The following is a 137,161-nucleotide window of genomic DNA, read 5'->3' as shown; positions in this document are numbered from 1 at the left end:
CAGACCCCACTCCAGGAAGGGGAGAATGTCCTCACACCTGAGGCACTTGGCCTCCACCTCCAGGCAGCCCTCACCGCCAGTAAAGTGCAAGTATCACTCTATGGAAAGTGAGTCTGGCTGAGTCCCCGAGCAACTGGGAGTGAGGCGCGCTGTGGCAGGGCTGGCGTGGGAATCCGCCTCTTCTGCTGATCCTTTGCGCCCTGGCCATTTCAGGTCCTGGGATTTGAACAAAATCTGCTACAAGTCAGGAATTCCCCTAATTGAAAATGGAATGATTGAGCGGGTGAGTGTCTTGAGCTGTTCTTTGAGACTGGGCCGAGGGAGAACTTTTTCTGCAAGTAGGGGAGGGCTCTGAGAGACTCTGAGAGACGGGGAGGTTAAAAGTTGGGAGGTGGGGGGTTACCGAGGGCGTCCTACAGAGACTGTGGAGAAAGGAGCCCAGGGACAGGACTGATGTGGCCTGGGCTGTCCCTGGCAGATGATTGAGAAGCTGTTTCCGTGCGTGATCCTCACCCCCCTCGACTGCTTCTGGGAGGGAGCCAAACTCCAAGGGGGCTCCGCCTACTTGCCGTGAGTGCCCCACAGCCACTCCCGGGCCCTGCTTCAGCTAGGCCGGGACGCCCGCCCAGAAGAGAGGGTGGGCATAAAGAGGATGATCAAAACCTTACCGAGGGCCTAAGCCACCTGTTAGGCCAGGGCCAGAGCACAGGATGCCCCACAGCTCTCTCCACATCCCCCTTCTCCTGGCCTCTGAAGGAAAGGCAGACTTGTCTTATTTAGACAAAACAGAACAAAGAGAAAAAAAGATCCCCAGAAAGCGACTTTGCCCAAGAGAGTTAACTAGGTATGAGCTAAGCTGTTGCACAGGCCAGAAAGAAAAGCTGTTAGAGGCAGGTGTCCACGTGGTTATGTATTAGAACCAAAGGTGGATGGCTTGGGCAGGGACTGGGTGGGGCTCTTCTGGCCTTTTCCATGTATTAAGTACTGTCCATCCTCATGTCCATCTCAGTGCAGCCACCTGGCGGACTGGTGTAGCCTGGGAGTTCTGGGAAGCTCAACATTGCAGACCCTTCATACAGAGGGATGAATGAGCAGCTAGGAGGAGGGTGGGGTACAGCAGGGGTCCCCAGCAGCATTTTGGAGGGTGGGAATTGATCCTTTACCCTCACCAACCACGGGCTCTCCCCTCAGCGGCCGTCCTGACATCCAGTGGACCAACCTGGATCCAGAGCAGCTGCTGGAGGAACTGGGCCCCTTTGCCTCCCTCGAGGGCTTCCGGGAGCTGCTAGACAAGGCACAGGTGGGCCAGGCCTATGTGGGGCGGCCCTGTCTTCACCCTGACGATCTCCACTGCCCGCCTAGTGCCCCTAACCATCACGGCAAGCAGGTGGGTGCCAGCCAGGTTTGCTGGCCAGGTTTGCCAGGCGATTTTCCTTCTCTTTCCCCTCCTCATGTGTTCCTCTATTCTGGGAGAGAGCAAATTGTGCTCTGTGCTCTGCCTCCCATTTCCTGGACATTGTTACCCTGCCCCCATTCTGCTAGATGCCTAGACTCTTCCCTTCCCATTCAGTTTTCCTAAGGAACCCTCACGTGGTATATGAATCCCTTTGTACTTTTCTAAGCCCAGGAACGCTGGACTTCATCCAAGCAGACTTGTACAGAGAAACTGAGGACAAATGAGCTAAGCACAAGTATCATATCTAGTTTCCTGAGCGTCTCTGTGGCCCTGTGAAGTGAACCTTTTTCCAAAACCCGCCAAAGTTACTCCAGCTCTTCCCAGAAGCCTATTTCCAGGCCTCTGCTTCCTCTTGTGGCCTCCTCTCTGCAGGACAAGAGCTGTTCACTTTCAGAGTAGGCGAGAGGCTCAGGAGAATAGTTATGTCCACATCAGGCTACAGAGCCCCATGGCAGGCGTGGCTCCTGGAGGTACCATCCCAGGGGCCCTCAGTTACCCATAGCCAGGGCCTCTCCTGTCCCCCTCCAGGCTCCCAATGTGGCTCAGGAGCTGAGTGGGGGCTGCCACGGCTTCTCCCACAAGTTTATGCACTGGCAGGAGGAACTGCTGCTGGGGGGCATCTCCAGAGACCCCCGAGGACAGCTGCTGAGGTAAGGCCTCCCGGGGGGCTGGCAAGGGGGCCCCAGGCATGGGAATCCGCACTCTGATTCCAGGCGGCTCCAGCAACCCCCCCTCCCGTTCAGCCCCCGTTGGGTGCTCCGGCCCGCCCTGACCCCCAGCTCTCCCCTACCCGCCGCCAGGGCGGAGGCCCTGCAGAGCACCTTCCTGCTGATGAGTCCACGCCAGCTGTATGAGCACTTCCGAGGCGACTACCAGACGCATGACATCGGCTGGAGCGAGGAGCGGGCCGTCACAGTGCTGCAAGCCTGGCAGCGGCGCTTTGTGCAGGTCCGGGCGGAGCTGGGCAGGGGCGGTGCCCTGAGGCCGCCCCCTCCTGCCCCTCACATCCACCCCGTCTCTCCAGCTGGCTCAGGAGGCCCTGCCTCAGAATTCATCGCAGCAGATCCACGCCTTTTCCTCCACCACCCTGGATGACATCCTGCACGCCTTCTCTGAAGTCAGTGCTGCCCGCGTGGCGGGAGGCTATCTGCTCATGGTGGGTCCTGCTCCCGGCGCCTTGCCCCGCCGCCGCCCGGTGCCCCCTGGGAACTGCCGTCCGAGCCTGTGCCCTCTCTCCCCACAGCTAGCCTATGCCTGTGTGACAATGCTGCGCTGGGACTGTGCCCAGTCCCAGGGTGCGGTGGGCCTTGCAGGGGTGCTGCTGGTAGCCCTGGCAGTGGCCTCGGGCCTTGGGCTCTGCGCCCTGCTTGGCATCGCCTTCAATGCTGCCACTACCCAGGTACACCAGGACTCCAGGGCAGACTCGGGGCCCACAGTCCAGGCTACTCGGTTCCTCCAGCTACCCCCCCCGTGCCCCTCCAGGTGCTGCCCTTCCTGGCACTGGGCATCGGTGTGGATGACATATTCCTGCTGGCACATGCCTTCACAGAGGCCCCCCCCTGGCACCCCTCTCCAGGTGAGGCCTCATCCTCCAGCCTGGGCTCGTCTGAAGCAGCTCATCATAGAGCCTCTTGGTCGGGGCGCCCGGGTGGCTCAGTGGGTTAAGTGTCCGACTCTTGATTTCGGCCGAGGTTTTGATCTCAGGGTCCTGGGATCGAGCCCCGTGTTGGGCTCTGCTCTCAGCGGGGAGCCTGCTTAAGATTCTCTCCCCCTGCGCGATCCCCCTGCTCATGCTCGCCCACGCTTTCTCACTCTCTCTCAAATAAATAAATAAATGTTTAAAAAAAAAAAAAGAGCCTAGAAGGCAGCAGGAGGGGAAGAATGAAGGGGGGAAATCGGAGGGGTAGACAAACCATGAGAGACGATGGACTCTGAAAAACAAATTGAGGGTTCTAGAGGGGAGGGGGGGAGGATGGGTCAGCCTGGTGATGGGTATTAAAGAGGGCACGTTCTGCATGGAGCACTGGGTGTTATGCACAAACAATGAATCATGGAACACTATATCAAAAACTAATGATGTAATGTATGGGGATTAACATAATAAAAAAAAAAGAGCCTCTTGGCTTAGGGGACCTTAGGCTGGTAACCTGTCTGTGCCTCAGTTTCCTCATCTGTAGCAGGGTGACGATAGTGCTTGTGTCGTGAGGGTGTGGTGAGGATCGGTGCTAACTCCGGCTGAATGCTTGCAACAGTGTGTGTGACGTGTGTGAGCTACTCCGTAAGTGTGAGCTGCCGTGTGGTTACTGTCCCCCCTCTGCCATCCCAAGCTCCCAAGCCTCCCCTCCGCTCTACCTTGGGGACCCACGGCTCCTCCCCTGTCCTGACAGGAGCGCACAGGTGAGTGTCTGCAGCGCACGGGGACCAGCGTGGCGCTCACATCCATCAACCACATGGTGGCCTTCTTCATGGCCGCCCTCGTTCCCATCCCTGCACTGCGGGCCTTCTCCTTGCAGGTGAGGCCTCAGCAAAGGGCCCCGTCGCCCGGTGGGGGCAGCCTGAAGCCGGGGGCCTGCTTCACCCAGCCTTTGCATCCCCCCTGTCCTTCCCCCAGGCAGCCATAGTGGTCGGCTGCAACTTCGCAGCCGTGATGCTTGTCTTCCCGGCGGTCCTCAGCCTGGACCTGCGCCGGCGCCACTGCCAGCGCCTTGATGTGCTCTGCTGCTTCTCTAGGTACTGTCCCTGCGTCCCCACCCCCGGCCCGCCAGCCCTCACCTCCGGGGCCCCGTCCCGTCCCCTCACCGGCACCCTCACAGACCTGTCATCCGCGCTCTCTGCCTCTTCCAGGCCCTGCTCTGCTCGGGTGATTCAGATTCTGCCCCGGGAGCTAGCGGATGGGACAGGACCAGTGGGCATTGCCCACCTGACGGCCACAGTTCAAGCCTTCGCCCACTGCGAAGCCAGCAGCCAGCATGTTGTCACCATCCTGCCCCCCCGAGCCCGCCTGGTGCCCCCACCTTCCGACCCACTGGACTCTGAGCTCTTCAGCCCAGGAGGGTCCACACGGGACCTCCTAAGCCAAGAGGAGGGGACCAGGCAAAAGGCAACCTGCAGCTCCCTGCCCTGTGCCCGCTGGAGTCTTGCCCATTTCGCCCGCTATCAGTTCGCACCCTGGCTGCTCCAGGCGCACAGCAAGGTGAGGCCCCAGGCCTGGAGAAGTGGGGGGGGAGCCAGGGCAGAGGCTTAGGTGTGTCTGGGCCCCCAGAAGGGCAGAGGGCCGAGCCCGCCACCTGAGTGCGCGGGGCGGGGGTGGGGGGGCATCCCTGGGCCTCCAGCTTGGTTGCCATTTCCCACAGGCCATGGTGCTGGTGCTCTTTGGGGCTCTTCTGGGCCTGAGCCTCTACGGAGCCACCCTGGTGCAGGACGGGCTGGCCCTGACGGATGTGGTGCCTCGGGGCACCAAGGAGCATGACTTCCTGAGCGCCCAGCTCAGGTACTTCTCCCTGTACGAGGTGGCCCTGGTGACACAGGGTGGCTTTGACTACGCCCACTCCCAACGCGCCCTCTTTGATCTGCACCAGCGCTTCAGTTCTCTCAAGGCCGTGCTGCCCCCTCCTGCCACCCAGGCGCCCCGCACCTGGCTGCACTATTACCGGAACTGGCTACAGGGTGAGAGGCAAGGCAGTTGGCAGGGAGGGCTGCCGCAGGCCCGAGCCCCTGGGGCCACAGGCTAATGCACACTCCCTCGTTCTCCCCTAGGGATCCAGGCTGCCTTTGACCAGGACTGGGCTTCCGGGCGCATCAGCCACCACTCGTGCCGCAACGGCTCCGAGGATGGGGCGCTGGCCTACAAGCTGCTCATCCAGACCGGGGATGCCCAAGAGCCTCTGGATTTCAGCCAGGTTGGAAGCGGGGCTGGAAGGGTCGGGATGCAAGGAGGGCCTCTAGGCCTCGTGGGCCCAGACCTTCAGCCCTCTCTGCCTCTGCAGCTGACCACAAGGAAGCTGGTAGATAAGGAGGGGCTGATTCCACCCGAGCTCTTCTACGTGGGGCTGACCATGTGGGTAAGCAGTGACCCGCTGGGCCTGGCGGCCTCACAGGCCAACTTCTACCCCCCACCTCCCGAGTGGCTACATGACAAGTACGACACCACCGGGGAGAACCTTCGCAGTGAGTCCTGAGGGGGTGGGGCGGGGGCCGGCGGGGGGAGCCCAGCAAGAGCCTCAGCCTGGGCCCACACAGGCCCTACCCTAAGGCCCTGCCCACTGCTCTCCGTGCTCACTGGCCACCCCCCCTTCCCTGCTATCCCTTACCCTCCACAGTCCCGGCAGCCCAGCCCCTGGAATTTGCCCAGTTCCCCTTCCTACTGCATGGCCTCCAGAAGACCGCGGACTTCGTGGAGGCCATCGAGGGGGCCCGGGCAGCGTGCGCCGAGGCAGGCCGGGCCGGGGTGCGTGCCTACCCCACCGGCTCCCCCTTCCTCTTCTGGGAGCAATATCTGGGCCTGCGGCGCTACTTCCTGCTGGCTATCTGCATCCTGCTGGTATGCACTTTCCTCGTCTGTGCCCTGCTGCTGCTCAACCCCTGGACGGCCGGCCTCATAGTGAGTCCTCGCAGGGATGAGGCGAGAGAGACCCATGGCTCCCCGACCCTGCCCCACCCTGCCCATCGTCCCTTCTCCCAGGAGCCCTGGGTGAGCCCTGCCTTCCCCAGGTACTGGTCCTGGCGATGATGACTGTGGAGCTCTTTGGCATCATGGGTTTCCTGGGCATCAAACTGAGTGCCATCCCCGTGGTGATCCTTGTGGCCTCTGTAGGCATTGGTGTTGAGTTCACGGTCCACGTGGCTCTGGTGAGCACAGGCACTGGGGGAGGGGTGGACCAGCTGATTCAGTATTCAACAAATATTTATTAAGCACCTACTATGTGCTAGGTACTATTTAAGAACTGGTTTCGAGTCCCTGTTCAGGCACACCCCCCCAAAAAAAGAATTGGGGATATAGGGGCGCCTGGCTAGCTCATTTGGTAGAGCATGTGACTCTTGATCTCAGGGACATGAGTTGGAGCCCCATGCTGGGTATAGAGATTACTTAAATAAATAAACTTAAAAAAAAGAATTGGGGTGCAATAGCAATACAGACAGGCTTTACCTTCAAGGAGATTATATCCTATAGTGTAGAGATAAACAATAAACATATAAATAAATAAGCAGCCATTTCAGCGGAGAGGAGGGGACAAAGGCCTAACCGAAATGGGGACAGAATGGAAGGTGAGAAAATGGGAACCAGTAGTTTTTTGGATGGTTTTACTGTGAAGGGATCAGAGAAACAGGATGGTAGCCAGATGGCAACGTGAGTAAAGGAGGGATTCTTCCAAGACAGAGCCTCGGCCTCTCCCAAAGCTCTGGGTTCTCTGGCCGAGGAGGAGTGGGAGCCGGGAGCACCGACACAAGGCTGGCTAGACCCCACAAACAGCTCCCTTCCTTTTCCCCCCATAATAGCCCTGTCCTTCTGATTACAAGAACGATATACACTCCCTGGAGGGGGGCAAAGTCAGCATGCGGAGAAGTACAAAGAAAGAATTAGAAATCCTCTGAAATCCCACCCGAACAAGTAACTGTGACCACTTTCATGTCCATCCTGCTGGACTTCTGGACCGGGATCAGCAAACTTTTTCTGTAGAGAGCCAGACAGCAAATATCTTAGGCATGGCAGGCCAGAGTCCCCGCGGGCTCCTGCCATGGTAACACTGAAGCAGCCACAGACAATAATATGTCCATGGATGGATGCGTGTGGCTGCGTGTCACCTAAACTTTATTTACAAAAATGGGAGACGGGCTTTGTTTGCCAACTATTCTAGACTTCTGTGTCTCACCGGATACATATCCGGTGTTACCTAAATAGACTCATGCATACTTCCTGGACAGTTCCCAGCTCAGTCTACCTGGCCCGGGAGCCCTAGGGAGAGATGAGAAGTTGGGGGCCTGGCTGGCCAAGGAGCAGCTACAGGGCCTCTCTGCCCCCACAGGGCTTCCTGACCACCCAGGGTAGCCGGAACCTGCGGGCTGCCTGTGCCCTAGAATGCACATTTGCTCCAGTGACCGATGGGGCCGTCTCCACATTGCTGGGTCTGCTCATGCTTGCTGGGTCCAACTTTGACTTCATCATAAGGTAGGGGAGGGCTGGGGCGGGGAGGTGCGGCCTGTCTGCGCTGGCCACAGGGGCTGCCCGGGCTGACCACCTGCCCCCCACACAGGTACTTTTTCGTGGTGCTAACAGTGCTCACACTCCTGGGCCTCCTCCATGGGCTCGTGCTGCTGCCCGTGCTGCTCTCCATCCTGGGCCCCCCACCAGAGGTGACCATACCCTCCCCCCTGCTCCCAGCCCAGGGGATGGCGTGGGACAGGCGAGGGAAGAGTCAGAGCCAGAAAAAATATCTCCTCAGTGGCCAAAAGACAGGACTCAACTCACAAGGACCCTCCCTATGAGATCAGCTGAGGGTGGTAGCCTCTCCCTTGGCCTCAACACCATGTCCCTGCCCCTCAGCTTTCCTGGCTTCTTTATGGGACCCACCTTGGCGTTTAGGATCCACAGCAAGGTGCAGGGTTTGTCCTAGGCCTTAACGTCCTGTCCCTTGTCAGCTCTGGATCCTTCTGGAAGCCAACAAGGGCAACAGCTCCCCAACGATCATGGTGACACACGAGTGAGCTGCTGAAGGGGACTAAGGTCCTGGGACCCCTGGGCTCACTGGGACTGGTGTCTTCCCCCAGGTGGTACAGATGTACAAGGAGAGCCCAGAGGTCCTCAGCCCCCCAGCTCCACAGGAAGGAGGGCTCAGGTGGGGGTTGTCCCCCACCCTGCCCCAGAGCTTTGCCAGAGTGACTACCTCCGTGACGGTGGCCCTCCACCCACCCCCACTGCCTGGTGCCTACATCCATCCAGCCTCCGATGAGCCCCCTTGGTCCCCTGTTGCCACACCAGCTGCCAGCGCCCCTAGCAGCCTCAGTTCTAGGGGACCATGTCCAGCCACTGGGTGAAAGAGTGCCTGAAGCCTGGAGACCCTGCTTGGGCCACGTGAAGTCACTGGGAAGCAATGGGTGGGTTATTGACTGCAGGACGGACTCCCGGAGAGCCTGGCTGCCACTGTCCGCCTGCATGCCGTCCCCTGCCTTAGCCGTCCCAGACCTCCCTGCTGCCATTCGAGACCACCAGCCTCTAGGCTCAGAGCATCTCGCACGCCGGGTTGTGTGTGCCTGGGCCTGTCCGGGTGCAGGGAGAAGCCAGCAATTCGGGCTGCGGTTGGCCCTCCCCCCTGCGCCCCGCGCCACCCCCCCTTGCTACTGGCCCCTAGCAGACCAAGACGGAGGAGCCCTCTAGCACCCTTTGCGAGGCCTGGCCCCCCACGCTTGGTAACTCCTGAGTAGGCTGTCTGCATCTCTGTCCACATCCTACCACATAAATTATTTATATGAAGATGTTTATTTTTGTAGTTTGTATAGATGTTAGCTATGCTGAAAGTTCTATTTTTAAAGAGTGAAATATATTCTATATGAACTCATCTCAATTGACTTTGGTGCTTTTCTTTTGAACAAACGGGAGTTTGAGAGTAAAGAGATGTCCTAGTCTAAGTTCCTGGGGCTGCTCTAGTAGCACCTGGGAAAGGCCCCATTTTTGTCACATAATTTGGGTCTATTTACTCACCTGGCAAGTGAAGATGATGTTCAGCAAACATGTTGATCATATAGTTGGTAAGAGGACCTGGGTTAAGTGCTTAGTATATGAAATGATACAAATGTTTTTGTTGTCAAACTCTACTGTGTGGCTTTCAGAGCTATCATAATCCAGCCCTGCACACCTCTCCAGCTCATTGCCCACCCTTCTGTTTCAGCAGCATGGGGGGCATGGGTGGAGGGCCAGAGCCAGGCAACAGGTAGAAGGTGAGGAGGAAGCAGATAGGGAAAGCAGCCAGCTGAAGCAGAGATGGAAATAGCAGGGTCTGGGGAGATATTTTAGGAGATTTATGTCTAGACTAACCTAAGGCAAGAGGCCTCTGCAAGTCAGCTGTCTGGTGCCCCAGGAGCAGGGAGGCCTATGTGGGGCTCGATCCCAGGACCCTGGGATCATGACCTGAGCTGAAGGCAGTCGCTTAACCAACTGAGCCACCCAGGTGCCCCATTTTAGTGTTTTTAAAAAAAGATTTTATTTAGGGCGCCTGGGTGGCTCAGTTGGTTAAGCGACTGCCTTTGGCTCAGGTCATGATCCTGGAGTCCCTGGATCGAGTCCCGCATCGGGCTCCCTGCTCGGCAGGGGGTCTGCTTCTCCCTCTGACCCTCCTTCCTCTCATGCTCTCTGTATCTCATTCTCTGTCTCAAATAAATAAATAAAATCTTTAAAAAAAAAAGATTTTATTTATTTGACACAGAGAGAGCGAGAGAGAGCGAGCGAGCACACACAAGCAGGGGGAGCGGCAGAGGGAGAGGGAGCAGGCTCCCCACTGAGCAGGGAGCCCGATGTGGGACTTGATCCCAGGACTTGATCCCAGGACTCTGGGACCATGACCCGAGCTGAAGGCAGACGCTTAACCAACTGAGCCACCCAGGTGCCCCTAGGTATTTTAGTGTTGATTCAACTGCTTTAAGTTTTTTTATGTATTTAATTAATTAATTTCATATTTAGTCGGAACGTGATTTTCTGGCCTTTAGCCTGGTGGGAGGGATATGAGAAGGCAGTGCTCTTAAGGTGGGGTTGTTCCTGGTGAGTGGGTGACTGGAGCACAGGGTGGATATTTGTGTCTCTTGAGACTGAGCCCTGGAATAGTTGGGGAAGGGCAATAAAAGGCCTCTCCCACTTCCTAGGGGGGAGGTACTCTATTCTAGCCTGCGGTGTAGCCAGAATCTTCAAGGCCTCTGTACAGTGGGGCTATATGACATCACAGAACGAACAGCTTAAATACAGCACCTCATTGGCTGCTAGCACAATCTCAATTTCTGAACAGTTCCCGCACTCATCCATCCCCTGGCTGTCTGGCCAAATAAATAAATAAAATCTTTAAAAAAACAAACAAAAAAAAACCAAACACCAAAATGCCTAAAAAGACCTAAAAGAAGTGAGTAGTTGGCTTTGAACCTAGAGTAGGGGGTGCATCCAGTATGCGCCAGGGATGGAGGCTGGATTTCAGTCCGGCCGTGTTTGGGTCACTATGGAGCAGCTTTTGGGTGGAGCAGGAGAGCTCACCTAGCTGGAATAGTGTCAAAGATGTCAGCCCACCGTGCCACTTACAAGCAGAGTGGCCTAGAAAAGCTAGCTAACATCACTGTGCTGTGTCTTCATCTATGAAATGAGAAGATCAGAGCCTATCCTGTAGGGTGCTATTTTTTTTCCCTCAGGATTTTCAATGAAATCATTTATGTAAGAAATAACCTGGTATCTCATAAGTGCTCTCCAGTTTTTTTTTGTTTTTTTTTTTGTTTTTTAAAGATTTTATTTATTTGACAGAGAGAGACAGTGAGAGAGGGAACACAGCAGGGGGAGTGGGAGAGGGAGAAGCAGGCTTCCCGCTGAGCAAGGAGCCCGATGTGGGGCTCGATCCCAGGACCCTGGGATCATGACCTGAGCCAAAGGCAGACGCTTAACGACTGAGCCACCCAGGCGCCCCAGTGCTCTCCGGTTTTGTAGTTTGTGTAGCTATTAGCTGTGCTCAAAGTTTTTGCTCTGATTGCTTAGGGAATAACCCTGAAACATGGAAGTGCGTCCTGGTGTGGTAGCAACTGAATGGATTTCCAGCCAGTTGGAGTTGGACTGTCCCAAGAATGGTCAGGCCAGAGGCACGAATCACATTCAGTCCCAGAGACAAGTCCCAGGGCTTGCAGGGCAGCCCACCCTGTGTGGCACCTCACACTACTCAGTCCTCTGACTTCAATACCCTTTCATGGCTCCCCATCATGGACAAGATGAAATCCAAGCCCTTTCCAGAGGCAACTCGCTCTAGCCTCTGCCATCACTCCAGCTCTCTCCCAGACAGTGCTCAGCCAGACTCCCACCCTCATTCAGACACGCTACACTCTAGGCAGGCTGAATTACTTTCGGTGTGCATCTCCTATGATTTCACATAGGCAGTTCCCTCTGCTAAGAACACTTTTCCTCCTTGATGGAGCCATCCTTTAATAAATAAATTGGATGATGGGGCGCCTGGGTGGCTCAGTCGTTAAGTGTCTGCCTTCTGCTCAGGTCATGATCCAAGTCCTGGGATCGAGCCCCACATCAAGCCCCACATCAGGCTCCTTGCTCAGCAGGAAGGCTGCTTCTCCCTCTCCCACTCCCCCTGCTTGTGTTCTTGCTCTCGCTTTCTCTCTCTGTCAAATACATAAATAAAATCTTTAAAAATAAATAAATAAATAAATTGGATGCCATCTCTTGCAAGAGGGGTAGTGATGTGCCTCCCCGGAGGTCCCATGGCCCCTGAGTGTCTTTGCTCTACCGTTTCTGCTTCTGTTCCAGCACGGGGCGGGGGGGGGGGGGTCCCTGCGGGTGTGCAATGATAAGACGGCACCTCAACAATTGGGACTAACAGTCCACCCCGGTATAGAGCTCGACACCGGCCCGGCACCAGCGGGAAGCACCCTTACCTCTCTAGGCAAACGTGGCGCGGGTTCCCGTGCAGACCGCAGAGCGCTCCTGGCGCCTCCCGCCGCGACAGCTGGTGTCTCCCACCAGCCGGGAGCCGCCTGTGATTTGCATACCCATGGTGCACCACGAAGGGACAGTTTCACGCTGCTGGAGTTCCAGCCCCACGGAGATTTGTGCACTGTTGTAGGGCATACTGCCTGTTAGAAATACATGATCCGTACAAATTCCAGGCAGGGAGCACGAACCGTGCAGACACTGAACAACCATAACTGTGCTAAGTGTTGTATTGTTCTAGGAGGTTCCAAGCAGGTGCGTGAGAGTATGCTCTGGTTTCTCTTCAGATCGTATAAATCTTTCGCCTTTTACTAAAGATTTCCGTGGAGAGGAACGGTTTTGAGTTTTTATTAAATTTTTTGAAGCCTTTTTGAATGAGGCTTTTTCTCTCATGGTTTAAAAGATAGATTTGAGAGTTTTCTGAGTCATCCAGTTATAAAAAGAACTACATTGAAAATCTACTTTAGAGTTTGTTTTTCTATATACAGGTTTACGTTCTGGATTGGTGTTATGTGAGGATATTCTGGGCAAAATGTTTTTGCGCGTCAGTTTTTTTTGCCTTCCTGTAGGTTATCTTTCCTAGATTCTTTTTGCGATTTTGTTTCTTGTAGTATTCAGTTGTAGGTTATCCCAACTTACTCTTCGGGAGGGGAAGGACCAGAAAGAGAAGGTAGAAGTCATTCATGTTCCTTCCAATATTTTTGGCTTGAAATACAGCAGGAAGGGTAAGCTCAGTAGTTCCCTACCTCCCATCAGACTCCCTAGCTGTCTCCGCCGCAGTTTGGTATGATTTTTCACATTGATTTACCCCCATCCAACTCTCTACGCTGGTTTTTTCATGCTGAAGATAGCAGATTCCTTACTATAAGGAAGGGGCTTAATTTACGAGTAGAACCAAGCACTGAAAGAAAGTGAGTAATATAATCGGGATAAGTAATATACAATCTCAGTGATAACTGCCATTCAGAAGCATTATGAGAGATAGGTGGCTAGGGCTAGCCACCAAATGTGTCCTCAGATTTTGGACCTAGCTCCTCCTGCCAATCTGCATGTTCTTGCCCAAGCTCATTTAATTCTCTGGCTTTAAGTAAATACCATCTCATAACTGGAGACGGTCCATAAATTTACAGCCATCAGCAGGTCCCATTGATGACCATATTCAAAGCATACACTTCATGCTGCTACATTTTACCTACTCCGCCCTGGTCCTAGAAGAGCTCTTCACGGATTCATGCGAAAACCTCTCCCTAACTGTTCTCCTTAGATTGCATCCCGTCCCCTCCTACCACTTTATCCCAAACTTCCACACAACACACACAGAGAAATTGGGGTTTTTTTTAATGTTACTTTTGAAAAATATTTATTTGAGAGTGCACGCTCAAGTGGGGGAGGGGCAGAGGGAGAGGGCGAGGGAGAAGAAGCTGGCTTCCCCTGAACAGGAGCCCATCCCGGATCTTGACCTGAGCCTAAGGTCAGCCTCTTAACCGACTGAGCCACCCAGGTGCCCCTACCTCATACTCTTTAAACCATCATATTCCTTCATGACTATCCACTCTTCATCAAACCTAGCATAAAAATACTCAGGTTTAACCATTTCTTCTGGTCTTCATTTCCTTATGAAGACTCCCATATTACTAAAACTTATATTGGGGCGCCCGGCTAACTCAGTCCGGGGAGTATGCGACTCTTGATTGACCTTGGGGTTGTTTTATTTTATTTTAAGATTTTATTTATTTGACAGAGAGAGACACAGCAAGAGAGGGAACACAAGCAGGGGCAGAAGGAGAGGGGGAAGCAGGCTTCCTGCGGAGCAGGGAGCCCGATGCGGGGCGCGATCCCAGGACCCTGGGATCATGACCTGAGCCAAAGGCAGACGCTTAACTGACTGAGCCACCCAGGCACCCCTGATCTTGGGTTGTGAGTATGAGTCCCACGTTGGATGTAGAGATTACGTAATGAAACATCTGAAATAAATTTGTATGCTTTTCTCCTGTTAATCTGTCTTTATCAGTTTAATTTTCAGACCCAAGAAGGGACCCTAAGAGGGGAAAGGAAAACTTCCTCCCCTACACTACCTTTTCTTTTGGCAAAAGGAATCGTGCTCTACTTGGTCTGCACTGAGCTTTTTTCCAAAGGTCACAGATATCTTTCTACATCATGGTAAGAATATACCATAATCAGTCTTCTAGGTTAAACCAGGACATCTAGTTTGTTTTTGATTCTCATTATCCAAACAATGCTGCCATTAAGTGGTACTATGAGTAACCACATTTTCAGTCTTGAGAGATAATGCCAAATAACTATCTTTAATTCATGTGCAACATATTTTTGTATAAAATCCCGGAGAAATAAGTTTTAACCTTATTTTCTTCTAATCGACTGTCCCTCATTTTAGATTGATAGTGTCTTGTTTTACAGCTTTTTGGAATAAAATAGTATTTAAATAAGGAAATAAAGTCATCACTGAACATTTACAGAGCACTGATGTGACAGGGACTGGGGAACAAGAAATGAATAAGGCACCACTCTAGGCCCAGGGATCTTTCAGGGAGAATCAGATCCTCAGGAAGACAAAAGGTATAATGAATGAAAGGGTGGCATGGGGAGTCTTCAATAAATAAGAGAGTGAATGCACAGCCAGAGGATACTGCCTTCAGAACCAGTGATTTAATGCAAAGGTAGTAGCTGAGAGAAGAGTTACCACTAGTAATTCCGAGCGTCCTGAGAGTGAACTAGTGTATTTTGTCCTGAGAGCAATGGGGATGTTGAGTGGCTTCATAAGGGGAGTAGGGCTGACATCTTAAGTCTGGCTGCTGTGTGGGAAATGGCAGGAAGAGGGGCATGGCAGGCGCGGAGGCAGTGCGCTGGAGTGAAGGCAGGAAGACTATTAAGAGCTTGTTACGGGGTGCCTGGGTGGCTCAGTCGGTTAAACATCTGCCTTTGGCTCAGGTCATGGTCCCAGGGTCCTGGGATTGAGCCCCACATCGGGCTCCCTGCTCAGCCGGGGCCTGCTTCTCCCTCTCCTCCCCGCTTGTGCTCGCTCTCAATATCTCTGTCACTATCTCTCCCTCTCTCTCAAATAAACAAATAATAAAAAACTTTAAAAAAAAAGAGCTTGTTACTTTCATTCTGAACACAGACAGGACTGGGTGAACTAAAGGTAAGAGAACTGAACCAACTGGAAAGATCTCATAGGGGAAGAAAAATAACTTTCCCTCTACTCTCTGAGCTCTTGGCTGAAACCCTTGTAGTAAGAGACAGATTAACAAAAGAAAAACAAGTTTATTAACATGTATACCTCATGTGTACCTGGCAGATACCCAGGGAAAAAGGAGTACCTCCCTGAGGCAGCCTAAAATAACTGCTGAAAAACCATCTTAAGCTAAAGAGGAAAGAAAAGTGTAGGGAGGACACTTATGGGGGAGCCACCAAGAAAAGCATAGTAAACAAGATAAGGTTTGTTAAACAGATTTCAGTGGGGTGCCTTCTCCACTAAAATCCTCCTGTGAGTTCATCATCCTTCTTTTCCTGGTACAGAGAATGAGACACCCTTACAAATGGAGATTTCCTTTTTAAATATAAATTTCCCTTCCAAAAGAGTAACTTCTACTCTGTTTCCAGAGCTTCCGCTGTTTCTCAAAATAGTCAGTTCAAAATAATCCTTAAAGAGGCATCTTTTGGGTTGGCACATTCTGCTACCCTTCAGTCTCTCAGAAGGTGGAAGCCACGGGAAGGAGATGTGAGAAAGAGGAATAAGGCAAGGCTGAGATGCAGGTTTCTGGCTTAAGACACCCACGTAGGGGCGCCTGGGTGGCTCAGTCCTTAGGCGTCTGCCTTCGGCTCAGGTCATGATCTCAGGGTCCTGGGATCGAGCCCCGCATCGGAGTACCTGCTCAGCCGGAGGCCTGCTTCTCCCTCTCCAACTCCCCCTGCCTGTGTTCCCTCTCTCCCTGTGTCTCTGTCAAATAAATAAATTTAAAAATTAAAAAAAAAAAAAGACACCCACGTAGATGAGAAACACGATAGGGGCAGAACTTGGGAAAGATGAGAAGGCAGCTCAATTTTGAACTGAGTCTGAAGTGTCCAGCATTTGGAGAGAGATCTCCAAGACGTAGGTCTGGAATAAAGAGGGAGCTGAGCTGAAAACATGGGGGGGGGGGTTATAAAAGTAAACGCGACAGGCCCGCGTGGCCAGAGGCCCAGGAGTTAGTCAGGATGAGGGTGCAAAGGAAATCGCTTTGGGGCCCCGCCCCGCCAAGCCACGCCCACTACCCCTCCTTCCCCTCCCTCCCAATCACACCCACAGGGCGGGGCGCGGAGCGGACCCGGGTTCTTCCAGCTTCAGGCTCGCAGGGCATGCTGGGGGCGAAAGCCCCCCTCTGAGCGCCAGGCATGTTGGGAGCTGTAGTTTGGGACAGGCCAGAATTCCTTGCAAATCGCGGCCTTTGGTCACTTAAAGGGCAGGTCCAGAAAGCAGTGATGCTCCCGGGGCAGGGTTCCCCTCCGGCGGCGGCACGGGGTGCCCCGGGCTGCATCCCCTCTCCGCAGAGCGTGGCACTTCCACGCCTCTACGATCTGCTCCACCTGCAGGGGAAGGCTGGTCACGGCGGAGTGCAGCAGTAGCCCGCCTCGCCCCTCAGACCCTGGGCCGCAACCCCCCACCCCCGCGCTTCTCCCTCCCCGCCCCCCGGCTGCTGAGTGGATCTGAGTTTGGTTCCCCGCGTCCGCACCGGGATGAGCGGCTCCTGCTGGTTCTGCTCTTCCAGGGCGCTCAGCTCCGCCGGGGCCAGTAAGGCCAGTCTCAGCTCCCGCACCACCGGGGCCGCCACCTCGGCCACAGGCCGCTCCAGCACGGCCTGCGAACGCCAGCCCTAAGCCCGGACAGGCGGGGTACCTGCCCCGCGACCCGCTTGCCAGGTTCCTGCGCCCAAGCCTCCTTCCGCACCCCCACCGCTGGGTCCCCGTAGACCCCGCTCACCGCGCCCACGCGCGCCCAGCTCCGGGCAGCCAGGACGAGCTCAGCCTCGTCCACACAGAGCTTGTCGCTGCGCAGCAGGGGCAGCAACGCGGGCGCCGACAGCTCCAAGAAGCCGCGGGTCCGGAGCGCCTCCTGTGGGTCCACGAATGGGTCAGGGAGGAGCAGAATGATGTGTGAGGGTTTGGGAGTCTGAAGATGGGGAGCGATACCTGGCTGTGGGCCTCTATGAAGGCTATACAACGCTCCTGCAGCGGCCCCAGGCCGAAGGTCACGGCAACCTGGGAACAGAATGAAGGGTGTCAGGTTGGAGGCTGGAAGGCCATGTAGTGAGCCCTCCACACTGATGCCCTCCTACAAGCCTGTCCAGCAACACCCACCTGCAAGGCCTCACAAACCAGCTCCACATCCAGCACCTTCACCACAAACTCCAGGCACAGCTGGGAACAGAAATGAAAGTGGGTTGGGCCAAGGTGTCTCTGCTCCAAGACCCTAGCCCCGGGGAGGCAAGAAATCACCAGGGGCTGAGACGTAGCAAGCCGGAAGGGACTAGAGACTAGCAGTCTGCCTTGGGTCCAGCAGTCTACCTTCTAGCACATTCCCCGATAATCAGACTAGACGAAAGCCATGTGAAAATCCACTCTCCTTTTCTCTGAGGACACTCATCTTCTTCCACTTGGACCCCTCCTGACTCAAAGATCCTTTCGTTTTAACCAGAAACCTGAATTTCGTCCATGACCTGTCCCTTTCACCCTCACATCCAGAAAAGTGCTGGGTCATGCCAGTTCCACTTCTCTCAAAGTCATGCACCTCCCTCTTGGGCTTCCACTGCTACTCATCCCTCCTGGACTGGGGAGCCTTTCTCATCTCTCCCAATCACTTCTCCCCTTAGCTCCAAATCCTCACTCTCTTACCTAAAACCTCCAATGAATCTCCATGTCCTCTGGGTAAAAAAAAGTCCAAATTTTCAAAGGTCCTGCATGATCTAGCCCCTGGTACCCTCTCCAATCTCATCTGTCTCTCTTCTCCTCTCACACCCTTGGCCCAGCCACACTAAATGGCTCACTAGCTCCTTTTGTGCCTCAGTGACTAGAATGCCACCTTTCCATGCCCCCTCTGAGCAAACTCCTACCTGTTCTAACACGAATGTTTCCTCCTCCAAGAAGTCTTCCCTTCTTTTCTCCCTGATGGCAAGACCAGAGAGACCCTCTGTAGAGTCTCGGCACCATATACCTTCATCTATCACCCTTCTTATACCCCTGGTTAAGGGTTTTTATGTGTCTCTCTCTCTTTGAAGAGCAAGGATCAAGGCTGACTTATCCTGGCAACTACGGCATCAGCCCATATGCCCCCACAGCACACACACAGCACGCACATATCCTTCTGCACACAGGCCCACATAAATGCAGTCCATACCTTTGTGTTGGTACATGTGCCTCTCCAGGCCAGAGTGTGTGTGAGGCACGGGGTGAACTGAGCCCATAAGAGGGAAGAGAAATGAGACAGGGGCCTGCCATACAAACCCACCTCTCGCAGTTCCTCCAGCCCATACTCCACAGCCGCCGTCAGCACCTCCAGCACCTGCAGAGTGGGTGGTCGGGGGAGTGGAAGAGAGTTTCTCCTGCCCCTCCCCGCCAGCCCCACCGCCACCCAGACGTCCGCCCAGAGGGCTCACAGAGCGGCGGCACAGCCTGACACTGTTGGTGTACAGGAACTCCAGCACTGCCAGGAAGGCCTCCACTGGCACCGCGCTCAGCACCACGGGGCTAGGCATCCCGGGGCCCAGCTTTGGGCCCAGAAGTCGTTGGAAGAAGTTGCATCTACAGGCCAACAAGCACCGGTGGGCAAACACCTCCTGCCGTTCTTGACCGACCACAAAGCAAACGTCACTGTGGGAAAGGGGAGGAGAGAACCAGGGAAGAAGAGGCCCGAGTCTTGGGTACAACCCTTAGGCTTTGCCTTTGTCCACTCTGAGCCTTCATTTCCTAATCTGTCATACAAGGGACAGGTCTTAGTCCTTCCAGCCGAAGGTCTGGGATACACATTCCTGGATTCTAGTCCCAGCTCCACCCTATGATGCCTCCGGCAAGTGACTTTTTACCTTTGAATCTCAGGTTTCTCATCCGTGAAATGGGATAGTAATCCCAAACCCTCAGGTCTTAGAGGAGGTGGCGATGCCTGATCGCTGAGGGGGCACCAAGGCTGCTGCAAAATTGATCCTACCTACCCCTCTCCTCCCCAGCCTGAGTCTTGAGGTAAGGGAAGCTCTTCTTGGCTCCTCCTCCATAGACTGCAAACTCAGCCTTTTTCGGCCTCCTCTAGGCGGGAGGGGGTGCAGAGCGCACTGGCTGCAGACAGATAGGCAGCGATACATCATCATGAGACCAGACCACATTTTCCATCTTCATAATCACTTCCGGCCCCAGCCTCTGGGCCTCCCAACAGCATAGAGGGTAGGAGGCAGGAAATGAAGCTTGAGCTTCTGGAGCCTCCTAGTCCCAGGTCCAAGGCCAGGGGTTCCCCCTACTCACACCAGACTGCTAATCCCCAAAGCAGTAGGGTTATCAGAGTCACCAACCCTTGAGGAGTCTAGCTTTCAGGCAGTGGGGACTGAAAGCTACATTCTAGTTCTGACCAGCCCTGGCCCCATATTCTATCCCTGGTTTCAGACACCACTAGCATCCTGGGCAGTGAGCCCTAGGCAGCACCCTTGAACTACTTCCTGTCTGAGACTCTGGCTCACTCAATCCCTTGAGCTTTGTTCTTCTTGTGACTCCCCAGTTCCCAGAACAGGGTCATCTGCTCCTGTGCCTCCCAGGGAGGGACTCAAGTTATATCCCATCCCTCAGGATCCAGGGGGGCAAAGGGCTCTTCTCTGCCAGGAGCTCAAGAGCCAAAAAAGGAAGGCCTTTGCCTGAAGTCACACAGCTGCTCCGGGCTCCAGCTCCCACTGCCACCCCCACCACCACCACCTCTGGCTCTCAGGACATCACGGACGATGAGTGACCTGTAGTCATTCTCCACACTTGACTTCCCCAGACTGAGTTCACCAGGGAGGAGGGTGGTCTTCCCCACCTCTTGTGTACCCAAGGCTTCCTCAGGGTGGTGGGGCCCAGCAAAGCCAGTTAGGGAAAACCCATAGACAGGGCCCGCCCCCTCACCTGTATTGGGGATTGTTGAGAAGGCTCCGGAGTGCCGTGGAAAAGGGTGCAGCCTCCCCGTGCACAACCAGTCCCGGGGGCTCCATGGGGGCGGGGCAGGGGAAGAAGCAGGTAGAATAGGAGGCCTGGTGTCTCTTGGTCTGTGGGAGGCGGTAGGTGGGAAGGAGCAGGAGGCCTGGCCAGGCCTAGCAGCTGGTGTGGAGACTAGAAAGGCCTGAGAGGGAGGGGCAGGAGCTTGGGAAGCCTGTTTGCTGGGAAGCTAAAGTTTAGGGATGGGGCAGGAGAGGCCCAGGTTCCTTAAGAAGGCATCAGAGGCCAGAGGCTGGGCTAGGGGTGGGGACTCAGGGAGGGGGCCGAGAGAGGCTGAGGGTGGAGCAGACTGGACTGGGGAGGAGAGGCTGACGGCGGATGAGGCCCCAGCTGGGAGCCTGCCCAGGCGGCAGTGGGTGGGAAGCCTGTGGGTTTCCACGGAAACCGGAGCCCGGCTGGAGAGGCCCCGCCCATCTCCCACAGGCCCAGGGAAAACTTTAGCCCTCAGGGGGGCCGGAAGCTGAGTGGAGGGTCTTAGGACCCAGGCCCCTGCCTGTCTTGGGTTCAGAGTTCAAACTCCCTGCCCCTCCTACCCCTCCGCCCATACGCACACAGGGTCAGGATCAGGTTAGCCAGGCCTGGGGAACCCCCCTCAACAGGGAAATTCCTCACCCCCATGGAGTTTTCAGGGCCCAGACTCGCTTGTCTGAGAGGGGGCAATCCTGTCCCTTCCAGAGGGAGGTCAGGTGAGGTGGTGTCAGCTCTGACAGAGACGTCATGGCCTCTGGCATCCCTAAAATGCAACCCCGGTTAGGGGGCTGGCACTCTGGGCACTCAAGAGGTGTGGCCAGCTAGGGACAAGCCCCAGGGCACTTGGGTCAGCAGGGGTCAGGAGGCTGGGCTCTGGTTCACTGCCAAGTCCAGTCACCACTGTTGCACCACTGTTGCATCAGGTCGGCTCCCACCCGCAGGGCAGATGGCCCCCCCCCCCCCCCCCCCCCGCACACAGCCCTGAGCTGAGGAAGTCATCCAAGCCCCACCCCAGCTCTGCACAGGGAGCGGAAATATTTGTCCTTGTTGGGGCTGATGGGGAGACGATAGAGCCATGACGTCCTCCTTCCTGTGGGCCCAGATCCTGATCCCTCAGCAGCCACCCAAGGTCTCCCCACGTCCCAGGCTTCCGCAACTTGCTCACAACTGAAGAGCCAGCCTTCACAGGGGAGAAATGGACAGCAGCTCAAGAGCCCCGGGAGCCCCTCTCCACATCTGCCCCCTCCGGAGTCCTTGCGGTGGTAGTATGCCCTGGGTTCTAGACCCCTGTTATCCCCTTTCCCCTGATGACTCAGGTACCCCACACTCAGCACCTACTCACAGTAGTAACACATCCAGGTTAAGCCAGAGCCAGGACTGGAAGGAGGGAACCAAACAGGAGTGCCTGCCCAGTAACCCAAGGCAACTCCACAACACAGGGGGCCATTACCTTCCTGCCTGCCAGTCAGGCCAGCCGGGAGGACAAGGCTGTGGCTAGGAGAGAGTTGGGAAGCCAAAAGCTGCAGGTGACTCAGGTGCCCGTGGGAGTTTCGGAAGAGGGCATTCATCCCAGAGCTGATTCTGCAGGTAGGGCCAGAGGCCAAATTCAGAGGGCGGAAGGAGCTTCCCGAGTCACCTGCCTCCAGCCTCAGCCAATTGTAGGGGCAATCTTTATGTCAGCCACCCTAGAAGCACAGAGGGGTGGAAGACAGCTGGATTCAGTACCCACAGGGCTAAAAGGATCTGTGGGGTTGAAGGAGTTGGGTCTGTGTCTCCTGGTTAGGGGTTTGAGGCACCACAGTCTAGGCTGAGGCAAACCAAGGGCAGACTTATCTCCCCCTTCTGCTGGCAAAGTCTGGTGGAAGGGAGAATAGGAGGTGTACTTAGAGCTCACTTAGCTAACCTCCATGGTGCCCACGCGAACGTGAAGCTCAGGGGGGCAGGGGCCAACCCAAGATGATAGTCTGAGCAGCACCAATTATGTCCTTAACAGCCTTTAACGCTTGAAGCACCTAGGAATCCGCACAGCCCCAGACTATGTGATTCGCCTGTCCCCAGAACACAGGTAAGAAGGGGTTAGGGGCTAAAAACCCTTATCACTGAGTGAAAGACTGGATGGGGTACAACGACGGCCAGTTTAGGCCATCCTGTCCAAGTGTGGGTCTCCCAGCTGGCAGGTCTATGGCTGGCAGGTCTGTGCCCCCCGGACGCCAGGAGGAGGACACTACCAAAGACCCCGGGCTCAAACGATCGCCGGTGAGGCCTCCAGGCCACCTGCCCAGTATTGATGAGGCGCGACTAGCAGGTCTGGGCCCGTCCTCCCGCGGTGGCTCTGTGCTGGGCCCAGCCTCGTCCTTCTCAGGTCGCAACTCGCTGGCAGGACCAGGCGCAGGTCCGGGGGGTCGACGACCATCTCTGGGCCCAGTGCCTCCTCTGGGCTCAAGGGTGAGCTTCTCGGGGTTGCCCCCAGGCCCCCTGCGTTGGGTGGCGCCCTCCTACCGCACAGAGCCTGCGCCAGGGGAGCGCTGGGAGGCCGCGCGCGTACAGCAAGCCCTGGAGGCTGTGCTGGCTGCTCGGCTGTGCCACGCTTGCTACTCGGGCGCTGAGGCCGGGCCGCTGGCTCGCGAGCTGTGCGAGCTGCTGCGTGTGCGCCTGCGCGAACTCTGTCCCCCGCGCTACAAGCTCGTGTGCAACGTGGTGCTCGGGCCGCGCGTCGGCCAGGGCGTGCATGTGGGCAGCCGCGCACTCTGGGACACCGAGCGCGACGGGCTGGCCTCCGCCGCCTTCACCAACGCCTCCCTCTTCGCCGTGGCTATGGTCCACGGGCTCTACTGCGAGTGAGGACGCCTCCAAGTTCTGCAAAATGGTTTATTATCCCAGGAGGAGGCCCTCCCTGGGGCTCAATCCCAATAAATAAGTCTGCCAATAAATAAAAGTGGTCCATAAATAACGCCCCCTAGCTGGGGACTAAGGCTCAGGCTTTTCTTGGAGAGGGGGTAGGAAGCTGCTGGGACACGCAGACTCCAACCCCAGTAAAGCTGGTCCCTGATTCCCTGGGGGATTCGGCCCAGAGCCCCCAGTGAGGCACCAAAGGGACAGGGAGGCCCACAAAGGCAAGGGCCAGAGCCTTACAGGCACAGGCCTCAGACCTGAGGCTTTAGGTCATGGCCTGCTCTGCAGGTTAGGGCCTAGGCTGGGCAGCGGTCCCGGAGCAGACGCAGAGCATAGCGGAGCCGCTGCCGCAGAGCCGGGGAACAGCCCAGCTGGCACAGGTGGGAAGCGAGGTAAGTACAAGCACTGCGGTTGCGGGCCACGAAAGTCACAAGCAGGGGCTCCCAGCCACTGAGGATCAGCTTGGTGTGGTCTCCGTAGAAGTTTACCTGTGCACAGAAGGGTGGCACTGTTCAGGGCCTAGGCCCCAGATCCAGTTTCCTCCCCAGCACCATGGGTCTCCCAGACCTTCCCCCCAAGGCCAGGAGGGGTTGTCACCTGGACAGTGCCATCACTGAACAGCATGAGTAGGGCCTGATCCGTCTTGACCCACTGCAGCAGGAGTGGGGGGACAGGCACCTCCACCTCTTCCACACTGGGCAGATCTCCACCCTGGGGGCAGGAGCAGGTCACTTGTCTGGCATGAGTCACGCCCCTCCTCCTTGATGGCTCCCATAGAGGTTCAGCTTCTAGCTCTGAGCCCCCCACCCCTCCCGCCAAGGCGAAGATGAAGGGATTAGGATGTGTTCATCCTCCATGGGCCCCACTCCAGTGCGCACACCTTCATGAGATGCTGCTCCATGTAGGAGGCAAAATACCGGAGGACGCCCAGCTGAGGCTGCAGGGCCCGAGGCACAGCCCCCACAGAGAAGGCCACGTGCTTTGTGCTGGCGGGGCTGTAGTGCACAGTCCTGGAGGAGAGGAGACGAGAGGTCAGAGGGAGCCCGGCGCCGAAGCCCGTTCCCTGGAGACCCCAGGCCCCCCCAGTGCAGGAGCACACACGTGCTGGGCACCAGGGCACTCCAGAACAGCACTTACTTTCTGTTGGCTGAAAGGGCCATGTGTGTGCCATTGTTGAAAAGCACAGCCACCCGGCGGCTGGACAGTTGATACCCAAAGCCAAATTTGTTGGAGTAGTCAACCCACTTGCTGACCCATACCAGAGGCTCTGGCTGTGCCAGGGGAGCTGGGTTCTGTTCCGCTGTCATGGAAGAGGAAGGAGTGAGGACCTGTTCCCCACCTTTCAGCCAAAGAACTCCCAACCACCATTCACCATATCGGACCCCACCCTTACCTGGGGGCATGAAGGCCAGGCAGTTTCTCAAAGCACAGAGGGCTGACTCCACCACTGTGGCCACAGTCAGACCTTCTTCAAACCCTGAAGGGAACAGGGCACCTGGAATTAGGCATTAGTTCGCCAGGACACAGGCCATGTCTCTCTGACACTCCTTCCCTCTGGTCCCTGGTCTTAGCCCCAACAGCCTCTAGCACCTCTCATCCTCTTGGCTGCTCACCATCTCCGCTGCTCGCCAATGTCCCACGGGGTGAGCTGTCTTCAGGCACTGTCTCTACCAAGCTGAGGGGGGCAGGACCGGAAGCTGCTGGAGCCTGGACGGTTGGGGAGGGGAAGGGAGTGAGATAGGCCTCAAAATCCAAATCCTCGAGAGTCCATGGCCCAGCCTTGCCCTGGCAGCCGGGGCACCCCAGGTCAGCCCCGCCTGGCTAATGAGACACAGCCAATTAGGCCACCACGAGGCTAGATGCTTCACTAGCTTCTTTTATCCCAGGCTTCCTGCAGCAGCTAGGGTGAGAGTGAGTCAGGGCACACTATCCATGTGAGTCCCTCACCTCAGGCCTGGCATCTTGATGGCCAATGGACGTCCGAGTGAGGCCGTTCACCAAACAGGAGACCTCATCCCGCTCCTCAGGATGGTTTTTACCTGGGTGGGGGAAGATACAACCCTCATATCCTGCCCACCCCCACCCCCGGGCTTCCTGCAGGGATACAGATGGGCACATGCTCTCCCCAGGGGTTCAGAGGCATTCACACTCATGCCCCCACAATATAGGTACCAAGCCCCCCTGCCACGCTCTACCCTCCACACACTGACATTCCAGACTTACTTTTCTTCTTCCTGCCAAAGAGGCTCTTGGTAACTTTGACAAACAGGATCCTAGCTGGGTTAAGGGGTATCAGGTCTGGGACTGTCACACAGCTGCTGACAGGGAGCCGGTCAGGGGTGTAGCCCTGAGGAGGGAAGTCAAGTGAGCAAAGAAGGGAGGCCCCAGGAGTCCTGTCACCTACCCCCACTGAATCCCCCGGGAACATGCAGAGTTGACTTAGATGTCTGGGGAGCCACAGACCTTGGTAAAGAAGTCATGGCGCAGGATCTGGTCAATTGAGGGGCGGTCTTGGGGCGAGGCTCGAAGGATGGCAGCCAGGAGCTGCCGGGCGGGCAGTGAGAGGCTGGCGGGCAGTGTGTAGTGAACCTGTTTGATGCAGCGATATGTCTCCTTCAAGTCAACTGTCTCAAAGGGGGGATTCCCGCACAGCAGTGTGTACCTGAAGGGCAGAGATGAGGGTGTCAGGAGTACAGCAGAAGGTACACCCCACCCGGGCCCCCACCAGTGTACGATGACCCTGGGGCTCACATGACACAGCCCAAGGACCACACGTCTGCCTCAGGGCCATGGCCCTGTCTCTGCAGCACTTCTGGAGCCACATAGTTGGGGGTGCCACAGATGGTTCTGAAAAGGGACAGGGAGGAAGAGAGAAGAAGGTTCAGACCCAGCCTGGCTAGCCCCCCCTTCCCTGCCCCCACTGTGAGTCCAGACAAAGCAGCTGCCTGTCACCAAAGGCAAGAGAACTCCTGCTTGTCCTGGGACAATGGATGCTGGGGATGGCAGCTGAGTCCCCGCCCACCCGCCTGGCCCAGCTGCTCAGCTGCTCGGCAGGACAGGGGAGTCCTTGACCCCCACCCCAGCCCCCTCCTCCAAGGTTAGCAGAGGGTCCATCATGGATCCTTTCCTCAGTCAGTCCCCCACCCCCGTCTGTCAGATACCCATACAGGCTGTCACCTCCTATGGTCTGTGCCACACACAAACCAACACCAACTGTCCTATTCCCCCAAACACTCATCGGCCACACATGCTATCTGTTGTCACTCACACCTAGTCATCGTGGCCACAGCAGGGGCTTCTTACACAAGGTGTCATGTCCTGCCATTCCCACACACATGGTTTATGTCCCCTTCCCCCATCCACACATAGGATCAGGTCCAACATCTCCAAGAATCCTTACACCCCCATCTGTCTCAGGGACTCAAACACCAACAGGACCCTCAGCCTTTCCACCAGTCCCTGTAACTCCAGCTGCCACCTCCGCCTTCCCCCCTCCCACACAAACAACCCATCATCCCTTTCCTATCTATCACACACACACATCAGGCAGTCATCATGCCTCCCACATACATAACTCACTGTCACGCACGTCATCGTGTCACACAGACCATGGCCACCCCTCTCCTCAAACACTCACTTCTTCCTATGTTCCGGGGGTTCCAACCGGGTTGCCAGCCCAAAGTCCCCCATCTTCAGTTCCATGTTCTCAGTGATAAAAAAATTCCCTGAATGGGGGCAGAGAGGTGTGTCAGAGTCCTTTCTCTCTGCCACCCCAACCCCCAATCCTGCTGGCCCGGGAGTCTCACCCAGCTTGAGGTCTCGATGCAGGATGCCCCGCTGGTGCAAGTACTTGAGTCCGGAAAGGATCTGGCGCAGGTAGTAACGCACCTCTGGCTCCAACAGAGTGTGCCGAGCCTTCCAGATGTGGGCCAGGGACTGCAGAGAGCCACCACTTCAGCCCCTGATCCACCCTCTCTGACCCTCCCTCCATCTGCGCTCACCGAGGAAGAGACAGGGCTCCAGCTTTGGGTCTTAAGGGCCCCTTTTCCCTCTCCCACTCTCACAGTCATCGCTCACCTTTCGGCTGCAGAGTTCCAGGAAAATGTATATGTTGTCAGCATCCTCAAAGTGGTGCGAGAAACGCACGATGTGGCGGTGCTGCAGGCCGCGGTGCAGCTCAATCTCGTTTAGGATCTGCAATGGGGGCGCGGGGTGGTCATCCCGCAAGGGCTCCCTCACCACTTTCCCCACTCCACCCTTGGTCCGCTGGGCCCGGGCCCACCTTCTCGCGCTGATGCGGCTTGGTGATGCGGCTCTGTGAGATGACTTTGACAGCGTAGGCGTTGCCGGTCTCCGTGTCAGTGGCCTCATAGCAGCGGGCAAAGCCCCCCTATGGGGAAGAGGCATCAGGCAGAGCGCTCCAGGACAGCTAAGTCTGGCCCGCAGACGTCCCCGCGCCTGGGGCAAGCGCCCCCGCCCCACCCGGCGCGGTCAAGGAGGTCAGCAGGTACCCCCCTCCTCCCCTCGCTAGCACACCACCCCACCAGTTCACCTTGCCCAACAGGCGGCCTTTGAAGTAGGTGCGACCGCCGCGCGGGTCGGTGATAAGGCGCCCCGGGTCCGTGGCCGGTGGCCCAGCCAGCATCTCCAGCTCAGGTCCCGGCATGGCACTCCCAGGCGGCCCGGGACCGGCAGGGGGCGCGGGCGGGGCGGCCGCACGCGGGAAGGGGCGCGGGGATAGGAAGCCGGCGGCGGGCTCCATGCAGGCGGTGCGTTGCAGCGCGGGCCCGGCTTGTTTCGGTTCCGCCCCGCCCGGGGAACGCGTGGCGCTGCGGGGATCTGCTACGCTGCGCTCGCGCCCGAGGGAGCCCGGCGTTTTTATCAATGAACGCCTGTCTCCTCCTCCGCGTCTCGTCATTAAGAGCCCGCCCCCTTCCAGGCGGCGAGTCACCTAGAAGCCACGCCCCTCCTCGGGCCTTACGTCACCAAGAAGCTCCTCCTCCTACTCAACGTAAGTCCAGGCCCAGCCTCCCACCCACGCCTTAAAGAGAAAGCGTGCTGGTAGTCACCATGCGGGTGCGACCAGGATGTAGGGGTCAGCCGTTTCTCCGTACCCCTCTCCCTACGCCCTGGTGACCAAGAGTCCCGTTCATGGGGGTCTCTTTCTTTCCCCATCTTTTGGGGCTTTTTCTGAAGTCTGAGTGGAGCTGGGTATCAGGGGAGTCTCCCCAAGCAACTAGATAGACCAGCGATCCTGGCGGGAAGGGAGAGGCAGGGGCGGCGCTCGCTTTCGCCAGGTGGCGTCACCAACACTTCCTTTTAAGTGCGCGAGATCTTCCCCCTGGTCCCGTGCCCTCGGCCAGAGCCCCCGGGCCCAGCGTGGAACTACCCCTTTTAGGGCTTGGGAAGAATTGCACACTCCTGAGCCTGGCTTGGGACGGGCGGGGGCGGGTGGAGGAGGGGGAGGCTGCCACGCTGAGTTTTGGGGTCAGACAGACCAGCATTCAAGGTTTTTACCACGTGCCTCGTCGTATCCTCTGTTACCCTCCTCCACAACCTTGAGAGTTAGATCTCGGGTTCTGGCGGGATCCCCTATTCCCTTTCCCTGAAAACACCTACTGCTTGAGTCAGCAGTCAGAAGGCCAGAAAGTGAAGAATGGGAATTAGGATTTTCTCAAATCTAGTGCCAGACAGTTGGGCAGGTGGTCCTGGGGCCATGTGGACCGCTAGACCCCTAGTTCATGCCCACCCTTCCCAGGGCCAGGAACAGAGAGGTAGGGGTCTTAACCCCTCTGGAGTGTTTGTCCCGGTTATCACAGGCCTCTCTCCCTGGCCTTGTCCTCACCTCTCTGCCCTCACTCTGTCCCATTCAATCAATTATTAAGCCAGTCAGGCCTCGAAGATCCGTTGAGAGTACCCGCTAAGTGCCAAGCACTGGCCAAACGAAGCTGCTCAAGGTTGCAACCCTCATTTAGTCCACACTCTGCTCCTTGGAAACAGACAATAGGCAGGTATAGGAACAAGGTCATCGCAGGCTTTGGAAAAGTGCTATAAAGGAAGTCAACAGAAGAGTAACCAAAGAGCTTGCTTTAGAAAGAGTAGCCAGGAATCATGGAACACTACATCTAAAACTAATGATGTAATGTATGGGGATTAACATAAGAATAAAAAATAAATAAATAAATATTTTTATTAAAAAAAAAAAAAAGAGTAGCCAGGAGAGTCAACAAATATTGATTAGAACCTAATTCCTGTCAGTTTTATCTCCCCAAAGCTAAAAATCTCTGTGAAGTACCCATTTCCCTCCATCTTCCCCTCACAGCTTAATCTGAGTTGTAGTCGCTCCCGTTGGGATTACTGATCATTGCCACAGCACCTTGCTGCTCTCACCGCCTTCACTGTCATCTCCGTTGCGTCCTCCCTCCATGTTGCCTGCCCCAGGCCCTCTAACCTCACCCTTCATGGCCACTGATGGGAGAAACCAAACAGCCTGAAATGGGGATAATGACTAATAGCTCAGTTGGGGGGGGGGGGGGGGGGTGAGGGGGTAGGGGTGCTTAAGTGCCATAGTCAGGAGTTTGGTTTTTATCCTACAAGTCAACAGTTTTCCACTGGGGAGATGGTAGTGGTGGGGCCAGAAAGGACAGATCTACAGGGAAAATGAGGCTGAAGCATGTGTAGTTTGAAAAGGCATATTTGAGTTTGCAATTTTATATTTGGAAAATAAAGCAAAATATCTTCCTATTAGTTTGGTAGGGCTGCCATAACAAAATACTACACCACTAGGTGGCTTACACAACAGAAATGTATTTTCTCATAGTTCTGAAGGCTGGAAGTCCAAGCTCAAGGCATTGACAAGGTTGATTCTGTTAAAAAGAAAACCACAGGCCTCAAATGGCGTTACTTGGGCCAGGCCACGTCACCAAGCCAGGGCTTAATACCTGATCTAATTTCCACCACCAGTTTCCACCACCCCACCACCCCGGAAATATCAATCTTAACCCTCAATCCCCCAAAGAAAGAAAGGTGATCTGCATGATAAGACCCCCTGCTCTTCCTCCTAAGGGAAAGTGACCTTGCCTGAAACAATCCTTTTATTTTGCTTCTAACTTTCCTGTCCCAAGCTCCTTCCTATAAAAACTTTCCGTTTTGAACAAACTCCTCAGATCCCTCCTCAACTTGCTAGATGGGATTCATGACTCATTTAATAAAGCCAATTAGGTCTTTAAATTTACTTATTTGAATTTTCCTTTTTAAGATTTTATTTATTTTAGGGGCGCCTGGGTGGCTCAGTCGTTAAGCGTCTGCCTTCGGCTCAGGGCATGATCTCAGGGTCCTGGGATCGAGCCCCGCATCAGGCTCCCTGCTCGGCGGGAAGCCTGCTTCTCCCTCTCCTGCTTCCCCTGCTTCTGTTCCCTCTCTCGCTGTGTCTCTCTCTGTCAAATAAATAAATAAAATCTTTAAAAAAAAATTTATTTATTTATTTGACAGAGAGGAGAGAGAGGGGGAGAACAAACAGGGGGAGCAGCAGAGGGAGAGGGAGAATCAGGCTTCCTGTGGAGCAGGGAGCCCCACACGGGGCTCAATCCCAGAACCCTGAGATCATGACCTGAGCCAAAGGCAGATGCTTAATGACTGAACCACCCAGGTGTCCCTGAATTTTGTTTTTTAACAATTTCTTCTGAGGTCTCTCTCTTGGTTTGTAGATGGTGGTCCTCTACCTTTGAGTTCACATGATCTTTCTTTTTTTAACTTAAGTATAATTGACATACATGTTATATTAGTTTCAGGTATACAACATGGATTCGACAATTCTACACATTACTCAGTGCTCACCACCCTAAGTGTAGTCACCATGTGTCACCATACAACATTATTGTAATATTGACTACATTCCCTATGGTGTACTTTTAATCTCCATCTGTGTGACTTATTTTATAACTGGAAATTTGTACTTTTTTTTTAGATTTTATTTATTTACTTGTCAGAGAGAGAGCACACACAAGCAGGGGGAGTGGCAGGCAGAGGGAGAAGCAGGCTCCCCACTGAGCAAGGAGCCCCATGTGGGACTTGATCCCAGGACCCTGGGATCATGATCTGAGCTGAAGGCAGACACTTAACTGACTGAGCCACCCAGGCGTCCCAAAATTTGTACCTCTTAATCCCCTTAATCTACATGATCTTTTTCTCTGTGTGTCCTAATCTCTTCTTCTCATAAAAACACCAGTTGAGCGTCTGCCTTCAGCTCAGGTCATGATCTCAGGGTCCTGGGATTGAGCCCCGTGTGTTAGGCTCCCTGCTCAGTGAGGAACCTGCTTCTCCCTCTCCCTCTGCCACCCCTTTGTGCGAGTGCGCTCTCTCTCTCTCTTTTTTTAAGATTTTATTTATTTATTTGACACAGAAAGAGATAGCGAGAGAGGGAACACAAGCAGGGGGAGTGGGAGAGGGAGAAGCAGGCTCCCCGCTGATCAGGGAGCCAGATGCGGGGCTCGATCCCAGAACCCTGGGATCATGACCTGAGCCGAAGGCAGACGTTTAACGACTGAGCCACCCAGGTGCCCCCCTCTCTCTCTCTCGTGCACGCACCCATGTGCTCTCTCTCAACTAAATAAATAAAATCTTAAAACAAAAAACAAAAACACCAGTTGAATCAGACTAGGGTCCACCTAACAGCTTTGTTTGAACTTACTTACCTCTTTAAAGGTTCAGTCTCCAAATACAGTCACATTCTAAAGTACTGCGGGTTAAGACTTTGTACAGAAGTCAAAACCTTGGGGCTCCCGGGTGGCTCAGATGGTTGAGCATCTGCCTTCGGCTCAGGTCATGATCCCAGGGGCCTGGGATCGAGCCCCGCATCGGGCTCCCGGCTCGGCGAGGAGCCTGCTTCTCCCTCTCCCTCTGCCTCTCTCCCTGCTCATGCTTTCTCTCTCTCTCTCTGTATCTCTGTGTCTCAAGTGAATAAATAAAATCTTAAAAAAAAAAAAAAGAAGAAGTCAAAACCTTACCTCCACCCATCTTAGGTCTTCAGGTGAAACTCTTCAATAAAAACATTAACGAAAGAAAAACAAACACAAGTTTATTAACATGTATAACTTGTGCATGGAAGAATGGGAGATAACCAGGGAAAAATGAGTAATTCTCTCATCCAGCTTAGAATTCAGGCTTAAATATCATCTTAATAGGGAAAAGGGAAGGGAAATATAAGCCTCTTAAGGAAAAGTAAATGATTTCTAGAAAAGATGAATGGACCCTTAGAAGAATGGATGGGAGATATGATAATTTGTGTCCAAGTTTGTCTGGATGTGCTACAGACTTCTAGTTTCCTCTCCTGTGATGTGAGAAGAAACTCCCAGGAAGGGCATTTATGCCCATCGAGTCCTTTTAGAGATCCATCTTTAGGCAGATAAGGGGAGTTCAGAGAAGGCCTCTCCCTTCATTTGCTGTTTTTCAAGTACCTACAGTTCAAAATAGTCAATATGCGAAAGTGGCATATTGGGTGCCATATTCTGTTACCCTTCACTGTCTTCTCCCCTTGGGAGGTTAACAAGATTTTTGAGCCCTCCTCCAGAAACCAGGACACCAGGAGGAAATCCTCCTGAATGTTGTCACTAAAGGGCCTGGCAGTCTCCTCTGCCTCCTCCCTCAGTGTAACATATGCTGCCATGAATGATCTTATGCACCTGCCAAGCACCAGGCACTGGGCTAAGCATTTATGCTATTGACTGCTCACAGTAGCTTTATGATGTGGATGCGATTATTATTCCCATTTCACAGATGAAGAAACTGAGGCTCAAGGGATTAAGCTTTTCGCTCAAAGTCACATGCAGCTATCAAGGGTTAGAGTTAAGTTCTGAACCCAAGATATCTGACTCCACTATTCACCACTGCCTGACTTTTCTGGAGGTCACAGTTTCTCTGTCCTTGAACCTATCCTCCTTCTACACTGCTCCATGTCTCCATGTCCCTGTTATTAATGCTCTTTCTCCTCCCCCACCCCAAGAATCTCACAATCTCTGCCCAAGCTGAGGTTTTTCAGAGTTCTCTGGGTCTCCATCCCCCAGAGGATGCTGTCAGGGTCTGCTGCGCCTAGTTGAGCATGTGTCCCACATTCCTTGCCCCCTTGGCAGCTCAGAGTCAGAATCTCTCTCTCTCTCTCTTATTTATTTATTTATTATTTTTTTTAAAGATTTTTATTTATTTATTTGACAGAGAGAGAGAGAGACAGCGAGAGAGGGAATACAAGCAGGGGGAGTGAGAGAGGGAGAAGCAGGCTTCCCACGGAGCAGGGAGCCCGATGTGGGGCTTGATCCCAGGACCCTGGGATCATAACCTGAGCCGAAGGCAGACGCTTAACGACTGAGCCACCCAGGTGCCCCCTCTCTCTCTTTTTAAAGATTTTTCTGTATTTCTTTCTTGCTCTCTCTGAAAGGAAGAAAAAGAAAGAAAGAAAGAAAGAAAGAAAGGGCACAAGCAAGGGGAGGGGGAGAGGGAGGAGAGAGAGAATCTCTAGCAGACTCCATGCTGACCACAGAGCCCCATGCAGACTGCCTGGGTGGCTCAGTGGGTTAAGCATCCGACTCTTGATTTTGATCTCAGGGTCGTGGGATTGAGCCCCGTGTTGGGCTCCATGCTCAGTGGGGAGTCTGCTGGAGATTCTCTCTCTCCCTCTCCCTCTGCTCCTCCCCCTCTGAAATAAATAAAATCTTAAAAAAAAAAAACAAAAAAGAGTCAGATGCTTAACCCACTGAGCCACTCAGGCACCTCTCAGAATCAGAATCTCTTGACAATGTCAGGTCATTGAGGTCAAGGGAGTCTTTGAAGAATGAGAGCTGCCAAGGGGCGCCTGGGTGCCTCAATCAGTACAGCATGTGACTCTTAATCTCAGGGTTGTGAGTTTGAGACCCACATTGGATGGGGAGCCTATCTGAAATTTAAAAAAAAAAAAAAAAAGTGAGAGCTGCCAAGTAAGGGTAGAACTTGGGAGGGGGCCATTGGAATCAGCAATAAGATCTCAGGTGTCTTTAGTGGGTGCAGAGGCAGAAGTTCTAAAGCCAAACCAGAGAGATGCTGTAGCTACAGTAGCGTTTCATACTTACCATGTGCTATTCTGAGCACTTTATAAATATTAATTCATTCATTATTCACAACAACTCTATGAGAAAGGTATTATCCTATTTCCCTATGGGGAAATTAAACACAGAAATGTTTAACGTTTTGGGGTGCCTGGGTGGCTCAGTCGTTAGGCACCTGCCTTCAGCTCGGGTCGTGGTCCCAGGGTCCTGGGATTGAGCCCCACATTGGGCTCCCTGCTCAACGGGAAGCCTGCTTCTCCCTCTCCCACTCCCCCTGCTTGTGTTCCCTCTCTTGCTGTCTCTCTCTCTGTCAAATAAATAAAATCTTAAAAAAAAAAAAAAAAAAAGAAATGTTTAACGTTTTGCCCAAGGTCACAAAGGTAATTCACAGTGTTCAGATTTGAAAATCTGGGCAGTCTGGCTCCCAGACTCCATGCTGTAAACTGCCAAGCCATATAGCCAACTCCGGGCTGTGAGGAGGGGAGAGGGGCATGGGTGGTTAGGACCAGAAGAGAGTGAGAGGCAAGAACTGGAGGACAGATAAAGGGTGGAGTAAATGATTTACAGGTGGAGTGGTTCCCTCTCCTGGACCATAAACCAAGGGGACCTGTCAGCAGCTGGGAAGGGAGATAAGGTGACTCAGGAGGGAAGGGCTGGGTGGGGACTGCGGACTCCCCTTCCTGGAGTGAGGCTTCGAGTCCTGTACCTTTATCCATGGCTCTGTGGGAAACTTGCAGTCTGGTGATCCAGAGTGTTGTAACAGGCAGGAGGGTGAGGGCCACAGAAGCAGATGGGGGGCGATGATTGAAATGCAGTAGCCTGGGTTGTCCTCAAGGAAGCTCCCAGGATCTCAGGGCCTGAGCTCCTCCAATCCCAGGCCTGGTCCCCCAGATACAAGACTCTTTAAGTGGTATGCAGCCCAGAATGCTCTAGAAAAGCCACAGATCAGAGCTTGGGATGGGTTGCATGGCCATGATGGCTGAGGCCCCAGAGCTGTATCGCACCCTCCCCAGGAGAGAGGTCCTGGGTCTTCCAGACCTCTGAGACACATGCGCGTGCACGCACGCACACACACACACACATTCCTTTCCTCATATTGACATCTCACCTGGCTCACCTGGGGCCCGGAAAGAGAACATGACTCTTCTGGCCATGAGTAGTTTTCCAGACCTTGTTCATCCAGGAGGTTTCTCAGAAAAAAAGGGAAAGGAGGGCCAGATGTCTTTCAGGTGAAAAGGGAAAAAACTAAAAAGAAAGAAAAGAAAGGAAAAGCAAAGCAAAGCTTGCCTGGGCTCAAGTCCTCCCCAGCTCTACTGAGATGAGTCACATAGAATCCTGTCCTCAAGAGCCGCAGGGGCTGGAGGGGAGATGAGCCCCGCAGACAGGTCACTGCCCAGTGCGATTTGCTGCTGTAAGAGAGGAAAATGTGGGACACATGCTCCTCCCTCTCCCCCTCCCCTTGCTTGTGCCCTTTCATTCTTTCTTTTTTCTTTCTTTCTTCTTCTTTCTACTTCAGGGAGGGAGCAGGGGGAAGATCATGGAAAGCTTCCCTGAGGACGCTCTGAGCCGGACCTTGCAGAAGCAGTGAAAAGGAGCTAGGCTAGAAGCTGGTGATGGGAGCAGCGGTGGGAGCATCTCAGGAGGCCCTGAGTACCCTACTGAAAAGCCAGGACCTGGCACTGTTTGGCTTGGGGACAGGCCAGAAAGGCTTCAGGGGAAAGGTCTCTGCCTCTTCACCTGCGAAGGACTGCCTGGTTCTGGGACACAACAGAGGACTAGTAGGTGGAAACTAAAGGGAACAGACTTGGCTCTTCATGGTAATAGCAGCCCAGGCTAAATGCCTGCAGTGCTCCAGGCTCTGGACACTCTTTCTTTGAATAATCCCAATTGCCCTGTGTGGAAGGGGTTATTGATCTTGTTTTGTAGAGGAGGAAACTGAGGTTCAGAGAGATGAGGTAACTTGTACAAGGCTACAGAGAGCTAGAATTCAAACCCAGGTTTGTCTGACTCCCAAGCTTTTCTCCTAACCACCTCTCCACGCTTCCTGTCTTTAGGAAACGCTTGCGGGTGAGAATCAGCTCACAGTGTGGGGGTAAGGAGCTTCTCAAAACAGGTCAGAAGTGGGACCACCACTCCTTGGGTTTTGTGGGTGATCTCAGCACTGGGTAGGTAATTGAGCTGGTGCTTCAAATATTATTTCTTCTGTTTCACAGAGGAAGAAACTGAGGCCTAGAAGCAGAAATGGCCACTCAGGATGCTAGATACCCTTAGGAGTCAAGATGCTGGACACAGGGCTGAGGGAGGTCTGCATCCTTAGGCCTGAGTCCCAGACCTGTGGCCTTGTCAGCCCTGTGGCATAGGGATGGGGAATGGTCAAGCCAAGCCCCCCAGAGCCTGGACCAGAAGCCTAGCAGTGTGTCCAGTGCACAGGACCCTGGTCCCAGGGCTCAAGCCCTTGTTTAGCCCCAGTTGGGCCACTTCCAGCCTTTGGAGTTGTGAAACTGAACAAAGGAAACCTCATTTAAAATAGAGTCCGGTCGCCAGAATGGGGGAGTTTTCACACACTACCAATTTGTCCTCAATTGCAGATCTCAACAGGAAGAAGCATACCTTGCATTTTCCAACTGGAAAGGACCTACGTTACTACCCCCTGCAAGGGGGAGAAAGACTTCTTCCTTGTAGAGCAAGAGTCCAGCCAATGAGAAGTTGTCACAACTCAGCCAATGAGAAAACATCACCAACCTCCAGTGGTCTTTTGCTCAAAGTAGCCCCCACTCAACTTCCCTTTTTTTCTCTATATAATAACATTCCCCTCCTTTGTTCTCTGGACTTGCCTAGGGTTTGCTGTAGCTTGCATATCCGCAGATTCTGAATTGCAATTCCTCTGTTTTTGAATAAGCCCATTTTGCTGGTAAAATAACTGGCTGTTTTATTTACAAGCTCCACCAAGTCCATCAACTCAGGCTTTGAATCCTGCCTCCGATGACCTTGAACAAGGTCATTTACCTCTTGGAGCCTCATCTGTAAATGAGGATGTTTCCTGCCCCATGGGGTCGAGATGAGGATTCCATAGCAGTGCCTTTGGCACGGTGTCCTCAGTCAGTGCTCTGTGATCAGTAGCCATTAGGATTATAACAATTTATCATCATGCGTCTGTCTTCTCACCTGGAGCGTGGGACACTAATCCCGGTCAACCTGGTTTCAAGGACATGATGTCATCTGTGTGAGTTGTAGGGTCAGTGTAGATGGCACTTCTGCCAGCCAAAGACCAGCCCAGCCCTGCAGGGGTAGGGAGACACATCTAGTTCCCAGGACCAGGGGAAGCTGGGTGACAGCCTCAATCCATCAATGATAACCGCGGGCCAGCTCAGCTTTATGGGCCCAGCAGATATTTAAGTGCATGCAGTGTGTGGGCTAGCCCAGTTCTGCTTCCTCAGCACAGGCCACTGCCCAGAACAGGTAGGCCGGCGTCACTGGGAGGTGGCAGTACCGCGGGCCTTGGGAGAGAAGCTGTCAGCAAGACCCCAGCGGGTAGCATAGTTGTGGGTTTGGGCTAGAGTTGGATCTTCTGTCCTCAGAAGTTGTGATCTGGTTCCTTCTGGCCCTGCGAGTGGAAGAGGATCTCGGGGAAGGCTCTTGCATGAGAGCTGATGGATCTCAGCTCCCCTAGGCCCATCCCATCCTGGCTTGACCCATGTACCACTGAGTTCTGGAGGGGGTGGGGGGGTGCTTTGTCTGCTCTGAAGCTTCTTCCCCTTGTCTACAGACACAGGGTGAAGGCTGGGTATGCGTGACCAGAGTTGAAGGGAGGGTGCTTGGGAACTAGGCTTGGTGAGAAGGCAAGCTACGGAGAAGATTTGCTGGGAAAGAGGGACAGCTCTGGGGGCAGCTCATGTGACCTCCCGCCCAGGACCCCAGCACCATGACGGTTTCATACACCCTCAAAGTGGCAGAGGCTCGCTTTGGAGGCTTCTCCAGCTTGCTTCTCCGCTGGAGGGGAAGCATCTACAAGCTCCTCTACAAAGAATTCCTCCTCTTCGTTGCCCTGTATGCTCTGCTCAGCATCATCTACCGGTGAGGGTGAGGTCTCAGGGCTGGCCTGGGGCGGGGGGCTCGGCTGCCCGCTTCCCTCTAACCCAGGCTTACAACTGACCTTCCCCAGGCTCCTGCTGACCCAGGAGCAGAGGCATGTGTATGCTCAGGTGGCCCGATACTGTAATCGTTCTGCAGATCTCATCCCCTTATCCTTTGTACTGGGTAAGGCTCCCTCTAATTCTCCCTGGTATCCTTCTGACCATCTTCCCTGACCTTTGGGTTGAGGTGATAGCTCCGAGGGTCAAAGTTACCCCAGCAGCACAGCCTACAGGTCAACCAGAGCAGGCTCAGCAGGCATGGGACTTGTGTCCGGGGTCCAGGATTTCCAGACGGCTAGACCCTGCCTGTCACTTGTTGGACCCTCACTCCACCAAGGGACAAGACACCTGCTGGCTTCAAAATCCCACTCTGTGTCCTGGAGAGGAGCTGGAGAGAGGTGACACCCCCTTTCCACCTTCCTGGGAAGCAGGGCTCAGAATTAGCCATTACTTGACCACTTCTCTGCAGGAGGAGGTTTGCACTCCTCCATCCTCCAAGCCTGGCTTAGCAAGGCAGAGGCTTTAGGAAGAGGCGTTCCCCCTGACAGCAAGGCAGGGCACGGAAGCCAAAGGTGTCCTTCTCCCTGCTTTGGTTCAGCCTGGCCTGGACCGGGTGCTCCGACTGGCGGGCAGGGCATGCTGACTCCCAGGCCCCCCATCTTCCCTTCCCGTCTCCGCTTCCATGGTGGCCCATCAGGTTTCTACGTGACCCTGGTGGTGAACCGCTGGTGGGCCCAGTATACAAGCATCCCGCTGCCAGACCAGCTGATGTGCGTCATCTCGGCCAGCGTGCACGGCGTAGACCAGCGTGGCCGCCTGCTGCGCCGCACCCTCATCCGCTATGCCAACCTGGCGTCCGTGCTGGTGCTGCGCTCGGTCAGCACCCGTGTGCTCAAGCGCTTCCCCACCATGGAGCACGTGGTGGACGCAGGTGCGGACAGGCGCCCCTGGGCTCGGCCAGGCCAATGCAGGCGCCACGCTGGGGAGCCCGGGGGTGGCCCCCGGGGCCAGGACCCCAGCGTGGGCCTCCTGGGAGGGGAGGTCTGACCCCCGGGGGGCACGTCCTAGCGGCAGGGGAGGTGTCTGCGCCCCCACTCACTGTATCTCCTCAGGTTTCATGTCCCAGGAAGAGAGGAAAAAGTTTGAGAGCCTGAAATCCGATTTCAACAAGTACTGGATCCCCTGCGTCTGGTTTACCAACCTGGCAGCCCAGGCCCGGAGGGATGGGCGGATCCGTGATGACATTGCTCTCTGTCTGCTCCTGGAAGTGAGTCGGCTCCAGACCAGGCCTGTCTGACCTCCCTGGCTCTGCAAACTGGAATAATAATTTTAGTACTTAGCACTTAGATGGTGCCAACAACTGTGTACAGCACACAGCTGGAAGCACTGTCCATACATTAACTCATTTGGCCCGCACAACAGCCCTTGGGACATCATTACCATCCCTCTTTCACAGGCAAAAACCTGAGGCACAGAGTGGAAAAGAAACTTGCCCAAGTCACACAGCTAGCCAGGGGAGCTGGGACTCAGGCTGGTTCCACAGTCTGTGCTTGAAGCTACTTTGCTAGGCTGCTTCCCGTCACGCCACCCCCTCACGTTAACACCCCAGACAGCGGGACGGGCCTCTAGGCCGAGTTTGTGTTGGGCTCCCCTGTTCTTTCCCCATTCTTCCCTCCTCTCCTCCACTGACATCCTCTTCCTGCTTTTCCCCCAGGAGCTGAACAAGTACCGGGCCAAGTGCAGCATGCTATTCCACTATGACTGGATCAGCATCCCTCTCGTCTACACCCAAGTAACTGCCTCTCCCCTCTCCCTGCCTACTGCATGTCCTGTGCTGCATGTGACACGGAGAATTAGAGATGGTACCTGCCCTGGGGCAGTACAGTCTAGAGAGACACTGAACAACCAAGGGCTCATCCTCAAAGCATCCCCGGACCCCCCTGAGATGCCCCCATCCCCTCTGATGCTGCCACACGTCTTACTTCCTTGTCAGATTCCCTCACTGGCCCTCGGGGTCAGGGAGGGCATTTCTCCCTGTCTTACTCAGCCAGGCTTCCTTCTCCAGGTGGTGACCATAGCGGTATATTCCTTCTTTGCCCTCTCCCTGGTTGGCCGCCAGTTCGTGGAGCCCGAGGCAGGGCGGGCCAGACCTCGGGAGCCTTTAGAGCCGGGCCAGGAGGCGGCGTCTACCCTGGGGGACCTGGACATGTATGTGCCTCTCACTACTCTGCTGCAGTTCTTCTTCTATGCTGGCTGGCTCAAGGTGGGCACATAGGCCGGTCATACCAGCTTGCTCGGTAGAGATGTGGGCCCAGGGCCCACCTCACCTTTGGGGACAGAGAATGGGGCTCTGAGCCCAGAAAACACTCTTACAACCTGTAGGTGGCCGAACAGATTATCAACCCCTTTGGTGAGGATGATGACGACTTTGAGACCAACCAGCTCATAGACCGCAACTTGCAGGTGGGCAGGAGTCTGGGGGCAGCGCCTTGTGCTTTCCTCCTTGCCAGCGCTGGGCCTGGCTGTGGAGAGGACAGGAGGATCCTGTGGCTTGCTGCCTGCCCCAGGTGTCTCTGTTATCCGTGGACGACATGTACCAGAACCTGCCTCCCGCCGAGAAGGACCTGTACTGGGATGAAGACTCCGCGCAGCCGCCCTACACGGTGGCCACGGCCGCCGACGCTCTGAGGCCTTCCTTCCTGGGCTCCACCTTCAACCTTCGGTGAGCGGCCTGCGCTGGTGGAGGCAGGGCTTGACCCCAGGTCCTCACCACCCCTCTGGGGGCGCCAATGACTCGGTCGCCTCTGCTCCCCGCCCTCTCGGGAAAGCCAGCCCTGGGGTGGCCCCGCGCCAGGCTCGCTCAGCCCACCCTCCCGCCCGCAGCGTGAGCGACGACCCCGAGCAGAGCGTGCAGGTGGAGGCGTCCCCAGGGCCCGCTCGGCCGCTGCCCGCCGCGCAGACCCCGCTGCTCGGCCGCTTCCTGGCCGCGGGAGCACCCTCCCCGGCCATCAGCCTCAGGACCTTCGGTCGCGCCCGAGGAGCCCCCCGGACCCCGCATGTGCTGCGCTTCCGAGCGGAGGACAGCGGCGACCCCGAGGCCGCGGACCGCATCGAGGAGGCGTCAGTGGGGTCAGAGGACGAGGCCCGGGAGCCCTGATCAGAGACTGCCGGGCCCAGGCCGTCCTGCCCGCCTCGGCTCACTTTCCCAACCCCCTGCTGACCTCCGGCGCTATTAGAGCACTTGCTGTGTCCTGAGCCGGAAAATTTAGGGACAGACCTTGAACGGGGAAGATGGCGGGGCCAGCGTCCGGGCTGGGAATGTGCCCATTTTGGCGGGAGAAGGTAGGATGGCTTGCTTGGGGAAAGTGAGGCTGGGATACATGGGCGGGGCCTAGAGGACAAGAACCCAGATACATTGTTAATTTCCTGAGCAATAGGTTGCTGGGCACGTTCTCAAACCTGCGGGAGCATCAGCGGCACTAAAGGACCTGTTCAGAATAATTGCGAGTGTCACTCCCAGCGCTTCTGATTCATTAGATCTGGGATGGTACTCAGGAATTTGCATTTTTAGGAAGTTCCCAGGTGATGGTGCTGCTGCTGGTCCAGGCATCACAATTTGAGTCCTTTATAAAAAGATATACCTTGAGGATATACCTTATCCTGATAATCTTACTCTGAAAAGGGATCAGAGTGTGTGCTGGGGAACTTTTGCTTTACCTGTAATATTCAACTTTTTATTTACAATGAGAGTATAATCATTTATTACTTGTGCAATTACAGTTGTTTAAATTGGCATGCTGTGAAGTGGGATAAAGAGAATACAGTAAAAGCTTGGGAATCTGTCCTGGAGGCTGATCGAACTCAGATGTGAAGGCAGTTGTACACCACCCAGCCTAGACCTTGGGTGGATGTTTGGACTCTGGAGTGCCTCACCCTTCTCTGCTCCCACCAGCTGAACAGGAGAAAGCACGATTTATGGGGTGAAAGCTGCGAGTTCAGCTCTATGGTGGGCCTGCAGTGTTGGGGGGGGGAACCAGCTTCATGGAGCATAGATCGTGCTGACTGAACTGAGCTCCACTCTCCAAGTTCAGCCTCCACTAAGGAAATTGGTGACTGCGAAGACGGAATCTTAAGATCAAAGGATGGGACGGATGACAGGACTCAGAGGGAAGAAACAAGGGCGTAGTCGAGGTTGAGTGCCACCTCTGACATCTGAGGCTGGCTTTGCTACTTTCCTGCTGGGCAACCATGGGTTACAGGATACCTAAGCCTAGATCTCAAAGTCTTTAGAGACAAAAGCACCCCAAGATAGCCATTCATGTAGGTGTTTGAGGTTTTTCATAGCCTTAACGGGAGTTAGCCTTGCTTCAGGGCAAGAATGGTCCGCTGAAGGCTTCGGGAATGAACAGTGTATGAATCCAAGACTCTATAAACACACTGGTACACACTGGTTCTAGTCACAGATTAGAGGAAGAAGTGAAAGGGAGATAGAATCTTGTAGAGCTCAAATAAGGAAATAAAGGCAAGGGCGCCTGGGTGGCTCAGTCGTTGGGCGTCTGCCTTCGGCTCAGGTCATGATCCCAGGGTCCTGGGATCGAGTCCCACATCGGGCTCCCTGCTCTGCGGGAAGCCTGCTTCTCCCTCTCCCACTCCCCCTGCTTGTGTTCCTGCTCTCGCTATGTCTCTGTCAAAAAAATAAATAAAATCTTTAAAAAAAAAAAAAAAAAAAGGAAATAAAGGCGAAGTGTCTAGTGTGGCTTTGCTACTCCTGACCCATACTGTAAACACCTAAAATTATGGTGCTGCAGTAAGAGAACCACTGGATGGAAGGAAAAGTACGGTACAGGCCTCCCAGAGCCAATGGTAAGGTTTTAGAAGGCTGGGTTGCTTTTTGTATGTCCTGAAGTTTTTGTACTCAAAAGGGGGGGTCATCTCCTAGTTCATCTTTCCCTATTGTTTATTCACACAACTCTGCCATTTAGCTAAGCTAATGAACCAATTGGATCTTCTTTTCTTTGGCTCTTGCTTGTACTTTCCAACTTTAACTTGGATAAAATCTTAAATTTTTTTTCTTTTTTAAATTAATTTCGCACATTTGAGTGCTTGGTATGTTGCCATGCACTTCCAGGTACTGGAAACAGAGCAGGAAACATACCTGTTCCCCTGGAGTTCTATTCTAACTGGACAAAAAGGAAAATGAGCAAAACTTATGCCCAACTAAGGGATAAGGAGAAAAAGCTGGGGCAAAAGATTGACAGCACAGAAGGGACTATAATTTAAAATTATCAGGGAGGAACTCACTAAGATCTAAGACCTGAAGAGTAAGCCATGTGGGTATGTGAAGGAAAATGTTTCCGGGCGCCTGGGTGGCTCAGTTGGTTAAGCGACTGCCTTCGGCTCAGGTCATGATCCTGGAGTCCCTAGATGGAGTCCCACATCGGGCTCCCTGCTCGGCAGGGAGTCTGCTTCTCCCTCTGACCCTCCCCCCTCTCATGTGCTCTCTCTCTCAAATAAATAAATAAAATCTTTAAAAAAAAAAAAAAAGAAATCGTTTCCAACAAATGAACTAGCAAGCGAACATGTGCTCAGTAAGGCCAGGATGATTAGCACTGTAGAAAAAGGGACCAGGTCACGTTGAGTTCCATACTGTTTGGGTGTTTGGTAAGGCTTCTGAGATGGGAAGCCGTCTTGTCAAAACCCCATTGATCACTATTTTTTTTTTTTTTTAAAGATTTTATTTATTTATTCATGAGAGACAGAGAGAGAGAGAGAGAGGCAGAGGGAGAAGCAGGCTCCCAAGGAGCAGAGAGCCCAATGCAGGACTCGATCCCAGGACCCTGGGGTCATGACCTGAGCCGAAGGCAGACGCTTAACCATCTGAGCCACCCAGGCGCCCCCCATTGATCACTATTGCTAGGACTGTTGGGGACAAGAGAAGCCTTCAGCGCTATGTGCAAAAGAGTGGTCGGGAGGTAGAGGCGGTGTTAAAGGTTGAACCAACAAGATCTGGGGACTTTAGATGCTAGAGTGTAAGGGCAAAATGACCCAAGATTTTGATTTAAGCAGCTGTATAAAGGCAACAATTTGCTATAATCAAATAGCTGAGAAACTATTTGAAAAGGGAAAGCTGAGGAATGTTATCAGTTTTTCACCTGTTCACCTTTGAGAGTCCAATTATGATATCCAAGTGCAGATGTTAAGCAGGTTTGGGTTAAAGTTAAAAAAATGCAGCACAAACTACATTTCATACCAAGAGCAGACAATGTAGCCAAGCTGAAGACAAAGACCTGACCCTTGCAGATTTAGCAATGCAGAAATCGCTGGTTATCTCGCACACTTGAGTAGTGAGGGGGGAAGGGATTAGGGTTGAAGAGAAAATTAACTTCAAAAAGACATCCAAAAGCTGACAGGATACGTCAATGTGTACAACTTGCTATCAACTATACCAAAAAAATTTGGAACCCAATTTCAGGGTTTCTAGGCGATCCATGAACCCAGGCTGAAAACTTCAAGCTAAAACCTTAAAACCAAAGTTCACACAGGAAAAGGGTACAGGATCTCTCAAAAGAGCCAAGTTCACAGAGGCAGCATGGCTTCAGGTTCCAATCAATACCCCAGTAATATTGGGGGCCCAGTGCTGGGATAACTCCCTCATACAGTCTATGCTTGCCCTGCATGCCATGTCCCTGGTTCCCACTGAACACTAGCCTTTGGGGTGAGAAATGTTCCCTCAGCTATATAAAGAAAGGCACAGCCGACATCTAGGACTGGCCTTCAGCGAGAGCGTGCCGAGCAACTGGATATTCACACGTGAACGCAGGACAGCACAATAAACACCTTTATTACATGACTGAAGATAGGAGGAAGATTTATTTGCCTTTCCGGGCTTTGATTTTCCTCAGATAGAACTCTAGCTCCTTGCCCTCTAGCACGTAGCCATCTGCTCGGCCACACTGGCCTGGTCTTGAAGCGATGCACGCTGCAAGATAGTATGCATTCATTAGCAAAATAAGAGTGGGGCCCTACCCAAACCTAGGTGTCTCCTTAAGGACTCCATGTTGGTTCAGGTACCCTGGGGGCAGGCTTGAAGCCCAGTGTCTCCTCAGATACACTTTATCGTCACTCTAAGTCAGTAGCAGAACTGGACAAAGTTTTCATCACCGAGACAGCCCCCTCAGCCCACACAGAGACTTCTCAAAATACTTCTGGAAGTTAGAGATAGAGGCCAAGCTGAGGCCTATGGACTCCTGCCCACTATTTCCCATTTCAGCTTCAGGCTAATGGGATGACCACATGTTCTGAGTTGTGCTTGTATGCGGTCATCGACTCTCCTAGTGAAGCCTCTACCACACAGCTGGCAGGCAGTTAAAAGAACAAGGGGCAAGAATAAAATGCAGAGGGCACACTGTATCTTGTGACCCAACCCCCCAATGCAACAGCCATCTTACCAAGAAGCTTGCCCTGCTGGAATTGCTCCTCCAGAAGACTGCTGATTTTGGCATTCTTTTTCCTTTCATCATATTTCTTCTGAATTTTCTTTGATCGTTTTTTGTTTAAAATCTCTTCCTCCTCGGGCGTCTGAATAAAGGAGATAGATGGGTTAGCTGGGGCTCCCCAGGCCCTGGCTCAGGGAAGGAATGTCCCCACAGGCTTGGGCCCTGTACATCCCAATCCCTGCCGCCTTCCTCAGCACTAAAGGCTTTCATCTCCTTCCCTTCAGTAGCAGAACTGGACACAGTTTTCATCACAAGAAGGCTGGAATGAGGCTGGTCTCCCCTCACCCCCACAGGGAAGTTGGCTCCCCCAAAACACGCACCAGCTTGGCCCCCTTCTTGCGGCCCAGGGGCAGTGCATAGTGGGACTCGTACCACTGTCGGTACGGTGTGCTGTCAATGAGCACAATACAGTTCTTCACCAGGGTCTTGGTGCGGACCAGTTCGTTGTTGGATGCGTTGTAGACAACATCAATAATCCTTGTTTTTCGCGTACAACCTGCTCACGGGAGAATTTCAGAATCAAGTCTTACAGACCAGAAGCCAAATGGCCTTGTTGTCCCCCACCACCACATCTTCCCCCCAAAGTGCCTAAGAAACAGCAAGGGAACTCTAGTCTGTTACCCAGCTATGGGGTGTCAGCTCATCTTCCACAAAGCCACCTTTCCAGAGATTAACTGGCAACCACACAGTGTCTAGATTCAGTCCCAATCCCTGAAGCTATAGGAGTTGAGACAAAACAGAATGGAGAGAATTCTCCAGCTACCACAACCTTAACAGCTTTCAAAGAGAAACTTCAGTATCTTGATGGAGGCCATGGACTTCCTGTTAAAAGCACTTACTGAAGCTTAGAAAATTTTAGGTGTGGAGTTCCCACCCACTCCTGGAGGGCCTCACTCACACTCAGAGCCCCAGGAGAAGTTCCCCACGTCTAGCCTCAAGGCACGGTACTTCTTATTGCCTCCCCGGACTCGGACTGTGTGTATGCGGCGGGGGCCAATCTGGAAAAGACAGACAGGAACTAGGTTATCCAGGAGAGCAAGACAAGAGAAGGTAGAGAACCTAGGCTGGTCGGAGGCAACACAGTCAGTGTAACTATGACAAGTCCTAGCATTGGCAAGTGGCACACAGGTGGCCAAGACGGCCACAACCACCCCTAAGGATACTTTTTCATCACTCCAGTTACCTCCAAGAGGAAAAATCTGATTCCAAACACTGAAAATTAAGTCTCTATGCAACAACAACAAAAAATACCGGGTTTCTGACTATCATCCGAGGAGCCCACTCCCTCCAGGCGCCCTTGAAGTCCTAATACGTAACATCTGTCTCCATTCAACCTCTTTAGTCTTAACCAACGCGTAAAGGTGAGGAGGCCGCCCAGGCCCCTGGACGAATCAGAGCCCTACACCACCACCCGCAGCGGCCAGACCACGCTGGAGACGAGGGCCCCGCACGCACCTTAGTGTTGGCAGCGGGGCGTCCCAGCTCATACTTCCGCTTCTTGTGGTAGGGCTTTCTCTTGCCCCCGGTCTTGCGGCGCTTGTGCCAGTTGTCCCGAGAGATGCCTGCATGTGGAAGCAGGGCGCGAAAGCTTTAGCCACGGGGGCTCGGGCAGGCACCTCGCGAGCCCCAGACCCCCGCAACGGGCGGGCCGCACGCTCAGCTCTCCAAGGTTGGCTTCCCCACTGCGCACTCGGCAGTTTGCAGCATTACCAAGGTGTCATCCTCCACATGCGGCCCAGCCCAGGCACTTTCCCGCGGCAGCCATGTTGGCGGCGCCCGCAGCACCCAGCCCCCGCAGCCACCGGAGGGAGCCTCGGCGGCCAGAACCCGAGCACCACCCTCCTCGTGGCTGCTCCGTGCCAGGGGTCGGGGCGCCGGCACTCCTGACTTGGCTGCGAGGCAGGATGGCACTAGATCGAGCTCATCCCCCCTCCCCGGTCCCAACGCAGAGCGACACTCACCCATCTCCCTCGGCGCTGGCTGCGAAAGAGAAAACGCAAAGCCTCACGGTCCGGTTTGTAAAACGCTGTCCCGCCCCTTTACGTGTTTTCCGGGCGCCGCGGAAAGGAGCCTGGAGTCGGAACGCGACGTAACTTATGTTTCTCCGAGCCTCCGGCCGCAAGAGGGGTGTCCGCGCTCCGAATCCCGGGGAGGGCGGTGGGAATGGCTGTGCTAGAGGTTGAGGGCTTTAGGGCACACCCGAGGGGGGAGTCGCCTGCTTGCTTTACGTTTTGAAAAAGCCTCGCTTTAGAGCTGGGCGCGGCTGCGTTGGGAAAGGGTGGAAGACAGTAGGGATGGAAACGAGTGGTGGACTTGGGTTTTGTTTTGAAGGGTTTGATGATAGGTTGGACGTGGGGGTTAGGAAATGGGAGGTGTGTCAAGGATTCCTAATTCCTCATTTGATCATTTGGAATGACAGGCTGCTGGATGTTCATGTCTGTTCATCCTTATAGAAGAGCTTGGACAGAAGATGTTACTTTGGGAATAGGCCGTATACAAACGGTAATTAAAGTCCCCGGAATGAACGGAACCTAGGGACAGAGCATAAAGCACATTTTCCTTGTAAAGTGTACTAAGTATCTGTTTTAGGCTTTGTGGGATATGGAGTCTGTCACAACTACTCAACTTTGCTGTTGTAGTGTGAAAGCAGCCCTAGACAATAGTTAAGGAATATGTGGCAGTGTTCCAATAAAGCTTAGGGTACTGGGATTCACCTCTCATGAAATATTATGCTTTTGATTTTTCCCACACATTTAAAAACATAACCATTCTTGGTGCATGGGCCCAATCAGCATACAGTGGTGTGCCAACCCCTAACATAAAGAAATACAGGAATATGTTCTAGGTCCAAGACTTGAGGAATGTGAGCATTTAAGGCCAGGTAGAGAAAAACTGGCAGAGGAACGGAGGAGCAACTGAGTAACGGGAAGACAGCCAGCACAGAATGATGTCATGGTCTAATGCTACTGCGAAGGCTAGTTGAAATGAGGACTAAAAAGTGATTCTTGGATTTAGTAACTCGAAAATCTTTGGTAATATTGGCAAGAGCAGTTTCTGTGCAGAGGAGTGAGCAAAATTTAAAATGGAATAGGAAGTTTTAGTTTTATTTTTTTAAAGATTTTATTTGTTTGACAGAGAGACACAGCGAGAGAGGGAACACAAGTAGGGGGAATGGGAGAGGGAGAAGCAGTCCTCCCGAAGAGCAGGGAGTCTGATGCAGGGCTCGATCCCAGGACCCTGGGATCATGACCTGAGCCAAAGCAGACGCTTAACGACTGAGCCACCCAGGCGCCCCTATTTCTTATTTTTTTTAAAGATTTTATTTGACAGAGACACAGTGAGAGGGGGAACACAAGCAAGGGGAGTGGGAGAGGGAGAAGCAGGCTTCCAGCTGAGCAGGGAACCCGATGTGGGGCTCAATCCCAGGACCCTGGGATCATGACCTGAACCAAAGGCAGACGCCAAGGACTGAGCCACCCAGACGCCCCAAGTTATTTATTTATTTTTTTTTAAAGATTTCATTTATCTGTTAGAGGGCATGAGTAGGGGGGAGGGGCAGAGGGAAAGGGAGAAGCAGACTCCCTGCTGAGAGGGGAGTTGGATGCTGGGCCTCCATCCCAGGACACTGAGATCGTGACCTGAGCTGAAGGCAGACACTTAACCAACTGAGCCACCCAGGCGCCCCCAGAATGAGGTTTTTTTTTTTTAAAAAGATATGGTATATGTAAGCAATTCTCTCAAGAAGTAGGACTTTAAAGGGAAGGAGAGAAGGGTGCCTGGCTGGCTCAGTTGAAGGAGACTGTGGCTCTTGATTTTGGGGATCCTGAGTTCAAGCCCCACGTGGAGTGCAGAGATTACTTAAATAAACTTTTAAAAAAATAATAAGATAGGGGCGCCTGGCTGGCCCAGTCAGTAGAACATGCAGCTCTTGATCTTGGGGTTGTAAATTCAAGCCCGACATTGGGTATAGAGATGACTTAAAATCTTTAAAGAAAAAAAAAAATAAAGGGGAGGAGACAATGAGGCTGGTGGCTGGAGGGAAGCAGATCATAGGGCAGTATTGAAAGGAGTAAAGTGCCTAATGGGTAAGTCCTTTTACAGTCTGCTCCAAATCCTACCTCATCCCTTTGAAGGGAGTCTCTCAACATTATCCTTCTGTATCTTCAACCTCCCACTGGCTTCTACCACATTCAGAATAAAGTCTAAATTCCTTGCCAGGGCCCAGAAATATCAGACCTCTGCTTATCTCTTCTGCTTTATCAGTTTGACTTATCTCCTACTATCTCCCTCCCTCAACTCCAGGCACTCTAACCTTGCTGTTCTTGCTTCAGGCCCTTGAGCTTTGAGAGAAAATGCTGTTCTCCAAGTCTTAGCATGGCTTCTGCTCTCACTTCAAGTTCCCGCTCAAAACCTCACCTCTACATACATACACACATTGGGAGGCCTTTTCTAAGCCTGCTTTCTAAAATGACAACACTTGAGGTGCCTGGCGGGCTCAGTCTGTAGAGCATGTGACTCTTGATCTCCAGGTTGTGAGTTCAAGCCCCACATAGGAGGTAGAGTTTACTTAAAAATAAACAAAACTCTCTAAAGTAGCAACACTTACCTTTCTCTACTCTCTTAATACTAACATTGTTTTTACATACTCATTATGTGCCTTCCCCACTAAAATATAATAAACATGAGAGTTGTAACTGTTGCTTACTCCTGTGTTTCCAAACCGCATTTAGTAAGCACTCAATAAATACTTGAATGGCACTCAAATATTTGAACAAATTATTGTTCTACTTACCACATTTTTATTCAGTGGGTTTTCCCAGTAGACTGTGAATTCTTTTGAGTACAGTGCAGGGATTTTTTTTTTTTTTTAAAGATTTTATTTATTTGTCAGAACGAGAGAGAGAGAGCACACAAGCAGGCAGAGGGAGAAGCAGGCTCCTGGCTGAGCAAGGAGCCCGATGTGGTCCCAGTGCAGGGATTTTAATCATCTCTCCATCTCCAGCTCTTTGGCACACAAAAAAAGGAAAAGGTAATTGCATGGGACATAAAAAGGAGATGGTTTCCAGGGGCACTTGGTAGGTGACAGATAGACTGGATTAGGGGGATGAGAGAAAAGTGACCTGAGAAACCACATGAATGGTGGGATGACACCAATTAAAAGAGAACACAGGAGAGGCAGGTTTCTAGAAAGTTCAATCTTAGGATGAGTTTGACTTGCCTGTGAGACATATAGGTGGCTATTCTTTGTATTGCAAGTAGGTGGAAAGATGAGTGTGCAGCTTGGAAGAGAATGGGACTGCTCTTTCCCACCCCCACCCACCACGGCCTGGCTCCCCTAGCCATCTAACCTAGTGCTCCATCCTGTCAGCCAGTTTGCATCACATGAGCATCTTGTTTCTTCTCTTTTTTTTTTTTCTTAAAGATTTCATTTATCTATTTGACAGAGAGAGACACAGCGAGAGAGGGAACACAGCAGGGGGAGAGGGAGAAGCAGTACTCTCATGGAGCAGGGAGCCCGATGCAGATGCGGGGCTCAATCCCAGGACCCTGGGATCACGACCCGAGCCGAAGGCAGACGCTTAACAACTGAGCCACCCAGGCGCCCCGAGCATGTTGTTTTCTTAATGTTCTTGAGTAGTAGACTAATTGTAAATGGATCTGCATCTCTTGGGGGCAGTATTCTAGAGGCATCTCTATAGCTCTTGAAGTCAGACCAAGACAGTTCTCCGTGTCCCACACCATGCCCTTCAAGTCTCTACTTTGGCTTTAGCAGAAGTCAAATAGGAGCTCTCTGATTCCATGTCATCCTGGAGAGATCTTTTCTCCTGCTCCCCTCCAACACCTTAGCCTGGCCACGACTCCATTTGCTTTGAGACCATTGGCATTAATTGTACTATGCCTTTGTCCCTATTTTTATTAGTCACCTTAAAAAAAATCATTTCCCAAATTAAATCTATCACCCACATTCTCATTCTGACATAGGTTATTATAATATCTTTTAAAAACTGATCTCTCACCATTCTCCATTTCCTAAAATCTCACTATGTCCTGTCATTCATCAGAAAAATCCTCTGTATCTTCAACCTCTTCTGGAAATATTTCCTTTGCCTTCATAATGTTTCCTTTTCCATAGCCTTCTAACAGAAATCTGGTTCTCTGAGGAGTTTTCCTCCTTGCCAGCCTTCTCAAGTGGAGGACAACTGCATTCCTCTTCTCTAGATGGGAGACAGGTGTTGGCCAATTTCAGACCATCCTTACTCTATCCTAAAAACCACAGACTTTGAATCTTATGCTATAAAACCATAACACTCATTACTCTTTTACTGTACTTACCTATAAATTCTGCTTCTTCACCAACTTGTGTCTAGATTTTAGATCCCGACTCACTGTAACTTTCTCTAATACTACTCCTGTCATATTTTGGGTGCCTACACATGAGCATCTTTATCTCCCTCAACTTTAACCTTTCACCACCTCCTCACCCAGTAAGTCCTTAAACCTGGGATCAATCCACCTCTTGTCCCTGATACCTGGATAAAGTCACTTAGCTCTGTAGACTAATAACACTAGAAATTAAGAACAATTGGTATTAGGCCCTGGAAAATCTTTACAATGAAAGGCTTACCTGAAGCATAAACTTTACTGGAGAAGACACTATAAATAGATTGTAATAAACTATATGAAAGAAATAATGTGCTCCATGGGGCAAAGGGGCAAATGAGATAGGATGGTGTGAGATGACTTCTCTAGGGTGACAGATCTGGGGTAAACAGACCTGAAAGAAAAAAAAGAAACTTCGTATAGCTTTAATTTTTTTAAAAGATTTTATTTATTTATTTGAGAGAGAACAGGAGCAGGAGGAGGGGCAGAGGGAGAGGGAGAAGCAGACTCCCCGCTGAGCAGGGAGCCAGATGAGGGGATCCATCCCAGGATGCTGGGATCGTGACCTGAGCCAAAGGCAGACTCTTAACTGACTGAGCCACCTAGGCACTCCTGTATGGTTTTAATTTTTATTTTAAGTAGGCTCGACACCCAATGTGGGGCTTGAACTCATCATCCCGACATCAAGAGTCACAGGCTTTACTGACTAAGCCAGCCAGGCACCTCCCAAAAAGAACCTTTTGAAGAGCAGATGATTCCATGCAGAAAGAATGTCAAGTGTAAAAAGCCCTGAGAAGGGTAAGCACTTCTGGAATGATGTAGTAAGGACCTTCAGAAAACCACTCCATAAAAGCAACAAGAACGCTGACCAAAATTGTCAAAATCAACTTTTCCGGAACTCTGAAATTAACTAAGGCTTGCAACAATCCAAGGAGCACTTATTCAAGAATAGCAGCTGAATCTGGGAACAGTGATCTTTGTTGCTTTTTATTTATTTATTCATGAGAGACAGAGAGAGAGAGAGAAGCAGAGGGAGAAGCAGTCTCCCAAGGAGCAGGGAGCCCGATGCGGGACTCGATCCCAGGACTCTGGGATCATGACCTGAGCCGAAGGCAGACGCTTAACCGTCTGAGCCACCCAGGCGCCCTCTTTATTGCTTTTTAATTTGCCCTAATCCCATCCCCTTCCCCCAGCTCCATGGAGGTTTTGAAAACCAGTAGCCTTTCAACTATGGTAGCTGTGAAAAACAGCCTAATAGCAATCGGAAGGGGAAGATGGGTCTGGAGCTCCCCCAAAGCCCCATCCCCAAAGAATCATCACCGTGTGACCTGTCTGGCAACTTGCCGAAAAGCTCCATTCTTAGGGCTTGTCTTTATTTGACCCCACTCAAAGCTCATTCTGAACAGCCCAATCCCTAGGGTGTTTGTCAAAAAAAAAAAAAAAAGGAGGGGTGCAACAGAGCTGCTGAGGTGACATTACCAGTTGGGGCTAACAAGAGGCTGACCAGAAAACCAGAAAACAATAAAAGACTGAAAAGGAAAAGCAGGGGGATATGGGGATGTGAAAAACTTCCACATATTCCTGGGAATTTAAAGGCCGCATGCATATGCAGGGCTGAATACATACCCAGGAAGACCTGAAAAGACCCTAATATTGCCTTTTACTGGTAAGATATAGCTCAATTTGAAGCTGCACAAGCAGGAAGTGAAGGTTATACATCATAAGCATATGGGATTTATCCCAGGTTTGCAAGGTTGGTTAAACATCTGAAAATCAATATAATATACCTTTTTAATGGAATAAGAGAGAAAAAGACGTATGGTCACTTCAAAACACAGAAAAAGCATTTGACAAAACCCAATAATCTTTCATGATAAAAAGACTTAAACTAGATAGGGATCCGAAGGGGTACGTGCACCCTGATGTTTATAGCAGCAATGTCCACAATAGCCAAACTGTGGAAAGAGCCAAGATGTCCATCGACAGATGAATGGATAAAGAAGATGTGGTATATATATACAATGGAATATTATGCAGCCATCAAAAGGAATGAGATCTTGCCATTTGCAACGACGTGGATGGAACTGGAGGGTATTATGTTGAGTGAAATAAGTCAAACAGAGAAAGACATGTATCATATGATCTCACTGATATGAGGAATTCTTAATAGTAGGAAACAAACTGAGGGTTGCTGGAGTGGGGGGTGGGGTGGGAGGGATGGGGTGACTGGGTGATAGACACTGGGGAGGGTATGTGCTCTGGTAAGCACTGTGAATTGTGCAAGACTGTTGAATCTCAGATCTGTACCTCTGAAACAAATAATGCAATATATGTTAAGTTAAAAAAAAAAGAAGAAGAAGAAGGTAGCGGGAGGGGAAGAATGAAGCGGGGGAAATCGGAGGGGTAGACGAACCATGAGAGACGATGGACTCTGAAAAACAAACAGGGTTCTAGAGGGGAGGGGGGTGGGAGGATGGGTTAGCCTGGTGGTGGGTATTGAGGAGGGCACATTCTGCATGGAGCACTGGGTGTTATGCACAAACAATGAATCATGGAACACTTCATCTAAAACTAATGATGTAATGTATGGGGATTAACATAAGAATAAAAAATACATTAAAAAATATATTAAAAAAAAAGACTTAAACTAGAAACAGAATTGAACTTCCTCCAGCTGATAAAGATCATCTACAAAAACCCATAGCTAAAATCATATTTAATGATCAGGAACAAGACAAGGATGTCCACTCTCGCCACTTCTATTCAAAATTGTCTTGGATATTCTATCCGGGGCAATTTGGCAAGAAATAAAAGACATCCCATTTGGAAAGGAAGAAGTCAAACTGTATTCACAGATGACATGACCCTATATAAAGTCCCAAAGGATCCACATATAAAAATATTACAGTTAATAAACAAATTCAGCAAAGTTGCAAGGTATAAGATCAACACACAAAAATGGATTGTGTTTCTATACACCAGCAACGAACAATCTGAAAAGGAACTTAAGAAAAACAAATTATGGGCGCCTGGGTGGCTCAGTTGGTTAAGCGACTGCCTTCGGCTCAGGTCATGATCCTGGAGTCCTGGGATCGAGTCCCGCATCCGGCTCCCTGCTCAGCGGGGAGTCTGCTTCTCCCTCTGACCCTCTTCCCTCTCGTGTTCTCTGTCTCTCATTCTCTCTCTCAAATAAATAAATTAAAAAAAAAATCTTAAAAAAAAAAAAAAAGAAAAGAAAAACAAATTATTTTGTAATAGCATCCAAACCAACCAACCAACCAACCTAGGAAATAAATTTAACCAAGGAGGTGGAAGACTTGTACACCGAAAACTATAAAACCTTGTTGAAAGAAATTAAAGGGGGCGCCTGGGTGGCTCCGTTGGTTAAGCACCTCCCTTCGGCTCAGGTCATGATCCCAGGGTCCTGGGATCGAGCCCCTCATCTGGCTCCCTGCTCCTCAGGAAGCCTGCTTCTCCCTTTCCCTCTGCCTCCGCTCCCCCTGCTTGTGCTCTCTCACTCCCTCTGTGTCAAATAAATAAAATATTTTTGTTTTTTTAAAGGAAGAAACTAAAGACCTAAATAAATGGGAAGACACCCTGTGTACATGGATCCTTGTACATGTACAAAACATCCTAAGGACATGTACTTAATGTTGTTAAGATGGCAATATTACCCAAAGCAATCTACAGAGTCCGTGCAATCCCATTAGCCTTTTTTGCAGAAACAGAAAAGCTGATCCTCAAATTCACATGGAATTGCAAGAGGCCCTGAATAGCCAAAACAATATTGAAAAAGAACACAGTGGGAGAACTCACACTTCCTGAGTTCAAAACTTAATACAAACTATAGTGATCAGGGGCGCCTGGGTGGCTCAGACGGTTAAGCGTCTGCCTTCGGCTTGGGTCATGATCTCAGGGTCCTGGGATCGAGTCCCGCATCGGGCTCCCTGCTCTGCCGAGAGCCTGCTTCTCCCTCTGCCTCTGCCTCTCTCTCTGACTTTCATGAATAAATAAATAAATAAAATTAAAAAAAAAAAACTATAGTGATCAAACAGTGTAGTATTGGCACAAGGACAGATATACAGACAAATGGAATAGCATTTAAAATCCAGAAATCAAGTTTCTATCCTGGAACCATGGCCCAGTTTGTCCATAACCTTGCAGAGAAGGCCCCGGTGCTAGTGGAAACTGCTGTAACTTACTCAAAGCCTCAGTGGGCTGATGGGCAGATTGGCCGCATTTTGGCACTATGCCAAGGTTGAGCTGGTTCTTCCAACCCCTGCTGAGATCCCTACAGCTATTCAGAGCTTGAAAAAAATAGTCAAGAGTGCTCAGATGGGTAGTTTCAAACAGTTCACAGTTAAGGAAACTCTGCTGAATGGCTTGGTGGCCACTGAGGTGTGGATGTGATTTTATGTCAGGGAGATCATAAACAAGCGAGGCATCACTGGCATAATGTTTGAAGATCAATCTTTTTTTTTTTTCTTTAAGATTTTATTTATTTGACAGAGAGAGACACAGCGAGAGAGGGAACACAAGCAGGGGGAGTGGGAGTGGGAGAAGCAGGCTTCCTGCGGAGCAGGGAGCCCGATGTGGGGCTCGATCCCAGGACCCCGAGATCAGGACCTGAGCTGAAGGCAGACGCTTAACGACTGAGCCACCCAGGCACCCCTGAAGATCAATCTTTAACATGTTTATATTTTGTTTATTATTTGAGTGTTCTTGGATCATTTGTGATCAGGCTGGTTTTTTTTTTTTTTTTAAAGATTATTTGTTTATTTGACAGAGAGGGAGAGAGCCCAAGCAGGGGGAGCAGCAGAGGGAGAGGGAGAGCAGGCTCCCCGCTGAGCAGGGAGCCCCGACACTGGGCTTGATCCCAGGGATCGTGACCTGAGCCAAAGGCAGACACTTAACCAACTGAGCCACCCAGGCGCCCCTGGTCAATTGATTTTCCAAAAAAGGTGCCAAGTCAATTCAATGGGAAAACAACAGTCTTTTCAACAAATGGTGCTGGAAATATGGATAGCCACAAGCCAAAAAGTGAATTCAGACACCTCACACCATGTACAAAAATTAACTCAAATTGGGTCAAATATAAGAACTAAAACCCTTCACTTAGTGTGTTTTTTAGATTCATCCATTTTGGGGGCACCTGGGTGGCTCAGTTGGTTGAGTGTCCAACTCTTGGTTTGGGCTCAGGTCTTGATCTCAAGGTCATGAGTTCAAGCCCTGCATTGGACTCCATGTTGGGCGCCAAGCCTACTTAAAAAAACAAAACAAAAAAAAACCCAACACTAAGTGAAAGAAGCCATAGAGTAAGACCACATATTATATGATTCCATTTATATGAAATGTCCAGAATAACAAGTCCATAGAGAAAGGAGATTAGTCGTTGCCTGGGGCTGGGGTAAGAGTTGATTGGGAGGTGACTGCTAACAGGTATTGGGTTTCTTTTTGGGTGAAAATGTTCTGGAATTAGTGGTGATGGTTGCCCAATTAAATGAGTATACCAAAACCACTGAATTTATAGCATGTGAATTTTATTTCTTTAAAGATTTTATTGGGGCGCCTAAGTGGCTCAGTCGTTAAGCATCTGCGTTCGGCTCAGGTCATGATCTCAGGGTCCTGGGCTGGAGCCCTGCATCAGGCTCCCTGCTCTGCGGGAAGCCTGCTTCTCCCTCTCCCACTCCCCCTGCTTGTGTTCCCTCTTTCACTGTGTCTCTGTCAAATAAATATTTTTAAAAAAAAGATTTTATTTATTTAGGGGTACCTGGTGGCTCAGTCTGTTAAGCGTCTGCCTTCGGCTCAGGTCATGATCTCGGGGTCCTAGGATCGAGCCCCACATCGGGCTCCTTGCTCAGTGGGGTGTCTGCTTCTCACTCTCCCTCTGGCCCTCCCCCTGCTTGTGCTCTTTCTCTCAAATAAAGCCTTTAAAAAATATTAAGATTTTATTTGAGAAAGAAAAAGCATGAGCAAGGGAGGGGCAGAGGGAGAGGGAGAAGCAGACACCCTGTTGAGCAGGGAGCCCGATATGGGGCTCGATCCTAGGACCCCGAGATCATGATCTGAGCGAAGGCAGACGCTTAACCGACTGAGCCACCCAAGTGCCACTATATGTGAATTTTAAAGAATGTGAATTATATGTCGGGGCACCTGGGTGGCTCAGTCGTTAAGCGTCTGCCTTCGGCTCAGGTCATGATCCCAGGGTCCTGGGATCGAGCCCCGCATCGGGCTCCCTGCTCCGTGGGAAGCCTGCTTCTCCCTCTCCCACTCCCCCTGCTTGTGTTCCCTCTCTCGCTGTGTCTCTGTCAAATAAATAAAACCTTTAAAATAAATAAATAAATAAAATAAATAAAGTATGTGAATTATATCTCAATAAAGCTTTTTTTTTTTAAAGGTCTGGCATATTCAAGAAATAAAGGTCAGTGTAGTTGGAGAACAGTGAGTGGTAGGAGATAGTTTATTCACTCAAAAATATATATTGTATGCTCACCGTATGTTCTAGATATTGTGGATATAGTATTAAACAAAAATCTTTGTTCTTATGTGCTTAAAATAGCTAACTAGCACTTATATAGCATTTATTAAATATGGGACTTTGTACTTACCGTGTGTATATCAACTCAATTTTCCTACCACCTCTATACCAGTATTACCTCCACGTCACAGATAGCACAAAGATGTGAAACCCACATAAGGTTCTGCAGTCAAAGCCAGGCTGTGTGGCGTCAGAAGCTGGGCTTTTAACCTTGAACTATTCTGGCCAAACTGCATTACAACTGGACCAAAAGAGGAAGGAGCTGACCAGGCCACAGTACGGCACTCAGAATTTATCCTTTGTGCGAAGGGATGCTATTAAAGAGTTCGGAGCAGGGGCGCCTGGGTGGCTCAGTCGGTTGGGTGGCTGCCCCCGGCTCAGGTCATGATCCCAGGTTCCTGGGATTGAGCCCCACATGGGGCTCCCTGCTCCACGGGAGGCCTGCTTCTCCCTCTCCCGCTCCCCCTGCTTGTACTCTCTCTCTCTCTAACAATAAAGTCTTTAAAAATAGATAAATAAATAAATGTTTAAAAATAAATAAATAAAGGGTTCAGAGCAGGGGATGACTTCTAAGAATGCGTCCCCATTAGGAACATGTATGGTATTCCAGGTAAGAAGATGGGTCAGGTCTGGTAAGGTCTTCATTTAATCTTTCCAGTTCTGTGAGGTGGGTTTTGGTGGCCCCATTTCACAGATGAGGGAGAAAGTTAGGTATCTGGAAGCTTTGAAGGCCTCAGAGCTAGTGCTGTCTCTGTGAACTTGGTTCAGCTAAATTTCTGAAGCCAGGTCCTACAGTTGGTTATTGACTGGCACCTTCAACTCATGCAATGAGGTAGAGAATGCGCCTGTTTTATAAATGAAGTAACTGAGGCTGGGAGAGCCAGAACCTGGTCTGTTCGACCGAGGTCTTTACTCTATAGAGTTTCTGCAGTAGCCCATGTGCCCCACGCTCCCCACCCACCTTCCTGAGGCCTTTCTAGAATACATATTTGGTTGTGTGGCACTTAGACTAAAAATGTTTTAGTGGCATATTACTATTTAGATAATTAATGTTCCATGACAAGGAATCTGGAACCCTCCAGTTCCCAAATTGTCCATGCTCTATCCTTGGTTTCTCAGTCCACTGGCAAACTTCTAATTTTTCCAGACCAAACTGGTGTTGCTCATCAGATCCTTTCCCATCTAGCAAGCCAAATGCCTTCTTGTCAGTGTTGCCACAGAATCTTTTAATGTGACTTGAGCAGACCGTAACTGACAGAGCACCATCTCTTTTCTGCTTCTAGCTCCTGGCCCCAGGAGAGGACCTGGGACCAGGGAAGCACCGAACAAGGCAGGGGCTGAGGCTTTACCGCATCACTGAAACTGCAGGTGTGGATCCGGCCTCCTTAGGGAGAGTACAGAATCAGCACTACGGAGAGTGGCGGAAGTGTCTGTCCTTAGTCCTTCCCACACACCACTCAACAGATTGATTTTTCCCTCTTTCTTTATTGTTAGACACAATGTATAAACACGTAAAACAGAAAACAGCAGGGATCCTCTTGAGCCTGAAAAACCAGCAAGGAAGAGATCCCAGAGACTTTTTTTTTAAGTACAAGACATAGTGCCTGAACCAAGGGCATGGAAGGCAGGCCAGAGCCAGCAGAGAGCTGGACTAAAGGCTCCTTCCCTCTCCCCAGAGCCAGGATAACCCCACAGAGCACCCCACCAGTAGCCAGTCCATACAGGCAGAAGGCCACCCAAGGGAAAACTCTATACCAGAGAGTCTTCCCCTCCTGGAGAGAAGGTAACACCCTTCCCATCCTCTTTCTTCCCATTCTTGCTCCCTTGAGGGCTACAACTGAGGAAAAGGAAAGTAGTGTCCCATGTCACTCTGACCCCCTCCCCAGCTGCCTCGGGCCCTCATACTTGGCATTTACCAAAGCCTGTCCCAGCTCAGACCCTGACTAGTCCCACCCGGCGCCCAAAGTTTGCTGGGGAGGGATGGAGAGTGGAAGAGGCTGGGTGTGAAACCAAACAGATCTTTTATTTGCAGTCGTCACTGGGGCCGTTTCTTGTTGCTTATTTGTTTGCTGGCCTGCTCTTCCAGCTGCATGGCCAGGCGCAAGGCCTTGATGACATCTGGAAGGAAGGGGTTGGGGGGGCACTGTGGGTCAGCGGGGGTCTCAGAGGCCCCTTTCCCTCAGGGCAGAGGCCCCATCCTCCAGCCATACCCACCTCGCAGGGCTGAGAAGTGCTTGGCTTGCTGGACCAAGGCAGACTCTGCCTTGTTCACGAAGGTCTCCAGGTCATAGTCCGGCTGCTCGGTCATCTCAGAGAGCTCCAGCCAGCCTGGCCCTTGCTGTGGTGACACGGGAGAACCTTGTCAGTTCAAAAATGGTCAAACCAACTTAGCAAACCCTTCCTGCTCCCCTACCACCTGCAATGCAGACGACGTGCACGAGCTGCCCATTCCTTCGGCCACAGCCCACACTCTGCCTCCTGACCTCCTCGTGCAGAAATCTTCAACTGAATCCATCCTCTGTCCTGCCTCCAACTTGTCCCTCTCCCCGGGTCAAATGAATGTCACAATCTGTCTTGAGACCACACCAGAAATGGGAGCAGCAACTTTATTCTTTTACCCTGCTTGTCCCCAGATCCTACCAATTTTGCCCCTTAAATGGCACCTGAGTCTCATGTCCTCACTCCAGTCCCATGGTGGCCATGGCCACACTCTGTCTAGGCACCAACACCTCTCTTGAACTCTTAACAATAATCTCCTAACTGCTCTTAACTTCGAAGTGCCTCTACTCATGCTCTCCCACATTCCCAAACCAGGCTCCACATTGCACCTAAAGCTCTGATAAGACCATGTCATCTGATCTGACCACACTCCACTTTACTTCCTTCAAAGGCATCCACTGCCCTTTCGACCAAGTCCAGGCCTTGGGAGTGAACCATGGGCCCTCTAGCTGACCTGGCCATGGCCTTAACTCCATCATCTGCTCACTCTTTTTGCTTTGGTCAGAGTGAATCTCTCATTCTTCCTGAAAGTACCATGGCCTTTCACACATTTGTACCCCTGAGCACTCCAGGGAGGGAGGACAGGCTTAAGCGCTTACTCTTCATGTGCCCTCCTCAGTTCAGAGTGGCCCAAGCTCCTTTCTGTGCTGCACCCTGAGCGCCCCCCTGGCAGAGGGCACTCTCGGGCCTCCCCTCCCCCTGCAGCAGGAGTCACAGCAGCACCAGCACCCAACACCTACCACACACTAACTGCATGCTGTGCACTGCTTTAAAAGCGTATCACTTAATCCTCAGACACAACCACCCTGTCTTGCCCATTTTAGAGATGAAGAAACTGAGGCCTAGTGATGATAAATGACTTTCATAAGGAAATCAGCTTATAAATAGAAGAGTCAGGATCGATCTAGTCTTATTTTAGGGCGTACTATCCATACCTCATGTTTTTGGTCTTTGGTTTCAGCACAGCGGTTGACATACAGAAAGTACTCACCAAACACTCGCTGAATAAACAAGCCAAGGTCTCTGCATATAAATCACTCTCCAAAACCTCAATCAGGAGCATAGAGGAGAGACACTAGCTCTGGCTAGGAAGATGGAGGAGAAAGGCTGTGTGGGCCAGGCTGGAGAAGGGGGTATGTTAATTAGTTGTTCTAGAACAGCTAGATGAATAGGTAGAGAACGAAGGAATGCTAGGTAGAGGCCTGCCTCTTGCCATCCCTATCTGAAGACTTGTGGGAGCAAAGCCCAGGTCACGTTCAAAGAATGGTGCTAAGCACCACCGAGGGGTTCTGCTAGTATGGATATCCAATCCCTCCCTAGCCAGGGCCAGCTCCTCACTTGTATAATCTCCTTGAGCTCCTCCACGGCCCTTTCCTCCAACTCCCTGATCTGAGACATGGCTTCATTAAAACTGGACATCTGGGAAGATAGTTCCTCCTCTTCCTTGGAGAACTGAAGGGGCCAAAAGGAGAGGTAGAGCAGTATGGTCTAGTCCCGACCTCAGCAGGCCACATTTCCGTTCTGCCTGGCCCCACCCCCACGCCTTACATTGCCTGTGATCAGGGACCCATGAGAGCTGGCTTCCACCTCTTCTGTTTCCATCTGAGTTGGCTGCTCCCCACTGGACCCACTGTGGGGGCTCAGCTCCTTGACCCTGAGGAAACAAGAAGGTCTCAGAGCCCACAGGAGCCTCCTTGGCACTCACAAGACTGCAGCACCACTCAGACCATGAGGCTCAAGGGGAGAAGCAGCTTTGACTTTGGCCTAGAGGACCCATGTTGGCTCTCGACCAAGGCCTGAAGGGGACTGGGACAGACCATCTAGCATCATGTCTGAACTCCCAAGTCTCAGATTCACTGAGTCACAGAAGAATATACAGTAGGCACTGAGACTCCAGAGCTCCCTCCCTCTTCTTTTCCTCCCTCCTGCACCCCTCTCCCCATCCCACTGGTCATGGGTACCAGTACCTGTCTGCATATCTTAGTGTGTTTAAAGTATATTCACAGGAGCTTATGCCTGGTGAGATCATAGCAATCTGCAAAAGGGGGAAACAGGCAGTTAAGGGTTGAAGATCACAGGGTAAGTGCACTAGACCTCCTCCTGCTGGAGACTGCCAGGAACTATCTATTTGAGCTGCTGACACCCACACAGTATTGAAGCAGGAAGCTAATAATTAAGCACCCATTCTGTGCCAGGCAACTTGCCCCATGGGCACCGAAAATTAATGCACCTTGAAAATGGGTTCCTGGTGCATCTGGTTATCCCCTCTGTTGCTTTAGCACTTTATTGATCCTCTCACCAAGGTCATATCTTAAGGAGCGGTGGCTCCTGCTGGAACCTTCTATTCAGCTGGGCTCAGGAATGATGGTTTAGAGCTTAGTCAGAAATTCCCACCTTCCCTAGTAGGCTGGGAAGAGGAGATTCCTTGGAGGGGAAGAAGGGCAGACCCTAGCTAGCAGGGCTTGTAGATAAAATAAGGGGACAAAAATCATTTAAGGCATAGCCCTTTCCTATCTGCAAAGCTGGGAGCCAACAAACCTGAAGGAAGCCATAGAGGAGATGAGAATTTCCCCCTCCTGCTTTCCCATAGCCCTCCTTCTGATTTCTGGGACCCCATTTCACCAGGTAAGGGAGCATGGACCATCCCCAAACCAAGAGCTGCCCAGACATACAGTAAAGCGAGCATATCCTTTCCTTCCCTCTTGAATAGGCAAAGAGGAACTTGGTACTAAAAGGCCAGGTGGGGGCGGGGTGGCAACTGGGGGGTACAGTCAGTTGAGCATCCGACTCTTGATTTGGGCTTATGTCCTGATCTCAGGGTCCTGGGATTGAGCTCCATGCTGGGCTCTGCACTTGGCGAGGAGTCTGCTCGAGGATTCTCTCTCTCCCTCTCCCTATGCCCCTACCTTGCTCGTGCGTGCACGTGCTCTCTCTAATAATTAAATAAATCTTTAAAATAAGTAAGTGAATAAATAAAAGGCAGCAGGGGATGCCCAGTCAAGATCAAGTCTGGAAACCCAGGTGGCCAGGGGCGCCAAACCTGCCCACAGACAGGACTCAGGGTCTTTCTATACCACCTCCAAAGTGACCCTACTCACCATGCAGGTCCTTGAGTTCTCCCCGATAAAGGAGTCCCTCAGCACCTGCGTCAGCTTGCTCTCTCGAAACGGGGTGTGAGCCTTGTTCTGTCCCAGGGCCCTGATGCACTCCTGTGGGAGAGCAGGAGCCACGGTGGTCCCTTCCTTCCTTCTGGGCCGCCCACTCCCTCCCTCCCTCCACCAGGAGCCCTCCAGGCCAACCACCTCTGTCTAGGCCCTGCTACCTTCAGAGCCAGGAGGCTCTTGTTGATTTCTGCACCTTCCATGCGGGTCTGCCGGTCAGCACTGGAAGTGTCCGCACCTCTCTCATTCCCTGCCAGATCCACCAAAGAGAACTTGCCATGCACTCTCCCTTTGGCTCGAAGAAGAATCTGGAAGCAGGCATGGGAGCGGGAAGAGTTGGAGTTGGCAAATGTCTGCCCAGAGGTCCTGTGTCAAAGGAGAGCAAAGAAAGGCTATGAGCCTCTGAGGTTACCAGCCACTGTGGCTCCCCAGAGTTCAAGCACCCCACTCCACAGCACTAAGTTCTCTGGTACAAGGGGCACAAGTCAGGACTCAGAGCAGTCCTGTGTCTTCTTGTCCGGACTTCTGTTTTGTCCTCCGTGGGCAGCAGCTCTCCCTCCAGCTCCGGACCTAGCAAGTTTTCCTGGCAGTGAAAGTACTGGATTCTGTGCTAGGACCTTAGCCAGACCCAACAGCCCAACAGCACATGGGGAAGGAGTGGCCTGTGTTGCAGGGCCCAGGGGGAGAAGGAAGGGTTGTCATGAATCACTTGTCAAAGCTTGAGGGCCCTGAGGAGGGCAGCCCGTTCCCTGGGCCTCCATAAGCCAGCCAGCACCCCACTGCACCATGCCTGGTGGCAGAGCACTTCCCTAACTCTATAGAGGAGCTAGGACCCCATCACTTCCAGCCTAGAACATACCCAGAGATCCTGTCTCCTACCGCAGAGGGAGAGAAGAGCAAAGAAAAACCTAGAGAAGTCAGGAAGTATGCTTTGGGGTAAGAGCCTGGAAATAAAGTCTGCCTTTCGGGGGGAGGGGAAGCGCCGGAGTGGCTCAGTCGGTTAAGAGTCTGCCTTCAGCTCAGGCTCAGGTCATGATCCCAGGGTCCTGGGATCGAGTCCCACATCGGGCTCCCTGCTCAGCAGGGAGCCTGCTTCTCCCTCTCCCTCTGGCACTCCCCCTGCTTGTGCTCTCTCTGTCAAATAAATAAATAAAATCTTAAAAAAAAAAAAAGTCTACTTTGGTTAGATTTAAGACACTTTGACTCGCTCCTGATGAGCCTCTGGCCTGGGGTCATCTGCCCTACTGAGAGTCCTTAACGCAGGGGCCCTCACAGCCCTCACCAAGCTGCAGAGAGCGGCACTCTGTGGAAACGTCACTGGGCTTAGAGCGAGGGTCTGTCACCTGAACCAGGGATTGGGGGGCCCTTCCCATCACCAGAACTCTGACCTGCAGGCACTGCCTACGTCGATCATCTTGATGACATCATCGGCACAGCTAACCAGATGCTCCTGCAGCCCCACCACCTGCACCTGCTGCTTGCCATCTTCCAGCACACGCAGCTTGGCTTTCTTGTTGAGCAGGTCGAACAGCTGTGCCAGGCAGGGGAACAAGGCTAAGGCTGTCAGGGGCCGGGCACCCCACCCGACACCCCCATCCTTCAGGGCCTGTCCCAGCTTAGAGAAGGCTGGCAGCAAGGAAGGCAGAGAAGCTAAGCCGGGTGCAGGGCAGTACCCCTGAAAGCCGAGTCAGGCTGCCTCAGTGTGCTCTGACTCTTACTTTGCTAGTTATGGGAGCCTAGACCCGTACCCAACAGCTCCGGGCTTATTCCTCATCTGCAGAATAATGACGGTAATACTTCCTCAGAGGTTACTGTAGTGAACGAATGAGTTGAGACATGTGCTTTAGCACACGATACCATATCAATAATCCACATTAGCTATAATTATTATTATTATCCTTGACAGCCTGCTCTGGGGAAGGCAACTCTGCAAAAGCATGGAGTGTAGAGAGAGAGGGTACAGAGTATAAGGGGTGGAGGAGAGAGTGAAAGAGAAGATGAACAGAGAATGAATGTACACGATCAGGGGAAGAGTAGAAAGGTTATAAAGGAGGTGGGTCAAGGGAGGGCAGGGCACACACAAGGCAAGCTGCCCATGTGAGAGGGGGCCCTGAGGAGTATTGCTGCCCTACTTGTTGAGCTTGGGCCCCATCTCATCATCAGATGAAATCTTCCACACATGTCCGGGCAGAGCAGCCCATCAAAGGCTTGACGGCCCACAGGTTGTTTGGTTTCTACAATTTCTAGCCAACCTCAAGGATTTAGAAAGTTCAGGGGCCCCAACAGTATAAATAGGGGGCTCCTTGCCAGCTAGCTACCTTTCCATTATAGATCTCGAAGAATGTCACATAGACTTCCAGGCCCAGGTTCCGGTAGCGGGGCTGATTCTTCAGGAGGAAGACATCTCGGGCTATGGAGAGAGCCTGGATTAAGTAAGCAGCCTGGCTTTCTGTGCCCAACCCCGGTGCGGCAGAACACATACTTACAGGCCATGGCATAGATCCCTTTGGATGCTTTCTGGGCTTTCCCAGAGAGGTCTCCGCCCATGGTCTGCAAGGGAAGGGGTGGAGGACGGTGGTACATACAGGGCCTTGGGCCTAGGCCAGAGCACCACTGGCTTCATCGCCGCACCAAGGCCGAGACGCTGCCCCTGCAGAGGCGTGTGGCCCTAGAGTATCTGCTGATGGAGTGTCTGGGCCAACGGCACTTTCTGCAAGAAGCTCACCGGCTTCCTTTTCAGGGACCCGGTGAGATACCATGGGCAGGTCTGCTCCCAGCCAGGCCTGAATACTCACATGTGTCTTGCCGCTTCCCGTCTGGCCATATGCAAAACAAGTTGCTTTTCCCCCTTCAAAGATGGTCTGGACCAGTGGCCTTGCTGTGAACCTAGGAGAAAGGATAGGAGAGAGTATTTCTCTCTCCCTAAAATGTGCTTCCTAGAATGTGGTCCTGTTGGCTCTTTCATTGCAGAACTCCTGGGGTCTTCAATTCCTCCTTCCAAGCACTAGCACTCCTCTCCTGCAAAGTGGTCCTACCGGACCCCAGCCCCACTAATAAATTTGAAATTCTTCCAACCAACTGGGGAGGGCTGGACTGACCTGCCAAGAGTAAGCAGGTGGTCTTCACTCTAATTGAGCCACCAGCCCTCCCTCCAACCCTGGAGACCCAAGGTGAAACCCTGAGCTTAGTAGCTGACCGCCAGCATAAGAAACACTACAAAGATCAGCGGAAACCCTCTAAAGTAGGACCTTAAAATATTTTAGGCTTTGTGGGCCACATAGGTATCTCTCACTTTTTTTTTAAGGTTTTATTTTTAAGTAATCTCTATGCCCAATGGCAGGTTATAAACTCATAACCCTGAGATCAAGAGTTGCATGCTCCACCAACTGAGCTAGCCAGGCGCCCAGCTGTCACATTAAAAAAAAAAAAAGATCATTTAAAAACATAGAAACTATTCATTCTTAGTTTGAGAGCCCTTTTTATAAAAAGGGATTGTGAGCCAAATTTGGTCCATGGGCTGTAGTTTGTCATCCTCTGGTCTGGAGCAGTCCTGATAATAGAACTTTCTGTGATGGAGCGCCTGGGTGGCTCAGTCGGTTAAGCATCTGACTGTTGGTTTCAGCTCAGATCATGATCTCAGGGTCAGGAGATGGAGCCCCACGTTGGGCTCTGCGCTCAGCGGGGATTCTGCTTGAAAGATTCTCTCCCTTTGCCCATGTGCGTGCTCTCTCACTCTCTCCCTAAAATAAATACATAAATCTTAAAAAATAAATAAATAAAAGAACTTTCTGTGATAATAGAAATGCTCTCTACTGTGCTAATAGCAGCCGAGGCCACATATGGCTATTACGCACTTAAAATGTGGCTAATATGACTAAAGAATTGAATTCTAGGACGCCTGGCTGGCTCAGTTGGTAGAGCATGTGACTCTTGATCTCAGAGTCATGAGTTTAAACCAAAAAAAAAAAAAAGAAGAAGAAGAACTGAATTCTTAATTTTATTTTTTATTTATTTATTTTATTTATTTATTTATTTATTTATTTAATAGATTTTTATTTATTTATTTGACAGAGAGAGAGATAGCGAGAGCAGGAACACAAGCAGGGGGAGTGGGAGAGGGAGAAGCAGGCTTCCTGCCGAGCAAGGAGCCCGATGTGGGACTTGATCCCAGGACCCTGGGATCATGACCTGAGCCGAAGGCAGACGCTTAACGACTGAGCCACCCAGGCGCCCTTTTATTTTTTATTTAAATAGCTACATGATGGAGTGCCTGGCTGGCTCAGTCAATGGCGCATTTGACTCTTGATCTCGGGGGTTGTGAGTTCGAGCCCCACCTTGGGTGTAGAGATTACTTAAAAATAAAAATCTAAAACAACGGAACAAGAACTAAAAACTACATGAGGCTTGTGGGTGCTGTATTAGACAAAGCAATCCCAGTGTGTGCAGAGTCTGCTAAGCTTAGTGGGTAACAGAGTGGCTGCATAACATACTGGAAGAACCCCTACAGCCTGCCCAGCCCAGCCTCAGCAGAGTGCAATGCGTAATACCTCACTTATGAGCCATTCAAGGATGGGCTGCTAAAGATGCAAAATGGGATATGACAAGCCCAAGCTGGGCCTTCCTGGTGCCTGGGAATTGGAGTCGGAGTCAAGGCTGTAGTCAGAGCCGGAGCCAGCTCTGTGACAGCTGATCCAAAGAAAATACGAGATCAGGAAGGTCTCAGAGTTCAGTGTGGCTGTGAGTAGTGTTATCACAATGTCCTGCATGGAAAAGAGGAAGGCTGGGAGAAGGGGGAAAAAAAAGGCAAGAGACTAACCTGTAGACAACTTCATTTGAAACTGTTTCATCAAATGCAAAGTCAAAGCAGAAGGCTTGGTTCTCCAGATACTTTGTTAAGTCCACTTTTAACTTGGGCTCGTGGACCAAGAGGAGACACTTGCTGGGAACGGAAATCACATCAATTTCTTTCTTGGCCAATTCTGCAGAAGGAGAGTATTTCAGGGGATGATTCCTGGACACGGAGGATGTCAGTCCAGAGCCTCCTTCTGACTGATCAGGGCTTACCTTGTTTATTCAGCGGGCGTTTCCTCACACAGACACATATCCTGTGCTCTTCGATCTTCAAGAGGATGAGAGAAGACAACCAGCCAGTGAAAGGTCAGAGCAGTATTGAAAGAACCCCTCCTCTTCCAGTCCCGTGTCTGGCCCACTCAGGGGCCAGGACCTGACACTAGGACCCCTGCCTCCGCTCTGCTCTAGAGCACAGCAGACAGCTCTGAATTTCCTTCCCAGTTTCCTCACTCTGCTGCCTACAGGTTTCAGTGCTACTTGCATGGTTATTAGTAAGGATCTAGCCAACCTATGCAAGTGAGGAGGGTGGGAGTTTTGGAGATCAGACTCTCCCATCCAGCCTTACTAGCTCTAGCCCACTAAAGGGTACTGAAAATACCTCAAGGGTGAGTGGAGGTTCCTGTAGGGTCTCACTCTCCTAAAGGGGAAATTTGTCTCTCAATTGTACACTTACTCAGGAAGGAGAGGTAGAAGCCCTTTGGGCTTACTTACAGGATCAGTCACAGTAAGCGGATGACATTCCAAAGTGGTCCGAAATTCTTTAATCATCCGGGCGAATTCCCAGTTTGGAAAGCTGCTGTCATACTCCTGTTTGGGACAAGGGCGAAAAAGGACAGATGGCTGACATGCCGACATATAAGTGCTCTCAGAGCTCAGTGCTAAGCAGCAACAGCTCTTTACATGCATATAGCCCTTCAGTTGACAAAGCCCCCCCAGTCTTAACTTCCTCCCACCCTGGCTCTAGGCTGAGAACTCACGAACAAAGCCCTGAAGATGGAGACTGGCAGGGGGTTGCCTAGGCATGTACCAAACCACTCTAGGAACTAGGGCCAGAGCCACTCTCCCCTTTTAGGAGCCCAGCAGGTTGAGATTCCCAAGAGCAATGAACCCAATTGAGAGGAAGTGCTCCAAACTGGAACTCCATTGCAGCACTTCCCCCGCCCCCACCAACACAACTGGGGGGGGTGGGCAGGGAAGCAACTCTGCCCAGTAGCTCCGTTGCCACCACACATATTGGTCAGCATGAAATATTCCTCACCCGAAGGCTTCAGAAACTATCTGACTTATTTCTTCTCTGAGTCCTGAGAAACCAGTTAAATGTCCTAGATATCAGAACTGGAGCCTCAGAAATGCTGGGGCCCAACTGTATCTCTGTTGCTGGTGAGGGTGCAGGACATCTGTCTCAAAACCCTTGACCTAAGAAAAGTACCTGTGCTCGCTTTATTCTCATTTCGGAGTTCTGGGCCCTCTTCTCTTCTCTCTTGTTCTTCATTTTTTCCATTTCCTTCACAATACAGGATTTCCTCCGAACTGTGGGGAGCAGGGGAAAGGAAGCCCACTATTACTTGTCTAGGCCAGCCGGCCTACTTTTCAGCTGCTGTACTGAGTCCTGGGTCTTTCCTAGACCCTTTTTTTTTAAATGACCACATGCAAGGAGAGGCAGCAACAGATGTGACTGTTGGGAGGGCCAAGCCCGCAAAGTAAAGACTTGCACAAGCACTCTAGGCCTAACCCAAGCTCTCTCCACGCCTCTGTGGCATTTTCTCACAATCAGAAGAGGGGATACCATCCCTGATTGATCTTGATGGTCATTCTGGTTTATCTTTCAGGTGTCGGCCAAGACTTGAGCTGTGACAACAACTCAACTACATCCGAGGGCTCCTGTCAGCTAGTGGGGACAGGGTCACCTCTTGTGAAAGACTGATGCCAAAGACACAGGAAAACATGCCCCCATGTGACAAACATGGTTTGAACTCAGGTGCCAAAGCAGGACAGGTTTGGGACAGATGGAACAACCTGTCCTGCACCAGGAGCAGGAGAGCAGACAGCTCGGCACATCTACCTGAGTTCACAGGGTTTGCAGAAGAGCTGCCTCGGATGGAATGGACTTGCTCTTCCACTTCCTCGCTGACCATCGTCAATGGTATTTCAGCCACTGCCGGGCAGGAGGGCCTAGGGGGGCCAGCTGTGGGGGAACAAGAGTCACTGGCGAAGCAGGCAGGCATACCAGAGCTGTGCTCCTCTGAGCCCTAGCAGGTCATGTGCCAGGACGGGGGCAACCGACTGCAGCTCAGCAAGGGCTCAGGCTCCCACAGTGTGATCAGAGCTTGGGCTTTTCCCTTCACCTCAGCCCACACCCTGAGCCCAGTCAGTCTCTCTACGAGGGCTGGCTCCTGGGATCAAAATTCTTGGGAGGGTGGGGTGCTTGGCTGGCTCAGTCAGTAGACAGTACAACTCTTGATGTCAGGGTTGTAAGTCTGAGCCCCATGTTGGGTGTAGAGATTACTTAAAAATAAAATCTTTAAGGGGCGCCTGGGTGGCTCAGTTGGTTGAGTGTCCAACTCTTGATTTCGGCTCAGGTTGTGGTCTCAGGGTGGTGAGACTGAGCCCCACTTCAGGTGAGTTTGCTTGAGATTCTCTCTCTCCCTCTCCTTCTTCCCCCACCCCCCTGCTTTCTCTCTTTCTCTGTCTCTAAAATAAATAAATAAATCTTTAAAAAATAAAATCTTTAGGGTGCCTGGGTGGCTCAGTTGGTTAAGCGACTGTCTTCAGCTCAGGTCATGATCCTGGAGTCCCGGGATCGAGTCCCGCATCGGGCTCCCTGCTCGGCGGGGAGTCTGCTTCGTCCTCTGACCCTATCCCCTCTCATGTGTTCTCTCTCTCTTTCTCTCTCATTCTCTCTCTCTCAAATAAATAAAATCTTTAAAAAAAAAAATTTAAAAATTAAAAAATTAAAAAAAAAAATCTTAAAAAGAAAAAAATATATATATGTGTGTATATATATCTGAAAGGGTATATAAATAGCTCAGTATGGACTTCACCACAAAGGAAAAGCCTCTAAAGGCCTGAAGACTTTAGGCTTGACCCAAGCCTAGGTTCTCAGGCCAGGGCTTTCTACTCATTTGGAAGAAAAGCCAGGATTTTCTGACTTCTCCAAAGCCTTGGAGCCTGGATGGCTAACAGGAACAGACAGAAAAGCCAGGAATAACAGGAAACTGAGTAGAACACCTGGGTGGCTCAGTCAGTTAAGTGTCTGCCTTTGGCTCCGGTCATGATCTGAGGGTCCTGGGACCAAGCCCCGCATCAGGCTCCTTGTTCAGCAGGGAGCCTGCTTCTTCCTCTACCTATCTGTCTCTCTCTCTCTGATAAATAAATAAAATCTTAAAAAAAACAAAAAACAAAACCAGGAACCTGAGCCACAACTAAACATACTGATTCAACCCAGAAAGGTACATCCCATGATAACTCATTACTTCCCATACCTGGTTGTGACCCTTTTATTTACCTTCATTTTATTAGAGCTGAATTTGACATATAAGACGTAATGACTGTATATCTTACAAAATCTGCACCTGCTTTATCTAATGAAAGTTAGCAACTAAAAATATTTTTAGGGTTTTTTTTAAAGATTTTTATTTATTTGAGAGACAGCATGACTACGGGCAGTGGGAGAGGGAGAAGCAGACTCCCCACTGAGAGGGGAGCCCGACACGGAGCTCAGTTCCTGGACGCTGGATCACGACCTGAGCCGAAGGCAGACGCTTAAACAACTCAGCCACACAGGTGCCCTTAAAAATAATTTAAAATTCCATTTATACAAAGTCCAAAGTTAATTTATGCTATCAGAAGTCAAGATTATAGGTACCCTTAGGGGCTTAGGAACTGTCGGGAGCTTGAGGGGGGGCTGTTGGGTTGCTAGTAATGCTCTGTTTGATCTGGGTGTTAGTTACATGAGTGTGTTCAGTTTGTGAACTATATACTCAATGATACATTTGCTTTTCTGTATATATATTATGTTTCAATAAAATTAAAAGAGTAAAATGAAATGATTTCCAAATAAGGGAGCGGGGGGCAGGGGGGGGGGGAGCACGCCAGAACAGAACTGAAGCCATTCTGAAGCCAGGGGAATGTAGGAATCTCAGGATATTCTAGAACAGGACAAGGCAATATATGAGGAGCTGTTCCAGAACCTCAAACAGGGAAAAGAGATTCATTACTCACTGGGAGCTGAAAACTGCTTGCGGGAATTTGTAGACACTGGTAGCTCTACCTCCATATCATTCTCCTGAGTGGTAATGCGAACCTCTGAGACAGTAGACATTCGAGTGGAGCGGCTGCGGAGACCTGGAGAACCAAGGGCAGTGGCCAGTCAGTGCAGCGAGATCAGGAGGGCCAGTGGGGGCCACTGGGGGGCAACCCTCCAAGATTCTGTATAGGGTGAGACGGGTCCAGACCACCAGGAAAGGAGCCCACCAACTTCCCGTTCCTTCTACCCGAGGAAAAGGAAATATTAGAAAGGCCAAGTACTAGTGACCCCAAAACTAATCTGTTCGTTCTGCCCATCTGAGAGCTCCCAAGAGCAAGGACATCTCCCACAAGAGCATCTGTCTCAAGTAAATGGAGGGACCTTACAGCCAATCTGAAATCCTTTCTGAAGAGGCAGACCTAATCTCTGAGAAAAAGCATTATTAAACCTTAACTACAGTGACACCTACCACTGTACAATCTTCCCATATTTCAAAACAACACTGTAAGGTAAATATCAGTGTTCCCATATGATGGAAGGGGGGAACGAAGGCTCAGAGAAGTTAAGTGACCTGCCCGTTGTCACTCAGTCAGTAAGTGTTGGAGCCAGGATGGGAACCCAAGACTGTCAAGATTCCAAACGCTGGGCTCTTCCCACTGCTCCAGGATGCTCTACAGAGCCAGGCCTGGGCCACATCATCGGATCACTACATCAGCAGGGTCAGTTACATTGATTTTCTGGAATCTTAGAAGAATGCTTAAGTGAGAGAAACAACTGAGTTGTATTTGAATTCTTGTTAACTTCTACCCATTTATATAGTTACCCTCCATAAGAGAGAAACAATTCATCACCTACGAAATAAGTCAGAAACTTGGAAATAGAACACCCGGTGTAACATAGGCAAACACCAACTTGTACTGAATTTCTGAGTCTCCTAAGTCTACGTTGATCTGATGGCTCTATATAATCCATGTCTTTCATTAAGAGCATAGATTATTGGGTGCCTGGGTGGCTCAGTTGGTTAAGCGACTGCCTTCAGCTCAGGTCATGATCCTGGAGTCCCGGGATCGAGTCCCGCATCGGGCTCCCTGCTCGGCAGGGAGTCTGCTTCTCCCTCTGACCCTCCCCCCTCTCATGCTCTCTCTCTGTCTCATTCTTTCTCTCTCAAATAAATAATCTTAAAAAAAAAAAAAAGCATAGATTATCATCATTTTCCTATTTCCTAAAAGATTTGTCATCTTGTGTTTCATTTCTACTGCTGAATAGCCTGTACCCGTATTAGGATTTTTTTCATTGACGGGGCTGGGGCAATGTCCTCTGAGGACAGGCATATGCAGTAAGACCATTCCAATTTCTCTTGCAGGTCCTTACAGTATAGCTAGCAAGAGGGCCAGCACCCCACCACTCAGGCCCAGCCCAAGCTTGCAATTGCACCACCTTCCACCTGGGATCCCCCCAACCTGAAGGTCCAGGCAAGTGGTTTCTGGGCCCCTGTGGTAGTTGGACCATGTCAGGGCAGTGATCACCCCTGGTTGGGACAGGCCACATAGGCTTCGAGGGATAGCTGGCTCTGAGTCATAAGTTGGCTTTCTTGGGCAATTTGCACCTACAGCCACCCCACCCCCCATAGCTACAGACTATTGTAGTCAGAGTTGGTGTACTCGGACTACTTCCGTGGAGAAAGCCCCACCCTCTCCTAGACTTCAAGGCAATGCTATTATTCTTCCCATCCCACCCCACCCCTGATCTCCACAGCACCATCGACTATACTTCCAAATAGCCCAGACCTAGTTTTCCTCTGGGCCTGCTCACCACCTCACTCCAAGGCACACTGTTCCCTTGAGGAAAGAAAACAAGCCCATGAGTGGCTGCTTATTGCTCTGGATTCTATGGGAAAGGCTTCTAGGCCAATTGGCAAATTTCCCAAATATATCAAGTCCTTGGGAGGTTGGCCTAAGGGCTGGATTCTTTTTTTTTTTTTTAAAGCCGTAGGATTGAGGGGCGCCTGGGTGGCTCAGTTGGTTAAGCGACTGCCTTCGGCTCAGGTCATGATCCTGGAGTCCCGGGATCAAGTCCCGCATCGGGCTCCCTGCTCGGCGGGGAGTCTGCTTCTCCCTCTGACCCTCCCCCCTCTCATGTGCTCTCTCTCATTCTCTCTCTCAAATAAATAAATAAAATCTTTAAAAAAAAAAAAAAAAAAAAAAGCAGTACGATTGAAGTACAACTCGCTGTGTCCGGAGATAAAGTAAACACCCATGAAACTATCATAATAATCAATGCCATAAACTTACCCATCACGTCCTAAGGTCTGTTTCTGCTCCCTTTGTTTTGTATTTTGTTTATTTTTATTTTGTTGTTAATATAAGATCTACCCTCAGAGTAAAATTTTAAGTATACAATACAGTGCTGGTAATCACAGACCAGATGTTATACATGAGATCTCCAGAACTTATTTCCCAGAAGTGAAGTTTCCCATGAAACTTTGTACTCTTTGACTAAAATCTCCCTATTTCTACCTCCCTGTAGGTTGGATTCTTCCTTACTAAGATGCTTGGAAGACAGCACAGGACTCAGCCCACACAGAGCCACCTGCTAAAGTGGAGCAATGAGTCTATGTCACAACTTCCTGTGCCCCAGGAACATTATCCCAGGCACAAACCCCATGATGACAAGCCAAGAGAAATCCATTTACCTTCCTTCGGAGCAGGAATTTTGGAGTTGACTGATCTGCGTTTTTGTTTCTGAAAAACAGAACAAACCATCACAATAAATGGTTCCTAACAATATTCAAGGATCTATCTTAGGTCCATGTGTTATGCTGAAGTCCTAGGAAGTCCCAGAAAATCAGCAAAAGCCAACAAGCCAAGCAGATCATCTGGGGCACTGTTTCGGCTGGATGACAAGCACCTACCTGGACCGTTACATTCTCTTGCAGGGGCAGATTATCCTTTGGGTGTAAGGGAAGAAGTTGTAAAAGTTCTGGGTTTATTGCGGCCACATCATCAAAATCAATCTGCAAAGAGCAAGTAAAAAGTTTTAGTGGAACAACATAGCTTCTTCAATGCAATTGCATCTCTGCAACCAAGGCTACCCCCAAATTCAGAATTTACCAACTTTAAGTTCCACCAAGTACTAATAACTATAAACAAATAGTCATTAGTCATGGTTTACCATCTAGATGGATATTGGTTCCTGATTGCCAAGCCAATGGTAGATGTCAGTGATGAGAACGAGGTAAAGAGGAGGGCAGACAGACAGGCAAACAGGTAGTCCACAGTAGAGCTAGGCCACTTGGCTCCCCTACTGTTCTGCTGGGCAGGGGGTCCTGCTGGGCACAGTCCCCTGAGCACCTCTTGATGGCTGACACGGAGGAGGAAACGAGTTCTAACTGTCCCGGAGATAGTCAAAATGGAGGGCCGTTCTGGATCTTATGGGCGGGGACAAGTTCCCGAGAGCTGCTACATAACCCTAAGTCTACCTACATTTTCTACTGGGCCCAGAAACTTCTTCCCCAGTCACGGCTTCCTTTCATGCCTTCCCTACTTCCTGCTCATGTCTGTAATGAGGTCACAATTCTAGGTTTACATCACCAGAGTCCTGCAACCCTCTAGGAACAACTCAAACTTCATGAGCACAGTTCACAGCAGTTCACAACACAGTACCAACTTGGTTATCTGCATCTCAAAATGTTTCCAAGCTGAAGCATGTACTCCAGGGTGAAAGCTTTACCTCCTACATATGCAACCTATATTTATTAACTAGCTTATTCAAACATTTATTAGGCACAATTAAGGCAGTAGGGGGGGAAAGTATTCAAAGATGAATGAAGACATATATTGCCCTTGCCTTCAGTTAGCTCATATTCTAATGGCGAAGTCATAAGCACAGAGGGCTAGAAACCAAGGCAGCACAGGACAAGAATAGAATCACCAAATGCAAAACCTGGTAAGTACTTCGGGAACCACACTTCTGTCCCCGTTTCTTGGACAGCTACAGACCCTTCCTACATACTCCTCCTGTTTCTGACACTTAAACCACAGAAAACAAACAACATAGGAGACCAATGATCTAACCCTAGTTCTGACATTAAGTAACTCTCACACTGATGATTCAGGGTGAACATCCCAGGAGGAGGAGTAAGAGTGACAGTGTGAAGGCAGCAAGGCACTAGGCATGGTCACAGAGTGGGGGCCGGACCCATCTGCCCCTGGCCCAGCATACTTTGGAAGAAGAGCGTATGGTACAAAGAAAAAGGTTGACTGGGGTCAGATCCTGAAAAGGCTTTGAATGCCTCACTAAGACGTTCAGACCTTTTTCCAAAGGCAGTATTGAGCTGGAGTGAGACCCTACAAGAGCTATATTTCTAAACAACAAAAACAAGCTAACAAACACAAACCACAAGGAACTACTAATAGCTGGTTAAAAATAATTTTAGGAACCTCTTGACTCAAGGGCAGATAGTGTAAAGTATTCAATCCTTTTATTTCTCAAATATACCACCTAAAGATCTGCATACCTACCAGAAGGCACTATGCTAGGCAAGTCCTTTTCCTGTGTTATCACATTATGCTCCAGGAAAGGAGGTCCAGGTCTGTCTTATTCACCTCAGGATGCCATCTGGCATTTTGAAACCAGTACAAAATTATCTGTTGAATAAATTCTCACGACAACCTTATGAGGTAGATATTATCATCCTCGCTTTTTGGTGAGGAGATTGAATTTCTAAGAAAGTTGAAAACGTGCCTCAGAATACAAAATAGTGGCAGAGCCAGACTAGAATCCAGGTTTTTATACTTCTAACCCAGTGAACTTTTTACCACACCACAATGCCTCTAAAACATAAATGCTTTAGTCACACCTCTTCTCTTCTCAAAATCTTTCCAAGGCTCCCCAACGCCTACAGAATAAAACCTTAAACATGTTAGTGCCAGAGATGAAGACCCTCTGTCCCCTTTTTCAACTGTCCAGCATCCTGAGCCTTCCACTGCCTGGAACAAGCTTCTTCACTAGTCCCTAGAAGGGCCATCTCACTGTTTCTGCTAAGCCTTCCCGTCCCACCCCCACCAGTCAAGCTCATCCTCAGTGAGTTACCACCTCTGAGCTGCTCTAGCAGTATTCATCTGTGCCATTTATCATAAGTTCGGTTCTTTGGTGTTTCAGAAATACTTTTGTCTCCTCAACGGGATTATCAGTTTTGCTCCCCAAACTGTCATAGGTAATTTGCACTCAGAAGCTAGGGTACATAAGCAAGGTTTTAGGATTCTGTGCAGTTTGTCTTCTACAAACACACCAGAAACTGTTGATTGCTTCAATTTAGACCAGGCCTGACTAAATAAAATCCTAAAGCATCGAAAGAGGACCGTGTTTAAGATTAGAGAGGACAAGGCAGCATCAGAAACAAGGCTCTCACAAGTTCCATTTCCACACAGATCTTTTTGTTTTTTTTTAAGTAATCTCTCTGCTCAACATGGGGCTAGAACTCAGGACCCTGAGATCAAGAGTTGCTTGTTCTACCGACTCAGCCAGCCGGGCACCCCTTCACACAGATCTCTTAGGGAGGAAGGTGTTAAATGTGGTAGAGGCATTCTCACAGAACTTACCTCTTTGCCCTTTGTGGCGTCTCCTTCTATCCATTCCACTGAAACACAGGATTTCTCCAAGTTCACAGTCCTTACATTGGCACTGTGGATTATGCCTACGGTATGAAAAGTCCAGTTTACCCATCTTTTTCACTTTTAGAATCCCACAGAGACTCTAATGTGGAGTTGACTTGAAGGAAGCGACAGCTGCCTTTTTCTTTCTTTTTAACACTAGAAGATAATATAAACCTCCTGGCACCTCACCCTTAGAATATCCCACCATGAGGTAGGCAGGGAACAGGTCTTAAAACTGAGCTGCAGGGGCGCCTGGGTGGCTCAGTCGTTAAGAGTCTGCCCTCAGCTCAGGTCATGATCCCAGGTTCCTGGGATCGAGCCCCGCATCAGGCTCCCTGCTCAGTGGGAAGCCTGCTTCTCCCTCTCCCACTCCCCCTGCTTGTGTTCTCTCTCTCGCTGTGTCTCTATCAAATAAATAAATAAAATATTTTTTAAAAAACTGAGCTGCAGGGGATAAGGATTCACCCCCCACTCAAAAGAGTGCCTACAGTGAGGTGAAGGTATGTCTGGGCAGAGAAGTCACTAGTCCTTCGGTACTGTTCCTCAACACGCACTGAGGCTCTAGTGCCCTCAGGTTTCCCTACCTCACTCCTGACATTATGTCTGACCATTCTCCTAATGACAGGGTATTAGACCTGCCAGAGATGCGGTAGCTGCTTAACCAAAAAAAGAGAACAGATTTGCACGCTCCTGTAGAGCAAGGATCTTTTCTGCCTGATTAACCCTGAATCCCAGTGCCTGACATACTGCAAGTGCGGAATATTTAGAGGAGAGTAAAGGGGCCAGGAAGCCGAGGTCCCTACCAAAGCAAGGCAATTTCAGGGGAGAACTCTGGAGGCGAAGTGAATCTAGCAACCCTAACTTCCCTAGGAGATCCACTGACTTGGAGGAGCCCCGCCCACTTCCGAGAACAGGCAGGGGAACCACCGCCAGTGGAGGCCCCTGGACCTGGGTAGAAAAGACCGACGGCCGGTGCAGACACGCAGTCCAGGTGGAGGCGGGGGAATCCTCAACAGTGTCTCGACCCTGCTGTTTGGGGGGGGGGGAGCAGTAATTTCAGCCGTCTCACAGCCCACGGGTCCCCTTGACCTCGCGACCCCGCCCCTCACCATTACTGCGTTGGATCTTGATGGTGAGACCGGGAAACAGGCGGGCCTGAAGCGACGAGTCCATGGGCAGTCGCCGGGAAGAGAAACACGAAATGCAAAAAAAACCACAGCTCCGCTAACCCTATCGAGTCTTAACGCCGCGCAAACCGCCGCAGTTTAAATCCCGCGCGCCAGCGTCTTTCATAACGTCATCACGCTGCCACCGACCTCGCTTCCGCCAGTCCGCGGCGCCCTCCACAGCCTGTTGGGATATGTAGTCTCGGGTCGGTTTTCCGGCGCCTAGGACCGCCCACCCGCCTGGCCACACCCCCCCGCGCTGGGCCTACTGGGAGCTTGGCAGTAGCCGGGTGGGAAGTTTACTTTTCTCGACGTTACACGGAAAGCTCGCTGCGCTGCAGGGTTCCCCAAAACTGAGAAATTCCAGTATGGTGTTTGAGACTGTGGGGTCCCTCAGACATCCCGACTTCTTCAGTTACTAGCTCAGTGACCTTGGGTAGTTTAGAAACTGGACTCGCGGTTTCCTTCTTTGCACAATGAAGAGCATGCTTTCTCCCTCACGGAGTTACTGCGAAATTTAAATGAGGAACTATGTTTAAAGTGATTGGGAGACATTACCTGGACATTTATTGTCTTCCACGTGCTAGGCATGGTGCTGGGTGCTAAAGATAATAATAGTGAACAAGATACAGTTCTTGCCCTCCTTGACCTAACATTTCTATTTTTTTTTTAAAGATTTTATTTATTTATTTATTTGACAGAGACAGAGATAGCGAGAGCAGGAACACAAGCAGCGGGAGAGGGAGAGCAGGCTTCCCGCCGAGGAGGGAACCCGATGTGGGACTCGATCCCAGGACCCTGGGATCATGACCTGAGCCGAAGGCAGACGCTTAACGACTGAGCCACCCAGGCGCCCAACCTAACATTTCTAATGTGAGCAGGGAACACAAAGAAGCAACATGTAAATTACAAATTGTGGTAAGTGCTCTGAGGGAAACTGAGATCTGAGATAGAAAATAATGGAGGAACCTACTTTAGATAAAGTGGCTAGGGAAGAAATCTTTGAAGAGATACCTAACCTGAGTCTAGAGAACAAGAAGGAACAAACTATGTCAAAATGGAGGGTAGGAAGGTGGGAGCATCCCAGATTAAGATCTGAGGACTGTGTGTGCAAAGACCCTGAGGCAGGAAAGAACTTGATCTTGTTTGAAGAACTGAAAGAAGCCATTGTGGCTGGAAAGCAAGAGGAGAGGGGTGAGAACACGTAGCATCTTCTAGCCCATAGTAAATAATTTTGGCTTTGATTGTAAAAAGAAGTCTTTGAAGAATTTTAAGCAGAGGAGTGACAAGTTCTGAGTTACATTTGATTTTATGTCTATCAGGCTTGCTGATACGTGGACAACTGATTTGAAGAGGGAAGACTGGAAATGAGATCATTTAGCAAGGCAAGAGATTATGCTGGCCTAGCCTGGGGAAGGGATAATGTAAATGCAGCTAAGAGAATGGCTTAAAGTTGGGGAGGTGATATGAATGGGTCTTGCCGAAGGGTTGGATATGGGGGTGAAAGAGAAGGGGTATGGGCACCTGGGTGGCTCATTTGGTTAAGCGACTGCTTTCGGCTCAGGTCATGATCCTGGAGTCCCTGGATCGAGTCCCGCATCGGGCTCCCTGCTCGGCAGGGAGCCTGCTTCTCCCTCTGACCCTCCCCCCTCTCATGTGCTCTCTCTCTCTCATTCTGTCTCAAATAAATAAATAAATAAGTAAATCTTTAAAAAAAAAAAAAGAAAAAAAGAAAGAGAAGGGGTAATCGTGGTTGTTTCTGGCTAGAGCAACTGGGTAGGTAGATGATGAACTATTTCCTGAAATGGAGTGGGGTTGTAAAGGAAACAGGTGTGTGTATGGGGGGTAAATTTCATTTTGGTTATGTTGAGTATGAGATGTCTGCAAGACTTCGGAGTGTAAGTTTCAAGTGAGCGATGGATACACAAGCTAAGAGCTCAGGGAGAGATCAAGGTCAGAGATAGAGATTTGGTAGTCATTTTTATGTAGATGTATTTACTGTCGTGGAACTGAATGAGATCTGGAAGAACATTCATAATTGAGCCATGGAGCAGGCCAGCATTTCGAGGTAGGGCGGAGAGGAGCAGCAAAGGAGATGAGATTAGAGTGGTTTGAAGGGTGAAGAAAACCAGGGAGGAGAAGCCTGGGAAAGAGTGAGGAAGGAGGAAGGAAATCAGGAGAGCTGTGGGAAGGGCAGGTAAGATGAGGACATAGAAATATCCTTTGCTAGGGGCGCCTGGGTGGCTCAGTCGTTAAGCGTCTGCCTTCGGCTTGGGTCATGATCCCAGGGTCCTGGGATTGAGCCCCACATCAGGCTCCCTGCTCGGCCGGAAGCCTGCTTCTCCCTCTCCCACTCCCCCTGTTCGTGTTCCCTCTCTAGCTGTCTCTCTGTCTGTCAAATAAATAAATAAAATCTTAAAAAAAAAAAAGAAATATCCTTTGCTAGCGTTTAAGGCATTGGTGACCTTGAACAGTTTTGGCAAAGTATTGAGGGTAAGAGCCAGACTAGAGAGAGTAGAAGTGGGATATTGTTTAGGGATACATACATATGTAATAAAGGAATAAAGATATACTTGGGTAAGATAAACACTAAAGATTTGGGAGAGCAGTTGCCTCTGGCAGAGAGGGTAATGAGATTGGAGAGGGTATTGCAACAAAATAGAAATTTTATTTTTTTACATGAATCATGCGTATACACGAGTGTTCATTATGTTATTTTCTCTACCTCCTGTGTTAGGAAGCCGATGTAAATTTGGACCTTTTTTGCTTTTTATACCTGTGGGTCCAGGCAGTTGCATACTTTCTGGCTGCTTCCCAAGGCCTATGTAGAACCCTTGGGGCACATGGGTTTTTGCAAGAGGGCTTATTTCCAGTTCCTCAATCTTGGGCAGATCCAGTGAATTTTTCCTGGCCCTACATTGGTAATAAAACTCCTCCCCTCCTGTTGTAGGAACCGAAAGTCAAGAAATTAACATGGAAAGGGGCGCCTGGGTGGCTCAGTTGGTTAAGTGTCTGACTTTGGCTCAGGTCATGATCTCAGAGTCCTGGGATCCAGCCCTTCTCAGGGTCCTGAGATCCAGCCCTGTGTGAGGGTCCGCGCTCAGCAGGGAGTCTGCAACCCCCCCCTCACCCCCCCTGCTCTTGGGCTCTCTGTCTCTCTCTCAAATAAATAAAATCTTCAAAAAAAATTAACATGGAGTGGTCCAAAACCAGTAAAAGCCACAGGAAACTCAGTTCCCAAAGTCGGGAATTCTTTTGTGCTAAAAAGGAGGACAGAAGTCAGAGCAGCAAGGGAGCTGACCCTGGAGAGGCCCATGGTCTGAGAATAATGAAACCTCTAGGACCTTAGAAAATACAAAGCCATTAGATTAGGGATACATATGTCAGGGACTCCAGCATATTACTACAGACACATTACCATGACAGGAAAAAAAAAAAAAAGCCCTCTGCTCCTTGAACTGGTAATAAAACAATCAGAGTCTATGAAATTGATATGCTTAGGGCGCCTGGGTGGCTCATTCGTTAAGCGTCTGCCTTCAGTTCAGGTCATGGTCCCAGGGTCCTGGGATCGATTCCCGCATCAGGCTCCCTGCTCAGCAGAAGCCTGCTTCTCCCTCCCCCATTCCCCCTGCTTGTGTTCCCTCTCTCGCTGTGTCTCTCTCTGTCAAATAAATAAATAAAATCTTTAAAAAAATAAAATAAATAAAATAAAATTGGTATACTTAATATCAAAAAGAAAGAATAAATCATTGTGGGGGTGCCAGCTGGCTCAGTTGGTAGAGCACATGACTGTTGGTCTCAGGGTTGTGAATTTGAGCCCCATGTTGGGTATTGAGATTACTTAAAAATAAAATCTTAGGGGGGCCTGGGTAGCTCAGTCGTTGGGCGTCTGCCTTCGGCTCAGGTCATGATCCCAGGGTCCTGGGATCGAGCCCCGCATCGGGCTGCCTGCTCGGCGGGAAGCCTGCTTCTCCCTCTCCCACTCCCCCTGCTTGTGTTCCCTCTCTTGCTGCATCTTTCTCTGTCGAAAAATAAATAAAATCTTTTTTTTTAAAGATTTTATTCATTTATTTGAGAGAGAGAGAGCACGAGCACAAGCAGTGGGAGTGGGAGAGGGAGAAAACGCTGAGCAGGGAGCCCGATCCCAGGACCCTGGGATCATGACCTGAGCCGAAGGCAGACACTTAACAACTGAGCCACCCAGGCACCCCAAAAAATAAATTAAATCTTATAAATAAATAAATAAAATCTAAAAAAAAAAAACCATTGTGAAAGGATAAAGCAATATATAAAAAGGAACAGACATAATTGAACAAAAATAACCAAAACTTTTTTAATAAAGGGCACTGAAATTAAAAAAAAAACTACAAAAACAATTCTGGAACTATACTGCAACTCCCAATGAAATAAATGATTTAGTGGATGGTAGGTGAAAGGTTACTGAGTACATGATGTTTGTAGGATGCCAGAGTATTGCTCCATAAATAATTTGCGTTAACAGTTTACAAAGGGAAAGCATACCTTTATATGGATGATGTGGCAGTCAGTACTGCAACCAAGTGATCAAACTTAGCATCACCAGTTATGGGGTGACCTGACATTATGTGTCTCTTGATAGGATATAATATGAACTACACAGCATCATCCAGGAGATAACAATGCCAAAAATATATAACCTAAATCCAGTCTTGTCCCTAGACTTGACTTCCTGCTTCCAGGAAATGCAGGGGATGGACGAACAAACTGAACAACACCAGGAGGAATAACAAGGCAAATTTAGAATGTAGGACACTACAAGATATTTAACCTGGTCTCTTCAAAAATTTCCTACCAAGATAAAAATACAAAGACTGTTCTAGATTAAAAGTTAATACAAACAACAACCAAACACAAATCATGAATCTTGATTGGATCATGGATTTAAAAAATTGGGGTTAGGGCGCCTGGGTGGCTCAGTTGGTTAAGCGACTGCCTTCGGCTCAGGTCATGATCCTGGAGTCCCAGGATCGAGTCCCGCATCGGGCTCCCTGCTCGGCAGGGAGTCTGCTTCTCCCTCTGACCCTCCTCCCTCTCATGCTCTCTGTCTCTCATTCTCTCTCTCAAAAAAAAAAAAAAAAAAAAAATCTTTAAAAAAAAATTGGGAGTAACTGGGGAAATTTGAATACGTAATAGGTATGAAAGATTTTAGGGAATTATTTCTAATTTACTTAAGTATAATAATGATACCATGATTATGTGAGAGAATGTTCTTATTCTTGGGAGATGCATGCTGAAATACTTAGAGCTAAAGAGTCATGCTGTTTGCAACTTTTTTTTTTTTTTTTTTTTAAGATTTTATTTATTTATTTGACAGACAGAGAGCACAAGTAGGCAGAGCGGCAGGCAGAGGGAGAGGGAGAAGCAGGCTCTCTGCTGAGCAGGGAGCCTGACGTGGGGCTCGATCCCAGGACCCTGGGATCATGACCCAAGCCGAAGGCAGACGCTCAACCGACTTAGCCACCCGGGTGCCCCTGCAACTTTTTTTTTTAAAGATTTTATTTATTTATTTATTTGACAGAGAGATACAGTGAGAGCAGGAACACAAGCAGGGGGAATGGGAAAGGGAGAAGCAGGCTTCCTGTGGAGCAGGGAGCAGATGCAGGACTCAATCCCAGGACCCTGGGATCATGACCTGAGCTGAAGGCAGACGACGCTTAATGACTGAGCCACCCAGGTGCCCCTGATTTCTGCAACTTTCAAATAGTTCAGAAAAAATAATGAAAACCAGGATATGTCACCCTAAAACGTGCCTCTTTCACATAAGAATTATTTTGAGTTGAAGCCAATTATGAAGCAGCATATACAGGAAAAGTTCTCTCTACCCTTCCCCTTTCTGCCTAAAGGCAGAATATAAATTTTCCTTTATTGGGGAGGAGACTGTAGACTCTTATCCACCCAGTGATGGCATCAGAGGAATCTGCAAACAAACCTTACTCCATTAGTCTCCCCCATATATTTATCTTCCCACAGTTTCCTGTTCTTGGACCCTAAAAACTTTTTCCTTTGCCCTGTTATTTCTCTACAAATTTATCATTCTTTGTTGAAGATGCTATATAAGCCCAAGTTCAAGCCACCTCTTTGAGTTACTTATCCCTGAAGATTCTCCCATGTATACAGGAGATATACATGTTAATGAACTTCTGTCTGCTTTTCTCTTATTACTCTTTTTTTTTTTAAAGTAGGCTCCATGCCCAGTGTGGGGCTTGAACTCAGGATCTTGAGATTGAGAGTCGCATGCTGTATAGACTGAGTCAGCCAGGTGCCCCCACCCCCTGCTTTTTTAATCTGTCTTTTGTTACAGAGCCCCAACTGAGAACCTAGAAGGATAGAAAGAAAAAGATTTTTCTTTCTCTATAACATACAAATAAGCTAAAGGTAAGATGGCACAATGTTAAGAGCTGTTGAATCAGGTTGGTGGGTATATAGCTGGGTGCTATAGTAATCCTTCAACTTTATTGTCTGTATGAAATTGTTCATAATAAAAGTGGGGGAAATTACTAAATGGGGCAGATAAGATGGTGAACTAATCTAGACTGATAGTGGTAGCTCCTTCCGCCAAAACCTGAAGATGCCTCAGAAGTGAAAGTCTGATATTTGTTTTAAAATAATTCAGGGGTTGGGGCGCCTGGGTGGCTCAGTCATTAGGCATGTGCCTTGGGCTCAGGTCATGATCCCGGGGTCCTGGGATCGAGCCCCGCATCGGGCTCCCTGCTCCGCGGGCTCCCTGCTCCGCTGGAAGCCTGCCTCTCCCTCTCCCACTCCCCCTGCTTGTGTTCCCTCTCTCGTGTTCTCTCTGTCAAATAAATAAAATCTTTAAAAAATAATAATAATAATTCAGGGGTGCCTGTGTGGCTCAGTCGCGTTAAGCGTCTGCCTTCGGCTCAGGTCATGATCCGGGGGTCCTGGGATTGAGTCCCACATTAGGCTCCTTGCTCAGTGGGGAGCCTGCTTCTCCCTCTGCCTGCCGCTCCCCCTGCTTGTGCGCTCTCTCTCTGACATATAAATAAAAATCTTTAAAAAAAATAATCCAATAATCCAGCAGACCAGCAGTGTGGGGTGGGGATGTAGGAAATAATCGTGGCCTTGAAGTGATGATCATGGGTGCTGGGTGATGGAAATGGCATCCTTGCACTTTTGTTTGCTTGAAATTTTCTACTTAACAGCAACAAAGAAGAAGGAGGAGGAGGAGAAACAGGAGTGAAAAGAGGTTGAGTATTTGAGAAACTAAAGGAAAAACTGAGAAATCCATGAGGAGGCTGGTTGGGACCAGTTGTGGGGACTGTGATGGCAGCCAGAGGGGAAGAGGATCAGGTGCCTGAGTAGGGGTGAGGCTGAGGGAGAGTTTTCAGTTGTGCTCCCCACTGCCCCGCCCCTCCCTACCCCCACTCCTCAGGGCCCTGAGTGGATAGTTACATGCCTCATTGCTGTGTACGAGGCAGGAAGCCAGCAGCATCGTCCAGTACTCCATCCTGGCTAGGTAGGGCTAGACCAGTGGACCTTAAACATTACTTCTCTACCTCCTTCTCCGTATCTTAGGGTCTGGACTTCAGCCTTTCCCTGCCAAGTTCACTGACATCCCCAAAGTAATACGAACTCAAAGGGGAACACATTTGCAATAAAAGAAAAACAAACTGAGAAACTGATAATCGATGAGGCCAACTTACTCGACCTGAGTTTATTATTTTTTTTTTTTAAAGATTTTATTTATTTATTCATGAGAGACAGAGAGAGAGACAGAGAGAGAGAGAGAGAAGCAGAGGGAGAGGCAGGCTCCCAAGGAGCAGGGAGCCTGATGCGGGACTCGATCCCAGGACCCTGGGATCATGACCTGAGCCGAAGGCAGACGCTTAACCGTCTGAGCCACCCAGGCGCCCCTCGACCTGAGTTTAAAGTAAGCTTAATAAATACGCTCAACAAATAAGGGAGGACATTGTTAACATAAGGCAGGAACAAACAGGAAGAATCAGTTGGAAATACTAGTTATGAAAACTTTAACAGTTGAGGGCCTCCTGGGTGGCTCAGTCGTTAAGCGTCTGCCTTTGGCTCAGGTCATGATCCCAGGGTCCTGGGATCGAGTCCCGCATCGGGTTCCCTGCTCTGCGGGGAGCCTGCTTCTCCCTCTCCCACTCCCCCTGCTTGTGTTCTCTCTCGCTGTGTCTCTCTCTGTCAAATAAATAAAATCTTAAAAAACAGAGAGAGAGAAAACTTTAATAGTTGAAATCCATACATGGACTGAAGAGCAGAATGGTTACAGCCAAAATGAAACAATGAGCAACAACATCAGGGTGAGGATTCACCCCAAAGGCATTGGGAAATGATGAAGAAAACAAGAAAGATTGAAAACAAATGAGCCAGTTGTTTGTGACACACACACTGTTGCTGGCTAATCTAACAGCTATTCCCAGCTTCCGTACTCATGTCTACATTAGAGCCTGGAAGAACTAAATAACTCGCTTTCCTAGATTCCCATGCAATGAGAGCTGGCCATGTGACACAGTCCTGGCCAATGAGATGTAAGCAGGAATGTTCTGGGGGCTTCTGGGCGGGATATGTTGTTTTCTAATAGAAGGGAATGAAATGACATCGACGATGGTTTGCTCGTAACATATCCTCTTTTTTTCTTGCCGTGGACATGGCTATTCTGTTTGGAGTTGTGTCAGCTGCCTTGTGATCATGAAGTAGGTTGATAATCATGCAAAAACCCAACACACTCAGGACAGCCAAGTAGGAGAGAAGAGCCCCAGGGTTCTTGGAGGCTGAGCAGCTGAATCAAAGTCAGCAACCACCTCCATCAAGACTCCTTGTGTAAATACAAAACCAAACAAAGCAAAACAAAACCTACCTGTTTAAGCCATCTTTATTCATGTTTTCTTTAACCTGCAGCTGAAAACATTCCTGATACTTTGTTCAATAATTTGGGAAAGAGCTACAAAGTTGAGATTCAAAAAAATAAGAGAGGGAGAAAAAGGCAGAAATCTGTGAAAAAGAGATTTAAAAAAGAATTTAAAAAAATTTAGTTGTTTAGAGGGCTGCTTGGCTGGCAGAAATTGAAATGAGAAAAAATCTTTCATCTCCAAAGCACAAAGCTAAAGTGGATACAGATAAATTCTCCCAAACTTTCCAGGAGTAATTAACTCCTAATTTATACCAGTAGTTTCAGCCATCTGGAGCAACATAAAACTGGATCCATAACTGACACCATACACCAGAATAAATCTCAAGCCAAAAACAGTGGTTTAAGGCACCTGGGTGGCTCAGTTGGTTGTGTCTGGCTCTTGATTTCATCTCATGATCTCAGGGTTGTGAGATCAAGCCACATGGGGTTCCATGCTGGGTGTGGAGGCTGCTTAAGATTCTCTCTTTCTTGCTGTACCCCTCCATCCCCTAAAAAAGCAAAACAAAAAACCCCCCAGTGATTTAAACGTGAAAAAAAGAAACTACATGAAGCAGTAGCAGAAAACATGACTGAATTTCTTAAATAGTATGTATGAAGAAAGCTTTTTAAACTATGACTTGAAATCTAGAAGAAAAGAAGATTGACAAACACAAAAACCACTTTTGGTTGGCAAAAATGAAAACTAGGAGAAATTATTAACAATTTACATGGCAGATAAAGGACAAATACCTTTAATACATAACAAGCTCTTTAAAATATTAAAATTAAGGGAAGCATTTCCTTTCTGTGATGCATGACTGAGAGATGGTAGTGCAGGTTTCCAAGAAAAATTGAGGGGGTAAGAGAAAGAGTGAAAACCCAACAGAAAAACGGGCAAAAGACTTAAATAGGAAATATATGTACAAAATAGATCCACAAATGACCTTAAACATATGAAAACATACCCGGCTTCATTTATAAAAAAGAGAAATACAGATTAAAACTATACTGAGATATCATTTTAGATGGGTAGAAATTTTAAAACTTGACAATATCCTGTTAGCAAATCTGTGGAGAAACAGATATATCCTCATACATTGCTAGAGGAAGCACACATTGTATAAAATGAAATTTTGGCAATATCTAACCCCAACATTTACGATTCTTACAGAGAAAATAAACTTCATACATTTAAGAAGTGTTTTTCATTTACCTTTGCATTAGTACTTAAAATATACATTTCTATTTCAAGGTAACATTTAAAAATTAACCTAATACAGGGGCGCCTGGGTGGCTCAGTTGTTAAGCGTCTGCCTTCGGCTCAGGTCATGATCCCAGAGTCCTGGAATCGAGCCCCGCATCTGGCTCCCTGCTCCGCGGGGAAGCCTGCTTCTCCCTCTCCCACTCCCCCTGCTTGTGTTCCCTCTCTTGCTCTCTCTCTGTCATATAAATAAATAAAATCTTTAAAAAAATTAATCTAGGGGCGCCTGGGTGGCTCAGTCGTTAAGCATCTGCCCTCGGCTCAGGTCATGATCCCAGGGTCCTGGGATTGAGCCCCTGCATCGGGCTCTCTGCTCCGCGGGAAGCCTGCTTCTCCCTCTCCCTCTCCCACTCCCCCTGCTTGTGTTTCTGCTATTGCTATCTTTCTCTGTCAAATAAATAAATAAAATCTTTAAAAAAAAATTAATCTAATACAACAGCAGCATAAATATAACTCTGCAATTACAAAAAAAAGCTAAACTGGGATCCATAGATAAGTTATTCTCATGTTCACAGGTATGATTCTGAAATAAATACTACTTGTAAGCAGCTGTTATCGGCTTTTTAGGTTTGGTTTAAATACACGTATTTTCAGTTGTGGGGAAGCTTATATTATATTCCATGCAGTGTCCTGAAAGGGTTAAGAGCCAACCAGCCCTAAAAACTGCAGTACTCAATCAGTCTGCAAAATAGGCAGAAAAAAAAGTTAAATTAAACAGGATTCCTACATAACTTCAAAAGCAACTAGAGTACTTCAGGATTGGCAAATTGTCCTCTTTATAACTGATTTTATCAGAAGGGTTTAAGAAGAAGCATATTATACCACTATCGAGTACATTTAAAAGTGACATGTTTCTTTTGTGTTAATTTGACTCCCCTGAATGACCTAGCTAGTTAACTGGTCACTAGTAATTTGGTTACCAGGTAATTCAAGCCTGCAAGAAAGGAAGCCAAAATTTAAATTACCGTGTTATTGTCTGACCCATTCAGACGATTTATTTTCAACATAAACATACAAACTCAATATGAGATTCCTAACTAAAGCAAGCACCACCAACAAAACCAAGACAACTTCTCTTCTTCTAAGGTTTAGGCTTTGCCCAGAATTCCTTATACACGGAATGGCTTGTACCAAGGGTCATTGCTCCCATGACAAAGCCTTGGGCTGCCACACACATGGGGATCAGGTGAACAGACATTTTAGTATTTCCCCTGCACTTCAATTTATATAATCCATATGCAACGATTGCTGCAAGCCCCGCCATTCCAATGGAAACAAAGGGTGCCTCTCTAGCTTTCCAGATAAGTTTAGATCCCTGATCTTCGTCATGTGAAGAAAGAGAAACATCTGTGCCGGTTGATATAGGGGCTGCAGAATCCTCCTACAATTACAGGACTTAGGCTCCAACTCAGCATGTGACTCTTGATCTCAGGGTTGTGAGTTCAAGCCCCAGGTTGGACGTAGAGATTACTTACAAAAAAAAAAAGATACAGACCCACAAATATGGAAAAAAACATATGCACAAGTTATTAGATGTAGTATTATTTTTTTAAAAGACTTATTTATTTATTTGACAGGTGGATGGAAGGGCAGAGGCTCCAAAATGGAGGAAAGAAATCTATAGGAGGTTTTCCTTTACAATCACATCTAAAGCACATTTGAAGATATGTTCATATCTATTAAATGGTAGTACTGGGTATGTTTTTGTCCTCTGTACTTTTCTGTGGAGTTAGAAATAATTCATGACAATTTTTTTTTTTTTAATTTGAGAGAGAGAGAGAATGAATCTTAAGCAGGTCCCCCATTTTGGGACTCAATCTCACAACCTCGAGATCATGACCTGAGCTGAAATCAGGAATCTGATGCTTAACCGACTGAGCCACCCAGGCACCCCTCATGACAATTTTTTAAAATAAAAATGAGAAATGAGGAAGGAGAGACAAGGATTAAAAAACTCTCTTTTGGGGCGCCTGGGTGGCTCAGTTGGTTAAACGACTGCCTTCAGCTCAGGTCATGATCCTGGAGTCCCAGGTCCTGCCTAGGGCTCCCTGCTCAGCAGGGAATCTGCTTCTCCCTCTGACCCTCCCCCCTCTCATGTACTCTCTCTCTCTCTTGTTCTCTCTCTCTCAAATAAATAAATAAAATCTTTAAAAAAAACCAACTGTCTTTTACTATAGAAATTATTTCACCTAGCAAAAAACGCATTTTGAAGTCTCTGAAGTTTGAATCAATTTCAAGATTTGTGAAGCATTATTTAGATAATTACATGAGTCATTTAAACAAAAGTCTAGGGCGCCTGGGTGGCTCAGTTGGTTAAGCGACTGCCTTCGGCTCAGGTCATGATCCTGGAGTCCCGGGATCGAGTCCCGCATTGGGCTCCCTGCTCGGCGGGGAGTCTGCTTCTCCCTCTCCCACTCCCCGTTTGTGTTCCCTCTCTCGTTGTGTCTTTCTCTGTCAAATAAATAAATAAAATCTTTAAAAAAAATAAACAAAAAAATAAACAAAAGTCTAGTGTGAAGATTAAGTCAAAATTGTACTAGTCAATGTAAATGCATCCACAGTGAAGGTTCTTTAAGGTGAAACTCAGTAGAAGCTATTTGTTTAGAATAAAAGTCCCATTTCTTCTCCTGTGGCTGCAGGAACATTTTTTTTTTATTAAGTTTATTTATTTAAGTAATCTCTACACCCAACCTGGGGCTGGAACTCATGACCCCAAGATGAAGAGTCACGTCTTCTCCAACTGAGCCAGCCAGGCGCCCCTTTTCTTACTCTTACAATGCCATTTTTTTTTTAAGATTTTATTTATTTATTTGAGAGAGAGAGAATGAGAGCGAGCAGGAGAGGGAAGAGGGTCAGAGGGAGAAGCAGACCCCCAGCTGAGCAGGGAGCCCGACGTGGGACTCGATCCCGGGACTCCAGGATCATGACTCGAGCTGAAGGCAGTTGCTTAAGCAGTGAGCCACCCAGGCGCCCTACAATGCCATTTTATTTATTTATTTTTTTTACATTCTTTTCAGTGCATTGTTTTTTTTAATTCCACTATAGTTAACAGTGTTGTTAGTTTCAGGTGCACAATACAGCGATTCAACACTGCCAGCCATCACCCCGTGCTCATCACACCAAGTGCCCTCCTTAATCCCCATAACCTATTTCACCCATTCCCCCCGCCCCCCAGGAAAAAAAATTTTTTTGTAAGATCTTATTTATTTATTTGACATAGAGAGAGAGAGACACAGCGAGAGAGGGAACACAAGCAGGGGGAGTGGGAGAGGGAGAAGCAGGCTTCCTGACGAGCAGGGAGCCCGATGTGGGGCTCGATCCCAGGACGCTGGGATCATGACCCAAGCCGAAGGCAGACGCTTAACGACTGAGCCACCCAGGCGCCCTGTTTTTAAGGAAGAGACTTGTGTCAGAACTTTTCCTGAAACAAAAACAGAGTGAAGTTGTTTTGTTGTGGTGTTCACTATATTCCCAAAGGAGAACGTGGTTGGAGGGTGAGCTGGCTATTTCCTTCCCTCTCCTCTCCCTCCTCCCTTTTTTTCCAGCTGGGAGAAAACGGAGCCTCCTGGGTCTGCAGGGACGACCCAGGGAGAGAGGAGAGTAGATGCCCCCGAAGGGGCCGCCGGTGGAAACCCGCAGGCTACAGGGGCTTGGAGGTGGCTCACGAGCCCTAGTGGACGAGGGCCAGCTGCTGGGGGCTCCGGTTTTTTTTGGGGGGGGTGGGTAGTTAGGGGGAATGGCTTCCGCCTTCTCAGACAAATCTGTGGCGAGGTCGTCTGCTAGGGGAGCTGGGGAAGGTGCGGGAAGGTTTCGCGAGAGAAGAAGGTATAGGGCGGGGGCCTCGGGCGTGGGGAAGCCGAGCCGACGAGGGACGTGTCAAGTAGGAGTGGGGCTTTCATCGGAGGGGCGGCTCAGCTGCTCCGGGGGACAGAGATGCTGAGAGGGTGGAAGGCTGGGGCTTCGCCGGCTGCGGAGAGGTAGGGGAGGCTGGAGGGCTGGAGCGCCGCCCGGGGGGTTCCAGCTCCGCGGCCCGTCACCACGGTGGGGTTTACGCGCACGCCTCCGCCCACCTGTCGCCGGAGTGACAGAGTCGGAGTCCGGGGCTTCCCTCGCACCCAAGGTGGACCACCATCCTCGCCACCACCCCCCCCCCGCACCGTTTAATTCCAGTCTCCTGGACCTTCTACCCTCGGTCCCCTGACCGGCTCCTTCCCTTCGGCGAGATTCTAACCTTAAAGGGGGGGGGGGGAGCGGAGGGCTAGCCTTCGATCTCCCGCCTTTCCAGAAACGGACTGTTGGGTCTGTCTGATTTTTCAGGGCCAGCCTTCTCAGGAGAGTTGCCCGCACCGCCCGCCCGCTTCCTGACCTCCGCTCCCCGCCAGCTCCCCGCAGCCCGGCTGCCGCCGCGCCCCCCTCCCTGGAAACCGCTCTGGCCAGGTCCCCGGCAACTGCGGCGCTGCTGAAGCCCACGGACCTGGCCGCCCCATCTCCCGCATTGGACACAACTGGCCACTCCTTCCTGAAACGTCTTTCCTGCCCTTGGTTTCGGTTTGGTTCACGCTCCTGGTTTTCCGCCAAGCCTTCCTAATTAATTGCACATGCTCCTGCCGAGGGGCTCCTGTAGGCTACTGTTTTTTGTTTTAGATTTTATTTATTTGTTTGAGAGAGAGAAAAAGAGAGCGAGCGAGCAAGTGGAGGGGCAGATGGAGAAGGAGAAACAGACTCACTGCTGAGCAAGGAGCCCAATGCAGGACTCGATCCCAGCACGCTGGGATCTTGACCTGAACCGAAGGCGGACGCTTAAACCGACTGAGCCACCCAGGCGCCCCCTGCCACTGTTTTTTAGGGATCTCTCCGAGTGGTTTGCCTCTCCTCACCTTGCACTCGTTCCTTGGGCAGTCTGAGCCATCATTTATTTCTCTCTGGCTTTACTGCTTCGTGTCCTAAGTTGTCTCTCAACTTCTTGCTCGCTATAATCTCCAAATCTGAGCCGGAGCAGCGGCTGTTCAGTGGTTCTCAATTTAGCCTGCATCGGAATCACCCGAGGATTGTAACCCAGACACTTGGGTCCCCCTTCCCCTGGTGACTCTGTAGGCCTGCGGTGAGGGCTGATCATTTGCATTTCTAACAAGTACCCAGGTATATTTGCTAGAGTTCTATAACAAAGCACCACAGACGGGGTGGTTTAAACCACAGAAATGAATTGTCTCACAGTTGTGGAAGCCTCAACTTAACTAATTACACCTGGAATGACCCTATTTCCAAATAAAGTCACATTCTGAGATACTGGGAATAAAGACTTCAACAAATGAATTTGGGGAGGCACAATTCAACTCATAACACCAATAACACCAGGTGATGCTGATGCTGCTTCAAACCACTAATCTGATCCTATTGTCCTTTAAAAAGTTTCAATTGCTCCCCATTGCCCTCATGGTAAGTGGAAGCTCTTTGCTTGGCATTGAAGGCCCATCAAAATCTGGGCCACTTGCCCTTTCACTACCCCGGCTTATGGTGCTGCCCCGAATGCCCTCACCACCCTACTTTGATGAATCCTTTCATGCTTGGCCCATGTGTCACTGAACATTCTGTTGTCAGTGCTCACCACACATTCTTAAGGCCCAGCACAGGGTTTGACACAGTGTTCAATATATTTTTGTCGAATGAATGCAAGAAGACAATTATTTTCAGGACTTAAAAAAGTTCAATTTTAATTTTTATTCAAGATAAATTTTACCTTGGAGTGTCAATTATAAAACAAAATGAAAACAACAACAAAAAATGAGACTGTTTGGACCAGGCGTCTATGTCCCTGCAAATCTGGCTTCTGCCCTGCCCTCTGGTGGTGACTCTAGGCCTAGCAGGAAAACGAACTAAGGAATTTACGGCAACCGGAGGCTGGTGACTAAGCTTCATTTACATACCCACAATGCATTGCACACGGTATTTCTTTTTCTAAAAACGGCTAGATTTTTTTTTTTTTTTCCCCCCCCCCCCCCCCCAGGAATCACACTGCCATCACAGAATTGCCTGAGATAAAGGCAGAAGTCACTGGCTCTTTTGGCTAAGTAACTACCATTGCTGTTCTAGGAGTGACAGTTACCCGTGGGCTGTGTGAGCGCTTTATGAAGCATACTCTGGTTTCTCTTCAGATCGTATAAATCTTTCGCCTTTTACTAAAGATTTCCGTGGAGAGGAACAATTCTGAGTGTTTACCCAATTTTTTGAGGCCTTGCACTTGCAGGGCTCACTAACGTGTGTTGAAATGACAGACTTTATTAGAATTTACTATGGAATTTTCACGTTTGTGTTAGAAACAGGTGTTCGTGTTTTCTGTTTTTATGTTATAGGGTCTGTAAAGAAAAAATAACAACTTTTTACTTCAGAATAGGTGTCCTGATGGGATGGTTTTTTATTTGGGTGGTGTGAAGTTTAGTTCTTTTTGCGTGATAGGTTTTTGAAACAACGATGGTTTGTCTGATCTCTGTTGTTATTGTAACTATCCACCACGTTTGGTTGATACAAATTTAGAAGTATTTTGTGCCGGTCTCGCTGAAATACTTACCGTGATTCACCACCACTTATCTTTGCCTTTGGATTGTGTCAGGAGCCAGTGGTCCAAACTGGTCTGTTTGGGACCTGCAGAGTCAGGTGCTCTTGCATCTCTATTAACCTAGTTTCACGTGGTTTTACTCTAGGATCTCTGCGTTTTCTTACGGGGGTTTTCTCACACATCCCCGCTGCAGTGCAGATCTCTGTCCCACGCACATTTTAAGTAAACTGCCATTTTCACCTGACTAGCCCAGCGCCTGCAACAAAGCCGATTTATTGATTAGGTAACTTGAAGAACGAATTGGTTGCATGGGTCTACCTACTGCTCAAAGGGTCTATCTGTACTTTTAGCCACGAGGAAGGTCGCTCATGGTGGATTGCGTTACATCACTCATTAGGCTTTTAGAAAAATGATGTCTCAGGCGTGGCTTGGATTGTGCCGCTGTGGAGTTTATGTTGGAGAGGCGATGCTGACCCCCGAGGGGTCAGGGAATGAAAGCCCTCACCCTGGAGGACGGAAAAGGAAGGAGCCATCTTGGGGAGGGGTGCCCACTGCAGCCTTACCCTCCAACAATGGCACCGTTGTAAGAAATTCAAGTACATTAGGAGAGGTGGCTGATACACTTCATCCCGCAGCCTTTGAATTTGCTATGCTCACAGGCTGGAGGCCACCAAGCATTAACTTAAATTGCCTCCTGCGCCTGGCATGGGGCACAGAGCAGTCGCACAACAGATGTTTGCTATCAACAGAATATTCGGTAACCTGTTTTTGTTGAGGCCTTGAATAAAACTTTTATTTTTTTTTAAAGATTTTTATTTATTTATCTGAGAGAGAGAGAGTGAGAGGGGGGAGGGTCAGAGGGAGAAGTAGACTCCCTGCTGAGCAGGGAGCCCTGCGTGGGACTCGATCCCGAGACTCAGGATCATAACCTGAGCCAAAGGCAGTCGCCCAACCAACTGAGCCACCCAGGCGCCCTAAAACTTTTAAGTTCTGCTTTTTTTCTTTTTTTAAAGATTTTATTTATTTGACAGCACAAGCAAGGGGAGGGGCAGGCAGAGGGAGGGGGAGAAACAGATGCCCCGCTGAGCAAGGAGCCTCAGCGGGGGGCATTATCCAAGGACGCTGGGAGCATGACCTGAGCCAAACGCAGACACCCAACCGACTGAGCTACTCGGGTGCCCCTGAATAAAACTTTCAAAGTTCAAGCTTGGGGGGGGGGTACCCGAGTGGCTCAGTCGGTTAAGCCTCCTATTCTTGGTTTCTGTTCAGGTCCTGATGTCAGGATCCTGGGATGGAGCTCCCCATCTGGCCCTGTGCTCAGTGGGGAGTCTGATTCTCTGCCTCTCTCTGCCCCTCCCCTGCTCATGCATGGTCTCTAAAATAAATCTAAAGAAATCTTTTATTTTTTTATTTTCTAAAAGATTTTATTTGACAGAGAGACACAGTGAAAGAGGGAACACAAGCAGGGGGAGCTGGAGAGGGAGAAGCAGGCTTCCCGCTGAGCAGGGAGCCTGACACTGGCTAGATCCCAGGATGCTGGGATCATAACCTGAGCCATAGGCAGACCCTTAATGACTGAGCCACCCAGGTGCCCCCAAAATAAATCTTTTTTAAAAAAGGGAAAGAAAACAGAAGGTACATTTTGGGGACAGTTGTGGAAATTGTAGTATGCACTCTATTTTAGATATTAATTATAGGTTTTGTTGTTGCTGTAACAAGTAACTACAAACTTTGTGATTTAACACAAATTTATTCTCTTACAGTTCTGGAGGTCAGCAGTCTAAAATCAAGGTGTTGGCTGGGCTGCCTTTCTTCTAGAGACTTTAGAGACTGTTTCCTTGCCTCTTTCAGCTTCTAGAAGCTGCCTGTATGTGACCCCTTCACATCACTCCAACTCTTCTGCTTCTGTCATCTCCTAGTTCTAACTCTGGATCCTCCTGCCTCCCTCTATATTTATAAGGACTCTTGTGATTATCTCGGGTCCACCTGGCTAACCCAGAATAATCTCCCCATCTCAAGACCCTTAATTTAATCACGCCCACAAAATTCTTTTTACCATGTAACATCACAGGTTCCAGGCATAGGATGTAGACCTATTTGGGGACCATTACTCAGACCACCAAAATAATGATACTGTAATTATGTAGGAGAATGCCCTTATTCTTAGTAGAAACATAATGTGAATATTTAGTGGTGAAATGTAATCTTCACTCTGAATGTGGAACTTGAACTCAGGACCATGAGATCAAGAGTTGCATGCTCTATCAACTGAGCCAGCCCAGGTGCCCCAATAACCGAAACTTTCCAATGGCTCAGGAAACACAGAGAGAGAAAGCAAAAGAGTGATAGGTATACAGGTATTCATTGTATTTTTCTTTTTAAAGATTTTATCTATGAGAGAGAGAGAGAGAGAGGCAGAGGGAGAAGCAGGCTCCCTGAGGAGCAGGGAGCCCGATGCAGGACTCGATCCCAGGACCCCAGGATCGTGACCTGAGCCGAAGGCAGACACCCAACCATCTGAGCCACCCAGGTGCCCTATTCACTGTATTTTTCTTTCAACTTTTTTGTAGCTTTGAACTTGTAAGAAGTGGGGGAAGTATGTATTAATAAATTCCATGTAACGTGTATGATTTACATATTTATATTATACTTAAGATTCAATTTTAAAAGTTCCATTGTTTTTATTAAACTATGGTCACCTTAGACCAGTGGCTTCCAGATTTTTGGATTTTCCGATTATTAAAATTTCAAAAAATTTCTGAGGTACCTTTTTACCATCATCCTGCAAACAAAGGCCATCTGAAGACTAAAAACAGACACTTCTTTAAAACAGAAAACCCACTTACCTTTAAAGCGTAACTATATTGTTAACTTTCCTCTTAAAGCTCATTTTGAGACGGCCTTCGATTAACAGCATCAGGGCCGGTGATGCCCTCTTGTGGCCACCTGGAAAATTACTGCTACCTATCATTTCCTCTGATTTGACGGACAATTTCCTGTCATTAACACGTGAATGCCAGGCACTGTTCTCAGTGTTTGGGATGTATTAGTAAAGAACAAAAATACCCTGACCTAGTTGAGTTTATATACAGGTGGAGAGACAGACCATACACAAATAAAGTAATAAGTGTTGTGGGAAAAAAAATAGCATAAGGGGCTTGGGGACCAGAATATAGGGAGTGGTAATGTAGTAGCCCTCATTGAGAAGGTGACTTTTGTATAGAGTTGCAAGGAGGTGAGGGAGTTCACCATGTAGCTATATAGCTGAGGTGAAAGTTTCTAAGAACCATATAGCTATGCTATCCAGTGAAGGAGAAAGAGAGGAGACAGTTCAGAGGTCACGGGAGACTAGATTGTCTACCGTCTTCCCTGCAGGCCATAGGAAGGGCTTTAGCTTTACTGTTCCTGAAATGGAGAGCCCTGCAAGGTTTTGAGCAGTAACAGAATCTAAGTTTAAAAGGATTACCCTGGGGGCGCTTGCGTGGCTCAGTTGGTTAAGCGTCTGCCTTCGGCTCAGGTCATAATCCCAGGGTCCTGGGATCAAGCCCCACATGGGACTCCCTGCTCAGTGGGGAGCCTGCTTCTCCCTCTGCCTCTGCCCCTCCCCTTGCTTGTGCTCTCTCGCTCTCAGTCAAATAAATAAATAAAATCTAAAAAAAAAAAAGAGACTACCCTGGCTACTGTATTGAAAAGAGAATGGGGTAGAAAGGCCTCTAGAGTAGTCTAACAATGGTGGAGAAACAAAGCAGGAAAAACAATGGCTCAGATTAGGGTATTAGCAACAGAGGTAGTGAGATATGGTTGGATTCTGGATATACTTGGAAGGTAGAGTCAACAGACAGAATGGATACAGATGTTGAAGAGAGACATTAAGGAGAACACTCCTTTGTTCTGAGTGGCAGAAAGCATGAGTTGCCATCAGTTGTGTTGGGGAAGGTGGCACAGATCAGAAGTCCAGTTTTGGACATAAAGAGGTGGAAATATTTAACTGAAAATAGAAATGTGGGAGTCAATGGCGTATAAATGGCATTTAAAGTTCTGAGACTGGATGAGATCACCAGGGTGAAAAAGTAGAGAAGAGGCTCAAGGTCACTCCAATTTGAAAGAAGCTGGGTTGAGAGGATGAATCAGCAAAAGAGAATGAGAGGAAGCAACCAGAGGTAGGAGAAAAAGCAGGTGAGTGTGGTCTCCTGGAGGAGAGAGTGCAGGGGCCAGTAGGGAGCGGAGGTGAGGGTCTCTCCTCAGGCTGTGCTCTTAAATCTTCCAGGATATTGATGTTCCTTCCCTCCAGACCAGCTTTTTTCCTGGATGAGCAGAGGAACCCCAGCCCATCAACAAAGCTCTCATTTAATTCCCCCGCCCCGCTACAGAGAACAGACATATAGCAAGACTATTTATTGAATTCTTGCCAGCCAGCCCTCTCCCCTCCTGGCAGGCCCAACCCTCAGCCTCCCACCTGGGCCAGTGGAGTCACCGTGAGCGTGACCCCAGGATCCTTCAGCCAGGCTTCCTGAAATACAGCCCGGGCCTTTCTGGATTGCCTCAGAGGCTCTGTTACTCCTCTCCCTCCACATCCTCCTTCTGGAAGTATGTGATGTAAGCCAGCTGATCCTGGTCCTGGGCGTCAAGGTAAAAGGTCGTGTTGCTCTGGGGGACGCCACCGAGGTATAATGCTGGAGGCAGGGGAGGCGAGCCTGAGTCTGGGTGCCGCTGCACCTCGGCTCCAGGCCCCCTCACTCCCCACTCACCTTTGGAAACATCGACTTTGTTGGCCGCCAAGATGTCCGCCTGAATGCCATCTATTTTCATGTACAAGTCCTCGGCATTGCTCTGGGGGCAGGAGCAAGGGGAACGTGCTGAGCCGCCAGGGCAGTCTGGACCTGCACGCGGGCGCGGGGCACAGGAATGCGGCCGGCTCCGGGGCTGACCGGAAGCGCAGGACAGGGACCCGCAGGACGCGGGGCAGGGGTGGGGGTGGGGAGGAACCCGAGCCAGCGCAGTCCCTCCCGCAGCGGCCCCGGGCCCAGCGTGCGTGGGGGGTGTGGCCCGGGGGGGGGGACGCCGTGGAGGCCGCACCGTCCGGTCGCGGTCCAGGCTCTGCGGGGCGGGGCGGGGCGGGGGCACTTACCAGGAAGAGCGTGTAGAGCTCCTCTCCCATGGACCTGCGCACGTGCTCCTCCACCACCGGGAACACCTGCACGAAGTACTGCGGCCGCGGGGGGCGGCGGGGTGACTGCGGTGCCCTCGCCCGGGGCCCGCCGCGCCGCGCCGCCGTCCCGTCGCTCACCTCCAGCGTGAGGCTGGCCTGCCGCTGGCTGTTGCTGTGGTCCGAGTTGCCCATGGCGGCCAACAGGCTGTGCACCACGCGCAGGTGCAGCATCTCCTCGGCGATGCTCGTGTTGCTGCGCGCCAGGACCCTGGGCCGGGAATTCGGGCGGCGGCGACCCCTTGGGATCCTCCGGCGGCCCGAGCTGCCCCCCCCCCCACATAACCCCGGAACCCGCGGGCAGCGCCAGCCTGGCTCGCCGCATCCCCCCCACTCCTCCTGCCCGCTTACCCGATGGCCTTGGCCGCCGCGGCCTGCTGTAAGAACACCGGCAGGTGGGCGGTGAGCTGGGGAACCAAGGAGTCTGGCGGAGGGGGCGGCCGTGAGGTGGGAGGCCCGACTTCCCAAGGCCAGTCCCCTGCCCCGCAGCCCCAGTCCGAGCGGCTCCCTACCGTTGAGGATCTTGGGTTGCAGTTTGCTCATCTCCTTGACGGACGGTATCAGCAGCTCCACAAGGCCTTTGAGCAGCTCCTGGCACACGTCATAGTTGACCAGGTCCTTGATCAGCTCGATGGCTGGCAACGGCAGAGGCACTGGGGAGGCCTGACGCTCCAAAACTCCCCATCCCCACCAAGCAAGCAAAGACCCCCTTAAACCAAGTCGCTTCCCTTTACCCCCATCCCCTTCCTGCTCCTTTCCTAGCACCTTTTACTGGCCAGCACCGTGCAAGCTATGTGTGGGGGAAGCTGGGCAGGCAACACCTCAGTCCGGCTGGATCTGGGGCTAAAGAGGAGGAGGAGGGGGCCGAGCCTCAACCGCCACACTCAGCCCTCACAGAACTCGCCATAGAGGGAGGAGGAAAGGTTGGATGGTGAGCCTACCCATCAAGGAGGCTTTGAGGCTGTCAGAGCTGGAGGCCCCACCGAGGTGGGGCCACCTTCGGCTTGGAGGAATCCGGGAATCCGGGTGTCACGGAGGTGGGAGGGGCTAGGTCTTCAAAGGGAGAAAGGATGGGCAAAGCCCCCCGGCGTGGGGGGCTGGGGGTGAGAGGGAGACAGCGAGTGGGTGGAGGATGTGTGGCAGCAAGTGAGAAGGGTGGAAGCAAGTTTTCTGTAAACACCAAAGCAAGCGGTAGTTTTTGACAAACCATTTATGGAGCCCTTCTTTGCCTAGGCTTTCCACACAGCATCCCCTCGAAGCTCACCATAACCAAAAGAGGTTTGCTTTGCAATGACAGTGTAACTGTTAGCCCATCTCACCTTTTTTTTTTAAAAAAGATTTTATTTATTAATTTGACAGAGACAGCGAGAGAGGGAACACAAGCAAGGGGAGTGGGAGAGAGAGAAGCAGGCTTCCCGCTGAGCAGGGAGCCTGATGAGGAACTCGATCCCAGGACACTGGGATCACGACCTGAGCCGAAGGCATACGCTTAACGACTGAGCCACCCAGGCGCCCCTAGCCCATTTCACTTTTTGAGAGAGTGAGGCACAGAGGCAAAGCGCTTTGGCTAAGGTACGGGGTGGAAGCAGAAGGAAAGACTTGGTTAGGAAGGAACTAGGATTTATTGAAGGGGCTTTCCTAGAGGTACTTCCCAATCATTCGTTCTTTCCGCCATTCTCTCGGCCTTTGCGCAAGCCTGCACTAAACGCCTGATGCGCCAGGTGCACAGTACAGCACTACAAAAGGGGTTAGGCTGTGGGGGTGCCTGGGAAGATGGGGAAACGGGGGACGGAATATTTTTATAAAGAGAAGGGAATCGCATAGAGGCAGAGCTGGGCGGGGGCAGGGTGAGTTGTTCATGTGATGGAACACTGGTGTTACTTTAAACACACGTGCTTGCTACGTTGAAGACAGATCGCGCTGTTCCCCGGCACAGAGTGGGGTGCGGCCCCTTTCTCCACTTAACTCGTAGGGGAGCTGAGACTTCGGGGAAGCGCGGTTCCCTGACTAGCTCATTTACATACCAGAACTCATATAGACACATGGGAACTAGTACCAGGAATATCTCTTTGAATAATGAAAATTAACCTTTTATATCCTTGTCAGGAAAGCTTTGCCCAGTAAGGATATGCTTGAGATAATTCTCTGTCATGGAAGAAAAGCGTTTGCTGGTAGGTGCAAAGGCACCGCAAGTGTAGGGGGATCAGCCGGTATCCGGGACCAGGGCACAGGAAAAACATATATGTTGTTTTTTCTCCATTTTAACTGGTTTTTGGTAACAGATACCAAGAACCTTTTGTGGGAAAAAACACTAGAGAATTGGTAGTGCAATTTTTGGAGGCCTTACTTAGTTACGGCTAAGTGTTGTCTGTGTCAAAGACAGATTCATAGGTTCATGATCTGATCGTAAAATAATGCTGCTGTTTGAGATCTCAAGGCTTTTTATGGTTGGGCGAAGTGTCTTTTTTCTTTTTCTTTTTTTTAAGTTAGTAAACATTATTCTATCGTGTTAATTTTTTTTAAGAAAACAACTCGTTTAGAGTCCATGCATGAATGGAGGAAAGGCAGAGCCAGAGCATGTTTCAAGCTGAATTCTCAGTGGGCCAGGAACGTGAGGCAGCTGGATCCCACAACCCATGAGATCCTGATCCGAGGGCGCCTGGGTGGCTCAGTCGTTAAGTGTCTGCCTTCGGCGGGAGGCCTGCTTCTCCCTCTCCCACTCCCCCTGCTTGTGTTCCTGCTCTCGCGCGCTCTCTCTCTCTCTCTCTGTGAAATAAATAAATAAAATCTTTAAAAAAAAAAGATCCTGATCCGAGGCGTAAACCAAGAGTTGATGCTTAGCCAGCTGAGCCTCCTGGGCGCCCCTTAAAGAATGTTTTGGGTCCCCTTCACCCCAGCAGTGGGTGGGGAAGGTGCAGACCCTGCACTACTGTGAGCCAACCCTACCATCTCACCCAGAGGGCTCATTTGCATATCCATGGGTGCCACCCCCAGTACTACATTTTTTTTTTTTTTTTTTTTTTTAAGATTTTATTTGAGAGAGAATGAGAGACAGAGAGTATGAGAGGGAGGAGGGTCAGAGGGAGAAGCAGACTCCCTGCCGAGCAGGGAGCCCGATGCGGGACTCGATCCCGGGACTCCAGGATCATGACCTGAGCCAAAGGCAGTCGCTTAACCAACTGAGCCACCCAGGCGCCCCCCAGTACTACATTTTTGTTTAAAACTGCACACTTCCCTGTTTCCTTGGATCAACATATGTCTTTTCCAAAAATCCCTTTCACAAATTTTCCTAGTAGAGTGACGGTGGCACAGGAATAGACACCAGTCTTGGAGAACTGCAGTCAGTTATGGAAAGAGTGGCAAACATAGCTAAGTATACTCTGGTTTCTCTTCAGATTGCATATCTCACCTTTTACTAAAGATTTCCGTGGAGAGGAATGTTTGCAAGTTTGCCTTATTTCTGAGCTCAAAGGAAACGTTTCCAATGTTTCATCTATTAGGTATGGCATTTGTTATAGTTTTTTGTAGATATCTCTTATTGGACAGACATTGTTTTCAAACTTTTTTCCTATTAAGATGATATATGTGCATTCCTAGACGACATATTATCCTTGGCATATGCTGCTAGATTGTTTGCTAATATTTTGTGTAGAGTTTTTGCAGCTATACGGGTAAGATTGGTGTATAATTTCTCTTTTGCATGGTATCATTGATGGATTTTTATATTAAGATTAGGCTAACCTTAAAAAAAAGATTAGGCTAAACTTAGAAAATGAGTTGGGGTTTATATTCTCTTTTTCTAATCTTTTTTTTTTTTTTTAAAGATTTTATTTTTTAGAGAGCAAGCGAGAGAGAAACAGCATGAGAGGGGCAAGGGTCAGTGGGGAGAAGCAGGCTCCCCGCTGAGCCGGGAGCCCGATGTGGGACTCGATCCCAGAACCCTGGGATCATGACCTGAGCCGAAGGCAGACGCTTAACCATCTGAGCCACCCAGGCGCCTGCTCTTTTTCTAATCTTGAGAAGAGTTTGAGTAAGACGAGAATTTTATCTTGAATTTTTTTTAAGATTTTATTTATTCGGGCCCCTGGGTGGCTCAGTTGGTTAAGCGACTGCCTTCGGCTCAGGTCATGATCCTGGAGTCCTGGGATCAAGTCCCGCATCGGGCTCCCTGCTCAGCGGGGGGTCTGCTTCTCCCTCTGCCCTCTTCCCTCTCGTGCTGTCTCTCATTCTCTCTCTCAAATAAATAAAATCTTTAAAAAAAGATTTTATTTATTCATTTGACAGAGAGAGAGCGGGGAGCAAGCACAAGCAGGGGGAGCAGAAGGAGAGGGAGAAGCAGGCTCTCTGCCAAGCAGGGAGGCCGATGTGGGGCTCCATCCCAGGACCCTGGGATCATGACCCTAGCTGGTGGCAGACGCTTAACCGACTGAGCCACCCAAGTGCCCCTATCTTGAATGTTTGATAGAATTCTCTAAAGCTGACTTTATGGGAAAAAAAATTACTGATTCATTTTAATGATTAGAGGACTATTTGGGTTTTCTCTTTCTTCATAAGTCCATTTGGGTAGGTTATAATTTCTAGCAGTTTTCATCTACATTTTCAAACATTGAAAAAAATTCATTATCTCATCTTTTTATCATTTTAATGAGTGTAGCATCTTTAGTGATGTCTTCTTTTATATTCTTCATATTGATTATGTGACTTTTCTCTTTTTGCATCAAATCCCTTTGCCCCCAAGTCCCATGGGGGTAACACACTTGGATGCCAGCTTGTGCAGTGGTGTGCACTACAATGAGAAACACTTACAAGACCTGAATGTTACAGTCAGTAAGCATGCCTGCCTTTTGCTCTAAAGGGGGAAATGTCTTTATTTTCCAAAGCTGTTTGCTCAATAAGATCCTTGAAAAGATAGTTTGGGACAATGAGCAGTTGTTATTTCACTTAAAAGATATGCAGAAATGTGATAGACCTGTAGAGAATTGTCTCCTAGGATCATTTTTCTTTTGCTAGTAGTAATCCTTCAGTAGACATTCTTGCCTTGTTCCTGAACTCAGGGGCAAAGCATTCAATGCTTCACTATTTCTTTTTTAAAGATTTTATTTATTTGACAGAGAGAGAGACAGCAAGAGAGGGAACACAAACAGGGGGAGTGGGAGAGGGAGAAGCAGGCTTCCTGCTGAGCAGGGAGCCCGATGTGGGGCTCGATCCCAGGACCCTGGCATCATGACCTGAGCCGAAGGCAGATGCTTAATGACTGAGCCACCCAGGCATCCTCAATGTTTCACTATTAAGTATAATGTTAGCTGTAGGGTTTTGGTAGATGCTTTTTTTTTTTTTTAAATCAAGTTGGGGAAGTTCTTCTCTAGTTCTATTTTCCTGAGGGTTCATCAATGGGTGCTGACATTGTCAAATGCATTTTCTGCATTGATTGATATAATAATGTGATTTTTCTTCTTTAGCCTGTTAATTTGGTAGATTAAATTGACTGATTTTTTGGATATTGAACAGCTTTGCATTCTGGGAATGAACCCCAATTGGTCATGGTGTATGATTCTTTTTACATATTGCTGAATCCTAATTGCTAATCTTTTGTTAAGGATTTTTGCATCTATATTGATGATGGATATTGATCTGTACTCTTCTTGTACTGCCACTGTCTGGTTTTGGTATTAGGGTAATACTAGCCTCATTAAAAAAAAATATTTTTAAAGATTTTATTTATTTATTTGCCAGAGAGATAAAGAGAGAGTGCAAGTAGGTAGAGTGGCAGGCAGAGGGAGAGGGAGAAGCAGGCTCCCACTGAGCAGGGAGACCGATGTGGGACTTGACCCCAGGACCACGGGATCACGACTTGAGCCGAAGGCAGACGCTTAACTGACTGAGCCACCCAGGCACCCCACTAGCCTCATAAAATTAATTAGGAATTATTTCCTTTCCTTCTGTTTTCTAGAAATATAGAATTGTGTTCTATAAATGCCATTATACCCTGCTGGTTGATGATGTTGAGTTCTATATACTTGCTGATTTTTCTTTTCATTATTTGTTTTAAAATTTCATTTATTTGAGAGAGAGATGAGAGACAGAGCACAAGCAGGGGGAGCAGCAGAGGGAGAGGGAGAAGCAGACTCCCTGTTGAGCAGGGAGCCCCATGCGGGACTCAATCCCAGGACACTGAGATCATGGCCTGAGCCAAAATCAGATGACTGAGCCACCCAGGTGCCCCTACTTTGTGTGATATTAATAGAGCTACTCCTATTTTCCTTTCATTACTACTTTCATGAAATATTTTTCTATCTTTTTTCTTTCGACCTGCCTATATTCTTTTATTTGAAGTGAATTTCTTGGAGACAGTACATACTTGAGTCATTTTGTGTGGATTTATTTTGATTTAACCTTTTTAGACTTTGTTGTGGGTTGGTGTCTTTCATCAGTTCTTGACAACTCTCCACCATTGTCTCCTTAATGGTGCTGCCCTAGTCTTTCTTTTTTCTCTTTGCCTCTATTAGATAGTCTCACTCTTATCCTTACTTTTCTTCCCCTCTTCCAGGTGACTAATTTTCTCTTCACCTGTGTCTACTCTACTATTAAATGTGTACACTGAGGAATTACTTTTAGCTATTGTATTTTTTTTTTAAGATTTTATTTATTTATTTGACAGAGACAGAGAGGGAGAGAGAACATGAACAGGGCGAATGGCAGGCAGAAGGAGAAGCAGGCTTCCCGCTGAGCAAGGAGCCCGACGTGGGACTCGATCCCAGGACCCTGGGATAATGACCTGAACTGAGGGCAGACGCTTAATGACTGAGCCACCCAGGTGTCCCTGGGTTGGTTATATATTTGCAAAATTAATGTAGGGAAAAACTTCAGAACTACGATGCAGATCCTTTCTTCCAGAGAGCACTTTCCTTTCTTCTTTCAGCCACCCGGGCACTAACAGTTCTGAACCACTTTTGTCAGAGTTCAAGACTTGAGGTTTCTTGGACCACACAGGTGGTTGTACAATAGCCAATAGCCAGTGATTTGCTCATCAATCACCAATAACCATGCCTACATAGTGAAACTTCATAAAAACCCTGAAGTGAGAGGTTCAGAGAACTTCTGGATTGGTGAACACACTGAAGTGTGGGAGAGTGGTGTGCCTGGAGCGGTCCCCCAATCCATACCTTGCCCTCTACATCTCTTCCATTTTCCTGTTCCTGATCTGTATCCTTTACAACTAAACCGTTAATAGTAAGCAAAATGCTTTCCTGAGTTTTGTGAGTTGTTCTAGCAAATGACTGAACTTGAAAGGGAGGAAGGGTTGCATGAACCCCCCCGCTTTGTAGCCAAGTTGGACAGAAGTATGAATAACGGGTGCCTGTGTGGCTCAGTCCTTAAGCGTCTGCCTTCGCTCGGGTCATGATCCCGGGGTCCTGGGATCGAGCCCCGCATCGGGCTCCCTGCTCTGCGGGAAGCCTGCTTCTCCCTCTCCCACTCCCCCTGCTTGTGTTCCCTCTCTCGCTGTCTCTCTGTCAAATAAATAAATAAAATATTTAAAAAAAAAGTATGAATAACATGGGAACCTAATACTTACGACTGGCATTTGAAGTAAGGGCAGTCTTAAGGTGCCGAGCCCTTAAACCTGTGGAGTCTGAAGCTAACTCCGGGTAGTGTCAGAATTGAACTGAATTATAGGGTACCCAATTGATGTCTGCGAAGAACTGGACAATTGCTTGGTGTGGAAACCCCCCTCCTCCCATTTGGTGTGAGAAGTGTTGTGAGTAAAAACAACTCAACATCAATCCCTCCAGAAGGGGGACTGATCCAAATTTCCTAGCCTACCATTATCAGGAAGAAGAGTCTTCTTCACCTGCCTCTTGTTACTTATTCTTCTAGACTTACCTCGGAAATTAGCTTTCAAGTAGCTCTGTCTGGCCTGTTCTCCCTCTGCCTCCACTCGACCACCGAGGAGTGGCCGTCCTGGGTCTCTGGCCCTACAGCCCCCCTTTCTCACCACGGAGTACCGCCGTCATCAGTCAGAGTCTCTCCACGACTGTGAACTCCAGCGAACGTATCTGAGGCAGCTCTGCCTCCCCAGAGCCTCAAAGCAGTCCAGTCCATAGATGGCTGAAAAGAATCGACTGGAGCCTGCCTTCCCGTGCGCGGGCAACGGCAGCCTAGCACCGTGCTTGGAGACCGCGGGCCCGGTGAGAGCGGCCCTCAGGGGCGGCCCCGCGCTACCCACTGCCGCCCTCGCCCGCCCCGAGCCGTGCAAGCGGCCCCGGCCCTGCCTCCCGGCAGGCTGGAGAGCCGCGGCCGCCAGAGCGCCGCCCTTCCGCCCCCGATGGCCGGCTCAGCCCGGAACCGAGGCGCGCGCCCGGACGCTCACGTCAGAGACGGCGCGCGGGCGGAAGGGCCTGCGCAGTGGGGGCCGGGGGCGGCGGGGCGGCGGCCAGGTGGTCAGTGGCAGGCCCCGCACGGGTCTGCAGCGCACGCAGGGCGGCGGTCCGCAGGAGGCGGCGGGCAGCTCCTGGCAGCTCTACGTGCTAACCACACACACGCGTATGGTGCCTAACCATGAACACGGGCTGGTGATTATAATCTTGTCAGAAGACTGTCACTGGCAGTCACCAGCCGCGCAGCGGCCTGTTTACCCGGAGGCGGAGGCTGGGGAGGCAGCCAGCAGCCCCCTCCTGGGTCTCAGGCGCCATACACGGTTCTCCTGCCTGGTGCCGAGCGCCGTCAGCTCCCAACGCTCCCAGGAGGAGGGGTGCCCACGTCTCCACTCCAGGACTCAGAGTGTTCTTTGGCAGGAAGGAGAACCAGTCTGGGCTGTGAGTCGGTCTAAGGAAAGGTACCAGTAAGGCCTGCCCCAGGTTGCCCTTGTCCCAAGTCCTGGGGGGGCCTCCCATCACCCACACTGCAGAGCCATGGAGCATACAGAGGCCCCGTCCTGAAGCCCCACACAAAGCCAGTCTTGTCTCCGCCTGTTTTTCCTAATCATTTACTCTCTGGCAGAAGAACTTCTTTTTTTTTTTTTTAAAGATTTTATTTATTTATTTGAGACAGAGAGAATGAGAGACAGAGAGCATGAGAGGGAGGAGGGCCAGAGGGAGAAGCAGACTCCCTGCCGAGCAGGGAGCCCGACGCGGGACTCGATCCTGGGACTCCAGGATCATGACCTGAGCCGAAGGCAGTTGCTTAACCAACTGAGCCACCCAGGCGCCCTGGCAGAAGGACTCTTAAGGACATCCCTGCTACCCCTTCTAGCGCTTAGTATTCTGGGGACAGGCCTTGTGTGGCCTCCCCTTTTCTCTCTGGACCAGCCTGATTCAGAAACTGCTGCTTCATTCAGAAACACTCCCTAGGACTGTCCAGCTGCTGCTGGCTCCTGGGCTTCCTCTTTTTTCCAGGTCTTCCTGCCCTCCCAATCCCACTGGCCCACCACTCCAGCCTCCTGTTGCTCAGATGTGGTTCTAACTTGGGATCACAGAGGGAGAGGGACCAGCACACTGACCCCCCCCCACCCCCGGGCATCCCCCAAACATTCTCCTACTTGGACAAAAATGCAGCCTGGGATGCCTCAGGCCACTTGGCCGGTGCGTGAAACCCCCAAGTCTTTCTCACTTATTCTCTTATTGTTTGGTTATGAAACTTTCTTCCTTCTTTTTGAATTAGCGGGGTTTTGGATCAGTGTGCTTGGCCCGCCCTCACGCCCAACTCCGCTGAGCCTAGTCAGCTGCTGCACAGCTCGCCTCCCTTAGTAGTTGGGCTCTTTCCCAGGCCCAAGCTGACGGCACCTGAGTGCCAGGACGCCTGCGAAAAACCCTTGCCTGTGCCTAAGAGAGTTCTCCCTGCAGCAAGAAATGACTCAGAGAATACTCAGGGTGGAAAGAATGAATGAAAATATTTTTATGAAATTTCCCTGACCACAAAACATATTTTCTGCCCACGTAGGACCAAGTTCTCCAGGAGATAAATATCTGCTTTTGCCTACTCACTTTACCCTAAACGCTTAAGCCTTCATTGCTAGTGTGTCTGCAACACTTGGAACTCCTTGGAAAAATGAAACTTCATTCACTGAATCATTTTTGATTGAGTTTTAAAATTCACAGCTGTCCAAAGTGAAAGGGCTAGTCTCTGTCCAAATATCTCCATAGGAACCACAGCCAGTTACAACTCTTTACCCACTGTGCTAGTTCTGAAGCATAGCAGAGCATTCAGAAAGCAAAGGGCAACGGGGGATTACTGTCTTAGGCAGCTTTGCCTGAAGCCTGTGTTGCTGACAACACCCAACTGTCCTAAATTGTTTCAGTCACTGATTTATTCATTGGTTCATTCATTTATCTAACAAAATACTTTCTGAGCATCTTCTGTGTGCCAGACCCCTGTGCTATGGCTACGAGGAGGACAGAGATACAATCCCTGCCCTCAGGGATGACACAGTTTAATGGGGGATACCAGTAAGGAAACTGGTATGTACGCTGTAGTATTATAAGAGCCATGGGAACACAAAGCAAGTCAGGTTAGTGTAAGGGTATGTTGAGGAACTGGGGGACAGAGAATCAGGAGAAGGCTCTCTTGGAGAAGGTGACATGTGAGCTGACAAAGCCATGGAGGAGAAGGGAGGCACTGGAATGAAGAATGTGGCAAGCGCATGCCACCATTGTGGCTGGACAAGCAGGGAGGTCTGGCTAGGACATGGGGTGTTGGGTCATGGAGTGAGACCTAAGCCTGAGCAGACAGACTGGCTTCTGAGGATTTTGCATGTGCCAGCCACCGCTTAGGGCAGGTGTTTTTTCTTGTCTTTCATTTCAAAGATTAAAAAAATATATATTTATTTAGAGAGAGCGCACGTGCATGCTCACAGGTGAGCAGGGAGAGGGGCAGAAGGAGAGGGAGAAAGGGAATCTCAAGCAGACTCCGCACTGAGTATGGAGCCTGACGTGGGGTTCTATCCACGACCCCGAGATCATGACCTGAGCTGAAATCAAGAGTCGGATGCTCAACTGATTGAGCCACCCAGAAGCCCCTCTTGTCTTTCATTTCAGAGGAAACTGACTCAAAAATGTTGAGTAGCTTACCCAAGATCAAACAGCTAAAAAGTAGCAGAATGACTCTGTCGGGATTCCAAAACTCATATTTTTCACCACTAAGCTCTGCTGCCTCGGCTCGGGTGGAGGATGAGGAGGACGGACTGTGTGGGGACCATGCTAGAGAGATGGAGGTTGGCTTAGAGGTGAGAAATATAGAGATATGAGTTAACAGCAGTGGAGACAGAATGAAGAATAGGGAGATTTGAACGATAGTAAGGAGTTAAGAGTTGACTGGTCTTGTTAGAAGTTGATTGTAGGCGGGAAGGAAGAAGAGATGGCAATGACCTATATTTCCAGCCTTGGGTGCTTTTCACTGAGATTGGGACCTTAGAGCTGGAATCTCAGGAGTCCAGTTCTGAACATGGTCAGTGACACCCGAGGGGAGATGTTCAGAAGGCAAATGGAAAAATTGGGATGGAGCTCAGGAGAGCAGTGTGAGCTGGAGAGAGGTCACTCAACTGCTCTGCCCGACTGCCACAAGATGGGAATAATAATTGTGCCTACTCTGTCAGCTTGTTGTGAGGACTAACGAGTAGAGAGCTGGAGCAGTACCTAACATGGAGTAGACACCTTATAAAGGCGAGCCGTTCGTGTTTCTAGCACTATAGACGGTCACTGAAACCATGGGAGTAGATGAGGTACCAGAGACAGAAAGGAAAGAGAAGAGCAGGGGACCTGGGATTGAATCCTGAGAGAAAAAGAAACCTGCAACTAAGGGACTGGTGGAGGGATGGGAATGTACAAAGGACTGAGCAACAGTTTCCTGACAGAGAGGAGGAAACTAGGAGAGTTCAGGTCAGGGAAGGAAGAGATCAGAGTATTCAGGGAGGAGAGTGTGATCAGGAGGGTTAGAGCCATGGGGAGGTCACACCCGTTGAGGCTGAGAAGTAGCTGCTTTGTGCTGCCTGGCACAGCAGTAGACCAAACAGATGCAAAGTGGCGCACTGACGCTCACGGAAACTGCAGTGCGGAAGAAGGGATCCCTCCAGTCCAAAGAGCAACCACAGAAGCCACAGCCTGTCAGCCCGGGGAGAAAGTTCCTTGATCACCTGTCTGATAGCTGAAGAAACCCTGAACAAATGACTTGCCTGGCAAATCACAACGAATAGGAGACAGGGTCGCAGTGGTGGGCTCAGTATTCTTTGGACAGATGGAAACTTAGACATGGCATTGCACCTGGGAACTGTGGCATGTGACTATTTTCCTTCCTTCCCTCCTTCCTTCCTTCCTTCCTTCCTTCCTTCCTCCCTCCCTCCCTCCCTCCCCCTCTCACTTCCCCTTCCTCCCTTGCTCCCCCCTTCCTTCCTTTGATTTATTTATTTATTGGGGGGAGGGGGCTGAGGGAGAGAGAGTCTCAAGCCCACTCGGGACTGGGGACGGGGCTTGATCTCACCACTCTGAGATCAGGGCCCTGAGATCACGACCTGCGCCAATACCAAGAGTCGGTCGCTTAACCGACTGCGCCATCCAGGCGCCCCAGCACGCAACGATTTCTAAGGCACTCGGCACTGAGGAAGTTTGTTTTATAATTTTTTGCTCCTAGAGCCTTGGGAAACCCGAGTCCCAGTTCTTGGTCTTCACTTCCACGCGAGACTGCCACCTACTGGCCACATGTGAGAAGTGTGCTTCAGTGAGCGTCCAGACACAGGTTTGCTTCCTTTTCCAGGGGTGAGAGTGTGAATACACTTGGCAAGTTGCTGTTATAAGGAAAAGACCAGTGTCAAGGATCTTCCCGACCAGCCGCATTCTATCTCTGATTCCTGTACATCTCACCACCTCTTTCACCACATCCTGTTCAAAGCCCATTGTTGAAACATAAAAAGCATATTTTATACACTACTTCTTTTAAAAAAGCCAGTCGATGAAGTAATTAATGTTATGTGCTCTGGGGTATATGTACTGCTTCTGAATTAAGAATTACTGTAGTGTCTTCCACGGGTGTCTGCTCTTCCGGGCAAGGCTCCTGGAGTCCAACCAGCCCGTGCGCAGGCACCTGAGTGGGGCACTGACCACTGCCCCAGGCGCCCGAGGGGAGACAGTGCCAGGTCCGGGCGGACAAGGAGGTTTGGAGGGCCAGGTAAACTGGGCCATTAGAAAGGAGTGTTCCCCAAGTACTTTCTATTTAAAAACAAACAAACAACTACGGGAGACTGTTTAATAAAACTTAGGAAGAGTGAATAAAGTGTGGCAGTTGAAGTATATAATTTTGGGGAAATAACCTATCTTTTAAGAATATTCAGCAGATTTTGGGGGCACCTGGGTGACTCAGTCGTTAAGCGTCTGCCTTCGGCTCAGGTCATAGTCCCAGGGTCCTGGGATCGAGCCCCCAATAGGGCTCCCTACTCAGCGGGAGGCCTGCTTCTCCCTCTCCCACTCCCCCTGCTTGTGTTCCCTCTCTCACTGTCTCTGTCTCTGTCAAATAAATAAAATCTTAAAAAAAAAAAAAGAATATTCAGCAGATTTTTATGTTAAACTATCCTTTAGCATCAGAGCATTGTGACTGTTGTTCAATGAAGTCACACGGGACGGGTGGCCTCTTACACAGCCGAAAAGGCTGAAACTTCTGCTGATGTGGATTAGCTCAGAAGCGGAAAGTAAAGGCACAAGGTTCTATGGGGCAAAAGGTGTAGTTTTGTTTTTTTTTTAAAGCTTTTATTTATTTATTTGACAGAGAGAGACACAGCGTGAGAGGGAACACAAGAAGGGGGAGTGGGAGAGGGAGAAGCAGGCTTCCCGCCGAGCAGGGAGCCCGATGTGGGACTCGATCCCAGGACCCTGGGATCACGACCTGAGCCGAAGGCAGATGCTTAACGACTGAGCCACCAGGCGCCCAAAAGGTGTAGTTTTAAAAATGAGATCTTATAGTATTTGCATGACCCTGAGAAGGGCATAAAGCTAAGAAAACGTTATTATGTTTTATGGTAATAATATTGTCCATCCTCAGGTTTTTGACTGTTTCTCAAAAGTGGTAAAAATTTTTAAAGTCTTATTTTTGTAATACTGGAGAGATAGGACAGTGTGGTGGTGAGGATTTGGGTGCAGGGGTCAGATTGCCTGGGTGTGACCCACAACTTTCCCACTTATCGTCTCTGAGACTTTGGGCGGGTTATTCAATTGCTCTGTGCCTCAGTTTCCTCATCTGAAAACTGGGGATTATAATAGTACCTATTTCTCAGAATTGTTCTGAGGACTGTATGACATAATTGAAGAGCTTAAAACAGTGCCAGGCACACAGTCCTCACTGGTAGTGATGACTAGTTATCATTACTGGTATTATGACTGCTGAGTCAAAGCTCTAGCCCGGCAGGGACTTCGTTTTGTGTGTCACTATACACTCAGTGCCCAGCCCAGTGCCTGCTCTTTTGAATAAGTAAATGAATGAACAAAAAATGTAAATCATTTAAAAATAAACCAACAAATGGGGCACCTGGGTGGCTCAGTCGGTTGAGCGTCTGCCTTCGGCTCAGGTCATGATCCCAGGCTCCTGGGATCGAGTCCTGCATCGAGCTCCTTGCTCTGCAGGGAGCCTGCTTCTCCCTCTCCTCCCCACTTGTGCTCTCTCTCACTCTCTCTCAAATAAATAGATAAAATCTAAAAAGAAAATAAAAAAATAAAAATAAATCAACAAAGGACATTATCAAAAAGGTGAAAAGACAAGGGCACCTGGATGGCTCAGTCGGTTAACACGTCTGCCTTTGGCCCAGGTCATGATCCCGGGGTCCTGGGATGGAGCCCCACGTTGGGCTCCCTGCTCGGCAGGGGAGTCTGCTTCTCCCTCTCCCTCTGCCTCTCCCCTTGCTTGTGTGCTCACTCACTTTCTCTCTCTCTCTCCAATAAATAAATAAAATCTTTTAAAAAAAATAGTGAAAAGACAACAGAATGGGAGAAACCATTCTAGTATCCAGAATATACAAAGAACTCCTACAACTCAAGAGTGAAAAGACAAACAAGCCAATTTTTAAAAATGGGAATGGGGGGCACCTGGGTGGCTCAGTCGTTAAGCGTCTGCCTTCGGCTCAGGTCATGGTCCCAGGGTCCTGGGATCAAGCCCCGCATCAGGCTCTCTGCTCAGCGGGGAGCCTGCTTCTCCCTCTCCCACTCCCCCTGCTTGTGTTCCCTCTCTCACTGTGTCTCTCTCTGTCAAATAAACAAAATCTTAAAAAAAAAAAATGGGCATAGGACTTGAGAAGGTATTTCTCCAAGGAAGAAATATAAATGGCCAACAGGCACTTGAAAAGATGTTAACATCTTTAGTCATTAGGAAAATGCAAACCAAAACCACAATGAGGTACCACCACTCTGCATGCACTAGGATGGCTATTTAAAAAAAAAAAGGACAATGACAAGTGTTGGCAAGGGTGTGGAGAAATTAGAACCCTCACATATTGCTGGTGGGAATGGAAACTGGCACAGCTGGGTTTTTTTTGTTTTTTTTTTTTTTTGAGATGGTACAGTGGTTTTAAAATATGTCCACAAAAGTTCTAGTCTGTTTCCTCTCAAGGGGTGGAGCCCATTTCTCCTCCCTAGCCGCCCGCCGAGCCAATGACCAGGGTAAACAGAAGTGACAGTGTGCAACTTCTGAGAGAGATTAGATTATAAAAAGTAGTGGGGCCCCCTCTTTGCGCTCTCTCAGATCACTCGCTCTGGGAGAAGCCAGCTGCCCTGGTGTGGGGACAGTCAAGCAGCCCGATGGAGAGGCCCACGTGGTGAAGACTCAAGGCTTCCTGTCAAAAACAAGCTCTAACTCGCCAGGTGTGTGAGTGAGCCACATCTGAAGGTGCGGGGCGGGGGGCCCTCCAGGTCCCGTCATACCTTCAGATGACCGCAGCCCCTGCTGACTGCTTGACTGCAGCCTCATGAGATACCTGGAGCCAAAACCACTCAGTTAAGCTGTTCCCAGATTCCTGAGCCACAAAAACTGTGTGAGATAATAAATGTTTATTTTGGGGGCTCCTGGGTAACTCAGTCGGTTAAGCATCTATCTTCAGCTCAGGTCATGATCTCAGGGTCCCGGGATTGAGTCCCTCATCAGGCTCCCTGCTTCTCCCTCTGTATTCTCTCTCTCTCTCTCTCTCTCAAATAAATAAAAATCTTTTTAAAATGTTTATTTTTTTAGCCACTAAGTTTTGAGGTAATTTGCTATAGAGCAATGTATAATGGATTACAGATGGATTGATTTAACAGCTTTTGTAGATTTCTGCAAAGTTTGAATATAACGACTTTCATTTTGTCTTCAAAGCAGCATTTTGAGGAATCTTCATTTGTCTCTGCCCAAGCTCTGTAGCTATATGGCAGGGAACGGGGACCCGGTGGGGGACCCTGCTGGATGTCACCATACTGTGTGGCCTAGCCCACCCATCCTTGAGAAGAGGGGATGGGGAGAGGTGGGACAGAGAAAGGGAGACCAAGGGCTAGAGAAGGGGGCCAACCAAGGGCAGATAGGGGTGAAGGCCCAGGGAATTCTGAAGTCCCGGCTTCTCCCAGCTCTCTTAGGTCCTACTGATACAAACAATGGCTAAATTTTACAAATATTGAAAGGAAACATGTTGTCAGTAAATTGGTAATTTGGTGAGTTGGGCACGCAGCAAATTGGTCATTTGGCTAATTGATTTTTGGCAGGCATATATTTGGGAAATTAATTTACAATGATTGGTCTGCTTCTAATTAAGTCATACATAGTAATTTTTATGATCCTAAGGTAATAATTGATTTGTAAAAGATACCAATATATTTACACACACATACGTATTTCAAATTCCCAACAGAACTCATTAATTTCTTCTTCTGCAAAACTTTCTATGACTTTGACATTTCTCTTCTCTAGGAAGGGAGGCCAGTGAACGAGTACTTCCACGGCTTTAGATTGCTCGTCATGATTAAGTCCCTGCCTGACACCAATTCCTGGAATAGCAATCCTCCCTGGGAGGAAACTGCCATTTTTCACTTCACAGAAATCATAAATGGAGATAAATTCCAGGCAGGACCACTTTGAAGAAGGCCTCCCTTAATTTTAATTTTGGCTCTCTAATGTTAAATGGGATCATCATTAAAAGAAATTCTAAAATCTTAATTCTAGGGAAAAAAAAAACCCTCAGAAATTAGTGGACATCATTACCCTTTCCCTGGTTATTTCTACTTCAAAGTGAGGAATAGACAGAGAATGGACAACCAGAATCCCCTGTACTGAGGACTGGAAAACCATTCCTTGGCGCACAGGTTTCTCTTCCACTCTTTCGGAAGAAAAAAGGTGCCGTGTGGAACCATACTGGAGCCTGAGGGGAAAGGAAAAATCAGTACTAGCCTCTCGTTCCAGCTGTGACCCCCAGCTGTCTTCCTGGTGGGCTCCACATAACAGGGAGCCGAGATAATCCATCTCTGCTGTGTCCTGTTGTAATACTTGACCTACATACTATGCGAGAGTTAAAATAGTGATCATTTTATGACACTAAATTTGGAGTGGTTTGTTAGAAGCAATGGGTGACCACAGCATCCACTCTCTGTGCATGTGGCCTTCCCATCTCCTACCTTCCTCTAGGAAACATTCCTTTTTTCCCCCCTTCTCCAAACTCTCTTCCTTGGCCTTAAGAACTCTCAGGAAATAAAAGGTCATTTAATGCACACAGCCTGCACTTCGCCATCTGGGCTGAAAAAATTAGGTATTTCAAATTCTATTTCCAATTTGATGACTGTCACTATAAACGAGGATATACAAGATTCACTCATCTCCATTCATTCATTCGACAAATATCTAAGAGGCTACTTTTGCCAGTACTCTGTAGGCACCAGGGTACAATGGTAGACAAAGATGATGAAGCCTCAGCTCTTGTGGAGCTGACTTTCTTGCAGAGCACAGACACTAGACAAGTAAATGAGTGAGCAAGATAATTTCTGAAAGAGGTAAGTGCAGTGATGTGGCGTGTTGGAGAGAGCCCGAGGGGTCAGTGGAAGGGAGTGGGGACGCTTTAGAGAGAGTGGTCAGAGGCCTCTCTCAGAGGAGACATCTGAGCTGAAGTTTGAGAAGTTGTCCATCAATCCAAGGTCTGGGGGAAGAGCCTTCCAGAAGCTTTGCTGGCCATGGCAGGTGTGGAGAGTTTAGTGTAGGTGCAAGGGGAACCTATTTTTGAAATGATCGTTCTGGCTGCAATGGGAGAATGGATTATAGGAGGCCAGGATGGAAGCAGAATTTAGCGACAGGATGGTGAGTTAGCCACGGGCGATCACAGTGGTGGTGGGGACAGAGACTGTAAGTAGGGACAGAGCCGAGAGGACTCGGTAAGGGTGGGACACAGTGGGAGGTGAGAGAAAGCAGATCATTTGGTACTAGGCCTACACTTTTTAGTTGAGCAGTTGGGTTGGTGGTGGCACCTTTTAGTGAAAATAGAAGACAGGGTAGGATTTGGGAAGAAAATCAAGAGTTCTGTTTTGGCTATAAATTTCAGATGTCTGGGGAGATTTCAGGGGAGAGGTCAGGCCAGAGACACAGTCTGGTACCTGAATATATAACATATATGTGGTGTGTAAAGCTGGGGACTAGACAAAATCAGGCGAGCAGAAGGTGTGGGTAAAGAGGTGAGAAGTAGGCTGACCCAACAGTCAGGTAGAGAAATAGGAGAAAGTAGCAAAGCAATCATAACAAACATGGCAGACCCAGCTTGAGGGAGGAGAACTGGAAGTGGCGTCACAGAAGCCCAGAGAAGAAAAGTTGCTTTGGGCCAATTCGGTCACAAGCAGCTGAGAGATCAAGTAGGAAGAAAATGGAAAAATGAGTAGCTGGAGTGGAACTTGGGGTCAAGGAGCGCTATGCATCCTTAAACGCTATCATTGAATTTAATCTGGGGGGGTGTCTTTTAAATCTCTTTTAATCCATAGATTAAAGTCCCCAAGGAGGGGCTCTTTTTTTTTTAAGATGGGAGATGCAGAACATATTTGCATGTCACCGGAGATGATCCTCTAGAGAGAAAGAGAGAGCCTCTGTTTATGAGAAGGCTTTATGAATGTGCTTCAGAGCAGAAGCAGAAGCAGAAGAGCTGGCTGCGGCAGGAGCAGGGACACTCAGCTGAGATGGGAAAGAGGGCCGAGAACGTGGGTAACAGGCCAGGCAGGCAGGTAGATTCGGAGGCGCAGAGGTGCAGTTCTCAATGAGAAAAGAGGTGAAGCCGACACCGGGCTCCGGCACCCCTGGCCCCATGCTGCAAGGAAAAGAGTCACTCAGCCTCCCAAGCCTCTCCACCCTGTTGTCACGGCACTCTCCCTGACAACTGCACTTTCCCTGTAGCCTTCTCAGGGGAAGGATGTCAACTACCCCCTCCCAGCGTGGGAGGTGGAGTGCGTCCTCCTTCCCTCCTCCTTCTCAACTATTCCTTTTTCTTCTCAGTACAAACACAACCACCGCCCCCGCACCCTCAGTACCTGGCACAGTACTTGGCACACCGCAGATGTTCACTCAATATTTGTTTTTTAAAAACAAACCAACCCTGCCCTTTTAAGGTTAGTCCATTCTGCTATACCACCCACCCCTCCTGGTCACAGGCTTCTCTCAACCGTGACTGTTGCCATCACCCTGGGGGGACTTTACCTTGGTCTTGCAATTTGGTGTCCTCCAACTCAGAGAAATTTCTCCCTGGTCCTCCCTGTTTGGCACTGTTGGACCACATCTAAGACCTGTCAGACCTTCCCTGCCCTGCCTTTGGAGGATTTTCAGTGGGAGCTGAACGCCGCGTTCGCTCCCTAAACTTCCACTCTGCCGAGCGTGTGGAATAGCTCTCCCTAGGGGACAACCGCACACATACACGCTCTATGTTCCCAGTTACACCAAGACCCTTTTGAAGTCCCTGGTGAAAAAGAATAATTCCTTCATTCAACAGACATTTCTTGAGCACCGGTTATGAGTCTGGCCTGTTTGAAATTATTTTGAGGCTCACAGTTTCACTGTTATCACAGGAGCAGACATCAAACCAAAGGGGCAGTGAGAAAGCTTCACACTTTTCTGCCTCTGCCAGGGTTCAGGGTGTATGGACAGAACTCCCTCCCTCTCTCCCTCCACAAACATGCAACAAGGACCTACCCTAGGCCAGAGACTGCTCTGAGGATATAAGGACAGAAGTGGTAAGAAGTGCACTGAAACTGGGGCGTCTGCTGGGCGCAGTTAAGCCTCCAACTCTTGGTTTCGGGATCGCAAGTTTGTGAGATCGAGCCCCCCCCCCCGCCCAGGCTCTGCACTCAGCGCAGAGTCTGCTTCAGATTCTTTCCCCTCCCTCATCCAGCCCCTCTGCTTCTCCCCCTGCTTGCACTCTCTCTTTCAAATAAGTAAATAAAATCTTAAAAAAAAAAAAAAGAAGAAGTGCCTGAAACTGTGCAGTGTATTCTGGAAATGACTGCTCCAGGGCTGGGGGTACTGGCAGGGAGGAGGATGCAGGGTGGTACAAAGGAAGGAGGGCTGACATCTGGGCAGGGCTGGAAGGCAGGTGACAGAAGACCTTGGAGAAGAAAGGCATAAGCTAAGAAGTGATGATGAGTAGGAGTGGTCATGTATGTGAGCCCCGTGGAGGTGGTGGCAGGGAGGGAGGCTCAGTGCCACCCAGTAATCTTTGCGGGCTGCTTGATTACATTTCCTAACATGAGTCCACTGCCACGTCACCCCCCTCACCCTTGCTCCCATGCAGCGACAACTCTCCGCTGCTGGGTCTGAACTTTACTCAGTTCCCTCCACTACCCTACCCCTCTCTGGCAACTCCTCCCCAGCTAGGAGACTCTCCTCCAACTGGTAATTGATTTTAACACAGCATTACTTCTCACCATACAAGGTCCATCTTCCCAAGCACACCTGCAGGGGTCAAACAAATACAAAAATGGCATGCTACTGCAGGAAAAACGGACCAACATTCAATTTCAACACTGCCTCTGAAAAACAATCGATATTTGAAGTCACCCTCTGGACCTTTGCTGGTCTTCCCCAGGGTCTCACATGCATACCTGATCCCTGGTCCCTGCCTGCTCCTCTTGCCCCTCCCAGACTTCCTGGATCCGGGGCTCCACCAGCCTGCCATCTTGGACACAGGGATCCTAATATTTGCTGATGTCTACACTTTTCCTGCATAATGGGCCTCTGTGTCCCCGCCTCTTCAGCCCTGCCCTTTCCCCTTATGCCACCTCATTCTCCACACCCAGGCACTTCCTAGTCCTGTCCATTCCCTCTTGCCAGGGCCTCTATATTTGGCTAGATGGGGGCATTCTTACTTTGTTATCTGAACAACCCAAAAGGCCTCCCAACTGGCTTCAAGCCTCGAGTCTCCCTGTGGTTCTGACCTACTGCGGATACCACCACCCAGGTAACCTCCTGGACAGAGTGCCCACTATTCCATCTGGCATTCAAGGTACTCCTCAGTCTGGTCCTAGCCTACCTTTCTAGGTCTTCCTGGGCTGAGACCTCTACCAAACTTCCACTAAATTATCTACCTGTCATTCCTCAGATACATCTTGTACTTCTGTATGCCCGGAACTTCGTTTATACCATTCCCCTTTCCAGAATGCCCTCCTCTGCTCCTTTCCACTTTCCCAAATCCTTCCCATTCTCCAAGGTCAGCTCAAACACCACCTTCTCAGCAATCCCTTCTTTGCTCCCTCCCTCTGAAAACAGAATCTTCCTTCTCTGAACCACTATAGGAATACGGAAGGAAACATCCTATAAACACCTGCCATGGGTTCATGTTAAAAGCATATGCTTTGGGGGCGCCTGGGTGGTACAGTCTGTTAAGCATCTAGTTGGTTTCGGCTCAGGTCCTGATTTCAGGGCCGTGATCTCAGGGTCATGAGAGCTGAGCTTGGAGTCCACTTAAGACTCTTTCTCCCTCTCCCTCTGCCCCTCCCCCCCACCATGCGCATGCATGTACTCCCTCTCTTTCTCAAATAAATAAATAAATCTTTTCTTTTTTTTTTAAAGGACCACTTTAGGGCAACCCTCTTGGGTCCCCTCCCTCTTTGGGAGCTTTGTACTATCATTCAATAAACTTTGCTTTGCTGCCCACAAAATAATAAATAAATAAATAAAAATAATGAAAAAAAAATTAAAAAAGGATCACTTTAAAAAAATAAAAGCATATGCCTTGGATTCAGATCTGGTTTGACTCTGGTTAGCTGTATAACCTGGGGAAGCATACTTAATATCTCTGTGCTTCAATGCTTTAGCTTGAAAAACATAAAAATACTTACCTCCACCGTTCGTTCATTTGAGCATCTGAATACCTAATATGTGTCAGGCTCTGTACTCTTGTGGTTCTTTTGAGAATTAAATGAAATGATGCATGGAAAGTAGCAGGCACATAGGAGGACTGAATACATGCAAACTTATCAATACTACCACTGTTCAGTTTAGTTCCTTACAAGTGGAGTCCTCTGGGTGATTTCTGGTTAGAGGGGAACTACCACATAAGACTGGGAACCAGAGGGCGCCTGGATGGCTCAGTTGGTTAAGCATCTGCCTTTGGCTCAGGTCATGATCCCAGGGTCCTGGGATTGAGTCCCGAGTCAGGCTCCCTGCTCAGCGCCTGCTCAGCGGAGAGTCTGCTTCTCCCTCTGCCCCTCCCCACTGCTTGTGCACTCTCTCTCTCTCTCTACCTCTCTCCCTCTTGCAAAAATAAAAATAAATAAAATCTTAAAAAAAAGAAAAAAGACTGGGAACCAGCCAGCTCTGGACCCAGGTGGATCATAGCCAATGTTAAAGTACCACGTGGCTGATTCGAAGTACAGAAAGTGATTATCATTTTCTGAATAACTTGCAGATCAGACCGAACCAGCATCTACCAGCTGCCAAGGCTCTCCAGGATACCCAACAAGGTTCTTTGTGACTAAGAGAAAACTGTTAGAGCTAGTCTGTCTAGTTCTCATGGTCAGCTTCTGTATGTGTGAGCAGGAACAGACCCAGCTGCGCCCCTACCTTCATACTGGACTTCGAGGTGCATTGTGCGCAGCACCTTCAGCACGCACTCCACGATGCTGGGGTGGGTGGTTCCAATGATCGACTGACGAGACAAGACAACAGGACAAGGGGGTTACTTAAGATCTAGTACACCTGGAAGAAACGAAAAGCAGGCTTGCAAACAGCTAGGCAGCCTGGCCGAATGGGGTGGGGGAGAGTAGTGGTGCACTGTATGAGTACATTTCTCCAGAGGAGGGCCAGATATGGCAGCCAAGGATCCGAAAGACAGTCTGCTGAGCTTGCCACTGACCCCTCTAGCTCAGGAGGCATTCAGTTGGGGTGAGCCGGCTACCTTGCTGGGGCGAGGGTGGGCACCAGCTGGGGAGAGCTGAACTCATCCAGGATCCTAAATCTTCTCTCCTTCAGGGACCTCAAGCGACTGGGGAGCCCGTCTTCTCTACCTCTTCAACATTTATCCGGGCATTGGTTCCTGTCCTTTAGCGTGAAACATCCTCAAGCTCACCCACTTTGCACACAATTGCCCTTCGGATATTGCTCTTATTCTCCCTCTACACCTAAGCCTCCCAGGAGCCCAGGGGAAGCCACTTCATTCTCGTGCATCCTTTGACAGGCTGCTGCAATTTAACTTCTCCTGCCATGGGACCAACATTCACCCAAACTTTTCACGCGGGGACCATTTTTCTGTTCTACCTACACTTAGCCTCTCTGTGGTATTTGACCCAGCTGGTCATATTCTCCTCGTTGAAACTCTTTTCCCTTCACTTTTACAGGCGTTTTTTTCCCTCGTTTTCCTTTAACGGCTTCCATTGCTCTTTTTCAAAGAGGCAGAGTGGTATATGGAACGACTAAGAACTCTGGAGTTAGGGAGAGTTGGATTTCAGTGCCTGCTTAGTACATACCTCTTCCTTAGTGTGTGGCCTGGAGTAAGTCACCGGACACCCCTCAAGGCTCAGTTACCTCATCTTTAAAATGAGGTAATCTGCCTCCGGGGCGCCTGGGTAGCTCAGTTAGTTAAGCGTCTGTCTTCAGTTCAGGTCATGATCCCAGGATCCTGGGATCAAGCCCCACATCGGGCTCCCTGCTCAGCAGAGAGTCTGTTTCTCTCTTTCTCTCTCCCTCTGCCTCTCCCATGCTCATGCTCTTTCTCTCTCTCAAATAAATAAAAAAATAATAATCTTTAAAAAAATAAAATAAAATGTCTGCCTCCATCAGCTATTGTGAAGACTAAAAGAGATCATGGAAGTAAGCCCCTGGGACAGTGCCTAGCAGGTAGGAGGCACTTAATAAATGGAAACCGGAAATAATAATGATAATCCAGCTGTTTTGTTGGACCTTCTTGCTCAGCTCATCTCTTTTTTTTTTTCAGCTCATCTCTTAAATGCCGGTGATTCTCCTTCTGGTTCATTTTACCTGGCTGACCTCCCTCACTTCTGCTGTTTCAGTGATCCTTTCTCTGCTCAGGAAAACCAACTGCCATCCTCATCTCGGGTCTCTTTCCGAGGCTTCAGACTTTTATTTTCTACTGTGCGGTGGGTATCTCTACTAGATGTCCTCAACAGTAATTCCTCAGTTTGAGCTAGGAATCAGAATTACTTGGGGAGCTTAAAAAGAAAAAGCATTACCAAAGGCCGTCTGAAAGCTGTCAGAATCTATGGGAAGGAGGCCCGGGATTCGTTTTTTTGTTTGTTTGTTTTGTTTTTTACACAAATGACCTATTTATGTCCTCTGCAGCCGGCTGGGCCTGCTCCTTAGATGGCACTTGGGAGCCACCAAGTCTCATTGAGTCAAAACCTAACTCTTCCCAAATCTGATCGATCTTTCCCTGCTCTCTCCTGGTGGCACACAGCTCAGCCTGCTGCCAAGTCCAAAGCTGGCTGTCATTTTTGCCTGCTTTTCTTTTACTGCCCCACGTCCCACGCGCTCCGCCTCAGAAATGTCTGTCTGACCCAGTCGCCTCTGTTCCCCCTGCCCCAGGGCAGGCCTCACCATCCCTTCGACCTCTTGTCTCCCTGCCTCCACCCAGAGTGGAGCTGTTTTGAGAGCTTTTGCTAATTTATCTCAAGACCACTCTTGGAGCCTCTCTTCCCTCCTTACCAGCGCGGTGTCTTCAGGCAGCCACCATGTCCCAAATCGGATCCCACTCACATTCCAGGGTACTGAGAGGAAGGCAGAAGCCAGGAGGAGAGGAGGAGCCTTCCCAAGCCCTGGCGATCTGGCCTTTCCCTCCTGCGCTGTCTACAAGTGCACCGTGATTCCTTCCCTACCAAATTGACTCCTGTAAGCATTTCTACAGTCTTTTCATCATCTTTGTTGCTTGTCTCAACCACTTTTAAGTCTGCCAACATCTTTCTGATCCTTAAGTAAACAGGACAAATCACTCTGCTGGGCGACATGAACTCTTTGCTCCGCCTTGGCCTTCTGGAAGTAACACTCATTGAACAGCAGACGTGCCGTGGGAGGCTGAGCTCTGTTTCTCATGCCTGTCTGAAGTGCAACCGTGGTAGGTAATTTTAAGGTTACTGTGTGGGTTGAATCAGAACCACGGGAGCATGCAGCTGGGGCTCACCTGCGCAGTCCTGAGAGTCTGCAGGGACAGCTGCTGAGCTTTTGGTGATGCGCAGGACAGCAAAGCTATTAGACCTTTGTAGACTTGATTCTGGTACTTGGGGTTTCCGTGGACCAAAGAATCCAACAGAAGCTGCACTTCTTCCTGGGTCTCTTCGGATTTAGACTTTGCCAAAAATTCTGCTATGGATCGTACACCTGAGCACAGAAGAGAGGAAATGCTCAATTAGAAGGGGATTATGAAAACAATCCTCACTCAAGATGACATAATATGGGCAGGGGACGACTGAGATGTGTGAACGAGGCCCGTTCAAGCGAAGCAGAATCAAGGCTCAGTTCTCATGCTGCCTCCCTGTCTTGTTTGCTTCATGGCTCTGTGGCCAGAGGATTTGATTTCAACACAGGCACGTCAGCTTGTCAAAATCTGTTCTAAAGTTTAAAATGGCTCCGCAAAATGCACAATTAAACGTGCGTTTGGGATTGCTATATGATCATTAACACGTGCAGCGTTCAGTAGTTTACTAAATGTTCTAACAAAGGCTGCCTCATTTAATCCCAGAAACTATACTGAGAGGGAGGTGTTAGTCCCATTTAATGAATATATACACTGAGGCTCAGAGAGGCCACGGGGAGACGTAGAGGAGAAGCATGATGCAAAGTGCAGCGAGGGAAGTGCTTTGAAAAAGGGACATGTGGGGGATGGTATCTTGCCCAACCACCTCGATCAGAGCACTTGATGGAACATAGGGAAATTACAGGGTTGTTTACCCTTCTCACCACACCATACTGTAAGCTCTTTGAGGATAAGGACTGTATTTTATTCATCTTTGTATCCCCAGCACTATATATATATGTGATATATACACATATATCACACATATTCAATGAATGACAATGATTTTATTTCCATTTTATTTCTAGAGTTATTCATAACTCAATTTCACAAAGGATTTTAGGCAATGGCTTAATAAATCTTTGTTGAATGGATGCATGAAAGAGGATATATTTAAAATGGAGAAGTATTTCCAAAACCACCACGGAAAGATTGGAGCAAATGATGAATCAAGGAAATCATAAATCTGACTCTCGTGGTGGTGACACGGACAGGAGCTAATTGACTCCACTGTACAAAGTGCTTCCGTGCAACATTTTCCTAGAGCGGTACTGGGTGCCACCACCATTTCACCCAGGCCCCTAGGGAGACATGGAATCGCCACCCCCGGCGTAACACAGTACCCACCATAGCTTTCACAGATGAGCTCCTTGTACTTCCTGCCATGGTTTGCAATAACCTGAAGTAGCTTGATGGATTCCTTCTTGTCCTCTTCCCTGATCTTCTCCAGCCCAAGTATTTCCAAGAGTGTTAGGACGCCTCCAACTTCCAGAAATTCTCTAAGGTACCGATTACTGTCCAGGGGAATACCAGAGTAGAAATAAGACACTTGTCATGTTCCTTGGCACTCACCTTTCTAAGGGATCTCGAGGTCCTTTCTTCTCACACTTTGCCCTCCTATCCAGGAAGTGTTCATGGGCAAAGTGACACAATAATTTGGAAGTTCTTCCTTCTAGCAGCAAATGCAAAAGTTAAATACGTTGGACGTTTCTTGTGTTTAGTTTTCCAGACTCTGTTCCTCTTCTTCCTGAAATAGCATCTCAACTATCCCTTGGGGAATCACCCCTCTGCCACTCATGGGCCGTGTGGTTTTGGCAGGGTGAGCAGGTTACAAGGCATGCCATCATTCTGACTGCAGTAATTGGTTGGGACTAGCCATGTGACCTCAGTTGGTCCAATGAGGCTCAACACCTGGGGCTTTCTTGGGAACCCCTGGCAAAGATATGCTCTCTTTTGGGTGTGGCTGAGCAAGCATGATGCATGTCTGGAGCTTCTGAGGGCCATAGCACATGGAGACCAAAGAATACAGAGGGGAACAGAGCTGAGAAATGGAGAAGAGAGAGGGAGAGACCAAGTACTGATGACATTTTTTGAACCCCTGGATCTAGCCAGGCTTTTTTTAAAAGAATTTTTTATTTGTTCATTTGAGACAGAGAGAGAGAGAGAGAGAGAGCAGGAGCAGTGGGGAGAGGCAGAGGAAGAGGGAGAAGCAGACTCCCCGCTGAGCAGGGAGCCCAATGTGGGACTCGATCCCAGGACCTGGAGATCATGACCTGAGCCAAAGGCAAACGCTTAACCGAAATCTGAGCCCCCCAGGCACCCCCTAGCCAGGCTTAAAATACAGATTTCTACCCGTGTGATAGAAAACACGGTAGTCCCATGTGGTGTGAATGCCAAGGATACCATGAGCCCCATATGCAACTGAAACCCCAGAATCTCTCTAGAAATAGAACTCACCTGCTCACCGCTGACAAGAAGATGCCAATAGACTTTAGAAGCTTATCTAAACAGGAGCCAGTCATATAGCTGCATAACAGGTTAAAGAGTGAATTTCAGGGTGGTTTTCCACACAGAAACCAGATCCTGTGTCGACTCCTGGTACCTTCTATGGCCCAGGATGACCAACAGTTGAATTGTGCCCTTTATCTGAGAGGGGCCACTAGGCTGAAGGGGTAAGTGGCGACACACGGTGTCGGGCACAGGGGTGGGCGGTACTAGCAGGCATGTTCCTGGTCTCCCAGGAAGCTTTTCTGGGGCTGGTCAGCCACCTTGGGTCTGAAAAGGCCCCCTAGAGAGCAAGGAGGCTCTGATGAATAAAAGGTGCATGGAGAAAGCACAGTCAATTTTCCAAGCCTCTCTAAGCCATGACCATTGCACCCTTGGGTCTCAGCACAGTTCATTACTTTATGCCTCATTTTTAGACTTCTCTAAAAATAATCGGCTTCATCATTAATTCTCAATTTTGTACTTGCTCAAAGCTTTACACTGGAGGTCACTATCTTTATGAAGAATTGCGTGCCTTCCTAATAAGAACAACGGGAGATGGTGGAAAAATTAAACTCTGATTTAAAACAACCTCAGTATTTAGTGTTATTTTTTAATGTGAGCCTTGCAAAAAGCTTCATTGTAATAAAGCACCCAGAGCACGCATCAGCTCGGATACAAGGTATGAAATCAACCCACAACAGAAAAGGAAACAGTCAACAATTACTAGGCTCATAACACATCACAGGCTCTTAGAACACTTAAGAAATTAGCTGAAATTATTGCAGCTCATGGAGGATGACTGAGAGCTTCCAAGACTGATAAAGGCTAATGTAATGGGTTGGAGGTAATGGTGCTTTGTTGGGGGGGAGGGCGCGTGAGGCAAATTATCTCTGCTGCACCCTGGTTCCCAGGATGCCAATAGAAGTGGAGACAGATTGGCTCATTAGGAAAGGCTCTTTACTGCAAAAACAGTGTTTGCTCTGGAGCCAGGCTCCCCTGCCTGTTGCCACTACAGCTGGAGGCCAGGTTATCAGCCCACAGGGTAGCCTCTGTCTTCCTACATTGTCCTCCACCCAGCTCCCCATGAGCCCCAGCCCCCATTCCTGCCTCCCTGCCTTCTCCCTCTTTTCCTCAGTTGCCAGCCAGGCTCACCAACTTTTGTCACCTCTTTTTCCTCTGTCCCAGGCTAGTCTTGCTTTCACAGTCACTCATTACACATATTTCTGGTCCATTATTTCCAGCAATTAGTTCCAGGAGTTTGCCACAGTATCAGCAGGCGCTAACTAGTACTAGGCACTGCGGTGCTCTGCTTGCCTTGTCTCATTTAATCCTCACCACACCCTGGGGTGGCTGCTAGTAATATGTCCATGTACTTCCTGAGGAAACAATCTCAGACAGGTTAATGACCTGTCCAGGTCCCAGAGTTAACAGATGGAACTGGGATTTGAACCTAGCAGTCTAGCTCAGAGTCTGAGTTCTTCCGGTCAGGCCTTCCTGCCTGTAGACAGACGGAGGGTGTGGGGCTATTTATGCAGATTATCTCCTGGGATGGTGTTGGAGGTGGAACTGTGGGTCCGCCCTGTCCCAGGGGAGGGAGGCCTGAAGGAGAGTGGATAGTGTCTGGGCTTTGGGCCAGACAGACCCATTTCAGACCTTATCTCTGCCATTCACTAGTAAATTACTCAACCTTTTCAAAGCTCAGGTCTCTTATCTATAAAATAGGATAATGCCGATCACCTATTAGGCCTCACAAGCAGCTCAGAGGAGTTAATATTTGTACATCACATAGCTCAGTGCCTAGAGCATAAAAAGACGCAATAAATGGTAACTAATACTTTTGTCATTATAATATATAAATCCTTAGTTTTACTGGTCTCTTCTGGAAGTTCAAGGTTAAAAAAGGGGTTTGAGGCTAATGTGAGATTAGGTGGTAGTCAATTTTACAAGACATAATGATGCTATGTTGATTTGTTTTCCTTCCAAATCCACCATAACTAGCGGGCAGCCGAGTTGCTGTGGGCTCACTGGTTTAACACACTACATCACTTCAGCCCGTCTCTTTTCTCTGTTGTATGACAAGGTCACAAAAGGTTAGGAAACTATGCATAATGTCAGGTGTAGACACTGAACACATGACTGTATATTGAAAGCATGGTTCTTTCAGTCATTCAGTAAGCGTGCCGTAAGTGTCTCATGAACGCAGGGCGTTCTGACTGGCACTTGGGAGATGGGGAGGAATGATACAATGCCAAGGGTAGTAAGTGCAATGACTAAGAAGAGAACACTACCACGTAAGGGGTGGGGAGGAAAGATCCCGCCACAGAGGCTAAGAACGGGCTGTGGGAGAAGGTGGGGGGCAGGACAGCGTGGGAAGGGGCAGTGGTCAAGCAGGACCGGGGCTAGGGGGAGGCGACGTAAGTAAGATGAGGCAGGCAAAAGGTGGTCTAGATTTGGCGACCAAGGCATTGCTGATACCTTGGTGGGGTTAGTACCACAGGTTGTGAGGCGGAAGCCAAATTATAGGTGCTGATGTTTCTCAAAGTATCATCTTTGGACCACAGGCATCAGAGCCCCCCAGGGTGCTTATCAGAAACAAAGAGACCAGGAATCCTCCCTCAGTCTACTAAATCAGAGCAGTGGGGTGGGGGTGAGGAGACAGGCTGGTAATCTGCAATTTAAACCTCTGGTATGAACTCTAATGTCTGAGGACATTGGGGTCAACCTAGAGACATAATCAGTGGTATTCCCCTTGACCTGTTCTAGGTCTGAGTCTGATTAGAAATTTTATCGATGATGTAACTGTAAGATAAAGGGAGCTGTGGTTACTGAAGCCTTTAGTTCTGCCCAGCGGCAGACTCTGCTTCCCTCCTTCCTTTCCTGAACAAACATGTAGTACGTACCTCTTACGTGCCAGGCACGGTCCTAGGCATTGGGGATGCAGAGACGAGGAGAACAGATGTGATTCCCGCTCTCACAGAGCCTATAACCCAGTGGGGAAGAGAGATTTTTTTTGAAGATTTATTTATTTCTGAGAGAGAGAGAGAGGTGGGGGGAGGAGCAGAGGGAGCGGGAGAGAGAAATTTTAAGCAGACTGCGCTGAGCGTGGAGACAGATGTGGGACTCCATCTCACGACCCTGAGATCACGACCTGAGCCTAAGTAAACCAAGAGTCCGACTCTTAACCGACTGCACTACCCAGGTGCCCGAGATATTTTTTTAAAAGATTTATTTATTTGAGAGAGAGAGAGCATGAGCGCACGCACAGAGCAAGTGGGGGTGGCGAGAGGGGCAGAGGGAGAGAGAAAAATCCCAAGCAGACCCCCACTGAGTGCCCAGAACCCGACACAGGGCTCAATCTAGAACCCTGAGATCATGACCTGAGCTGAAATTAAGAGTTGGACGCTTAATCGACTGAGCCACCCAGGTGCCCCAATATTGAGCAGGTACAAGCAATACAATGTTATAATGATCAAGACAGAGGGGCTGCCATGAGCATATGTAACAGGGGAACCTAGGCTAGTCTAGGGCTCAGAAAAAGGCTTCCTGAGGAAGGGATGTTTAGACTGAGATCTGAATGATGGAGTAAGAATTAGTCAAATAAGAAGTAGGTTTAGAGGAGAGGAGATGGTTCAGGCAAGGAGAAAAATATATAATAAAAGGATCTGAGGGGTGCCTGGCTGGCTTAGTCAGTGGAGTGTGTGACCCTTGATCTCAGAGTTGTGAGTTTGAGCCCCACATTGGGTATAGAGATTACTAAAAAATAAAATCTTAAAAAAAAAAAAAGGATCTGAGATGATCCGTGGATGCTGTGGGCACACAGAGCAGGAATATCCTCAAATGCACCCATAACCCAAACTTTCACATCTGTCTTCAACCCCAATCTGTCTCTAGGACTCCTGAGCACGGGCACCTCAAACACAACATGTCCCAAACCAGACTTAACTAACCCAACTCCTTTTCTTGTATTCTCTTCCCACATAATGGCACGCCATTCACCCAGTTTCCCAAGCCAGAAACATGAGAGTCATTCTGTGGGGTAGAAGTGGAGATGGTAGTTGGATTAATAGGTATGGAACTCAGATTCCAGAGAGAAATGTGGGCAGGGGTACACAACTGAGAACCCTTCACCCGGAGTAGTGTTGACATCATGATGATGGATTAGGTCACCGAGGGAGAGGGATGTGGATGGAGTCCCAAGAAATATCCACATTTCAGGGATGGCTGAAGAAAACGAGGAAAAGACAGAAAGAAAGGAGAAAACCAAGAGAATTGGTATCCCAGAAACCAAGGGAAGAGTGGGTAGTTTTTTGTTTTTGTGATGACCTATATGTGCTTTTTTCTTCTTCTTTTTCTTTCTTTCTTCTTATTGAAGTTTAATTGACATATAACATTATGTTAGTTTCAGGGAAGAGTTTTTTTTTTTTTTTTTTAATTTATTTTATTTTATTTTTTTTTATTTTTAAAGATTTTTATTTATTTATTTGACAGAGAGAGAGACAGCGAGAGCAGGAACACAAGCAGGGGGAGTGGGAGAGGGAGAAGCAGGCTTCCTGCCGAGCAAGGAGCCCGATGCGGGACTCGATCCCAGGACCCTGGGATCATGACCTGAGCTGAAGGCAGACGCTTAACGACTGAGCCACCCAGGCGCCCGTCAGGGAAGAGTTTTTTGAGAAGTGGTAATGGTTGACAAGTGCCTCTGAGAGGTCATGTGTAATGACCAAGGATGTAGTCACTGGGTTTTGCAATTAGAACAACAGCAGTAACCTTGGTAAGACCTGCATCAGTGAAGGGGACAGAAGTCAGACTGCAGTGGGCAGAGGAGAAAAGGGAGGTGAAGAAGTGTAGACAGGGAAAGTCAATAACCTTTTCAAGAAGCTTCACCATGAAGGGTAGGAACTAGGTGGAATATTGGTTTGAGATGGGGATTTAATCTAATTTCTTAAGGTAGAAGAGATTTGAGCATATGTAAATGTTGATGAAAAAGCTGGTAAGGAGGCAAAAGTGAAGGCCATCAGAGAGAAAGAATATAGTCCTTGAGGACAGAGAGGATTAACCCCAGACAGAAGGAATATCCACACCAAATCTGATGGGAGCGTAAGAGGTTAGGGGTGAGAATGAGGATACATGTGTAGGTCGGGAAGACAGAAGTGGGAGGGAGTTTGAACGCTACTCTGATCACCAGATTTCCTGATCTACAATTTTAGGGAGACTCAAGAGAAGAGCTCTCCGAATAATCTTCGTTCCATTTCTCCTTTGAAGATTGCCCAATTTATTTCTGTTCGGCAAAGGATACATGAGCCTAAGCCAGGTGGTCAAGCGTACCAGGAACAAGCTGGCTCCCTGGGAAAACTCCTGCTCCAGTTCAGGAGAGGTCTTGCCTTGGTTGGTCTTGATGAAATTGTCAAGGATGTGACTCCTTGCGACTTTGCCACCGTTGTCCCAATCCTGTAAAAAACTCAAGAGTCGGCTAATTGCTGCCTGCTCCTTTATGGAAGTCATGGTCAGTCAGTCCTGAAGTTGGCTAAGGAGGGAGGGAAAAGACAGGTTACCAAAATATTTAGAACTATGCAAGTCCTGTAGTTTACTCTATGGGTTTTGCTTTTCTTTTTTTTTTTATTATTTATAAATTATTTATTTATTTATTTGAGAGAGAGAGAGAGTGAGAGAGAGAAACAGCATGGGAGGGGATAGGGTCAGAGGGAGAAGCAGGCTCCCCGCTGAGCCGGGAGCCCGATGTGGGACTCGATCCCAGAACTCCGGGATCATGACCTGAGCCGAAGGCAGTCGCTTAACCAACTGAGCCACCCAGGCGCCCTGGGTTTTGCTTTTCCAGCAATCGGCTGGAGGCAGGGTGAGCCTCCGTCACCCATGCAGATGTTGTGACATTCAAAATACACCTCTTGAACAGATCATCTCCTACTTGAACAGGGAGGATTTAGCTGTGTTGTAATGGCGTGAAGAATATCAAGGTGGTAAATGTCAACTTCATGTTTAAGAGCTAACGTTTTAGCTCCTTGGATCCCCTGCTGCCAGCAACTAAAGGACCAGATGAGATGAAGGTGCTTGCTAAAAACCTGGGTGCCTTTCACCCCTCACTTCACACAGGGCCAGAAATGTGGGGGTCTTTAGAGACCTGGCCCTTCTCATACCAATCAGCTAAGGAAAAATGCTCCTTAACCTTGTACCTTGGGTTTTTATACTAACTCTCTTAAAAACAACTTTAAAAAAAAGTTAGTAAGAAGAAAAAGTTTCCATTCTGTAGTTGGATTAATGGGCTGTGGTTTGTAGGAGTCTGTGTCCTTGGGAGAGTGTTTTCAGTGGGGGAGGGAAGGTTCAAAATAAACCCGTTTTCCAAAAATAGTTGTGATTGAAAGTGTTGTTATCCATAACAAATATTAGTGCTGATGGGAGAGAGGCATGTGTGATTCTTTTGTCTAACAGACAAGTGAAAGTCATATTTCACATTTTCATGGGGTTTTCTGTGATTTACAGAATATTTGTGAAACATTACTGGCAGGGACCATGATTGATATGGAGAGAACAGCTTGTGCGTAGGGGAGATGTGTATTTCACGAAGACTGTTCAACATGAAATTTACAGTCCCATAAAGTGCTTCTACATCTTCGCCAGAGATCTAGTTAAAAGGACTTTACAGTCTGAAACATCCTAAAATTGATTCTAAATTAACGTTTCCTCACATGTATTTGAGATATTGATAGGGCCCAGCTAACAGAATTTTATTAGGAAGAAATAATCTGAGGCACACGGAGACAGACATACATACACACCAACCTCCACTACTCCCCAGAGGACACTGGATATGTGCTCCCGGGAAGGGCGTCCACGGAGCCTCGGG

General features: G+C 49.6%; 9 protein-coding genes, 6 non-coding genes and 1 pseudogene across 16 annotated transcripts in view; 6 read left to right on the top strand and 10 right to left on the bottom strand.

Annotated features, from left to right (window-relative positions):
- Nucleotides 1–8,532, top strand: part of PTCH2 (patched 2) — a 14,668-nt gene extending 6,136 nt beyond the window's left edge. Inside the window, 21 exon segments of the mRNA XM_021683838.1 lie at nt 1–107; nt 214–283; nt 479–570; nt 1,192–1,387; nt 1,985–2,106; nt 2,257–2,404; nt 2,481–2,612; nt 2,700–2,855; nt 2,939–3,010; nt 3,012–3,032; nt 3,844–3,969; nt 4,068–4,186; nt 4,301–4,649; nt 4,810–5,122; nt 5,213–5,355; nt 5,443–5,623; nt 5,776–6,056; nt 6,167–6,304; nt 7,480–7,622; nt 7,708–7,807; nt 8,222–8,532. The exon segment at nt 1–107 is cut by the window's left edge and continues 83 nt beyond it. Coding sequence (XP_021539513.1) covers nt 1–107; nt 214–283; nt 479–570; nt 1,192–1,387; nt 1,985–2,106; nt 2,257–2,404; nt 2,481–2,612; nt 2,700–2,855; nt 2,939–3,010; nt 3,012–3,032; nt 3,844–3,969; nt 4,068–4,186; nt 4,301–4,649; nt 4,810–5,122; nt 5,213–5,355; nt 5,443–5,623; nt 5,776–6,056; nt 6,167–6,304; nt 7,480–7,622; nt 7,708–7,807; nt 8,222–8,488 — 3,276 coding nt within the window. The 3' untranslated portion in view covers nt 8,489–8,532.
- A 3,866-nt stretch (nt 8,533–12,398) lies between these two features.
- Nucleotides 12,399–12,514, top strand: LOC123324639. Its single transcript, XR_006539918.1, has one exon. It is a non-coding gene; the product is annotated as a U5 spliceosomal RNA (small nuclear RNA).
- Nucleotides 12,515–16,109: 3,595 nt separating this feature from the next.
- BTBD19 (BTB domain containing 19) lies at nt 16,110–20,634 on the bottom strand. Its single transcript, XM_044914011.1, has 6 exons — nt 20,268–20,634; nt 18,782–18,995; nt 17,319–17,387; nt 17,110–17,241; nt 16,862–16,987; nt 16,110–16,715 (listed from the first exon to the last, which is right to left on the bottom strand). The coding sequence occupies exons 1-6, from the start codon at nt 20,351–20,353 to the stop codon at nt 16,581–16,583; spliced, it is 762 nt and encodes a 253-aa protein (XP_044769946.1). The 5' UTR covers nt 20,354–20,634; the 3' UTR covers nt 16,110–16,580.
- A 1,874-nt stretch (nt 20,635–22,508) lies between these two features.
- On the top strand, nt 22,509–23,168 carry DYNLT4 (dynein light chain Tctex-type 4). The gene has a single exon (XM_021683836.1). It carries the CDS (start codon nt 22,509–22,511, stop codon nt 23,166–23,168), a length of 660 nt encoding a protein of 219 aa, XP_021539511.1.
- A 22-nt stretch (nt 23,169–23,190) lies between these two features.
- PLK3 (polo like kinase 3) lies at nt 23,191–28,104 on the bottom strand. The gene is made up of 15 exons (XM_021683835.2): nt 27,772–28,104; nt 27,502–27,609; nt 27,297–27,413; nt 27,026–27,155; nt 26,857–26,944; nt 25,971–26,066; nt 25,683–25,881; nt 25,443–25,566; nt 25,167–25,258; nt 24,833–24,926; nt 24,613–24,696; nt 24,357–24,519; nt 24,100–24,229; nt 23,817–23,930; nt 23,191–23,707 (listed from the first exon to the last, which is right to left on the bottom strand). The coding sequence occupies exons 1-15, from the start codon at nt 27,979–27,981 to the stop codon at nt 23,516–23,518; spliced, it is 1,941 nt and encodes a 646-aa protein (XP_021539510.1). The 5' UTR covers nt 27,982–28,104; the 3' UTR covers nt 23,191–23,515.
- A 10,109-nt stretch (nt 28,105–38,213) lies between these two features.
- BEST4 (bestrophin 4) lies at nt 38,214–41,581 on the top strand. The gene is made up of 9 exons (XM_021683834.1): nt 38,214–38,365; nt 38,454–38,548; nt 39,122–39,355; nt 39,537–39,691; nt 40,139–40,216; nt 40,490–40,687; nt 40,807–40,887; nt 40,992–41,146; nt 41,308–41,581. Exons 1-9 carry the CDS (start codon nt 38,214–38,216, stop codon nt 41,579–41,581), a joined length of 1,422 nt encoding a protein of 473 aa, XP_021539509.1.
- Nucleotides 41,582–45,248: 3,667 nt separating this feature from the next.
- Nucleotides 45,249–47,952, bottom strand: RPS8 (ribosomal protein S8). The gene is made up of 6 exons (XM_021683833.2): nt 47,882–47,952; nt 47,376–47,482; nt 46,819–46,918; nt 46,241–46,416; nt 45,873–46,002; nt 45,249–45,403 (listed from the first exon to the last, which is right to left on the bottom strand). The coding sequence occupies exons 1-6, from the start codon at nt 47,883–47,885 to the stop codon at nt 45,294–45,296; spliced, it is 627 nt and encodes a 208-aa protein (XP_021539508.1). The 5' UTR covers nt 47,886–47,952; the 3' UTR covers nt 45,249–45,293.
- Nucleotides 45,522–45,590, bottom strand: LOC123324754. The gene has a single exon (XR_006540020.1). It is a non-coding gene; the product is annotated as a small nucleolar RNA SNORD38 (small nucleolar RNA).
- LOC123324755 lies at nt 46,107–46,176 on the bottom strand. Its single transcript, XR_006540021.1, has one exon. It is a non-coding gene; the product is annotated as a small nucleolar RNA SNORD38 (small nucleolar RNA).
- On the bottom strand, nt 46,998–47,101 carry LOC123324756. Its single transcript, XR_006540022.1, has one exon. It is a non-coding gene; the product is annotated as a small nucleolar RNA SNORD46 (small nucleolar RNA).
- LOC123324748 lies at nt 47,570–47,649 on the bottom strand. Its single transcript, XR_006540014.1, has one exon. It is a non-coding gene; the product is annotated as a small nucleolar RNA SNORD55/SNORD39 (small nucleolar RNA).
- An 8,485-nt stretch (nt 47,953–56,437) lies between the features above and the next one.
- Nucleotides 56,438–60,180, top strand: LOC110575442 (annotated as a pseudogene).
- A 123-nt stretch (nt 60,181–60,303) lies between these two features.
- On the bottom strand, nt 60,304–80,520 carry KIF2C (kinesin family member 2C). 2 transcript variants are annotated; one of them, XM_021683832.2, is made up of 21 exons: nt 80,360–80,500; nt 79,197–79,291; nt 76,508–76,609; nt 76,289–76,337; nt 73,572–73,694; nt 71,413–71,535; nt 70,780–70,880; nt 70,062–70,157; nt 69,564–69,618; nt 69,316–69,478; nt 67,295–67,385; nt 66,986–67,049; nt 66,818–66,909; nt 65,888–66,030; nt 64,661–64,865; nt 64,437–64,547; nt 63,306–63,373; nt 62,887–62,992; nt 62,677–62,790; nt 61,054–61,177; nt 60,304–60,957 (listed from the first exon to the last, which is right to left on the bottom strand). In XM_021683832.2, exons 1-21 carry the CDS (start codon nt 80,421–80,423, stop codon nt 60,875–60,877), a joined length of 2,172 nt encoding a protein of 723 aa, XP_021539507.1. In that variant the 5' UTR covers nt 80,424–80,500; the 3' UTR covers nt 60,304–60,874. The 2 variants fall into 2 exon arrangements, with proteins under 2 accessions (XP_021539507.1, XP_044769945.1); XM_044914010.1 differs by lacking the exon at nt 71,413–71,535 and having other exon boundaries at nt 80,360–80,520.
- Nucleotides 80,521–91,672: 11,152 nt separating this feature from the next.
- Nucleotides 91,673–96,153, bottom strand: LOC110575441 (HIG1 domain family member 1A, mitochondrial-like). The gene is made up of 2 exons (XM_044913832.1): nt 96,136–96,153; nt 91,673–91,972 (listed from the first exon to the last, which is right to left on the bottom strand). Exons 1-2 carry the CDS (start codon nt 96,151–96,153, stop codon nt 91,673–91,675), a joined length of 318 nt encoding a protein of 105 aa, XP_044769767.1.
- Nucleotides 96,154–96,723: 570 nt separating this feature from the next.
- Nucleotides 96,724–96,839, top strand: LOC123324638. The gene has a single exon (XR_006539917.1). It is a non-coding gene; the product is annotated as a U5 spliceosomal RNA (small nuclear RNA).
- Nucleotides 96,840–101,508: 4,669 nt separating this feature from the next.
- ARMH1 (armadillo like helical domain containing 1) lies at nt 101,509–135,804 on the bottom strand. The gene is made up of 11 exons (XM_021683831.1): nt 135,599–135,804; nt 130,276–130,344; nt 129,166–129,332; nt 127,927–128,123; nt 125,358–125,442; nt 102,863–102,985; nt 102,702–102,774; nt 102,432–102,561; nt 102,273–102,350; nt 101,893–101,974; nt 101,509–101,817 (listed from the first exon to the last, which is right to left on the bottom strand). Exons 1-11 carry the CDS (start codon nt 135,802–135,804, stop codon nt 101,699–101,701), a joined length of 1,329 nt encoding a protein of 442 aa, XP_021539506.1. The 3' UTR covers nt 101,509–101,698.
- Nucleotides 135,805–137,161: the final 1,357 nt, after the last annotated feature.

The sequence above is a fragment of the Neomonachus schauinslandi genome, chromosome 4 (assembly GCF_002201575.2).
Source record: "Neomonachus schauinslandi chromosome 4, ASM220157v2, whole genome shotgun sequence".
NCBI classification, from domain to species: domain Eukaryota; kingdom Metazoa; phylum Chordata; class Mammalia; order Carnivora; family Phocidae; genus Neomonachus; species Neomonachus schauinslandi.
The sequence above is the reverse complement of the archived record's forward strand: the minus strand, read 5'-3'. Positions and strand labels throughout refer to the sequence as shown.

What these genes read in the sequence shown, in the direction of transcription:
- BTBD19 (XM_044914011.1), bottom strand. Translation starts at nt 20,353, where the DNA reads ATGGAGCCCCCGGGACTGGTTGTGCACGGGGAGGCTGCACCCTTTTCC. An exon ending in TCAGGCTGTGCCGCCGCTCT is followed by an intron (nt 17,388 to 18,781) that starts GTGAGCCCTCTG and finishes TTCTGTTCCCAG; the next exon opens with GTTGCCGTGACCTTCGGCCT. An exon ending in AGCAGGAGCCGCTCATCCCG is followed by an intron (nt 16,716 to 16,861) that starts GTGCGGACGCGG and finishes CTTCCCCTGCAG; the next exon opens with GTGGAGCAGATCGTAGAGGC.
- DYNLT4 (XM_021683836.1), top strand. Translation starts at nt 22,509, where the DNA reads ATGGCTGGCAGGTCTGTGCCCCCCGGACGCCAGGAGGAGGACACTACC.
- PLK3 (XM_021683835.2), bottom strand. Translation starts at nt 27,981, where the DNA reads ATGGAGCCCGCCGCCGGCTTCCTATCCCCGCGCCCCTTCCCGCGTGCG. An exon ending in GCATCGAGACCTCAAGCTGG is followed by an intron (nt 26,945 to 27,025) that starts GTGAGACTCCCG and finishes GCCCCCATTCAG; the next exon opens with GGAATTTTTTTATCACTGAG. An exon ending in ATCAAGATGCCAGGCCTGAG is followed by an intron (nt 24,927 to 25,166) that starts GTGAGGGACTCA and finishes CCAACCGTCCAG; the next exon opens with GCTCCAGCAGCTTCCGGTCC.
- BEST4 (XM_021683834.1), top strand. Translation starts at nt 38,214, where the DNA reads ATGACGGTTTCATACACCCTCAAAGTGGCAGAGGCTCGCTTTGGAGGC. An exon ending in GGAGCACGTGGTGGACGCAG is followed by an intron (nt 39,356 to 39,536) that starts GTGCGGACAGGC and finishes GTATCTCCTCAG; the next exon opens with GTTTCATGTCCCAGGAAGAG. An exon ending in TCTATGCTGGCTGGCTCAAG is followed by an intron (nt 40,688 to 40,806) that starts GTGGGCACATAG and finishes TACAACCTGTAG; the next exon opens with GTGGCCGAACAGATTATCAA.
- RPS8 (XM_021683833.2), bottom strand. An exon ending in GCCCCGCTGCCAACACTAAG is followed by an intron (nt 46,919 to 47,375) that starts GTGCGTGCGGGG and finishes TGTCTTTTCCAG; the next exon opens with ATTGGCCCCCGCCGCATACA. An exon ending in GCAAGAAGGGGGCCAAGCTG is followed by an intron (nt 46,003 to 46,240) that starts GTGCGTGTTTTG and finishes TCCTTTATTCAG; the next exon opens with ACGCCCGAGGAGGAAGAGAT.
- KIF2C (XM_021683832.2), bottom strand. Translation starts at nt 80,423, where the DNA reads ATGGACTCGTCGCTTCAGGCCCGCCTGTTTCCCGGTCTCACCATCAAG. An exon ending in ACGCCCGCTGAATAAACAAG is followed by an intron (nt 69,479 to 69,563) that starts GTAAGCCCTGAT and finishes CTCCTTCTGCAG; the next exon opens with AATTGGCCAAGAAAGAAATT. An exon ending in GGTCCCTGATCACAGGCAAT is followed by an intron (nt 62,791 to 62,886) that starts GTAAGGCGTGGG and finishes TGGCCCCTTCAG; the next exon opens with TTCTCCAAGGAAGAGGAGGA.
- ARMH1 (XM_021683831.1), bottom strand. Translation starts at nt 135,804, where the DNA reads ATGACTTCCATAAAGGAGCAGGCAGCAATTAGCCGACTCTTGAGTTTT. An exon ending in TTCTTGTCAGCGGTGAGCAG is followed by an intron (nt 129,333 to 130,275) that starts GTGAGTTCTATT and finishes TCCCCTGGACAG; the next exon opens with TAATCGGTACCTTAGAGAAT. An exon ending in GCGGCGGCCAAGGCCATCGG is followed by an intron (nt 102,562 to 102,701) that starts GTAAGCGGGCAG and finishes TTCCCGGCCCAG; the next exon opens with GGTCCTGGCGCGCAGCAACA.